This window comes from Nuphar pumila, chromosome 4 (genome assembly GCF_984573655.1).
Source record: "Nuphar pumila chromosome 4, dmNupPumi1.hap1.1, whole genome shotgun sequence".
NCBI lineage: Eukaryota > Viridiplantae > Streptophyta > Magnoliopsida > Nymphaeales > Nymphaeaceae > Nuphar > Nuphar pumila.
This window is the reverse complement of record NC_143252.1, coordinates 137,425,672-137,569,850: the sequence shown is the minus strand read 5'-3', so window position 1 is coordinate 137,569,850 and position 144,179 is coordinate 137,425,672. Positions and strand designations below refer to the sequence as shown.

At 37.3% G+C, this 144,179-nt stretch overlaps 2 protein-coding genes across 5 annotated transcripts; one reads left to right on the top strand and one right to left on the bottom strand.

Moving 5' to 3' along the window:
- Positions 1 to 36,822: 36,822 nt before the first annotated feature.
- On the top strand, positions 36,823 to 75,737 carry LOC149841230 (uncharacterized). Of its 2 annotated transcripts, XM_090004719.1 has the most exons (10): positions 36,823 to 36,915; positions 37,204 to 37,300; positions 38,323 to 38,429; positions 39,742 to 39,864; positions 40,107 to 40,260; positions 69,334 to 69,394; positions 69,494 to 69,864; positions 70,928 to 72,638; positions 74,742 to 75,268; positions 75,410 to 75,737. In XM_090004719.1, the coding sequence occupies exons 1-9, from the start codon at positions 36,886 to 36,888 to the stop codon at positions 74,998 to 75,000; spliced, it is 2,913 nt and encodes a 970-aa protein (XP_089860845.1). In that variant the 5' UTR covers positions 36,823 to 36,885; the 3' UTR covers positions 75,001 to 75,268; positions 75,410 to 75,737. The 2 variants fall into 2 exon arrangements, with proteins under 2 accessions (XP_089860845.1, XP_089860844.1); XM_090004718.1 differs by lacking the exons at positions 36,823 to 36,915; positions 37,204 to 37,300; positions 38,323 to 38,429 and adding an exon at positions 38,444 to 38,565.
- Positions 75,738 to 88,296: 12,559 nt separating this feature from the next.
- On the bottom strand, positions 88,297 to 103,066 carry LOC149841229 (oxysterol-binding protein-related protein 1C-like). 3 transcript variants are annotated; one of them, XM_090004716.1, is made up of 10 exons: positions 101,929 to 103,066; positions 100,819 to 101,175; positions 97,489 to 97,585; positions 94,496 to 94,944; positions 93,235 to 93,390; positions 90,834 to 91,001; positions 90,616 to 90,756; positions 89,940 to 90,164; positions 89,728 to 89,841; positions 88,297 to 88,865 (listed from the first exon to the last, which is right to left on the bottom strand). In XM_090004716.1, exons 1-10 carry the CDS (start codon positions 102,520 to 102,522, stop codon positions 88,695 to 88,697), a joined length of 2,472 nt encoding a protein of 823 aa, XP_089860842.1. In that variant the 5' UTR covers positions 102,523 to 103,066; the 3' UTR covers positions 88,297 to 88,694. The 3 variants fall into 3 exon arrangements, with proteins under 3 accessions (XP_089860842.1, XP_089860841.1, XP_089860843.1); XM_090004715.1 differs by having other exon boundaries at positions 94,496 to 94,941; positions 101,929 to 103,064; XM_090004717.1 differs by lacking the exons at positions 88,297 to 88,865; positions 89,728 to 89,841 and having other exon boundaries at positions 89,939 to 90,234; positions 101,929 to 103,064.
- Between the last annotated feature and the right edge of the window lie 41,113 nt (positions 103,067 to 144,179).

Below are 144,179 nucleotides of genomic sequence, written 5' to 3'. Positions count from 1 at the left end.
TTTTTCTGGTGCGAAAGAGCAAAAATCCGAGTGTTGAATGATGCTTTCTTGTCGTTTCGTTGATCGGAGCTGTTCCTTGTTGGTTGAAGATGAGTGAGAGAAGCTGAAATTTGTTATCGAGATCGAGATTTAGTTCCGAGGATTTGTTTGGTTAGGAAGTAGTTTTTTGGATGCTAATACTGAGCAGCTACAGAGGCCGTACATTGCGAAATCCGGTGCCCGGACTTTTAGATTTTTCTTTTGTATCGATCGATCTTTTTCGGTTTTTGTTTGAAATTCTCGCGGGCATTGGTTTGAGTTTTCTCTAATCGAGTGAATGACTGCGTATCCTGTCTCAGGGCATTTGGATTCAAAGGCTTTGTTGAGACAACAAATGCTTTGGTTTCTTGAAGAACTTGAGGGAGGGCATTTTTTGTGGCGTTTGTGCTCATGTTTTTCCGGAGCTGTCTTATAATATGTTTTATAAGTTGGTTCTTAGTCACTGCTGTATTAACAGGTTGTTTGGATCCGGCCACTTATCCAGAAAAGTGAGATGAATTGGGAACTCGTTTTCTGCTACGCTGCCCATTTTCCCAAAGCATCCCAAATTTCCGGTTAAGCCGGTTCATCAAACACCCCCTTCCCGTTACGTGGGTGCATAAAAAATGGCATAAAGACGTGTGCGCGAGCGAGCGAGCGAACATGTGTGTGTGTGTGTGCGCGCGCGCGCTCTTTCAGATATCTTCCTTGAAGAAACTCACAAAAATAGGATGTCAGGAAGGGAACTTTTTCCCTTTTCATGTGTTCTTTGTGAAAGTGAAAAACAGATAAAGTTGCTTGCTATCTAGCAAAAAAATTGTACGGATACCAGATTGTTTAGAAATTGATTTTTCTCTGAATTGTTATGTTCACCGTCCTATTTAGACTTCAATTGATTTGGGTCATGTTGGAGAGCTTCAAGAAGAACCCTTACATTCAAGAATTACCTAGAGCATGAGCATCTGTCATATTAAAAACCAGAGCGTGGAAATGAGGATTTGGGCGTTTTAGGGGAAACTTGAATTTCAGAAATGTCCGGTAGCGGCTTCAGCGTTCAGAGCACAGAGTGATTCTTCTTCTTTTCTTTGAATGCCAAAACCAATATAAAGAGTTATATAACATGTGGCCTTTTCTCTTCTCAAAGACTGCTTGTTATTTGCTCTGGAAGTATAATCTTTAAGACCTTACAAACTGGACTAGGGTATGCATATGTCCTCCTTGGACCAATGTTGTCAGAATCAAATCGAATTGAATCAGCCAGAATCAGCCGTTTCGAATCTAATCCTTTGGCAATTTCCTGGAAATCAGCTGAACTGTTTTTTTTTCTTTTAATTTTTTCGTTTTTGTGATAATTATAATATTTATTGTTCTATTTGTTTGTTTGGGCATAAATGCATGTCTTAGAATTTGATTGGACCATACAAGTCATCATTTACTTTATTTCTGTATTTTCATAAAAAATTTTCTTATTTTTATGAGTTTTTGAACCTTTTAGAAAATAAATTTTTTAAAAAGGCCAATCTGAAACGATTTGATTTTATTCTGAATTGGTCGATGCTCTCACTCATTTTGAAAAACTACTCTGTTCAAAAACTGATTCTGACAACATTGCCTTGGACTCCATTCTGAGTCAAAGTCAACCCTTTTACTTGTTTTTATTTTTGGGGGATGATTCCCTAATTTCAAATAGGATTGTTAGGAAAACTTGTATCTGTCGACAACAAGAATGCAGCACATTCCAACAACTATTGAGGAGCAGCTGTTTTTAAAGGCCATAAAGGAGGAATGCTCTTGGGAGAATCTCCCTAAACGACTTCAGGCTACCTTTTCTAAAGAAGAATGGCATAGGAGGTTGGTGTGTTGACCGTTTGTTTCTTACTCTTGCCATTTTCATGGTTCAGTGTTTAGCAATTTATATTCTTAGCATATACTTGTATTCTCTTCTTATTACTTTCTGCTGCCGCTCTATGTTATATCATTCCTTCTATTTGTTGAGGCCTTTCATGAAAATCAATGTAATTGTTCCTTTTTTTTGAAGTTTTCTCCCTCATAGTCAAGCTCAAGGTCCCTTGGTTAGGGTAGTCTCTCTAAGTGGTCCAGATATCTTAGTTGACCCATATTTTTTTGAAGCTGCTGTGATACAAATCATGCATATATTTATCAAAATTGTATATGGATGAAAAAACGATTTCATGTATTTGAGATTGCATCTATCATTCTTATTGCTGAATGCTGTATATCTGAGTGCAAAATTTGGAGCTAATGGAAATATGCCTTGCCATATAGGAGTGCCTGATCCATCACCCCTTGTCAATGGTAGGCAAGGATAAACAGAACATCATATATGCTATTAGATTTAGGCACCTCTCCTAACTATTTCCCATGTATTCCACCTGAATGTTCTGACTAGGGTAGCCATCGGGTCGGGCTGGGCTGCCTGATAATGGGCCCGTAAAGGCCCAATGACCTGATTAGTCAAAAGAACCGCCGAAAGCCCGACCGGCACTAATCGGGTTGGGATTTTTAGCCATTGCCCATGACCTGCCTGATAGGGTCGGGTTAGAGATGTTAAAAATGTAAATTGTAACATATAAATATATAATAATAATAATAATAATAATATTATTATTATTATTATATATATTTATTTTTATTTTTACATTTTCTTTTATTTTATATTTTTGTATCTAGTTCAATAGGAACTAGATACCCTTTTTCAGTCAAGTTCCAGTTGGAACTTGACTGAGATATAGCTGTTGGACTCTAGTCCAACGGCTATAATAAGAGCTATTGGACTCTAGTCCAACGGCTATAATAAGAGCCGTTGGACTAGAGTCCAACGACTCTTTCTTGGGAGAGCTCCAAATGAGCTCTCCCCACTTGTTCTTCTTTGTATAAATAGGGGTGAACCCCTTCTATGTAAACTCACCAAATGCTTCTTAAGCATTCTTGTTATTAATGAAGATATTTTTATTCCATTGTTGTGTTTTCCTTTTATACCCTTTTATGGGTTTTACTTGAAGTGTCTTTTTAAACATTCTTGTGGTGGATTCAAGTGCTTGTGTGGAAGGCCACTGTTTCATTACATGGTATCAGAACCGTGGAGATCTTAGATCGTAAAAAGCTTTTGCCTCGTTTTCCGTGCCTCACTTGTAAAAGGTGTTTCATCACCTTGTTCTTGGCTCAAGAAGGTTCGTTTGAAGAAAGAGGCTATTGAAGAAACATTGGATACAAAAGTTTGTATTATCCATCACTCTCTTTGCCTCTTATCTCTTTTTCTCTCTTTCTATTATTTCACTCTTGTAAAAGATGGATGATAATGATAAGATCACCATTATACCCATAAGCTAAATGATATAAATTATGTAATGTGGGCTTCGATTATGAAGCACCACATTTGGGAAAAAAGGTTATGGGGTATAGTGGATGGTTCCGATTCGAAACCTAAACTATCTTTCACTAAAAAAGAGGGTGATAAAGAAGTTCCTATAGCGGAAGGGGAGAAGAGAAAGGCTTTAGAAACTTATGAAAAGAAATGGAAAGAGTGGAAGATAGGGCATGCAAAAATTATGTCATGGCTAATTAATAACGTAGACATTAAGAAATGCTATAGTCTTGCTAAGTTCGAGCATGCCAATAAGGCTTGGGAATACCTCAAAAGTATGTATTCTCTTAAAGATATTGCACATGTGTGCAATTTAACAGACAAAGTTCAAACAATTGACTCAAAAAGATAAAATTATTCGAGAATATTACAATGAGTTGTTCAAACTTTGGGAAGAATTGACTCTTTTAGAGCCAAAATGGCATTGTCCCGAAGATATTGAGCTCCGTAAAAATAACTTGATATGGAGCATTTTTATCAATTTATAAACGGTTTGAGACCGGAATTCGAGTCGACTAAATCGGCCCTTCTTCATCGAGAAAAAGTTTCTTCTATCATTGATACTATAGAGGAACCAACTATGGAGGAAAACAAAATTAAAAAGAATACTCCAAAAACCTAAGATGATTTCGTTCTAGCTGTGTCTAGACTGGGTAATCATGTACACTCTTACATGCCTCCTTATTTCAACAAACAGAATAAAGATTATGACAAGAAAAAAGTCATTTGCTACCATTGTCATAAACCAGGGCACTATAGGCCTCAGTGTCCTAAACTAAAATAGCTCAGAGAAAATAGAGCTGCGACTACTGGATCAGAACTCAACGATCAAGATGCACCGATTTCTATGGCTCAATTAATGAAGATTTTTCAACCTCTTATCAAAGGAGTTTCCTCCTTATCAAAAGCCTCAACTGGAGCAGCGGTTTCATCCTTCTCCAATCCAGGTAACTTTCCTTGGCTTCTTGACTCTGACGCTTCTTTTCATATGAGACCCCAAATGACAGTAGTTTATCAAAATATTTTAAAAATAAATCAAGTGCGTCAAAAGTTTTTACAACTGATGGAACCTCTATTGAAATAAAAGGAATAGAAAATTTTGAAAGAGTCCATAAAACTAATTTTTTTTTATTCCAGAAGTCAGATTTATTCCTAAGCTAAATTTAAATCTTTTATCTGTTTCTCAAATATCTGATTATGGATGTAATGTCTCATTTTCTTCTCATGGTTGTTGGATACAGGATTGCCAGTCAGGCAAGCTGATTGGGGAAGGCCATAGATAAGGAGGAATCTATTACATGGATTTTTTGGAATTGCCTAAGAATGCTTTTTGTTATAATATTCAGAAAATAGAGTTGGATTTGTAGCACAATTTTTTTTCAATATTTTTCAAGTCTAGGAAAATTTTGTAATTCTGAGAATTTCACTTGTAAAGATTGTATTCTTGGCAAAATGAAAAAGTTACCATTTCATGATAGAACCTTTATTTCTTCTAGACCACTTGAACTTGTACATTCAGATGTTTGGAGTCCTGCACTAATTATTTCAAAAAGGCGGATTTGCATATAATGTCATCTTTGTCGATGATTTTACTAGACATACTTGGATTTATTTTCTTAAATATAAATCTGAAGTCTTTTCATACTTTTAAACATTTCATAACATGGTTAAAAACAAGTTTCAAAATGATATTTTCATTTTTCGCACGTATTCAGGGAGAGAATTTATGTCCAAAGAATTCAAGGATTATCTCAATTTAAATGACATTACACACCAAAGGTCATGTCCATATACACCATAACAAAATAGACTAGCTGAACGTAAACATCGACACATTATGAAAACAACTAGAACATTATTAATAGCAAATCAATTTCCAAAGGATTTTTGGCTCGAAGCTGCTCTACCTGCTACCTATCTAATTAATCGAATGCCATCTTCTTCTTTGAAAAATATAACTCCTATTGAAAAACTTGTGAATATTTCCCCAGACTACTCTAGATTGAGAGTATTTGGATCAGAGTTACCGGAAGCGCTTAGGTGCATGGAGAAGCGCGCTTCGCCAAAGCACATTTCAGAAGCGCGAAACATCGCGCTTCTGAAACGTGCAGGGAAGCACACTTTTTTTTGGAAAGCGCGCTTCCCCCCACGCTTTCCCCTCACTTCTCCATTATTTTATTTTATTTTATTTTATTTATTTATTTTCCGCTTCCCCCTCGCTTCTGGTTCGCTTCCTAGGTCACTTTCGAGATGGTTCATAATTTTCTTCTAAGTCATCCCACGCTTCTTGCTTCGTAAAATTTTGAAAGTGCCTCGCTTCCCCCTCCTGCTTCCTGTATCGCTTCCCGCTCCCGCTTCCTTTCACTGACAAAAATGATAAACTCTCTCCCCGTGCTATTTTCCTTTTAAGGATATGCTGATGATAAAAATTGATATAGGTGTTTTGACTTTCAAAATGACATTATATGTATTATGAAATGTCTCTTTTCTAGAAAAGAAAAGTTTCTTTGATTTTGAAAAACCTAAGGAAGTCACTGAATACTCTTCTCTGATAGATCTAACATTAAAACCTAATCTTGAATATGACTTTGACAGTGATTAAAGTACTATTGATGTTGAACACAATGATGACAAAGAAGAGCAAATCCATAAGGATGTTAGATTACAATATTCAAGACGAAGTGAGTTAAATCTTTCATGTACACTTGAAAAATATTCTGAAGTACCAACCAGAAGGTCGTCCCAAATCTTGAGACCTCCTGAAAAATTTGTGTCATACGAATCCTTCTCACCCACCTATAGGGCAGTTATTGCATTAATATACTCATATGAGGAACCATCATCGTACTCTCAAGCCAAAAATCATGTAGAATGGAAAGAAGCCATGAGAACTGAGTTAGATGCACTTGAAAAGGTTTCTACTTGGACTATTCAAGATCTTCCTCTAAGTAAGAAACCTATAGGGTGTCGATGGGTTTACAAAGTTAAAATCAAGAGTGATGGAACTCTTAAAAGATATAAAGCCCGATTAGTGGCCAAAAGCTATGCCCAAGAATACAACATTGATTATAAAGAAACCTTTGCCCCAGATATTCATATGACTACTGTTAAAACATTATTTGTAAAGTCCACCTTTAAAAAAACAAAACGCGTCGGACACATGTCATTGTCGGTCCGATTAAGTTGGACCCGGATCTGAGCCTGAGCCAGATCCAAATCCGAGCCAGATTCGGACCTGGCTTCTCGAAAGATCGAGAAGACTGTGTCTTTAAAAGACGCAGGCCTTCGGGTGAAGGGCAAAAGCCCTCGCCACTTTCTCTCTCCTCACTGCCTCCCAGCGCCTCTCACCCTTCGAGCGAATGCCGACGATCGAAGCCGTCGGCCACCTCCTTTGAGCACCTCTACCTTCTCCATCTTCTCTGCTGCGATCGACGTCCTCCGGCGATTGTGCCGATGACCTCCCGTCTCCTCCTTTCGTGCTGTCGTCAGCCCCCTCCGATCGCCACCCTCTTTTTCCTCTGCATTTTTCGGTGACGCTGGAGCCATCACCGTTGTCCTCCTCCTCAGGTAACAACCCCTCTCTCTTCTTGTTTTGTCGGCAGGGGGCTTTGCCCCCTGTCGCTTGTTTTCGTCGACAGGGGGGCTCCACCCCCTGTCGCTCGTTTGGTCGGCAGGGGGCTCCACCCCCCTTGTCCCTCTTTCTTTTCGGTAGGGGGCTCTGCCCCCTTGCTGCAGGCTCTTATTGGCGGGGGACTTCGCCCCCCTGTCACGGGCTCTCTCTCCGGCAGGGGGCTTCACCCCCTTGTTGCCGGCTCCTTCCTGCAGGAGGCTCCGCCTCCTGCCTTGGTTTTTGTCTGGCCGGCAGGGGGACTTTGTTAAAATGTAAACTGCAATATATATATATATATATTATTTAATATTATTATATTTTCTTTTATTATTTTCTTTTTCTATTTTTTTATTTTCTTTTTTAGCATCTAGTTCAATAGAAACTAGATATTTTGATCCAGTCAAGTTCCTGTTGGAACTTGACTGTGCAAGTAGCTGTTGGACTGTAGTCCAACAGCTATAATAAATGTTGTTGGACTATAGTCCAACAACTATAATAATAAATGTTGTTGGACTGTAGTCCAACAGCTATATTAAGAGACGTTGGAATCCAACGTCTCTTTTTGGAGAGCTCAAAATGAGCTCTCCTCTCTCTCCCATTGTTTTGTATATATAGGGGTGAACCCTTTCAATGTAAATTACAATGCTTCTTAAGCATTTTGTTCATGAATAAAGTATTATTTATTTTTCAAGTGTTCTTCCCTTTATACCCTTTCAAGGGTCATGCTTGTAGTGTCTCCAATAGACACTTGTTTGTGAGTTATTTGTGCATTTGTTGAAGACCACCATTTCATTACATGGTATCAGAGCTACGAAATCCTTAGATCTTGAAGTGCTTCCGCCTCGATTTCCGTGCCACATTTACAAAAGGTGTTTCATCACCTTGTTCTTGGCTCAAGAAGATTTGTTTGAAGAAAGGCGAACTTGTGCTACAAAAAAAAATTGGTTTTGTATCCTCTCTTATTCCTTTGTCTACTCTTTTTCTTTTCTTTTTATTTTTCTCTCTCTCTCCTATTTATTCCTCTCTTACCCTTGTAAAAGATGGATGACAATGATAAGATCACCATCATTCCTATGAAGCTAAATGATACTAACTATGTAATGTGGGCTTCGATTATGAAGCACCACATTTGGGGAAAAGGTTTATGGGGTATAGTGGATGGTTCCGATTTAGAACCTAAACTATCTCTTACCAAAAAAGAGGGTGATAAAGAGGTTCCTCTAACGGAAGAAGAGAAGAGTAAGGCGTTAGCCACTTATGAAAAGAAATGGAAAGAATGGAGGATAGGGCATGCAAAAATTATGTCATGGCTCATCAATAGCATAGACATTAAAAAATGCTCTAGTCTAGCTAAGTTTGAGCATGCCGATAAGGCTTGGGAATACCTCAAAAACATGTATTCCCTTAAAGATATTGCACATGTATGCAATTTACAAGATAAAGTTCGGACAATGACTCAAAAAGATAAAACTATTCGAGAATATTATAATGAGTTGTCCGAACTTTGGGAAGAGTTGGCTCTTCTTGAGCCCAAATGGCATTGTGCAGAAGACATCGAGCTTCGCCAAAAGGAACTCGATATGGAACATTTCTATCAATTTGTGAATGGTCTAAGGCCGGAGTTTGAATCCACCAAATCGGCCCTTTTACATCGTGGAAAAATTCCTTCTATTGTTGATACTATAGAAGAGCTCACTATGGAGGAAAATAGACTTAGAAAAAGTACTCCAAAAGTTGATGATGACTCCGTTTTAGCTGTATCTAGACCGGGGAATCATACTCGTACTTACAAGCCGCCTCATTTTGGAAGGCAAAACGGCGACTTTGATAAAAAAAAAGTTATTTGTCATCATTGTCATGAACCGGGGCACTATAGGCCTCAATGTCCAAAGTTAAAAAGAAGAGAAGAAAAAAGAGTTGCATCTGTTGAATTTGAGTCAAAAGATCAAGATGCACCTGTGTCTATGGCTCAACTGATGGAAATCCTTCAACCTCTTCTCAAAGGGGTATCCTCCTCAACCGAAGCCTCAACTGGAGCGGCAGTTGCATCTTTCTCCGGTCCAGGTAACTTTCCTTGGCTTTTAGATTCTGGTGCTTCTTTTCATATGACCCCAAATGTTAATAGTCTATCTGAATGTCTTAAAAATGACTCAAGTGTGTCAAAGGTTTTTACAGGCCATCCTCATATGTCTAAAATTCAATATTTTCCAAATTTGGAAAAATTTTGTAATTCTGAAAATTTTTCTTGTAAAGACTGCATTCTTGGCAAAATGAAAAGGTTACCATTTCTTAGTAGAACTTTTGTTTCCTCACGACCACTTGAGTTAATACATTCGGATGTTTGGGGCCCCGCACCAGTTATTTCCAAAGGTGGTTATACATATTATGTCATTTTTGTTGATGACTTTTCTAGACATACTTGGATTTATTTTTTTAAACATAAATCTGATGTCTTTGCTAACTTCCAAATATTTCATAAAATGGTTAAAAATAAGTTTCAAAATGATATTTCTGTTTTTCGCACTGATTCAGGGGGAGAATTTATGTCCAACGAATTCAAAGACTATCTCAATTTACATGGTATTACACATCAAAGATCATGTCCACACACTCCACAACAGAATGGCCTAGCCGAACGCAAACATCGGCACATTATGGAAACTACTAGGACATTGCTAATTGCAAATCAAGTTCCAAAAAGTTTTTGGGCTGAAGCGGTCCTAACTGCCACCTACCTCATTAATAGGATGCCATCTTCCTCATTAAAGAATACAACTCCAATAGAAAAGCTTGTTAATTTAACTCCAGATTATTCTAGATTAAGAGTCTTTGGATGCAAATGTTTTGTTTTCACCAACAGAAATGATAAACTCTCTCCTCGTGCAATCCCATGTGCCTTTTTAGGATATGCTGATAATAAAAAAGGCTACAGGTGTTTCGATTTTCAAAATGACAAATTATGTGTCAAGAAATGTATCTTTTTTGGAAAAAGAAAGCTTCTTTGAATTTGAAAAATCCAAGGATGTCACTGAATACTCGTTTTTAATTAATCCAACTTCAAAATCCAATGAATGTGATGTTGGATGTGACCTTGACAATGATCAAAGTCCTATTGTTGTTGAAAATGATGATAATGAAGAGCAAATCCATAGGGATGTTAGTCTACAATATTCAAGACGTAGAGAGCAAAATCTTTCATGTGCATTACAAAAATACTCTGAAGTCCCACCTAGAAGAACGTCTAGAATCTCTAAACCTCCAGAAAAATTTGTGTCTTATGAATCTTTTTCACCCACGTATAGGGCCGCCATTACATTAATACAATCATATGTTGAACCATCATCCTATTCTCAAGCAAAAAATCATATAGAATGGATAGAAGCCATGAAAATAGAATTGGATGCACTAGAAAAGGCCAATACTTGGACGATACAAGATATTCCTCCGGGTAAGAAACCTATAGGTTGTAGGTGGGTATACAAAGTCAAAACCAAAAGTGATGGGACCCTGGAAAGATATAAGGCCCGTTTAGTAGCAAAAGGATATGCCCAAGAGTATGGCATCGATTATGAAGAAACATTTGCTCCTGTGGCCCGTATGACCACTGTTAGAACTTTAATAGCCTTGGCCTTCATTAGAACATGGCCTATCTTTCAATTAGATGTCAAAAATGCTTTCCTGAATGAGAATCTCGTTGAAGAAGTATACATGGAAGCCCCACCTGGTATTAGTATCCCTAAGGGTAAAGCTCTTCGTCTAGAAAAAGCTCTTTATGGTCTTAAACAGGCTCCAAGAGCCTGGTATGACCGATTTAGTCATGTTATGCTTGATATTGGTTTTCAACCTTGTTTAACTGACACTGCTTTGTTTGTTAAGAAATCTGATGCAGGCATCATTATTCTTCTTCTCTATGTGAACGATATGATCATCACCGGAGGCGACAAACAGGGAGTTGCAAATATCAAATCTCTTCTTAAAACTCACTTTGAAATGACTGACTTAGGTTTATTAAGATATTTTTTAGGCATTGAAGTTGCTTATTCCCCTCGGGGGTATTTGATATCTCAATCTAAATTTGCTCTTGATATCGTTTCCAGGTCTGGAATTACAGATGATAAGAAAGTAGACACTCCAGAAGTTGTCAATGTTAAAATGAAAATTGATGATGGAGAACTTCTTGATGATCCTACTCCTTATAGACAACTTGTTGGAGCTCTTTCTTATCTTTCCATTACTAGGCCAGATATAACTCATGCGGTTCATACAGTCAGTCAGTTTCAGCATGCTCCCACCTCCGTGCACATGGGAGCGATTTTGCGTATTATTAGATACTTAAAATCCTCTCTTTCACGAGGACTCTTCTTGTCTGCTTCATCTTCATTAAATTTAATTGCATATACTGATGCTGACTGGGGAGGTGATCCCAATAATAGACACTCAACTACTGGTTTTTGTGTGTTCCTAGGTGAAACCTTAATTTCGTGGAGGTGCAAGAAGCAACAGAAAGTCTCTCTTTCCTCCACCAAAGCTGAATACAGAGCCATGACAACCACCACTATGAAGGTTGTTTGGCTCAGACGATTGCTAGCAGATATGGGAGCTAAAGCAACGCAAGCTTCAAAGATGTGCTGTGACAACAAAAGTGCGATCTACATTGCAAGCAACCGGACATTCCATGAGCGCACTAAACACATTGAGATGGACTGTCACTATGTCAGAGAGGAATACTTACATTGAACCATTGATTTGCCATATGTTACATCAGAATATCAATTAGCAGACTTCTTCACCAAGCCTCTCGCTGCTCCCAGATTTCACTTCCTCTTAGACAAACTTTCGCTCATTGTACCGTAAGTTTGAAGGGGAGTGTTAAAATGTAAACTGCAATATATATATATATTATTTAATATTATTATATTTTCTTTTATTATTTTCTTTTTCTATTTTTTTATTTTCTTTTTTAGCATCTAGTTCAATAGAAACTAGATATTTTGATCCAATCAAGTTCCTGTTGGAACTTGACTGTGCAAGTAGCTGTTGGACTGTAGTCCAACAACTATAATAAATGTTGTTGGACTATAGTCCAACAGCTATAATAATAAATGTTGTTGGACTGTAGTCCAACAGCTATATTAAGAGACGTTGGAATCCAACGTCTCTTTTTGGAGAGCTCAAAATGAGCTCTCCTCTCTCTCCCATTGTTTTGTATATATAGGGGTGAACCCCTTCAATGTAAATTACAATGCTTCTTAAGCATTTTGTTCATGAATAAAGTATTATTTATGTTTCAAGTGTTCTTCCCTTTATACCCTTTCAAGGGTCATGCTTGTAGTGTCTCCAATAGACACTTGTTTGTGAGTTATTTGTGCATTTGTTGAAGACCACCATTTCATTACAACTTCGCCCCCTGCCGTTGTTTCTTTTCGGTAGGGGGTTGGACCCCTGCCCTTGTTTCCTTCGGTTGGAAGGGGGCTCCGCCCCCCCTTGCCGCTTTCTCTTCTCGTCAGGCAGGGAGGACGAAGCCCCTGTCTGTGTTCTTCACCAGCCTGCAGGGGGCTCCGCCCCCGTCATGGTTTCTTTCGTCGAGCAGGGTGGGGCAGAGCCCCCTGCCTATCTCCTTTTTACTTGGCCGACAGGGGGCTTCTCTCCCTGTCGTTGTTTTCTTTTGACTGACAGGGGGTGTGTACCACTCACCCCCTGCCTGTTTCTATCTTCGGTGGGTACTGTGGGAAGGGTTGGGACCCTCTCGGTCGCCCTATCCTTGCAAGGAAGGGCCGAGCCCTCCTTGTTTTCTACCCAAGGTGGAAAGGGGATCAGGCCCTCCCTTCCCCTTCATTCTTTGCTATGTTTTGTTTTGCCGGGTAGATAAGGGTCGGCCCCTGTCTCTGCTTTCCTTGAGGGTCGAGGCAGAGCCCTTGACTCAGTGCCCTTATGCTGGGATTGGGTGGGCGGCTGAGCCTTAGCCCTTTTCTGTCATTTGGGCAGGCAGAGAGCAGGGCTCTCTGCCTCCGCTTCTATTTCGCGGCCTTCTGCCAGCAAGGCTCTGACAGGGGGAGCCTTTGCTGTCCCAGCAGGCAGGGAACACCGGGCTCCCTGCCTTGCTACCTCTGTTGATGTTTTATGCAGGGAGCTGGGTTCCCTGCCTACCCTTGCTTTGGGGTCTGGTACCAATACAGGTCTTACTGGATCCATCCTCTGTTTTGATCTGGCATATTAATATCTTTGCGCTTTCAGGTTGCACGACGGAGCCCTCTTCGCCCCATGGCCGGAGCACATTCGTACCTACGCTCGCAAGTGTACGGGAATTCGCAACCCCTCAAGGTAGGGGAAAGTTGCGTGAAAAGGACCATGAATGAACAAAGCTAAAATAAAGAAAGATAACTAAAGTAAAGGACAATTTTATATATATATATATATATATATATATATATATATATATACACACGTATGTCTTTTAATTCAAGGACGTGGTTTCGCGATCCTTGTCCTCTTTAATTTCCTGTATTTTCTTTTCTGTTGCCGCCGCGCTTTATGTGCTCAGGCTTTTAATTTCTGTCTTTTCATTTGATGTCTGTTAACTCAAGGACGTGGTTTCACGATCCTTGTCCTCTTTACTTTCCTGTACTTTCCTTTTCGCTCGCCTCGCGCCTTATGCGCCATGACTATTTGCTTTCCTGCACTTTCCTTTCTGCTCGCCCTGCGCTTTATGCGCCATGGCTATTTGCTTTCCTGTACTTTCCTTTCTGCTCGCCCCGCGCTTTATGCATCATGGCTATTTGCTTTTCTGTACTTTCCTTTCTGTTCGCCCCACGCTTTATGCGCCGTGACTATTTGCTTTTATGTACTTTCCTTTCTGTTCGCCTCGCGCTTTATGCGCCATGACTATTTGCTTTTTTGTAGTTTCCTTTCTGTTTGCCCTACGCTTTATGCGTCATGGCTTTGTTTCTGTTTTAGTTGCTTACATTTATGTGAATTCTCTTAATTATTGTTGTACATATTTCGTTCGTTGGATATTGCTTTTTCAATCGTTATGTTGGCTACTTTTGGACTTTGGAGATTCTGCTTCGTATGATTTCTTGCAGGATCAAACCTTGCAAGAGGCAAGCGCCTGCGTACCATGGTTCGCTCCTTTTCAGGCAGTGTGAGATTGGGTACTTTGGTCTCGAGAAAACGAACCTTATTGGGACTCTGTTTTCTCTCGAGAATGCCTACTTGATTCGACTTATTGCAGGTGCTGTTGAGTAACCCTTGCCTATCTTCGTAATTACGTTCTTTGGTAGTGACGTTATATTACGATGTGTAGCATAAGAGGTTGTTAAACCTCATGGTGTGCAATATGGCACAATTATCGAAACTCTCAGAAATGGTAACCAAGCGCCTTCACAGGCAAGATGCTCGAGTGGGTCTAATGGACCAGAGCATGTAGAACGAGGTGGCGGTTAAAGAAACCCCCGTCGCACTCGTTCGAGATGGTTCATTAAGAGAAAGGATGAATGGTACAACTCCGATGGACAGGCAATTCATGACTTTTATGGGCAAATGACTCAGTTTCTCCAGTAATCAGAGTTAGGGGATAGGGGCTACCATAATTATCCTAGGTGGTAGTCGCCTGACACTTCTGCAGAAGTTGGATGCATTCATAGGCCTCGTATGTCTTTGGGGACTTACTCTCTTGGTCACTGTCCGTCCCCTTAGGAGCAGACTCAGTTAGTCATTCAGGGTAGTATAAAATACATGGCATAACAGACCTTCGAATCGATCTCGGTTGTTTCTACGTTTCATGCCTTGTACGTACCCACAATGACCAGTTAATAATCAAAACAAAAATATGATTGGCTCACATCACTGTTAGACTTGCACTTTGGGAAAGTTACGATAGTTATTTGCTTTTGAGCTTGGTTACCTGCTTTGTTTCACTACTTGTGATAGTTAATGACTTGCAGGGTTGACTCTGTAGGAACTGTATGATTAGTTCAATTATAGCTGCTTATAATTAATTCTGTTATAATTGCTTGTGGCTAGTATTTGCCCTCTGCCTGTGGAATCAATTTCATTATTGATTCATGTGATTCACAATTATGAGCATGCTTTATATTAGTTGCTGTTCCTTCTGTTCTTTTACGCACCTACCGGTTTTTTGTGAAACTGACCTATTTTATGGATGCAGGTGACGAGTAGGCTCTCTTCAAAGTCGGTGGTGCGGTGCGATATGATCAAGACCTCACTCTTCTTATTAGCGTTTTGGCTGCTCATTTTGGGTTTTGTACTTTTTGCTTTCAGGGGAGGAAGGCCCCAAATCTTGTATAAAGATAAACAGTTTATCAGAAAAATCTACCCTTTGGTTTACTACTTGTTTTGGCTATAAATGGTTCTATTGGAATTTTGTGCTAACGTGCTCAGAAGAATCGACTTGTTTCTTTTTAAAAAGAAAATCTACTATTGCTAAAAGTTTTCGCTTGCAAACTCTGAATTTCGAAAGGATCTTACTTAATATACTCTTATTTCAAGTTGAACTTTTGGGGCGTTACATTAATTTCCTTAGCTTCTATTAGGAAATGACCCATATTTAAGATGGATGTCAAAAATGCATTTTAAAATGATAAATTAGTTGAAGAAGTGTACATGGAAGCTCCAGCTGGTATTAGTATTTTCAATGGTAAAGTTCTTCATTTAGAAAAGACTCTTTATGGTCTTAAACAAGCACTAAAAGCTTGGTATGACAGGTTTAGTGAGGTTATGCTTAATATTGGTTTTCAATCCTGTTTGACTGATACTGCTTTGTTTATTAAGAGTTCTGATGCAGAGATTATAGTACTTCTCTATGTGGATGACATGATCATCACTGGAGGCGAAAAAAAGAGTTTAAAACATAAATTTTTTTTAAAACTTAGTTTGAAATGATTGATTTAGCTTTATTAAGATATTTTTTAGGAATTGAAGTTGCTTATTCCCCTCGAGGGTATTTAATGTTTCAATCTGAGTTTGCTTTTGATATTGTTTCCAGATCTAGAATTATAGATGACAAGAAAATGGACACTTCAGAAGTTGTCAATGTTAAGATGAGAATTGATGATGGAGAACCTCTCGAAGATCCTACTCCTTATAGACAGCTTATCAGAGCACTTTCCTATCTTTCTTTTACTAGACCAGACATAACACACACTGCACACACAACTACTGGTTTTTGTGTTTTTCTAGGTAAATCATTAATTTCGTGGAAATGTAAAAAACAACAAGTCTCTCCTTCATCCACAGAAGTTGAATACCGAGTCATGGCAACCACGACCATGGTAGTAATTTGGCTCAGACGTTTGCTCGCGTCGACATGGGAGTCGAAACAACACAAGTTTTGCGTATCTGCTGTGACAACAAGAGTGTGATCTATATTGCAAGCAACCGAACATTTCATGAATGCACCAAACATATTGAATTTGACTGTTATTACATCAAAGAGGAATATCTACATGTAACCATTGATCTGCCATATGTTACATCAGAATACCAATTATCAGATTTTTTTACCAAGCCTCTCGTTGCTCCCAGATTTCACTTTCTCTTAGACAAACTTTCGCTCATTGTACCGTAAGCTTAAGAGGGAGTGTTAAAATGTAAATTGTAACATATAAATATATATAATAATAATATTATTATTATATATATATATATTTATTTTTATTTTTACTTTTTCTTTTATTTTATATTTTTGTATCTAGTTCAATAGGAACTAGATACCTTTTTTCAGTCAAGTTCCAATTGGAACTTGACTGAGATATAGCTGTTGGACTCTAGTCCAATGGCTATGATAAGAGTCGTTGGACTAGAGTCCAATGACTCTCTTGGGAGAGCTCCAATTGAGCTCTCCCCACTCGTTCTTCTTTGTATAAATAGGGGTGAACCCCTTCTATGTAAACTCACCAAATGCTTCTTAAGCATTCTTGTTATTAATAAAGATATTTTTATTTCATTGTTGCGTTTTCCTTTTATACCCTTTTATGGGTTTTACTTGAAGTGTCTTTTTAGACATGTTCGGGTGGATTCAATTGATTGTGTGGAAGGCCACCATTTCATTACAAGCGAGAGAGAGAGAGAGAGAGAGAGAGAGAGAGAGAGAGAGAGAGAGAGAGAGAGAGAGAGAGAGAGGTGGGCAACAGGCCGGCCCGCTAATGGGCAGGGCCGACCATGCGCGTGGTCAAAGCTTGGTCTGTCAATTGACGAGCCGGGCCAAAGGCCTGGTTTGGGCCAGCCTATTGGGAAAACTCGGGCCGGGCTATATATATATATATATATATATATATATCAACAACAACAACGCCTTCATCCCAAACAATTGGGGTCGGCGATATGAACCAAAAAGAAAATCATTTTGGGTCCTCCACATGAATCCTTCTCCTCCAATCATTTCTATCCAATGTCATGTCCTCGGTGAGGTTCAAAGCCTTCGTATCCTTTCTTATCATCTCCATTCAAGTCTTCTTAGGCCTACCCCGACCTCTTTTAGCTAATAGATTTTCCCATTTCTCCATCCTTCTAACCGGAGCATCATTAGGCCTTCGCCGAATATGCCCAAACCATCGTAAACGATTCTCACTCATCTTATTTTCAATGGATGCAATGCCTACCTTCTACGTATTTCCTCGTTCCGAATCTTATCTTTTAGTGTATTTTCACACATCCATCGAAGCATACGCATCTCAGTTACACTCATTTTTTTGCAAATGATGTCTCTTGGCAGCCCAACATTCCGTACCATATAGTAAAGCGGGTCTAATTGTCGTCTTATAAAACTTTCTCTTCAACCGCAATGACATTCTACGATCGCACAACACTCCAGTTGCACTTTTTCATTTCATTCACCCAACCTTAATCCTATGATTTACATCACCATCAATTTCTCCATTCTTTTGAATGATAGATCCCAAATATTTGAAACAATCATCCACCGCTCTTTGTTGCTCACCTAGCTGTTAAAATGTAAAACTGTATATATATATATAATATATATATATAATATATATATATATAATATATATAATATATATAATATATATATATATAAATACAATTTTCATTTCTTTCTTTTCTGTAATTTTTTTCCTTTATTTTTATTTTTTGTCTTTAACTCCGCCTGTGTATAACTGTTTAGTTATCTACTGCCGGTCCCAAGCCCGGATAAAGGAGGAGGGTTGCGGTAGGCATGTGACAGCCAGCATAAAAACTTAGTCATACCCTATGAATATGAACCAATATGAGAATTTCGTTGGGGCGTTCCCTACTGAGCGACACGCTGTACTCTATAGGCCCGGAGGAAGTGATAAATGGGCAAGGGTTGCTAGGTCGTCGCCCGGAAGCGACACGTCACACCGGCGCCCGGGTGTGGTGTCAAATAGGCAAGGGTTCCCTCACTTTGTTGGACGGGTGGGGGTAAAGAAGTTAGTCCAAGACCATAAAATTAGGTTAGCCACTTGGAACATAGGATCTTTAACTGGTAAGTTGGTAGAGTTAATAGATGTTATGTGTAGGAGAAAGATTGATATTTTATGTTTACAAGAGACCAAATGGGTAGGTGAGAAAGCAAAAGTGATAGAACCTTGAGGATATAAGATTTGGTATACAGGAATAAATAGGAATAGGAATGGAATAGGAATTGTTATGAGTTGTGAGTTTATAGATAATGTAGTTGAGGTCCGTAGGAAGGGTGATAGGATTTTACTTATTAAATTAGTATTAGGTTCAGAGGTTATTAATATTATTAGTGTTTATGCACCTCAAGTAGGTTTAGATGATTCCATTAAGCGTCAATTTTGGGAAGATTTAGATGGAGTAGTACAAGGGATATCTTATGGAGAAAGGCTTTTCATCGGCGGTGACCTTAATGGGCATGTAGGCATTAGTATGGATGGATTTGACAGTGTCCATGGAGGCTATGGTATAGGAGAAAGAAACGAAAGTGGAGAAAGGATTTTAGATTTTGGTGTGTCCTATGATATGATCTTAGCAAACACTTGGTTTAGGAAGAGAAAGTCTCACCTAGTAACATTTAAAAGTGGGGTTAATACGAGTCAGATAGATTTTTTCCTACTTAGAAAGAGAGATAGGGGTTGTTGCATCGATTGTAAGGTTATACCGGGAGAAAGTGTAGCTACACAACATAGAGTCTTAATTTTAGATCTTAGAATTAGAAAATGCCACAAAAGGGATACACATAGGATAGATCCTAGAATTAAGTGGTGGGCATTGAAAGGAGCTAAACAAGGAATGTTTGTAGAGAAGGTAGTTAAGGAAGCTGATTGGTGTCTCGAGGAGGATTCAGAATCAATGTGGAATAAGATAGCGGGTGGCATGAGAAAGGTGGCTAAGGAGGTATTGGGTGAGTCTAAAGGCGGTGCACCGCTAGGTAAGGATACATCGTGGTGGAATGAGGATGTCAAATTAGCTATTAAGGTTAAAAGAGAGTGTTATAGAAATCTAAGTAAGAGTCGTGATAATGAGAATTTGAAGAAGTATATGATAGCAAAGAAGGAAGCTAAAAAAGTAGTTCGGAACGCGAGGGATAAGGTATATAAGGAGGTTTATGACAAGTTGGATACCAAAGAGGGCGAGAATGATATTTATAGGCTTGCAAAGATGAGAGATAGGAAATCGACGGATCTGGGTATGGTTACATGTATCAAAGATGAAACGCAAAGGGTTTTAGTCAAAGATGAGGAGATTAAGGAGAGATGGAAAGATTATTTTGATAAGCTATTTAATGAAAGCCATGCTCAAGATCTTGGAGACTTGTCCATTCCTTTTCATGAGATGAATCATGGCTTCATGCGCAAGATTCAAAAGAAAGAAATTGCAGAGAATTTGAAGAAAATGAAATCAAGAAGGGCAGTTGGCCCAGATGGTATACCTATCGAGGCTTGGAAATACTTGGGAGAGAAAGGTTTAGAATGGTTGACAAATCTTTTTAACAAGATTTGGCGGACAAATAAGATGCCTAATGAGTGGAGGAAGAGTACTTTAGTGCCTCTATATAAGAATAAGGGTGATATACAAGATTGCACAAACTATCGTGGTATAAAAGTCATGAGTCATACTATGAAACTTTGGGAGAGGGTGATTGAGTCTAGGTTGAACAAGGTTGTCATGATATCGGAAAATCAATTTGGTTTTATGCCTGGAAGATCAACTATGGAAGCTATACATCTTCTTAGACAATTTATTGAGAGAAATAGAGAGAGGAACAAAGATTTGCATATGGTTTTTATTGATTTGGAGAAGGCATACGATAGAGTACCTAGGGACGTTCTCTGGTGGACAATGATGAAGAAAGGTGTTTCTCTCAAGTACATTAGTATAATTAAGGATATGTATGAAGGAGTAGTAACCAATGTCCGCACTTGTGGAGGGATGACAACCAATTTTCCTATAACGGTTGGGTTACATCAAGGATCTGCTTTAAGCCCTTTCCTATTTGCTATAGTGATGGATGAGCTTATGAGATCAATTAAAAAAAATGTGCCGTGGTGTATGTTGTTTGCTGATAATATTGTTTTGATTGATGAGTCTAGAGCTGGGGTTGATGCTAAGTTAGAATTATGGAGACAGACATTGGAAGCAAGATGTTTTAAGGTTAGTAAGAGTAAGACATAATACATGGATAGTCGGTTTAGTAAGCAACGAAGTAGTGATGGGAGTGTAGTGAAGCTTGGTGAGCAAGAAATACCGGTGGATGATTGTTTCAAATATTTGGGATCTATCATTCAAAAGTATGGAGAAATTGATGGAGATGTAAATCATAGGATAAAGGTTGGGTGGATGAAATGGAAAAGTGCAACTGGAGTATTGTGCGATCGTAGAATGCCATTGTGGTTGAAGGGAAAGTTTTATAGGACGACTATTAGGCCCGCTTTACTATATGGTACGGAATGTTGGGCTGCCAAGAGACATTATATTCAAAAAATGAGTGTAGCTGAGATGCGTATGCTGAGATGGATGTGTGGAAATACAATAAAAGATAAGATTCAGAACGAGGAGATACGTAAGAAGGTAGGCGTTGCACCCATTGAAAATAAGATGAGAGAGAATCGTTTACGGTGGTTTGGATATATTCAACGAAGTCCTAATGATGCTCCAGTTAGAAGGATGGAGAAATGGGAAAATATATTAGTTAAAAGAGGTCGGGGTAGGCCTAGGAAGACATGGATGGAGGTGGTAGGAAAGGATATGAATGCTTTGAACCTCATCGAGGACATGGCATTAGATAGAAATGATTAGAGGAGAAGGATTCATGTGGAAGACCCAGAATGATCTTCTTTTTTGGTTCATATCGCCGACGCCAATTGTTTTGGGATGAAGGCGTAGTTGTTGTTGTATTTTTATTTTTTGTCGTTATGTCATCTAGTTCAGTTTGAACTAGAATGACGGTTGCTAGTCAAGTCCTGTCCATACTTGACTAGCAATAGAGTTGTTGGACTGACACATTCTAATAGCTCTAAATAGAGCTGTTGGACTCTATTGAGTCCTCTTTTTGCTGTGTATATAAAGGGGTGCAACCCCTCTTGTATTTCATTCCAATGCTTCTTAAGCAATTGGTTTTTCATATCAATAAAAAATACATTTTTATTTTTATTTTATTTCCAGTTATACCCTTTTTAAGGGTTATGCTTTAGTGTCATTCTTGACACTTGCCCTTGTGAATCTAAGCTCGTGTTTCGAAGATCCCCATTTCATTTCATGGTATCAGAGTCGCGGAAGTACTAAATCTTGAGGAAAAGCTGCCTCGATTTTCGTGCATGTTTGCAAAAGTGTTCGCCACTTTAAGAGAAGTGTTTTATCACTTCATTGGGGAAGATTTCACTTCTTGTTGTATTGTTTTTTTTCTTCTTTCTTTTTCATTTTCCTTCTTGTTTCTCTTCTATCCCTATTCTTTCTCTCTTTGTAATCGATGGATGACAATGATAAAGTCACCATCATGTCTATGAAACTAAGCGATACGAACTATGTAACATGGGCTTCAATCATGAAGCACCATATATGGGGAAAAGGCCTATGGGGGATTGTGGATGGTTCCGATTCAGAACCTAAGCTATCTCTTACTAAAAAGGAGGGAGATAAAGAGGTCCCTCTATCGGAAGAAGAGAAAATCAAGGCTATTGCCTCATACGAAAAGAAATGAAAAGAATGGAGAATATCTCATGCGAAGATAATGTCATGGCTTATCAATAGCGTTGACATTAAAAAATGCTCAAGTCTTGCCAAATTTGATCATGCCGATAAGGCATGGGAATACCTTAAGAATATGTATTCCCTTAAAGATATTGCACACGTGTGCAACCTCTAAGAAAAAGTTCGAATGATGACACAAGGCGACAAAACTATTCGTGAATATTACAATGGGTTGTCCAAACTTTGGGAAGATCTTTCCCTTTTAGAACCAAAGTGACATTGTGCCGAAGACATCGAGCTTCGTCAGAAACAACTCGATGCTGAACATTTTTACCAGTTTATCATTGGATTAAGGCCGAAATTTGAAACCACTAATCGGAGCCTAAAGATCAGGATGCACCAGTTTCCCTGGCCCAACTAATGGAGATTCTTCAGCCTCTCATCAAAGGTGTCTCTTCCTCATTTGAAGCTTCAACCGGCGCAGCAGCCTCATCTTTTTCTGATCTAGGTAAAATTTCTTGGCTCCTTGACTCTGGTGCATCTTTTCATATGACCCCAAATAATCAAAGTCTATCTAAATGTGTTAAAAATAAAACAAGTGTGTCAAAGGTCTTTACTGCTGATGGGACTTCTCTTGAAATAGAAAGAATAAAAAATTTTGAAAAAATTTATAAAACAAAGAAATTTTCTATTCCAGAAATTAGACATGTTCCCAAATTAAATTTAAAGCTTTTATCTGTATCTCAATTTTCTGATTATGGGTGTAATATTTCTTTTTCTTCTCATGGTTGTTGGGTACATGATCGCCAGTCAGGCAAGCTGATTGGGGAAGACCATAGAGAAGGAGGAATCTATTACATGGATTTTTTGGAAATGCCGAAGAAAGCTTTTTGTTATAATATTAAAAAAATAGAGTTGGAACTGTGGCAAAAGAGACTTGGTCACCCACATATAGCCAAAATCCAACATTTTTCAAATCTAGGAAAATTTTGTAACTCTGAATCATTTGATTGTAAAGATTGTATTCTCGGCAAAATGAAAAGATTACCATTTCAGAACAGAACCTTTTTCTCTTCAAGACCACTTGAATTAATACACTCGGATGTTTGGGGTCCTGCATAAGTAATTTCTAAAGGAGGATTTGTTTACTATGTTATTTTTGTCGATGATTTCTCCCGATATACGTGGATGTACTTTATTAAACATAAGTCAGAAGTATTTTCATACTTTCAAATTTTTCATAATATGGTTAAAAACAAGTTTCAAAATGATATTACTATTTTTCGCACAGATTCATGGGGAGACTTTTTATCCACAATTTTTCAAAATTATCTTAAATTGCATGGCATCACACATCAAAGATCTTGTCCTTATACAACTCAACAAAATGGGTGCAAATGTTTCATATTTACTAACAAAAATGATAAACTTTCTCCTCGTGCGATTCCCTGTGCCTTTTTAGGATATGCTGAAAACTAGAAAGGTTATAGATGTTTTGACTTCAAAAATAATAAACTATATGTGTCTAGAAATGTTTCCTTTTCTTGAAAAGGAGAGCTTCTTTGATTTTAGAAAATTAAAAGACGTCACTGGGTACGCCTTTTTGCTAGATCTAACATCAACATCTGATGAATATGACCTTGACTGTAACTTTGATGATGATCAATGAATTATTGATCTTAATGTTGAAAATGAAGAAGTTCATAGAGATACTTGTATTCAATATTCCAGGCGACAAGAGTCTAATCGTCCATGTGCACTTGAAAAATATTCTAACATTCCAACTAGACAATCATTCCGAGTCTCGAGGCCTCCAGGAAAGTTTGTATCATACGAGTCTTTCTCACCCACATATAGGGCAGTTATTGCATTAATTCACTCATATGAAGAACCACTCACATATTTTCAAGCAAAAAATGATATCAAATGGATAGAAGCCATGAAAGCTGAATTAAATACACTTGAAAAGGCTTCTACATGAAATATTCAAGATCTTCCTCCAGGGAAGAAAACTATAGGATGTCGATGGGTTTATAAAATTAAAACCAAGAGTGATGGTACTCTTGAAAGATATAAAGCCCGTTTAGTAGCCAAAGGTTATGCCCAAGAATATGGGATTGATTATGAAGAAACCTTTGTTCTGGTGGCTTGTATGACAACTGTCCGAACCTTAATTGCCTTAGTTTCTATCAAAAAATTGTCTATTTTTCAAATGGATGTCAAAAATGCTTTTTTAAATGGAAAGCTAGTTGAAGAAGTATACATGGAACCCCCTCCTGGTTTAAGTATTTCTAAGGGTAAAGTCCTTCGCTTAGAAAAAACTCTTTATGGACTTAAACAAACACCAAAAGCTTGGTATGATAGGTTTAGTCGTGTTATGATTGATATTGGTTTTCAATTATGTTTAACTGACACTGCTTTGTTTATTAAAAATTCTGATGCAGGGATCATTGTGCTTCTTCTCTATGTGGATGATATGATCATCACCGGAAGCGATAAAAAGGGAGTTGAAACAATCAAAACACTTCTTAAATCTCATTTTAAAATGACTGATTTGGGCTTGTTGAGATATTTTTTAGGCATTGAAGTATCTTATTCTCCTAGAAGATATTTATTATTTCAGACTAAATTTGCTTTTGATATTGTTTTCAGGTCTGGTATTACTGATGATAAGAAAGTTGACACTTCAGAAGTTAATGTTAAAATGAAAATTGATGATGAAGAACTTCTTGCAGACCCTACTTCTTACAGACAGCTTGTCGGGGCACTTTCCTATCTATCCATTACCAGACCAGATATAACACATGTTGTTCATACAGCAAGTCAGTTTCAACATGCTCCTACTTCTGTTCATATGGGAGCAGTCATGCGTACAATCAAATACATCAAGTCCTCTCTTTCACGAGAACTTTTCTTATCACCCTCCTCTTCTCTTGATTTAATTGCATATACTGATGCTGATTGTAGAGGTGATCCCAATAACAGACACTCAACCACTGGCTTTTGTGTCTTTTTAGAGGAATCATTGATCTCGTGGAGGTGTAAAAAGCAGCAGAATGTATCTCTATTATCCACCGAAGCTGAATACAGAGCCATGACAACCACGACCATGAAAGTAGTTTGGCTCCGAGGACTGCTTGCTGACATGGGAGCTGAAGCAACAAAGACTTCACAAATGTGTTGTGACAACAAAAGTGCGATCTACATTGACAGTAACAGAACATTCCACGAACGCACCAAACACATCAAAATGGATTGTCACTACATCAAAATGGATTGTCACTATGTCAGATAGGAATATCTACACAGGATAATTGATCTGCCATATGTTACTTCAGAATATTAGTTAGCAGATTTCTTTACAAAGCCTCTCGCTGCTCTCCGATTTTACTTTCTCTTAAACAAACTTTCGCTTATTGTACCGTAAGTTTGAGGGGGAGTGTTAAAATGTAAAACTGTATATATATAATAATAATATTATATTATTATATATATAAATAAAATTTTCATTTTTTTCTTTTCTGTAAATTTTTTTCTTTATTTTTATTTTTGATCTTTATGTCATCTAGTTCAGTTTGAACTAGAATGACGGTTGCTAGTCAAGTCCTGTCCAGACTTGACTAGCAATAGAGCTGTTGGACTGACACATTCCAACCGCTCTAAATAGAGCTGTTGGACTGTGTCCAACAACTCTATTGAGTCCTCTTTCAGCTGTGTATATAAAGGGGTGCAGCCCCCCTTGTATTTCATTCCAATGCTTCTTAAGCAATTGGTTTTTTATATCAATTAAGAATACATTTTTATTTTTATTTTGTTTTCAGTTATACCCTTTTTAAGGGTTATGCTTTAGTGTCATTCTTGATGTAATGAAAAGAGGCGGAAGCTCCAATGGAGTAAAAAGCACTTTTTAAGAGTGACCGAGCCAAGAACACAAACACTATAAGTGCACACACAAAACTCTCAAAAGTAGAAAATGACTTAAAGTCATAAGTTGGATTTCTTGAAGAAAGGAAGAGATGGGTGAAAACCCAATGCTGACAAGAGGAGAACACGGGAGGCTCAAAGAAGGGACCACAAGGGGCTCCCTTGTAGTCGTTGGGAGCCCCAACGGTCAGAAATCTGACCGTTGGAGCCCCAACGACTACAAGTGTGGGGCCTTGTGGTCTTACAAAAAGGGAAAAAAAAGGAAAAAGTAAAAAAGAAAAAGAGAAAAAGGAAAAAGGAAAAAAGTAAAAAGGAAAAAATACATTGTGGTTTTACAAGAATACCCCTATCGGGTATTTCACTAAAAAGGAAACTATATATATATATATATACATATATGTATATATATACTTATATATATATGAATGTATATATATATATAAGTATATGTATATATATATACATATTTTAACACGCCCCCTTAAACTTTACGGGGAGAAGACCGAAAGTTTGCTAAGAAGAAACATAAATCGTGGAGTTGGGAGCGCCTTGGTGAAGAAATCAGCTAGTTGATACTCTGAAGTAACATATGGTAATGAGATAGTCCCTCTGAGATATTCGTCTCGAACATAATGGCAATCCATTTCGATATGCTTGGTCCGCTCATGAAAGGTGTGATTGCTGGCAATGTATATCGCACTTTTGTTATCACAGCAGAGCTTGGTGGGAGTGAAAATGGGGACGCCCATGTCACCAAGGAGACTCCTGAGCCATACGATTTCCATAGTTGTCATTGCCATGGCCCGATATTCAGCTTCAGTGGATGACAGTGAAACCTTCTGCTGCTTCTTGCATCTCCACGAAATGAGGGATTCACCTAAAAAATACAAAGATCCGTTATTGAGATACGATCATTGGGATTTCCTCCCCAGTCAGCATAAGTAAAAGCAGTCAAGTCAAGAGATGAGGAAGAGGATAAGAAGAGTCCCTTGGATATAGTATTTTTGATATATCGCACAATTCTCATTACGGCCGCCATATGAACCGAAGTAGGTGCATGCTGAAACTGGCTTGCTGTATGAACCACATGAGCTATATCTGGACGTGTGATGGATAGATAGGTGAGAGATCCGATTAATTGACGGTAAGGGGTTGGATCCTCAAGAAGAACACCATCTCCAAGTCTCAGTTTTGCATTAATAACTTCGGGAGTCTCAACTTTCTTTTCATCAGATATTCTTGATTTGGTACAAATTTCTGCAACTAATTTCATTTGAGATAGGATGTATCCTCGCGGGAAATAAGCCACTTCAATCCCTAAAAAATATCTCAAATATCCAAGGTCAGACATATCAAACGTTTCTTTTAACATAGACTTTACATCATTTACTCCCTTTTTGTCATTCCCAGTGATGATCATGTCATCAACATACAGTAGAAGCATAATAATGGAGTCACCTGTCCTTTTAACAAAAAGAGCAGTGTCAGTATAGCAAGAAGAAAATCCTAAATTGATTAATACATTACTAAACCTATCATACCAAGCTTTAGGAGCTTGCTTAAGTCCATATAAAGCCTTTTTTAATTTCAATTTTTTTTCATTTAAATTCATACCTGGAGGCGGTTCCATATAAACTTCTTCATTTAAATTACCATTCAAAAAGGCATTTTTGACATAAAGTTGAAAGATTGACCATTTTTTAACAGAGGCTATAGCAATAAGAGCTCAAACACTAGTCATTCGAGCAACTGGGGCAAAAGTTTCATCATAATCTATCCTATACTCTTGGGCATATCCCTTGGCTACCAACCTAGCCTTATATCTTTTCAATGAACCATCACTCTTAGTTTTTACTTTAAAAACCCATCTACATCCAATGGGTTTCTTGCCATTGGGAGGATCAATGATTTCCAAGTTTGCGCCCTTTTAAGAGCATTAAGTTCTAGTTCCATAGCTTCATTCCTATGAACATATTGTTTAGCATCATTGTAATGAGATGGTTCATGAAAGGAGTGAAGAGCAAGTAGGCATGCTCGAAAGTTAGGAGAAAAAGAATCATAAGAAACAAATCTATTGGGTATTTTGGAAATATGACTTGATTTTCTTTGAGGGGTCTCTTCGATTGACTCACTTTGGGAAAATTTTTCAAGGGCACAAGGAGGATTTCTTTCATTCCTTCTAGAGTAAACTTGTATTTGTCTTGAAACATTCTAAGTTTTGATCATCATTTGGATGTTCAAAATGATTTTCACCAAGGGGTTCACTAGGATCAATATGATCATCTATGATGTTTTCTTGAGGCAATAAGTTAAATAAAAAAGAATAATCAATATTTTTATTTGGTTGGTGCGAAAAACCATTTTCTTCTTCTAGGAATGTGACATCTTTTGAGATATAAAGTTTGTTTTTTAATATGTCAAAACATCTATAACCTTTTTGTTTTTCGCCATATCCCAAGAAAATACATTCAATAGCCCTAGGAGAAAGTTTATCATTTTTGTGAGTTAGAACAAAGCATTTACATCAAAAAATCCTTAGTCTTTTATAATCGAGAGACATATTGTAAAGTTTTTCAAATGGAGAAAGATTTTTCAAAGAGGATGAAGGGGTTCTATTGATAAGATACGTTGAGGTTAGAACCGCTTCGGTCCAAAAGGATTTTGGGATATTTTTTGAAATTAATAACGTTCTTGCAGTTTCTATTATGTGTCTATGCTTTCTTTCCACAAGACCATTTTGTTGCGGAGTGTTGGGACAAGAACGTTGATGACAAATTTCATTTTCTTTTAAATAGCTTTGAAAATCATTGGACATATATTCGCCTCCCGAATCGGACCTAAGAATAGATAGATTTCCCAAAAATTGATTTTTAACCATTGCATGAAATTCTTTAAAGAAGGAGAAAACTTCGGATTTGCGACTTAAGAAGTAAATCCACGTGAATCGAGTGAAGTCATCAATAAAGACCACATAATACGAAAATCCTCCTTTAGACAAAATAGAGGAAGGTCCCCACACATCGGAATGAACAAGTTCAAATGGTCGAGTGGTAAAGTAACTTCTTCGAGGAAATGGAGTAGCTTTAGATTTCCCAAAAATGCAATCTTTACAAGTCATGTGATTGTCTTTACAAGTATTGTTCAAAAACGGAAAAAGAGACATTTTTACAAAATTTGGATGACCAAGTCTCTCATGCCAAATTCCAATACTTTTGTCTTTTACAAGATTGCAAGAAGATTTAGATGAAAGAGTCAAAAAGTCCATAAAATAGAGATCACCCCTTCTATGGCCTTGCCCAATCAGCTTCTCTGACTGGAGATCCTGCACAGTGCAATCTTTAGGTGAGAAAGAAACTTGACATCCATGATCGGTGATTTGAGAAACAGAAAAAAGATTTAAATTAATTTTTGGAACGATTCTTACTTTAGGAACGATTTTTTTTTGAGAATTTTTAAAATCAAGTGTTCTAATACTTTCAATTTTTAATGGTGTTCCATCGACCGTTGAAACATAAGAGGATATGGGTTCGGAAAAAACATTTGAAAGATAGTTTTTATGAGATGTCATATGAAAAAAGCACCGGAGTCTAGTATCCACATACCTGGAGGTGATGAATAATAGGCGATGGCGGCTCCGGATGTTGAGGAAGAAGTCTTGAGAAGATGTTGGAGAACTTCGAAGATGTGATTAAGAGTCTCTTTGATATCTCCCTCTTTGGCATTTTCTTCTTCCTTCTTTGGAGAATTTTCTCCAACCGCGGCCACTTTTCCTTTAAGTTTGGGACAAACCGGTCTAATGTGTCCCGGTTCATTACAATAATGGCATATTATTCCCTTTCTAGGCCCATTACTATTTTTGTTGAAGTGAGGAGGTCTATAGACTTTAACATTTGATCCGGGCCTAGTAACGGCCAAAACTTCATCATTCTTAATGCTTAAGCCAAGTCGAGTTTCCTCTTGGCATATTTCGGCGAGGGCATCTTCAATAGGTAAGGCTTTGCTTCTATGGAGAAGAGATGCCCTAACTTGTTCAAATTCCGGGCGAAGACCATGAAGAAATTGAAAGAAGTGCTTCTTTTCAATTTGTTCTCTTCTTAATTCAATATCTTCCGGAGCCACCCATTTAGGCTCAAGAAGAGCAAGTTCATCCCAAAGAGGGGTTAGAGAGCTAAAATAGTCCTGGACACTCATATCCATTTGTTTGGTGGAACGGATTTTTTCTTGACAAAAAAATTGTCGAGCAAGATCCTTTTGGGTATACATACCCTTAAGGAAAAACCATGCCTCATTGGCCCTTCTAAATTTGGCAATATTAGCACAATTTTTAAGGTCAACATTGTTCATAAACCATGCCAAAATTTTGGCATGGTTACTTTCCCAATCCTCAACTTTGGATTGATGGTCATTGATAGCTTTGATGCGCTCATCACCATCTAAAGCTTTTTCAATCTCATTTTCGATTTTAGTGAGAACAAGAGAGGGTTCGGGAGTAGTTCCCATAACAAAACCCCAAAGTTTCTTACCTCTTAGATGATTTTCCATCGCGGAGGCCCACATGAGATAGTTGGACCCATTTAGCTTAAAAGAAAGCTCCACTTTAGAATCATGTTCCATCGGCACCAAATCCTTCCTTCTTAAAATTTGAGAGGCACACGTTCCAAGATAATAAAGAAAAGTCCAATCACCAACCGAGCTCTGATACCATGTAATGAAAAGAGGCGAAAGCTTCAATGGAGTAAAAAACACTCTTTAAGAGTGACCTTAAGAGCCAAGAACACAAACACTATAAGTGCACATACAAAACTCTCAAAAGTAGAAAATGACTTAAAGTCATAAGTTGGATTTATTGAAGAAAGGAAGAGAAGGGTGAAAACCCAATGCTGACAAGTGGAGAACACCTCCTCTATTTATAGAGGAGGGAGGCTCAAAGAAGGGACCACAAGGGGCTCCCTTGTAGTCGTTGGGAGCCCCAACGGTCAGGCTCCCAACGCTCAGAAATCTGACCGTTGGGGCCCCAACAACTACAAGTGTGGGGCCCTTGTGGTCTTACAAAAAGGGGAAAAAAGAAGAAGAAAAAAGTAAAAAAGTAAAAAACAAAAAAAGAAAAAGGAAAAAAGTAAAAAGGAAAAAATACATTGTGGTTTTACAAGAATACCCCTATCGGGTATTTCACTAAAAAGGAAACTGTATATATATATATATATATACATATATGTATATATATATATACTTATATATATACGAATGTATATATATATATATATAAGTATATGTATATATATATATATATATATTAACACTTGACACTTGCCCTTGTGAATCTAAGCTCGTGTTTCGAAGATCCCCTTTACATTTCATAAGCTTCACTACACTCTCATCACTACTTCGTTGCTTACTAAACCGACATTCCATATATTCTGTCTTACTCTTAATCAACGTAAAACCTCTTGCTTCCAAAGTTTGTCTCCATAATTCTAACTTAGCATTAACCCTAGCTCTAGACTCATCAATCAAAACAATATCATCAGCAAGCAACATACACCACGGCACATTTTCTTGAATTGATCTCGTAAGTTCATCTATCACTATAGCAAAAAGGAAAGGGCTTAATGCAGATCCTTGATGTAACCCAACCGTTATAGGAAAGTTGGTTGTCACCCCTCCACAAGTGCGGACATTGGTTACTACTCCTTCGTACATATCTTTAATTATACTAATACACTTGAGAGATATACCTTTCTTCATCATTGTCTACCAGAGAACATCCCTAGGTACTCTATCGTATGCCTTTTCCAAATCAATAAAAAACATATGCAAATCTTTGTTCCCCTCTCTATATCTCTCAATAAGTTGTCTAAGAAGATGTATAGCTTCCATAGTTGATCTTTCAGGCATAAAACCAAATTGATTCTCCGATATCATGACCACCTTCCTCAACCTATACTCAATCACCCTCTCCCAAAGTTTCATAGTATGACTCATGAGTTTTATACCACGATAGTTTGCGCAATCTTGTATATCACCCTTATTCTTATAGAGAGGCACCAAAGTACTCTTCCTCCACTCATTAGGCATCTTATTTGTCCGCCAAATCTTGTTAAAAAGATTTGCCAACCATACTAAACCTTTCTCCCCCAAGCATTTCCAAGCCTCGATAGGTATACCATCCGGGCTAACTGCTTTTCTGGATTGCATTTTCTTCAAAGCTTCTGTAATTTCTTTTTTTTGAATCTTGCGCATGAAGTCACGATTCGTTTCATGTAAAAGAATGAAGAAGTCGCCAAGATCCTGGGCATGCCTTCCATTAAACAGCTTATCAAAATAATCTTTCCATCTCTCCTTAATCTCCTCATCTTTAACTAAAACCCTTTGCGTTTCATCTTTGATACATCTAACCATACCCAGATCCCTCGATTTCATATATCTCATCTTTGCAAGCTTATAAATATCATTTTCGCCCTCCTTGGTATCCAACTTGTCATAGACCTCCTTATATACCTTATCTCTCGCGTTTCAAACTACTTTTTTAGCTTCCTTCTTTGCTACCATATACTTCTCCAAATTCTCATTATCACGACTTTTACTGAGATTTCTATAACACTCTCTTTTAACCTTAATAGCTAATTTGACATCTTCGTTCCACCATGATGTATCCTTACCTAGCGGTGCACCGCCTTTAGACTCACCCAAAACCTCCTTCGCCACCTTTCGCATGCAACCCACTATCTTATACCACATTGATTCTGCATCCTCCTCGAGACACCAATTAGCTTCCTTAGCTACCTGTTATACAAACATTCCTTGTTTAGCTCCTTTCAGTGCCCACCACTTAATTCTAGGATCTATCCTATGTCTATCTCTTTTGTGGCATTTTTTAATTTTAAGATCTAAAATTAAGACTCTATGCTGTGTAGCTACACTTTCTCCCGGTATAACCTTACAATCGATGCAACAACCCCTATCTCTCTTTCTGAGTAGGAAAAAATCTATCTGACTCTTATTAACCCCACTGTTAAACGTTACTAGGTGAGACTCCCTCTTCCTAAACCACGTGTTGGCTAAGATCAAATCATAGGACAAACCAAAATCTAAAATCCTTTATCCAATTTCGTTTCTTTCTCCTATACCATAGCCTCCATGGATACTCTCAAATCCATCCCTACTAATGCCTACATGTCCATTAAGGTCTCCGCAGATGAAAATCTTTTCTCCATGAGATATCCCTTGTACTACTCCGTCTAAATCTTTCCAAAATTGACGCTTAATGGAATCGTCTAAATTGATTTGAGGTGCATAAACACTAATAAAATTAATAATATCCGTACCTACTACTAATCTAATAAGTATAATCCTATCCCCCTTCCTACAGACCTCAACTACATTATCTATAAACTCACGACTAATAACAATCCCAACTCCATTCCTATTCCTATGTATTCCTGTATACCAAATCTTATATCCCCAAGGTTGTATCACTTTTGCTTTCTCACCTACCCATTTGGTCTCTTGTAAACATAAAATATCAATCTTTCTCCTACACATAACATTTGCTAACTCTACCAACTTATTAGTTAAAGACCCTATGTTCCAAGTGGCTAACCTAATTGTATGGTCTTGAGCTATCTTTTTTACCCTCACCCGTCCAACAAAGTGCGGGAACCCTTGCCTATTTGACCCCACCCCCGAGCGCCGGTTTGACGCATCGCTTCTGGGCAAAGTCCTAGCTACCCTTGCCCACTTATCACTGCCTCCAGTCCTATAGTGTACATAGCGTCGCTTAGTAGAGAACGCCCCAACGAAATTCGCATATTGGTTCATATTCATAGGGTGTGACTAAGTTTTTACGTTGGCTGTCACTGGCCTACCGCAACCCTCTTCCGTTATCCGAGCTTGGGACAGACAGTGTATAACTAAACAGTTATGCACAGGATAAAAAAAAAGCAAGTTTTTTTTTTTAAAGAAAACGACATGAAAACACCAACAAAAGGAGACTTTGGCGGAAGTACGTAAAAAATACCTTGAATCGTCGCTTATCGATGAGGGCTTCCTCCGTCGCCCGTGTCGGATCTCCCAAAGCATGAAAACCCCCTCCCTGCCGCTGAGAGAGGGAGAGATAGATGTGCGGTGGGAGCTTCGTCTACCTCCGGCGACCCAGGTTCCGACGAGCTTCTTGAGAGAGAGAGAGAGAGAGAGAGAGAGAGAGTCCCGTATAGGGGAGCGGGAGAAAGCAATCGGCCCGGTGATGAAGCCAGCTGGCCACAGGGGCGGTTCGGCGATGGGAATTGCAGCGAGAGGGAGACGGCCAGGGTCAGTCAAGGAGCCTTCGGGATGCAGAGAAGGGGTGGAATGCAGAGAAAGGGCAGTCCGATGGGTGAGAGAGGGGCAGTGGCGATAGGGAACAGAATGCAGAGAAGGGGTCAACCCATGGGCTGCCCAACCCAATGCCCTCCTCTTGTGAAAGTTAGGGAATGGTGATCACATCCCTCCAAGTCCCAAGAAAGGCATGGAGCCGTTGTAACCTGAAAAGGAAGGGCACCTTGCCAAGAAAGGAGAGAGGGAAAGTCTCTCTTGTCACATCACACTGCCAGTTGTACGTTGTTTTTTCTAGCTGTAAAAGATGGCAGCAAAGGGCACTTTTTTTAAAATTTAAAACTTTTTTTTTGCTTTTTCCATTGATAGTAAGAGCCTGACTTGGGCTGGGACCCATGCCCGAGCCCGACTTGATAAGATGCCGGGTCGGGCATGGCCTGATTTTTTTCAGGTGGGATCTTCATTTTGAGGCCCGAACCTGACCCGAGACGGGCTGGGTACCCAATAAGCCACGGATAGCTCGACTCGATGTCCCCCCGAGCTTTGCTGAAGGCAGAGCCTAGGGTGGATGGAAGCCCTATTAGGAAATAGAAGAGCTTGTCCTCCTAGTACATATCCTTAATGTCCAACACAAGTGCCTTGTTGAATGCCTTCCTATATTCGCAGCACCTTTATGCTTAAGTCCATTAAAGGAAGGGTAATTTCTTTTTTAAACTGTAATGGAAATTAGGTATTGTACTTGTTGGTCATGGATCTTCTAGCATAAATTTTTATCATGCAAGTAAAATGCTCTTTGTTATTAACTTTTTTTGCAATTGCTGTAAAATCAGATGTTTATGCATATAAAAAATTGCATAAAGTTACCGATGCGGGCTCCGCTTGTCTGGTAGGAGCAGCTAGTGCAAGTCACCTTGTGTTGGGACGTTGCAGGTTCAAAACTCAATGGTATAGCTGTGTGACTGGTAGGGGTCTGCCTAACCCCAGCTTGCCTTTCAAAAAAGAAAAAATCCATAAAGTTTTTGGAATTAATTTATATATACCTGGAATGACAAGATGGTGCTTCCTCAGCATTTCATTCTCATAGTGTGAGCCTATAATTAGAAGATAATGCTGCGTCTGTCTAACTTTCTAGTGTGGATATTCAAAATCATTCTCGGTGTACGTGAAGGAAACGAGTTCCCCGTGTAATGAAATGGTGATTTTCCACAAAAGCTTACAATAGGTGTCTATTGGAGACGCTACAAGCACAACCCACAAAAAGGGTATAAATGAAAGAACACAAGATAAAATAATAATCTTTATTTCATATGAAAATGCTTAAGAAGCATATTACAAAGGAGAGGTGATCACCCCTATTTATACAAGTAGAGAGAGGGGGAGAAGAGCTCTTCTCAAAGAGTCGTTGGACTAGGTCCAATGACTATAAATCTAGTCAAGATCCAATGTGATCTTGACTAGATAAAAAGTCTAGTTCAAAATGAACTAGACAAAAATAAAAAAAAAAGAATAAAGAAAAGAAAAATAAAATAAATAAAAATATAAATAAATATTGTATTATTATATTATATATATTACATTTTTTTATATTTTTAACACCCCGACATCCCAAGTATGTAACATGGATACTTCAAGAAGAATTCTGTACTTGTGTGGGCACAGCTACTGGTACTTCATTTGGTACGGGTCAGACCAATTTTGGATCTGATCCAAGCCAGATTTGATCCATTAGAGAGAGAGAGAGAGAGAGAGAGAGAGAGAGAGAGAGAGAGAGAGAGAGAGAGAGAGAGAGAGATGTGTGTGTGTGTGTGCACACACATTCATGCATGTATATATAACCATACCTTTGTTCCCACATTTTTAGAAATTTTGTTTTGTACCCTGTGTATCTGTACCCATACCCGTGCCTATGTGATATAGCATCCCAGCCATGTCAGCTGGACACACCTGTGTAAGGTTGTCATGACATGATATACAAAACATTGCACAATTCATCATGGAACTGTCAAATTCAAACCTTTGTTGAACTTTGTGAACATCTTATCCATGAGTTTGTTTATGCTTCCTTTTGTGATATTGAGAACTTATTTTGCTGTTGCTTCTTTCCTTTTTATGTATTGTTGTTTTCTGAGCATATTTGTATTTCTTAATAATCTCGAGGCTCGAGTTTGTTACATGTAATTGTGTGATATAAATAAATAAGTAAATAATCTTTCACTGCCACCCTGGATCATCACTTGGTTATTTTGAGATGCTTATTAGAATCATCATTATTAGATTGAATAGTTGAATTGGCTGGACACCTTGATTGGTCGAATGCCTCATTGTCTTCAAGGATCTATTCTTCTTGAGCTGTATAATGTGTCTTATGAGACTTCAATTGCTCTTCACTGTGCACAGGGTCATGGACCACTGCATCAAAAAGCGACTCCAGTGGAATACTTCTTTTGCTCGTAAAGTATGCAAAGAAGGAGAATATTATGACGAAATGATGCGATATTTGCATAAGAATCTAGCGGTATGGATTTAGTGACCTAGTTCATGTTTTTATGTACATCTAATTTTTTGACTATGATTGTTCCGTCTGATGCTCCTAATTGGTTTACCATACTTAAAAAAGCCATACAATTTGACAAATGAAAAATGGCAAGTTAATATGTAATTGCCCAGCTTGCCATGGTCCTTTCCTTTATTCACTTTATGTTGTAACATATTTATCCAGAGTATTATGATTATTATTATTTTTTCATGTGCACTGATGTCTTCTCATGACTGTGTTTAACTTTGACTCCTATTGTTCGTGCAGCTTTTCCCTTACCACCTTGCTGAGTACATTTGCCGAGTAATGAGAATATCACCCTTCAGATATTATTGTGACATGATTTTTGAAGTGATGAAAAATGGTATAGCTAGTTGTTATCTTTAAGCCTGAGGCTTTAGAATGCATGTCAAGCAAGTTACTGTTATCATGTACAATCCTTGTTCTAAGAAGGAAGTTATTTATAGCCATAATTTTCTTCTCCTGATTTTTAAAATTTGCTTGTACATGAGTATCATTTTCTTTCTATAGTAAGCATAGAATAAAAAAAGTATCAGTGTATGTATATGGTTGTTTTTGGTAGAAAGATTTGATAGTCTTAGCAGTCCTGTTTCTTGATAAAATTACAATAACAAATGAATACCTTATGCTAAAAGGTTGCATAAATTTATCCTAAGGAACATGATGTGTGACTTCTTTAAAAGAATGGGAGTTATGTACTGTTTGCTACTACTTAACCAGGTGTGCTTACATGTTTTGTGCTTCGTGAGGTATCTTCAATCTAATATTAAACATTATATGTTTTCCTTACTGGTGATACAAGTGGATGTGTTCATTTTCTACCAGTGGACTTTTGAATCATTACGGATTATCCTTGGGATCTTTGTACATATTGGTGGAAGAATTAGGTTCTTTTCGCATGAGTACTTGATAACCTGCCTCAAATTGTTATACATTGATCATCTTTTGAATAGGATGATTAACTGAGTCCATCCTTCTAACAGATATGCTAAACTAAAGTCTACTTTCTATGGATAGATATGTTTTGCATTTTGATGGAATCATTTTTACTTGAATTCTGCTTCACATCTTTTTTCTTTGGTAAAACCTGACCGACATATATAATTGTATCTATTTTCTTGTTTTTTTTTTCTGCAGAACCTTATTCAAATTTGGCCAACTGTTTTGTATGTCATTACCCAAACTTTCAATAGCAGTTAGCATTTTTCATTCTTTAATTGTATGCAGTTTATTGGTGCTTCTAGTTTGGTTTAGCAAAATAAAAAAAATGTTGAAGTTTCAGCATTGTTATTACTCATTTTGGTGCTTCATTGTTATATACAAAAAACAACCACATGGATTCTAATGCTGCTAACTATTGTGCAGAACAACCATATGATAGCATCCCAAATTTTAGTGCAGCAGATGCTTTACGGCTTACTGGAATTGGAAGGAATGAATTTATTGATCTCATGAACAAATGTAGAACCAAGGTGACAAGCTTTGCGTACATCAAACCCCAGGCTTTATCAGAAAAAATATGGATTTTCACTAGAAGTAAATGAGTATCTTCCACTATATGGTGAAGAATACTCCCACAAGTCATTGTTTTGACATTTCCATGATTTGGTATTGGCTCCCAGATGTAACCTAGAATTGCTCTCTCTCTCTCTCTCTCTCTCTCTCTCTCTCTCTCTCTCTCTCTCTCTCTCTCTCTTTCTCTCTCTCAAGCTGCAGCAGGTTTGAGCGTGAGATCCCTTGACTAAGATATATTAACTTTGATCCTCCAGCTATGACATTCAACCTCCTGCTCTTACAAGCCAACCTTGATGGTGAACATTCGCTAGAAATCGTGTTTTGGCTTCTCCTAGTTGATTGTATCCATCCTTAAGGGTTAACTTTGGAGTCAGCACTTTTTGCTGTTATCTTCTTCAGCATCCAAGGGATTAATTCCCTTTGCTGAGAGTTAAACATTGTTCCCAGTAACAAAGTATTTTTCCCAAGAATTTTTGTTTCTATGATTCTAGTTTTCTTTAGTTTATAATCTTTGCCTAGGCAGCTTTTTTCTCTACTATGATTGTATTGTTCATGATGTCTAAATGTCATGCTGCATGTCTCTTAGGGTTTCCTGTCATAACTCTACCATCTCAAGCATGTAAAGGGTGCATTTTAAAAAGATTGGCATCCTAACATCATATTCTGGAATGAGTTGGAATTGTGGGCAGGGATGCTAAGTTATCTTAACTTTGTCTACTTCAATGTGTAGTTGAGGACGTTGTTTTCATTTTTGTCAGGGTCCAGTTATTTTAAACAACTTTTTCTTTTAACTTGTTATTTATTATTATTAGTTTTTCAGTTTTTCTATAGAGAGAAGTTTCAGTCTATTAGATATTCAGATGCAATTGTCTGCAGGAGTAGAACATAAAGATTATTGAACAATGATATCTGCTGCCCCTATATGTGCCTGACACTTGGATTCTCAGTTTCATCTATCCAATCATTATAAAAAAGATAAAAGAGGGAAAAAAAACTTTCCTTGAGAGCAAACCTAGTGTCAAGATTTTAAGGTGGTCATCTTTTTTATTGATCATGCTATTGCACTCTTTTTCTCCCTATTTGTCGCTCCCAAAACTATGGCATATGGATTTCAAAGCATGATTTTTTTTCAAAATAGAGAATCCGGCTAGAAAGGATCCTTTTCTGTATGATTGTACACTAGGAGTTCGGAACCTATATTCATCTCTGTAATTATTAGTTTGCTGTTTTATTTTTCTGACTGTGGTTACTTATTTTGGAGCTTGCTAGAAAATTATGTGGAAGCTCAACAAGTCCATTGCCAAAGAGTTGCTGCCAACACAACCTGTGGACTTCAGCATCGAACCATGGTGGGGTGTATGCCTTGTTAATTTCACTTTGGAAGAGTTCAAGGTGAGTATATCTTAAATTCTTCTTTAACCTTTTATTTGTTCAGTATGATTCATGCACATGATCCAAATTTCCTCTTCTATTATAACAGTCAACACTACTATGATGCTAATTTCTAGTGAGTCTCTTGTTTTTCTATTTACACGTGGGACATGCTTAGTCTTCATATCAAGAAATGCTTGACTACTCTTTTTTATCCTTTTACATGTGGGACATGCTTAGTATTGGTAGTAAAATTCTTGTAGAAACTCACGGAAGAGGAAATGTCAACCATTGACAAAATCTGCAAGGAGGAAGCAAATTCATTTGTTCTTTTTGATCCTGTAATCATAAGGGGTCTTTTCCATCGAGGGTTAATCTACTTTGATGTTCCTGTTTATCCAGATGATCGGTTCAAAGGTATGCCACTTTTGCATTTTTCTTTGTTTTCCACTTTTATAGGAGCCATTTAGATAGTTGATTAATCTGTCTGATAGTCATAGTACATTTTTTTATTGGTTTCTCTTTTTCCTGAATATAGTGTTCATATATTAACAGAATATTCGAGTGTGTTGAAAACTATTTGGTTAACTATTAATGTGAATTAGTATCTCTGGACAAATTTCCTTATGTTTCATTTGATATTAAACTTTTTATAACACATAGGATTGTGGTTTATTGTTATCATATTTGTACTAATCTTTCTGCACTTGTCTATAATGCATGTTAAGTTGATTGATAGTCTGCAGATCCCTTTTTCTCCTCCCTCAAACATGTACCATGTGTGTAGTCAATTTATGGTGCTTATCATGACAAAGGAGAGATAATTTAGTGATAATAGACATCTCAGAGTTCCTTCCAGGAACCCCTAAAGGAGAAATGCCATAATGCAAAATCCAGTCCTAGATCAGGAAATTGTCAGTGGCAGTGGGAGACTTTTCCTTGACTTCAAAAAATGACCTTTGCAGACAGGCGTTTTCTTAATGTCAAAGCTGTGATTGAGGTTCAGATTCATTCATTGGTTGTAGGTGGACGAGCGTCATGATGTTGAAAAGAAGTGTATTCCCTTGTTACGGGTCACGGGTCTGGAGATCTAGACCCGTGATCATTAACAAGTCATTAATGGCACGATGTAATTTAGTCTTTTGTAATAAGGGTACTTTAGTACCCTAATCTATGTAATAGTGTGTTAATATAAAGGAGTTAATACAGCAGCCGACCCTGCGAAGAGAGTGGTATCGGCTTTCCCTACAGTTTTTCTCTCCCTCTCTATCTCTCTCTTTGTTTCTCAGCTTTCACGCAGGGAATGATTGGAACATCGGAAATCTTACATGGTATCAGAGCTACGCTACAGCTGAAACTGGAATCGATCTCAAAGGTACGTCCAAAAGATCTGTCTCTTCTCGATTTTCTCTTCTAAGTCAAGAATTTTTTTTTCCCCAATCTCGTCTGTTTCCCCAACCTCGATTTTCTCTATCTCTTGATCTCGATCAGATCTGACGTTAATCAGATCTGATCAAACTCCCTTCCCTTCTCTAACTAATCTGAGTTAACCCAGTTTTCCCCAATCTCGTTTTTTTTTTGTGTGTCTCTTGACATCGATCAGATATGATCAAACTCTCTTCCCTAACTAATCTGAATTAACTCAGAGAGGACTGGGTTAACTCAGCCCAGGTTTTCGATCTCAAAGCCTTCGTTGAACCCCATCTGTCATTCTTCAATCTGTCAGTGTAATACCCATGATTTTTATCAGATAAATAAATTTAGATTTTAAGTCATTAAGGTGATACACGAATATTTTATTGTTTTAATTATTTATTCGTAATTGGATCTTGGATAACCCATTTGGATCCTTGAAGAAAATCGGATTTAATGGGAAAATTTCTACAACACTTTAGTGGGAATTGGTATAGCTTAAGGCGATGTTCGGATCCACAAAATTTCATTTGGATCTTCGATATCAGAATTTCAATATTAATCTGGATCCTTGTATTGAAACCATAAAGATCAATGTACATTTAGCTGGATCCATAATAATTCATTTGGATCCATAGTTCTAAACCAGAGTATGATCAAAACTTCGGATTTCTGGATCCGAATTTATTAAAAGAATTGATGAAGCACAATGGATCTTGGATCCATATTAATTTATGTTAATTTTTGGATAACGTAAATGGATCTATATTAACCTATGAAAGACCCACAAGATCGTATCGAAGAATAAACCAATTGTATTAAGAATAGGGTATTTCAAAGCTTGTAACATTTTGAATCCTTAGACGGATCCAAATTTCCCAACTAGGGGGTTTCATTAAAAGCTTTGGGTCGCGGGTCTCGGTGGTGGCCAGACCAAAACCGTACCCAATTGAATGTAATATATATATATATATAAATAAGATAGTAATAATAATACCAAGTATAAAAATATATGGATCCGTAGTTGGATCCGTATGGGTCCAAATATCGGACCCAAACCATCGATGGGCCGCATATTCAAATCGGGGCATGGATCCGGTCGATCCGCGCCCCGCACCGTACCGTGCGTTAAGTAAGGGCCCCTACCCGATAAATCGAGTGTTAGGGTTCATTTTTGAACCCTAACTCGTCGTGAGGGGTGGCTAGGGAGCGTGGATGCGCAGCCGAGGGGAGTGAAGGAGGTAACCTCCTCCTTCCGTTTCGGGGGCCACCATCCTACAAAATCCCCCTCCCGAGTCTCTTCCTCCCACCTCCCTCTCGTTTTTGCACGCGCCAGCAGGGGCAGCCGACACCCTCTGCATCTCCCCCTGCGATCTTCCTCTCTCGCCTCTCTCTCGGCTCTGCACTCCCAGCGTGCGACTGAGCCGGCGCTGGTGCGATGTTGGTCGATGTCGTCGCCTGCAACCTCCCAGCAACCCGAGCCACTGTCCTCTACAACCTCCCTGCAACTTTTCCCCTTTGCGAGCTCTAGTGACAACGCCACCACCTTCGTTTCCCCTTTCTTTGGCAGCACCGACGGGGTTCGTCTGAGCGACCATTGCACCACAGCAACCTCCGATCGTCGGAGAAAGGTAGGATCTGTAACTTATCTTGTGGGTTATTGAGTGGCTCTGTGTGTGCTTGTATTGGTCAAGAAAAAAAAAATTCTGATAACCTAAGCCGAGAACCCAATTTCTTAGATTTGGAGGGGGTTTCTCGTGTGTAACCCTAACTCAAAGAATGGGGGGTTGTATTTCAGATCTTTACCTTAAAATATGTACAATCCCGAGTGTGTATTTCTTTTTAAATTTCTGTAAATAGCTTCTTATTTTTTTTTCATATATTCTGTTTGCAAATCCTGCTAAATTCTTTGTTAAATTATCAATCATGACGGAATTTGGATTTTTGGTTCTAGTACACTACAACCCAGTCGATCCTTGTAACTGCTTTAGTCTGTATAACGTTAAATAATTGATAGTTCAATTTGGGTAATTTCGGCAATTGTTCCTAGCAAAAAAAAAAAAAAAGATGTGCATATTGAACCCTGAATACAATATTCATTATTACCGGATGATTTTCAATTAATCTGTTCAGATATGTATATTTTGAATTACTCTACTTATTTATATATATATATATATATATCAGAATAAAGACTGACCTGTGAATTTTGAGTGAGTATTCAATATTTTCTAATATGTTTGTGCATGTGTCTGTAGGTGCTTATGAGGCTGTTGAGCATCATGTATGCTATAACTATATTTTGAAGGCCTGACCAACTTATAGATTTTATTTTCATGTTCCGTACAATGATAGTGAACATGTCATTTAGTTAATTAGGTTTACTCTAATGACAATACTGCGAGATCTTGACGCGAATGCTGGCTGGGTTTGTCATCCTTGCCCAAGAAAGAACAAACTTCAACACTTGAAAGACAAAATAGGTTGAATTTTTAGTATTTTGGTTGATTTACATATTTGGTGTAATGGACCATCTTCTATCTGCAAGTTAAATGGGACATCTTGATTTCTTTGTAACACGGGTTTTAGTAAGTTCAATCCTTAGTATGTGACATATACAATGATTACATGTTATATTATTTATGTTCAAATTATGAATCTGATCCGCATAACTTAGGGTTCTGTTATGTTTACCAATATATTTATGAATAGTCAGATAGTAAAACCCGATCCAAATGGATTGTGGATATGCGATTATGCTGCATGGCTTTCAAGAAAAATTAAAATCTGGTTTGCCTGTTTCCCAGGTTGAAGCAGCTGATCAAAATTTGTAATATGTTTAAACAGTAAATTGCGAGTTTGTGTGATTGACATATTAACACAGTTAATCAGAAATGTGTGTTTTTGTTAAAATAGCAAATCTTTAAGTGTATGATAGTCTAAAGATGTTATATTATTTTGACGGTTTTAATACTTGAGTAATACGTTATTTTGTGGATTGCTATTAAGTCTGATTTGCCTATTATTTTGTTGGCTGTGATCCGATCTGAGTACTTGTGATCATGTATAAGCTTATACAGTTGTATGCATGATGTTGTGTGAAATTAAAAATGTTGCAGTCTCCTAAGCTTCTTTCTCATAGTTTAAAGTATGTTGGTTGCGATTTGTTTTAGTAGAACTCATATGCTTTCTCAGATGAAATCTGATTCAGTCATGTTCTTCTCAGTGATGTTTGAGATACATTCTCTTGTATGTCCTGTTCAGTTGATATTGCTCATTTGGGGCTTAACTGCATAGTAACTTGTATATTAAGTTGATATTTAGTTGCATATTAAGCTGCATAATTTATGATGTTTAATTGCATATTCCTTAAATTGTTTCAATGCCCATTATGTGCATATCATCTAGAAGATTCAAATGGCCATTAAGATGCTTATTCTCCAATGTCCATATGCATGTTAAACTGTATATTTTTCTGAAGTATTATTGCCTAACACTACATACTTGTTGAAAGTATCAAATGCCAACTAAGCTGTATATCTTGTGGAATGTTCAAATGAGAATGTGTGGAGAAAAGTATTTAGTTATATTACCAAATCTCTAGGATTACACTGCATGCTCAATAAAGGACACCGACAATGTTTTTGCTTGTTGGCAGAGTTTTTAATACATGCCACCCTGTGTTGGGATGTCACAAGTCAAAACCTAATGGTACGTTGTGGCAATTTGCAATTGAAGAATAAATAAATAAATAATAATGATGAGGAATGATGATCTGGTAACCGAACCTATGGGTCGGTTTGTGGTGGGCATATGAATGTCAAGCCAGTGTATTGAGGGTCATGCATAGACCATCGAAGTTATGATGTGAATCCACATGAAAATGATAATATAATATTGTTGTCCGACTGGTTTAAAGGCACCGGGGCATTCGTGCTTGACTGGTTTAAAGGCACCGGAGCACTTTGGGTGGGTTATGCAATCAATATGACAAAGGATTGGGACTGGTTTATACACCTTGGTAAAATGACTAGGTTGGGAATTCTACTGCTATGATAGTAGAAGGAAGTTGGGGAAAAACCCCATACTTCGGGAACATAATTAAATGAAAAGATTAACCCACTCAGATTCGGGCTTACCTTGGAGAGGGTAAGTGGTACAAAACTCCGGGGACATGTGTTTTACTGTTTCGAGCTAAAGTGACTCGATGGTCCCCAGTCCTCGGAGTTGGGGGGACCCGGACTACCAATATGTCCTAGGTGGTAGATCTTTGTTCTTCTGCAGAAGTTAGGGATGCATCCTATTTTGGTTTTGGCCTTTGGGAGGTTCTCTCGGTCACTGACCGCTCCCTTGGGATTTCAGTCTCAGTTAGAATGTTCGGGTTAATAAAACAACTTTGAATAATATACCCCCGAACGTTCTCTTCTGTGATGGTTGCCTCGGCCCGTGTGTACCCGCGGGATAAGAAAAGATAAACATCAATTAAAACAGTTAGGTATCACTGTGATGGAGTCATTAAAGAGACATTTGCATATTTTTCAGCATGTTTTATATTGTAATGATCTGAAATCCTGAAATGGGTCAATACGAGGTGATTGAACTATTACATGAAAGTTATGCATGTTATTGTTATTGCTGTTGCATCGCCTACCTCACTTGCTTATTCATGTTGCATACTATGCCTTACCTGCTCAGTTATTGTTATTGCATAATTGTTTACCTGCTCATGTATATGACTGTTGATTATTGTTGTTGCTTTACGTGCTATTGTATATACTAAAGATTTACACTTGACACCCACATCACATACTAGACTCATGATGTACCTGCATTAAGAGTCACAGTTTTCCTACTTAGACGTGGTAGTCTAATTCCAATCAATTTACTATTTTTCAGGTAAAGACTAGGGTTTATGAGCGGCTGCGGGATGAGGCATCGGATTGAGATTTTTGGATTTATTGTTCCAGGGATGGTTGAGTTCATTTTATGTTTTTAAAACTCTGATGTCATTATTCCTTGATAAATGGAAGGAAATAAATGTGTTGGGTTTTCTCTCCACCCTAATGTCTCGAAATGCTTAACCCTATTTTATTTCTTGTTTCCGCTGTTATATATATATAAAAAAAAAATCCTCTTAAATTTGGGTTAAAATTTTGGGACGTTACAGTCAGCGTGATCTAATCACGCAATCGGGTCTTACTTGATCCAGCTACCGATACCATTTCATCTCCTACTCTTTTCTACCATTTCATCACGCAATCGGGTCTTACTCTTTTCTGCCATTTCATCTCCTACATCTTGAAAGCATTGCGTCAATACCGAGTGTGAATCCATATTCACATATTTTTGTGGTTTTCGTATTCAGTATTCATTCTTTTCTGAAAATCAGAAATCTGACAGATATTCAATTTCTGTTTAAATCAGCCATTGATCTGAATTAGTTTCTGTAAAAAAAAAAATACAAAAACTGTAGACAGATTGTGTTGGACACACTCTTAATACTGTGACACATGGATTCACTTCCTACTCGGTCCTTTCTTCAAGTTTCCTCAGTCAACTCGTGTCTGAAAAATTAAACAATGGTAACTTCTTGACTTGGAAGAGACAAATCATACCTTTCATTAGGAGTCAGGATCTTTCTGGACATCTGGATGGATCTATTCCAGTTCCTCCCGAGTTCATATCACGAGAAGAAAGGGATAGCAAAGGGGAATCTACTATGGTATATGTTATATATCCTGAATTTGTAGCTTGGATGAAAAAAGACCAAGCGCTAGTTGCCTATATTACATCTACACTATCACAAGAAGTAGTTGTGACTGTACTGCCATGCAACTTTGGAACAGACTTGTTCAGACATACTCACAGGTTTCTCAGGGCAGAATTATGTTTCTTAAAAGAGAATTTCAAATGTTAAGAAAGGATTCTATGACCATCATGGAATACTTGAACAAAATGAAGGTTATCACAGATCAACTAGCAGTTGTTGGAAGTGCAGTAACTGATAAAGATTTGGTACAACAAACTCTTAGTGGATTGGGACACGACTATCATATGATTGTTACTTCCTTGTTATGCTTACTTGAGCTGCTCAACTTTGAAGATCTACGTGCAAAATTGTTACAATATGAGATGAACCTAAACGGATTTTCTGAAGAATCATCTATGCATACTGGGGCACAAGAAGTTCTTGCTACAGGGATTACTTATGCACGAGGACGAGGAAGCTATGATATCAAGGGAAAATGAGCACAAGGGAGAAGTGGTCAAGGAGGTCGTGGACTATTACCTATACCCAACACATATTTCAATCCACAAAGACAGAGGCCAATTCCTACTTGCTTTCTATGTAATAAGAAGGGGTATATCAAAGCTAACTGTTGGTTCAATCCCCAAAATAAGGGAAAATCGACACAAACTGAAGCAAAAAGGGGCACAGACAATACACGAATCAGCGGAGAAGTAAAGGAGTTATTGTTGTCAGCTTTAGCAGAATTGAATCTAAAACAGAATGAGCAAGGTACTTAGTACGTGGACTTTGGCGCAGCAACTCACGTTACTGGTGATGCCGGTAAGCTCCTAAAACTTGTTCCTTACATTGGTAGTAGTATAGTTACTGGAGATTGATCACACCACTCTATCTCTCATATTGGAAACTCTATTATACCCTTGTCTGAATCTTCTATCAACCTTTCAAAAGTTCTTTATGCTCCTAATATCAAGAAAAACATTGTTTTAGTCTCTAAACTTGTTGATGATATCAAAGCCTCAGTTGAATTTACTCCCTCTTCTGTTCTTGTCAAGGATCTCTGCACGAAGGAGACATTCGCTAGAGGAAAACGGCAAGGCAATATGTATGTCTTTCAAGAAGATCCTTCAGCACATATTCGCTCTGCAGAACCAAACTTGAAGCTTCACCCATCGTTGCCTTCTGAAAATTCTACCTGTGTCTTTAGTGTCTGTGAAATCAATAAGCCAAATCTTTGGCATGGTCGTCTAGGTCATTGCAGTAGTAGTTTCATTGAAAAGCTTGTTTCAAATAACCTCATTCCCAAGTCAAGTTTAGGAATAAATGTCAATGACAACAAATGTTCTAGTTGTCTCTTATGTAAGAGTCATGTCTTACCTTTTCATTCTATCAATAAAAGAGCTTCAAGACCTTTTGAGATTATCTCCTCTGATGTTTGGGGGCCTGCTCCAGTTGCTTCCATATCTGAAACTAGATATTATCTTTTATTTGTTGACAGTTATTCTCGTTATTCTTGGATATTTTTCATGAAACACAAATCTGAGACTTTCAAGTTGTTCTGAAACTTCAATTTCTTTGTCAAAAACCAATTTTCTGAAAACATCCTTAGTTTCCAATGTGACGGAGGAGGTGAATTTTCTTCCATTGACTTTACTAACTTTCTTCAAAGTAACAGGATAAGGAAAAAGGTGCCTTGCCCACACACACCTCAGCAGAATGAGATTGCTGAAAGGAAGCATCGCCATATTGTTGAGAGTGCGATGAGCATGATGCATGGTACTAGTCTTTCGATTACTTTATGGACAAAGGCTTTTCATTCTGCAGTTCATGTGATAAATCGATTGCCCATGACTATTTTGGGAACAAGTCTCCTTACTTGTCTCTTTTTGGTGTACATCCCAACAACCATGATTTGCATGTGATTGGTTGTTTATGCTATGTTCATGTTGATAGTTCAATGAGACATAAGTTTCAGGACAAGGCCCTGAGGTTTGTGGGTTATGCTGATGACTATAAAGGGTACAAGTGCTATGATCCGGTGAGCAAGCGCATCAAAATATCAAGAAATGTCATCTTCGATGAATTGAATTTTGATTGTCGATGTACTAGTTCTTCAGAATCAAAATCTAAAATCGAGGCTTATTATCCTTGGTTGAATTATGAACTTCTCTCCGGAGCTAGTGACGTTTGCTCAAATTGTACTCAAAAGGATAAGGAATCTGTGTCTACTGATGAAATGATTGCCCATGAAAATACAGACCCACTTTGAATCCAGAAAGGTATAAAGGCTTTGTCTACACTTGACGAGAAAGAGAGCCACCCACCATAGTTAATTCAGACATGGACACATCCTCTACATCCAACATCGTTGATACCAGAAGATCCACCCGTTCTCGTCATCCAATTGAAAGATGGGTCAGTTATGAAAATTTCTCATTAGATTTTCAACTCTTTCTAACAGCCTTGAATAAAGAAGATGAACCCACAACGTTCTCTCAAGCATCAAATTCCAGAAGATGGATTGAAGCAATGAATGAGGAGATGGAAGCTCTACATGAATGTGGTACGTGGGATGTCGTACCAAGACCACCTGACATAAATGTTGTTGGTTCGAAATGGGTGTACAAAATAAAGTATAAACCAGATGGGACTATAGAGCGATACAAGGCGAGACTTGTAGCCAAAGGTTTTACACAAGAGCAAGGACAGGACTATGCTGAAACCTTTAGTCCAGTGGTGAAGATGGGGGACAATCAGAGTCATACTTTCTTTAGCTATTGAACATTAATGGACTATTAACCAACTTGATGTGAAGAATGCTTTTCTTCATGGAAATTTGAGAGAAGAAGTATACATGGAACAACCCACTGGTTACACAGAAGGCAATCCTACAAAATATGTATGCAGACTAAAAAGGGCGATATATGGATTGAAGCAGGCATCTTGATCTTGGTTCGATAGTTTTTCTCTTGAAATACAAAAATATGGTTTTAAGAAATCTCTTCTTAACCACTCTTTATTTATATTTAAGAACCAAGACACAGTTACTCTGTTGTTGATATATGTAGATGATATCATCATCACTGATAATTCCAATGAGCACATTGAAGAAGTCAAACATCTCTTGAATCAGAGGTTCAAAATGAAGGACCTTGGCAAACTACGGTACTTTCTTGGAGTTGAAGTCGACAGTACCTCTGAAGATATGACTCACTCAACATAAGTATACCATTGATGTTCTCAATAAAGCGGGTATGAAAGACTGCAAGCCCTTGGGAACTCCTAGCGTTCTTCATCAAAAGCTTAGCTCTCAAGACGGGAATCCATTTGATAATCTCACACAGTACCGTAGCATAGTGGGTATGTTATAATACCTCACTTTTACTCGTCCTGATATAGTCTACTCCGTGAATCAAGTATCTCAGTTTATGCATACACCATGTGAAGGGCATATGAAAGCAGTTAAACGGATACTTCGATACCTGAAGGGAACGGTTGGGGATGGCCTCTTATATAAGAGAAAGACCAATGGGCAAAATGCACATGAGATCACTGTTTATTCTGATGCGGACTGGGCGGGAGACCCAGATGAACGCAGATCAATATCCGGCTATTGTGTGTTTGTTGTGATGAATTTGGTTTCTTGGAGTAGTAAGAAACAAAAGGCTGTTGCCAGATCCACTACAGAGGCTGAATATAGGTCAATGGCAGCTGCCACTGCTGAAGCTACTTGGATTAGACACTTACTGACAGAAGTAGGAGAATCGATCTCTCGATCACTTCTTTTGTGTGACAACCAGAGTGCCATTAGTATGTCTTTTAATCCAATCCATCACAGTCGTGCCAAACATATTGAAATAGATCAGCATTTTGTGAGACAAAAGGTAGAAGAGAAAGAGATTGAGCCTGAATTTGTACGAACTACAGATCAAGTGGCGGATATATTTACAAAAGGATTGACAAAAGACAGATTTTGGATGTTAAAAGGCAAGTTGTTCATGGTTCAAGATCATGCACAACTTGACGGAGGGTGAAAAGAAGTGTATTCCCTTGTTACGGGTCACGGGTCTTGGTGATCATTAACAAGTCATTAATGGCACGATGTAATTTAGTCTTTTGTAATAAGGGTACTTTAGTACCCTAATCTATGTAATAGTGTGTTAGTACAAAGGAGTTAATACAGCAGCCGACCCTGCGAAGAGAGTGGTATCGGCTTTCCCTACAGTTTTTCTCTCCCTCTTTATCTCTCTCTTTGTTTCTCAGCTTTCACGCAGGGAAGGATTGGAACATCGAAAATCTTACAGATGTGTCACTGATATGTTAGGTTCATTTGAAGTGCCTTTCTGAGGCTTTGTAGTAAACTGTGTTCTACTGTATTAAGACCAGGCTTTGCCTTTCTGAGGCAGTTTGAGGCTTGTCACTGTTTTTTTACTGGCTTAAAACTAGTTTTCACCTAGAATCTATCTGCTTCACTTTGTTATGCAGGAAATATTTTCTAAACAGTCAGTTTGTCTTGTTGCTAATGATTGATGAGGTCTTAAAATTTTACAACTTTTTGAATTTTATATCCTGCTATCCTTTAAGTGTTATTGTCTAGTCCCTAATCACTCCTAAACAGACTGGTTTTGTTTTCAGTAGATATGCCATCAATTGCAGCTCATTCTCATTATCCTTGTGCCCTGGAGTTTGTGGAATATGGAAACATGTCTCATGGTAATGTCATTCTCATAGTGGTTCCTTGAAATCAACTTCATCTTCTCTTTGGAAGGAGAAAAATAAGTTCGCAAAAACAGCTACTTATGGTTTTCGTGTTTTCATGTTAATGTTAAAGTGTGTCCTTATATATATATATTCTGTTTTATGTAAACTGAAATACTTGTCAGGGGTATTTCAGTCATTTCCCATTGTATTAGGTGTCAATCCTTTAGGGGCTGACCTGTCTTTCTTTTTTGTATTTTCATTTTTATTTTTTTACTGGTCCAACGACTAGTTGGATCAGCCCCTTTGTGTCCTCAAGTGCCTATTTAAAGGTTACTTCTTCTTCCTTGTATTTGTGTAATGCTTTCTTAAGCATTTTCCAAGTGAAAGACCATATTTTTTTTTATTTGTGCTTGCACATAGTGGCTTTTGTTGTGTTCTTTTTGTTGTGCTTCTTGATTGTATGGTCCTATGGTGGACTAAGTGTTTGTGCACTCTTTTGTCTGTTGTTTATCCTTATTGGATTGCCCATTGTACTTCCGCTCTTTTTTTTACATGGCATCAGAGCCCTAAGGCTCTTAGGATTGTGTAAAACTTCTCCAAAGATCGTGGTTGCATTAGAAAAATCCCTCACAAGCCTTGTTTCTCTCAATCAAGATGGGCAAAGAAGAATCCATGATGGTGATAACGTTCAAGATAAACGACTCTAACTACTTAATGTGGGCTGCTGCCATGGAGCATAATATCAAAGGCAAAAAAACTATGGTGGTATGTGAGTGCTACCATATGTGAATCACAATTCATACTCACCAAAAAGGATGGTGATCAAATTAAAGCTCTTAGTGATGAAGAAAAAGAGAAAGCAATCAATGATTTCAATACTCAGCTGGAAGATTGAGAAGCTAAAAATGCCCAAATTCTCTCTTGGTTTCTAAATAGCATGAAACTCAAGATTGCTACAAATATAGTTTAGATTCAAAAAAGCATGTGAGCTTTGTATTTTTCTTAAGAATATGTTGTGCAAAAAGATTGGGCATGACAATATTTTCTTTAAAAGAAAATTCAAACCACTAAATAAGGAGATAAGATTGTGAGAGATTACTCTCTCACCTCTTTGGGATGAGTTATCGTTGCTTGAGCCTAAGTGGGAAGGACTTTCTATTGAAATGAGGCAAAATCAACTTGATAAAGAACATTTATGTACCTTTCTTTTTGGGTTAAGACTCGAGTTTGAACAACTTAGGTTCAACATTTTGCATAAGACCAATGCCACCTCTCTTGATGATGCTCTTGGAGAGGTGTACCAAGTTGAAACTTGACTTGGCATGTTTAAAGGAAGTGAGGGGGTTCTCGTCGTGTCAAGATTTGACAACAATATTAGAACATATAAACCACCTCAATTATGAAAAAATAACAATGGAGGAAGGAAGATCATTTTTCACTTTTGCTAAGAGCCGTGACACATCAAACCGGAGTGCCTTAAGCTAAAAAAAAGGTGGCCACCGTTGAAGAGATTTCTAAAGAGAGTGAGAATGCAAGCATAAAAGGATATCTTAAGGATTCTATTCAACATATAATGAAAGCATTGCAATTATTCCTTAAGACATCTTCCACCTCTGCTTATACTTTCGGTGTTGTCATATCTACCTCTTCCCCTCTAGGTACTCTCTCTTGGATGCTTAACTCCAGTGCCTCCTTTCACGTGACTCCTTTAGAATCCCTTCTATATGAATGCACAAAATCCTTTTATAATTTTTGTTTTTCTACTGCCGATGAAACCAATTTGGAAATAAAAAAGTATTGGAACATTCACCAATGTTTCAAAAAAAAATTCAAGTTCCTAAAGTTAGAGTTTTCCAAAACTCAATCTAAATTTATTTTTTGTTTCACAAATATCGGATTATGGGTATGAAGTTTCCTTATTATCAAAAAAATATTGGGTGCATGATTGCCATTCAGGGAATCTGATTGGGGAAGGTCATAGAAGGGAGAATACTACTACATGGATTTTCTTCATTTACCTAAAGATTCTTTTTGTAATTTTGTTAAGGAAAAAGATATATCTTTATGTCTTCAAAGATTAAGCCATCCAAATGTATCTAAGTTGACCCTTTTCCCTTTTTTGAAAGCCTCTTGCATGAAAGTTTGTATTTAATGACTGTACTTTTGGAAAAATAAATAAAATTCCTTTTAGCTCTAGAACTTTTGTCTCTACCAAACCTTTTGAACTTGTGCATTTGGATGTATGTGGATCGACTTCGATCATGTCAAAAGGAGGGCTCTCTTATTATGTTATATTCATTGATGATTATACTTAGGGGTGGGCAACGAGTCGGGATGCCCGATGGGCCAAGCTGACCCAGCCTGGGTTTGGGCCAAGGTTTTAGGCCCGGGCTCGTTAGGTATCGGATCAAAACCCAGTCCGTTAGTCCGTTATATACGTGGGCCGGCCCGATGGGCTTGAGTTGTTTATTAGTAATTTTTTAATAATATAAAAAATAAGAAATTAACTATTGCATAGCAACTTGGTAACTATTACTATTTACCTAATTATTTATATTAATTTTATGAAAACTAGAAAGATAATTAATTGGGTGGATGAAAAGTTGGGAACTTGTTTATTATTACTATTTACAAATAGATTTAGGTCGGGTTGAGTTAGACCTGACCCGCTTCACATTGGTCTGTTGGGCCAATGGGCCTGGCCATCTGCACTTAAAGTCGGGCCAGCCTGATGCCCACCCCTAATTATACTAGGTATACTTGGATATATTTTATTAGGCAAACATCTAATGTTTTTTCATGTTTCAAAGAATTTCACAATATTGTGCAAAACCAATTTCAAACCAATATTGCCATTTTTGATCGAATTCCAGGGTGGAATATTTCTCTAATGATTTCAAATTTTTTTGAAAGGAAAAAGATTTCATATTAAAGATCTTGTCCAAATACTCCTCAACAAAATGAATTTGCTGAGAGAAAGCACCTCATATCATTGAAATTACAAGAACTTATTGTAGAAAATGTTCCAAAAGGATTTTGGTCTGAAGGAGCCTTAACTGCTGTGTATCTTATAAACCAGATGCCCTCATCCTCTCTTTAAAACACGTCTCTAATAGAAAACTTTATCAAACCTCTCATGATTTGAGTAGATTAAGAATTTTTGGATGTAAATGCTTTATACTTATTGAAAAAAGAGATAAATTATCCCCTAAAGCCCTTGAATGTGTGTTTCTTGGTTATGTTAATAACCAAAAAGGTTATCGATGCTATGATATAAAAAATGACAAACTATATATTTCAAGAAATATAAATTTTCTCGAGAATGAAAATGGTTTTGATTTTGATAAGCCTAAGGATGATTGTTAAGATATGTATATATATATATAATATTGTATATGTATATACGTATACATATTATATATGTATGTACATATGTATGCATTTATATATATTATATATATGTATAAATTGTTAAAATGTAATCTGTAATATATATATATATTATTTAATATTATTATATTTTCTTTTTTTATTTTATTTTTTTAGCATCTAGTTCAATAGAAACTAGATATTTGATCCAGTCAAGTTCCTGTTGGAACTTGACTGTGCAAATAGCTGTTGGACTGTAGTCCAACAGCTATAATAAATACTGTTGGACTACAGTCCAACAGCTATAATAATAAATGTTGTTGGACTGTAGTCCAACAGCTATATTAAGAGACGTTGGAATCCAACGTCTCTTTTGGAGAGCTCAAAATGAGCTCTCCTCTCTCCCACTTTTTTGTATATATAGGGGTGAACCCCTTCAATGTAAATAACCATGCTTCTTAAGCATTTTGTTCATGAATAAAGTATTATTTATTTTTCAAGTGTTCTTCCTTTTATACCCTTTCAAGGGTCATGCTTGTAGTGTCTCCAATAGACACTTGTTTGTGAGTTATTTGTGCATTTGTTGAAGACCACCATTTCATTACATAAATATACATATATATACTTGAATAAAAAATATATATATATATTATATACTTTATAGTGAAGTCAACTATTGGTTGACTTGGGCTAGTTGATGGACTGCTGGTCTGGAGTTACTGGAAGCTTCTTAGATAGGTGGGAAATTCGCTTTTCGGAAACTCGCTTCGAAACCGCGATACTCCTTGCTTCCGAAACTTGATAAGAACCTTGATTCCCTCATACTTCTCCTATGCTTTCCACACGCTTCATCTATTCTTCTTGTATATTCTCTTACTAAACTTTTCTTGGTTTTTATGTGTTTTCTCTCACACTTCTCACTCACTTTCATGTGCTTTCTCTAAATTGGTAGTCATCGTTTTTAGATTTTGTTAAAAGTTTAATTTTATGCTAAAAAACATGAAATTTAATATTTGTCACTTTTATTTTAGTTTTTATTTGTGTTTCATTTTGATTCTCATTCAATTTGTATATTTCTTTTTTTGTTCCTTGCTTTTCGCTTCCTATACATTTTAAAATGTGTCGCTTCTCTTGTTTGCTTCCTGTATCGTTTCTCGCTTCCGCTTCCTAGTCTGGCAACCTTGTGCTAACCAAATAGCTGCGTAGTCCAACAGCTAGAACAATCTCTCTTTTTCTCTCCTTTAATCTCTTCTTCTTTTCTCTATATGCATGGGTGGGTGGGTGCCTTTGTAAGGTGAGAGAGTGATGGGTAGCTTTTAGTTTTTTGTGTTTTTGAGTGTATTGTAGTGAGGCCCTTATTTATTTATTTCTTTTATGTATTTTATTATTCATTATGAATAAAATCATTTATTCATACTTGTACCAAGTTTGTATATTGTGAGAATTCAAATACATTTCGATTGACATTTGGACTACGATTTGGAATGTGTTGGATTCCGTGCTATTTCATAACATGGTATCCGATTAAGGAATCTTGGTCTTGGCATCTCGTTCGTGTTTGTGTTTCAAAAGAAATATTTGAATTGATGTACAACTTTGACTCAAGACTCTCGTATTCCGGTATGTATTTTTCTTTGGATTCTTTACTTAAAATTTTTATGGTATATATTTAAAATATATATTTGAAATATTGTGGCTATTTATTAAAAATTAATATGTTTTCAAATTAATTAAAATTAGAATATGTGGAAATTATTGTCTTTTGACATATGTTTTTGCATAAACATGTTTACTTGAAATATATATTTCGACTATGAATATATATATATATATATATATATATTGGAAAATATCATAATGAAAAATTATATTTTACAAGAATGTGGTATCTTAAAATCTTAAATACTATGCTTATATGTTTTTCATGTTATTTACAAAAATGCTATTTTTTGTTATGTATTGTGTTTTATCATAATTGGTGACTTTATGCACATATCAAAGCATGTTCTTTAAATTTTATGTAGTGCTTTCATTGAGATGTGCTACTTAAGAATTTTTAAATTCTTGTATGTATACTCTCATTAGTCATGCCATGGATGGTTTGTATGCTCTAATGAGATTGCTCTATCGGTATATCATCTACATATTCATGTTTCGTACACATAGGTCTATGCATATATTTGTGTGCCATTAATGATCGTGTCATTTCAAATTTTTTGTTTGGTATTTTATTGAAAAATTAGATGTGTTCTCAAATTAATTGAAATTATTACTGTCTTAAAAATGAGTTATTGTTTTATTGGTTCTTGCGTAAGCATGATAATTCAAAAATATATTTTGGGTATGTTAGTATATTTATGGTTATATGTGCATGTTCCTATGCATATCCTATGTGATCCTTCATAAGCTTTTGTATAAGATATGTGGCTTTAAAGTTATTTGCATATACATGATCTTTTATTTCTTTGAGAGTATTCATGATTACTTGTACTTGTGTATGCTCTTAGTTTTTTTTATAGTTCTTTGAAAAAATCTCTCTATATATTTTGGCCCATTTAATGTTAAAATTAACTATTGTTTCATAGGTAGACTTATAATCTAGATTGAGCTACCTCTATATATAGCTTGCTTATATTGGCCATGCTCATTCTTCATTGTTATTTATGTAATTTTGTTTTGTGAAAAATTATCAATTGACATCTTGTTTGCATATGATTGCATTGCATATAATTGTATCAATTAACATCTTGTTGTGCACACAATTTCATTATATTAATTTTAAATTTTTCATCTACCGTTATTTGATTTGATTTGGAACTTTGTTTTTTCAAATCAGTTCTTATATATGAACTCACTTATTTGGAAATTGATTTTTGTGAGTATTTATTGCTTTGTTATGACATTTGGTTGTCCATCACAGAATTCTATATGATGCATCATTTCTTCTTGGCCTTTTTGTTGGAGTGAGTTATGTGCATCTTAGTGTCAGTTTAGATTGTCAGCTTGTAGTCTGGCTCTAACTGATGATTGTTTGATCTCTAGTTTATCAGTGTAGTGTATCACTCATTTGTTTATTTGGTCATTGTTATTATGGATGCTTATAATTATAATTATCTATGATGACTCTATTTTTGAAGCCATGGTATTTCAAAAGACTATTAAAATTGATATTTTTATTCTTCTTGGTTGTAATAGTTTGTTTTCATTACAAGCACTTTTACCTCATATGTTCTCTTTCTATTATTCCTCTTATCTAAGTATCATTATATATAGACAAGAGATATTTATTCACACTTTTGTATATTTGTTTAGCCCATTAGTGGCATTGTGATTGTGCTCTTGTTTTAGCCGTTGATACACTTATTTTGAGTGTCATTATATATAGATAAGAGATGTTATTCACACTTTTATTTATTTGTTTAACCCATTAGTGGCATTGAGATTATGCTCTTGTTTTAGTTATTGATACACTTATTTTGAGTGTCATTATATGTAGACAATAGATGTTTATTTACACTTTTGTGTGTTTGGTTATCCCATAAGTGGTATTGTGATTACATTCTTGTTCTAGTTGCCGATACACGTGTTTTAAGTGTCATTTTATGTAGACAAGAGATGTTGGTTATTCATATTTTTTTTGTGTTTTTTAACCCTTTAATGGCATTATGGTTATGCTCTTGTTCTAGTAGATGATACACTTGATTTTTTAGGCTTTAAGATCTAGTGAGGTGATTGCTTTTGGTGGTCGAACTAGTGTTAAGATTTGCAAATATCATTCATTGTATTATGTAGGATCTTTAAATCTTTTCGTAAATTTTCTAAACTCATTTGCTCTTGTATGAGAAATGATTATTAAAATATTTTCATGCATCTTGCATTAAATATGCTTTAATTGCATGATTAAGGATTTTTTATATTCTATGATTGATTGTCTTGCGTGTTTTGCATAAATTTAATTAATGCTTTTTTAAACATGTTAATGAAAGATTTCTTATATTTTACTTGTGACTCTCCTTGTGAGTTGGTGTGTATCTCCATTGTGAGATTTCTTGGTCTAAACATTTCTTGATATTTGTGGGATTTTAAATCTTTTCATACTTGTAAGTTGTTATCTCTTGAAAGGTTTTCTTAAAATTAGTCCATCTTTGTACTTGTTGTAAGTTATCTCTTGAAAGGTTTTCTTAAAATTAGTCCGTAAGTGACTTTTTTTTTTTTATTCTAAACTATTGCATGATTCATTCATATATGCATTAGTTGTGTATTGCTTTTAAAATGTAATAATTAATTGATCTATGCGTATTTGTCTTTTCTTAAATCTTTGTTTGTATCTTATGTTGTGTAAAAATGATCCATAATTTATACTCCTTTGTGAGTTATTTATTTATGGTATTGTTTGAAAATCCATATTTCATACGTTTTATGCATTAGTGAACTTTTCGTGATAGTTGCATGTTTTCATGAATGTTTTAAGTAATTAATGATTTATGAACTTATCCTTGAGATATTTTATGTGTGCATCTCTTTTTGATAGTATGCAGTTATGAATTAAGAACTATGATTTCTTAAAATTATCTATTGAGTTGAGAGTCTTAATGACTATCATGTTTGAAATTAATGATTTTTAAAGATTAATTCTTACTTTAAATGATCATGATTTTGAAAAATGTTAAATTGCCTTATTAAATATTTTCTAAGTAACAGGGACTCGGCAAAGCAGGTGCCGCACCCGTGTCGACGCGACGCAACGCGGGTGCGGTCAACACGACACTGGGTGTGGTTGCCCGCACCCAGGGTCGTTTGTGTCCACATTTCAGACGTTAAAAAAAAACCAATGAAAAGGAGTGATTAGGGCAAAACTTTTTTTTGCCCAAATCACTCCTCTCCGCTCTTCTCCCACGCAGCTCAGCTCGAGCCCTCTCCTCCTGACGCCCCGACGCCACCTCCTAAGCTCCTCCTCTCCCTCGTCGCAGGTACGTCCCTCTCGCTCTCTGCTTATGTCGGCAGGGGAGGGGCCGATCCCCCTCTGCGCCCTCTCTTTCTCTTGTTGGGTCGGCAGGGGAGGGGCCGAGCCTCCCCTGCTCCCTCTGATTTCTGCAGGGGAGGTGTCGAGCCCCCCCTACTCCCTCTGATTTCGGCAGGGGAGGGGCCGAGCCCCCCCCCTCTCGCTCTTTTGTTGGGTCGGCAGGGGAGGGGCCAAGCCCCCCCTGCTCCCTTTGTTTTCTGCAGGGGAGGGGCCGAGCCCCCCCTCTCGATCTCTTGTTGGGTCGGCAGGGGAGGGGCTGAGCCCCCCCTGCTCCCTCTGTTTTCGGCAGGGGAGGGGCCGAGGGCCCCCTCTCGCTCTCTTGTTGGGTCGGCAGGGGAGGGCCTGAGCCCCCCCTGTTCCCTCTGTTTTCGGCAGGGGAGGGGCCGAGCCCCCCCCCCCCCCCCCTCTCGCTCTCTTGTTGGGTCGGCAGGGGAGGGGCTTTACGTATTTGATTGATAATTTGATATTTAGGTTGATATACTGCATGCATGATGAATGATGTTATGACAATGTTAACTGTTAAATGTTAAACTATTAAAACTTCAAAATTATATATATATATATATATATAATTTTTTTTTTATATTTTTGCCCCTGCCGCACCCCCGCACCCGGGTTTTTGGGAAGTGCCGCATCCCCGCACCCTCACCCGCACCCGTGTGACATAGAATATTTTATATATATTGTATTTTTGTGTGTTTGACCATTCTCTTTCCATAATATATATATATATATATATATATATATATATATATATATATATATATATATATATATATATATATATATATATATATATATATATATATATATATATATATATATATATTGTTTTGCTGTCTTTACAAATTCTCAAAATATTGGTGTTATTGATGATTCTAGAGACATTTCGAGCATATCAAGGAAGACGAAGAAGCCTATTTTGGAAGAACATGTTGATATCTTATGTAATGGGATTCCTTTTGTAATTGCAAACTTACAGTGAGTCACCGTAAGTTTGAAGGGAGTGTTAAGATATGTATATATAATATTGTATATATATATACATATACATATTTTATATGTATGTACATATGTGTGCATTTATATGTATTATATATATATATATATAAATACATATATATACACTTGTGTATAATATATCTATATTTGTATATATATATATACTTTATAGTTAAGTCAACTATTGGTTGATTTAGGCTAGTTGTTGGACTCTTGGTCCAATGGTTAGAAATCTAGCCATTGGACTAGGTTCAACAGCTAGTCAAACTAGCCGTTGGACTTAGTCCAACTGCTAGAATAGTCTCCCGTTTTCTCTCCTTTAATCTCTCTCTTCTCCCTTCTTTTCTCTATATATAGGGGTGGGTGTGTGCCTTTATAAGGTGAGAGAGTGATGGGTAACTTTTAGCTTTTTGTGTGTTTTTTATTGTATTGTACTGAGACCCTTATATATTTATTTTTTCTATGTATTTTATTATTCATTATGAATAAAATAATTTATTCATACAACTTGTATCAAGTTTGTATATTGCGAGAATTCAAATACATTTCGATTGATATTTGGATTGCGATTTGGAATGTCTTGGATTTCGTGCTATTTCTTAATAGATCTTGAGTACTTTTTATTTGACTTGTTGCCTAAAAAGGCTTCCAATGAAATTATACACATCGATGATAATCTTGATGATATGCATTTTGATGACTCTGGTGTTCCCATAGAGGATACCCAGAATGGTGATATTCAAATATATTCTAGAAGAACCAGTGAAAACCCTTCACTTGCACTTGATAGATATACACAAAATCAAAATTTAGGTGAATCTAGTATATATAAAATCAAAATTTAAGTGAATCTAGTATTATGAAATGTAATAGAACTTCTAGACTTCCTGAAAGGTTCATATCCTATGAAACATTTTCTCCTAGATGGTCTTTCTTATGTGTCTATTCATTCTTTTGATGAACCTTCAACCTATAATTAAGCTAATGAAATTGCTGATTGGATCGATGCCACAAATCATGAATTAGGAGCCCTTGAGAAAGCCCAGACTTGGAAAATTCAACCGTTACCCTTTGGAAAAAAGACTTTAGGTTGTAAGCTATGTCACACTGACTCGGCTCCAAGGTCGCCGCACCCGCGTCGACACGCACCAACACGGGTGCGGACACGGGTGCGGCTCGGACTCGGTCAACCCGACCCTGGGTGCGGTCAACGCACCCAGGGTCATTTTGGTCCATTTTTTGGAATTTTTTTTTTCATTTTTTTTTTAAATTTTCTGGGCTACAGCTGTAAGGAAAAAAACCCATCACAACTAAAAAACCTGTACACTTTCAAGTTTTAAGTACAGAATGGGCACAACTCAAGTTTTTGTGGTTTTTTCCTGTATGAAGAAAGTGAATTATTACAGTGTATGAAGAAAGTGCCCAAAAGTGAATTATTCCTGTATGAAGAAAGTGTACAGAATGCCTTCACAACTCATCACCTGTCCCCTAATGGGCACAACTTTGACCGAGTCTTATATATATATATATATATATATATATATATATATATATTTTATTTTATTTTTAATATATATATAGCCGAGTCCCCGTGTCCAAAATTTTTGAAATTGCGCCGCACCCGTGTCGCACCCGCACCCGCACCCGTACCCGCACCCGCACCCATGTGACATAGGTTGTAAGTAGGTTTATAAAGTCAAAACAAAAGGAGATGGATATTTAAAAATATATAAGGCAAGACTAGTGGATAAAGGATATGCTTAGGAGTATGGGATAAATTATGAGGAGACCTTTGCTCCCGTATGACTAGTGTTAAAACTTATTGCCTTAGCATCCATTAAAAGGTGGCCTATCTATCAACTTGATATCAAAAATGTTTTTTTTAATGGTGACTTGAATGAGAAAGTGTACATGGATCCTCCTCCCAATCTTCAGATCGAGAGAGGAAAGGTTCTTCAGATAAAAAAAATCTTTGTAGGGGCTTAAACAAGCCCCAAAGGCTTTGTACGATAGGTTTAGCAAAGGTACGCTAAACTTGGGTTACAAATCATATTATACTGACACTGCTCTTTTTGTCAAAGATACAAGTACTAACATTGTTATTCTTTTAGTATACGTTGATGATATGATCATTACAGAGAATGACAAAAAGGCAGTTGGTGAAATTAAAAATATTTTTAAAAATCATTTTGATATGTCTGACCTTGGTTTTTTAAGATATTTTTTAGGTATTGAAGTAACTTATTCACCTAGAGGATATATCATATCTCAAATGAACTTGACTATAAATATTGTTGTTAAATCTAAATTTTTTTATAATAAGAAGGTTGATATGAATGCTTTGAACCTCACTGAGGACATGACATTGGATAAAAATGATTGGAGGAGAAGGATTCATGTGGAAGACCCAGAATGATTTTCTTTGTTGGTTCATATCGCCGACCTCAATTGTTTTGGGATGAAGGCGTAGTTGTTGTTGTTGTTGTAAGAAGGTTGATATGCCGAAAGTTATAAATGTAAAACTAAAATTGGAGGAAGAAACTCCTCTTGAAGATCAAACTCCATACTGGTAACTGATTGAATCCTTGACCTACTTATCCATCATAAGACCAAACATTGCTCAAGTGGTACCATATGAGTGTTGTTTTGTGAATTATCAGATATATTAAGAATTCTATAACCAAAAGGTTATTTCTATCCTCTTATTCTTTAAATTTAATTGTTTATACTGATACAGATTTGGGAGGTAACCCTAATGATAGAGTCTTACTGGTTTATAGTTTATGTGTGTTGCTAGGAGACTATTATATCTTGGAGGTGCAAGAAGTAGCACAAAAAAATCTGTCATCCATCGAAGCTGAATATCGAGCCATGATAACAACAATGATAGAGATTATCTGGTTAAAGCGTCTTCTCAAAGATATGGACTTAGTCATCCCTGGGCTAACGAAAATGTGTTGTGATAATAAGAGTGTTGTCTATATTGCAAGTAACCACACCTTCTACGAACGAACCAAGCATATAGAGTTGCATTGTTACTACGTCCAAGAGAAATTTTTGCAAGAAACTATTGAATTGCCTTATGTGACTTCAAAATGTCAGCTGGTAGATTTCTTTTGGCGGTCACACAGTAAGTTTGAGGAGTGTTAAAGTGTGTCCTTGAATATACATATATATTCAGTTTTATTTAAACTGAAATACTTGTTAAGGGTATTTCAGTTACTTTCCATTGTAATAGGTGTCAGTCTTTTAGGGACTGACCTGTTTTTTTCTTTTTTGCATTTTCATTTTTGTATTTTCTTTTTTGCAAGAAAATATATTAGTTAAAAGAGGTCGGGGTAGGCCTAGGAAGACATGGATGGAGGTGATAGGAAAGGATATGAATGCTTTGAACCTCACCGAGGACATGGCATTGGATAGAAATGATTGGAGGAGAAGGATTCATGTGGAAGACCCAGAATGATTTTCTTTTTTGGTTCATATCGCCGACCCCAATTGTTTTGGGATGAAGGCGTAGTTGTTGTTGTTGTTTGTTGTAGCTGTTGGGCTGGTCCAACGACTAGTTGGACCAGTCCTGGTCCCAACGGCTATAAATATAGCAGTTGGGGCTTGGTCCAACGAGTAGTTGGATCAACCCCTTTGTGTCCTCAAGTGCCTATTTAAAGTCCTTCTGCCTTGTATTTGTGTAATGCTTTCTTAAGCATTTTCTAAGTGAAGGACCATATTTTTTATGATTTGTGCTTGCCATAGTGGCTTTTGTTGTGTTGTTATGGTTGTGCTTCGCTTGATTTTATTGTTGCTTGGTGGACTAAGTGCTTGTGCACTCTTTTGTTTGTTGTTTATTCTTATTGGATTGTCCATTGTACTTTCGCTCTTTTGTTTACAATTTAGTGGTGACCAAGTATTTTAACTTCCACTTAAATACCCTTGACTTCTATCTGGAGATGTAATAGTTTCAGTCGGTAGGTTACAGCAGTTCTCTAAATTTGGTGAGTTCCAGTAGTAGCAACAAAGTAATTCTTCATTGAATTAGATTTGCTTAAACACATGTTTCTAGACCTTAATGACAACAAGTTTGGAGTAACCAGCCTTTGTGATATGAGTGAAAATAACTGAAGAAAACCCGGTTACTTTCTTGAGATATCATAGCAAAGAGTGGAACATTGTAGTAAAACTAAGTTGGATAAATTTTCTATTGGAGTTATAACTATTTGTTCATCCTAAATTGCAAGCAAGCTTGGTGCAATTTCCTTTTTTCCTTTGGACCAACTCATTAGTGTTCTTCAGCCTTGAAGCTACCTTCACTGCTTTCTTCAGCTAGATGAAAAGATCCATTGAACTATTAATCTGCAATATGTAGTCAAATGATTCATCAGCCTTTTTCTGGACATTTCCAACTTTCTTTATTAAAAATTCATGCTAAGATGCGTTTTATTTTGTTTCACACCTAAATTGATTGTTCCATTTAATGAATCTCTTATGGTAATTTCTCATTGCTGTCAATGTTTAATGGTTGAGTGGAGATACAATCAACACATCAAACTTCTTAGTGAATGTGAATCTACCAGTGCAAAGTAAGTGGTGTATGTGTGTGTGGCTATGTAACACGGACTCTTCTAAAAGGTCAACATGTGTGTCACACCTGCATCTGTGTAGATGCAACACTTGGATATGACTTCTCCAGTGTCAGGTGAGGTCAACTGTGCTGGGATCCATTTCTGTCCAAGACTAGACTCAGTTAACCCTAACGAGTCCAGTTTTCTCTCTCTCTCTCTCTCTCTCTCTCTCTCTCTCTCTATATATATATATATATATATATATATATATATATATATATATATATATATATATATATATATTTGGTGCTATTGAAGACACCAAATCATATGAAACTATTAAGCTGAAAATCGTAGATTTTAGATTTTTTTTATAAATTAAATCTTAAGGATGTGATCTACAATGTTTGTAGGCTGGCGGTAGGCTAGAAAAGTGTTAGGCAGCTATCACCATAGTTGGCAAACCTGTGACTCGAGCTCGGATCGCCCGAGCCTTGACTTGCGGGTCAGTGGGTCGACCTGGTAACTCGGACGGGTTAGGACCTAAATTTTTTTAGTGTCTTTTTAAATAATAATTTAAATATTGAATATAACATTATGTTTTCTACAATGTGAATGCAAATAATCAAACTCAAAGCAGCAAATAATTTAGCAGTATGCTGTATGCACACAAAGACACAAAATTGCACAAACATCCCCAGTCGTGCAAAACTGCAAACTTGCATAGTGCATACTTAATAATTACAAAGAATAGAGAGACAAAAGACACCTAAATGTGGGGTTTATTATTGTATTTGTTGTCCACACTCCACACAATCACCCAAAGCGTGCATCACGCACACTACGATATAGGAAAACCCCCAACAATATGAAAAAAAGTGTTGCATCATGCATCGCTTCTCAGAGGCTCACCTTGGAGAGAGAGAGAGAGAGAGAGAGCTTAATTGTCGACGACACTGGTGGTTGTCAGAGGTTGGCAGCGATCGTCGACAGAGAGAGGGTTGCCGAAAAATGGAGGGGAGTGGAAGAGGGTTCCTCTCCAGAAAATGGGGGAGGAGAAGAACCGATGATGCAACTTTTCTTGAAGGTATTTTTTAAAAGAGTTTTTTCGATAAAAACTGTCAGTGTAAACCGTGCATCACATTCTAAATTAACCAGTTCACACTAGTGGTGAAGTCCGGATCGAACTCAAGGAATAAATTTATAACTTTATATTCTCCACAGAACAATCTTTATTGCTTTGAATAAAATATAAATAAAATGGACTACCTTATTACAAAGGTTCAAGCAAAAATAAAATTATTACAACCCAATAAATTAAATGGCCTGAGGCCCTAAAAAAAATAAAATAAAGAAAAGTAAAAATTTGCAGGGATCTATCCTTCACAATCTAGCTTCCTTTGTCCGCATGTGCACGGCCCTCGCTATCGCGTTCTAGTCAACAACCTTGTACCTACCTGCAAAACACAAAACCATAAAACAAATGAGAACTAGACTACCTACTCTAGTCAATGTTAGTTACCTGAAATAACGATTAAATAAAAAATCTAGATATATCTAATTCTAAAGAAAAGGAAAATCTAGACTAACAAAAATAAATAAATTTAACTAAGTTATATCTATAACTAGATTGCTGAAAAGGAAGGCTAACCAATTGATGCACACGGCCCAGCTCAGCCATGCCCCTTAAAGAATAATACACACTTCAAAGGTCAGATCAAGACATGCAGTTGACAGTCGGCTGCCAGTCCAAATCGGGACCTGGTCTGCTGACTGATTAGGCTAGACGCTGATCAGGTCTGATCAACGTTTAGCTGACAGGCCGAATATGTATATAAAAGAATATGCAGATTCAGCAGTCTGTTCAAGTTGGCTTGGCTGGCAGCAGGCAGGGATAAAAAAACTGCAGACCAAGTCTGCGCTGCTGCTACTGCTACTGCTGGCCGATAAGATCTAACACCAAAATATCACACTGATCTGGCCCGAAAATCAGCAGATCGAATCTACACCACTGCAGCTCGGCTACTCGATCAGGCCTGGATTTAAAAAAAGAATGCAGACTTGATCTGTGTGCCTGCTGGCCGAACAAATTCAACGCAATAATATCACGACAGGCTTGATCTGTTTGCCTGCTGGCCGAGCAAACTGATCTGCGCTGGGTTAACCAGATCGTAGATCAGCTCGTGGTCTAAAGACAGATCTGACCTGATTTGATCTGATCAGATCGGGTAGGCCAAGTATAGACAGTTTGGGTCTGCACTGGCAGGCCTGGGCTCGGTAAAGCACATGGTCAACGTTGCTGCGTTGGCTGAGTCTGGTCTGCCTGATCAAAAACCGATTAGGCTATACCAGAGTCTGATTAATAACGTCCAATCAGATCTGTCGATTATGACAGGTCTGATAAAAATTTATGATTAGACTTAGCAGATTGCGCTGCGCCAAATCTGATGCAGATCTGATCAGCAAAACTGATCTGAACTAGCGTATTCCTTTTCAACAATAACTATGAACGAAAAACTAACTGTTATGCAAAAAATACTCGAATAAAAAAGGGATTAATCTATGCAACAGATTATGCTAAATAAAAAGTAAAGAGAAGGGGGAGAAGAAGGGGTTCACCTCCGATGGATTGGAGAGAACAGAGCGGTCTTCTCACGATGATTGCACACATCATGTAGCACCTCCGATGGAAAAGAAGAAAACTTCCAGCCGGAGAGGAAAAGGAAGAGAAAGGAAGAAGAAAAGGAGAGGAGAAAGAAGAAAGGGAGGAGAGAGGGGGCCGGCTGAGAGAAAGAGAGAGAGAGAGGGGCGTGAACTCCAACGAGGGAAAGACAGTCCCCCTCTAACCTAAAACAATTATTTATAATGTTAAGTTAGGTTTAAGGGACTGTTTTAGAACTTTTTCTAAAAGAGTTCTAATTTTCAATAATTTCACAAAACCTCTTCTTTCAAATTTTTTTTAAAAGCTTGTTAATGAAAACTAAACTTTTCTAAAAAACTCAAGTGGGTCCAAACTTGTTTATTTTTTTCTGTAATTGAGAACAAAAGCTATCCTGCAGGACAATGTACAAATATCAGTTGAACATGGGTTTTTAATGCTAATTTCGCACAAAATCATGCATACAAAATGTATAAAATTATGCATAAATTATGCATGATCAGTCGACTCAGTTGACCCCTTTTTATACATTAAAACCAATTCATCTTGGAACGAACCGGTACGAATACCGGTTCGACCCTGTGAATCGGCTCGGAACCGGTTGATCGTGTATCAGTCCTGAATCGTTTGATTCAGGACTGTCTGTCTTGGCAAGTTGTCAAGTCCGGCCATTCCTAGCTGATTCACACCCGAACCTGGCTAAAATGGGTTTGGGATGGATCGGTGGCCCAGCTACTAGGCGATCCGATCCGACTCAGACGATTCCTAAGTCGGATTGCCAGGTTTGCCAACTATGGCTACCACCTACTATATATATATATATATCCGTCCCCACACCCAAGTTTTTTGAAACTATTGTGTCACACCCTCACTTATGTGACAAAGGTGTGGGTGGGGGTGGGACTAGTTGATAGACTAGCTTTTCTGAATATGTTTTAGTTAATTGAGTGGTGGTATAGTTTTATTCTTGCTTAGTTATGCTGTAAACGTGGAATTAATAATCGTGTGTTTCCAACAGTTTGCAGGCTGGAAGGTTTTGTCTCTAATCGGGAGCAGTCATATGAAGACCCAATTGAAGAGTAAGTCATGATTTTTCTGTTAAATACTTGAACTCTGTAAACAGATATCTTAGCTCCTGTTAAAAATTGAATTATCTTATATCCGGACCTACTTTCCAGGTTACTTTATGCTGTTTTCGTTGTTGCAAATGAAAATGCTACTGTTGCTGAATTGGCTACAACATTACAAACTGATCTTTCTCAGCTGCAAGCTGCTGCATCTTTCGCTTGCCGACTTGGCTGGGCTGTAAAAGTAATTGACCCAGCTTCTGTTCTTCAAGAGTCAAGTTTACCTGTTTCTATTGAAAGTGATGAAGATGATGGTTCTCATGCCAGTGTCAGTTCTGCAAACCAGTCTGGTGATGGAAATAGTGTACCTCAAGGAAATGGAGGGGTGGAAAATGAAAAGGCAATTTCTGGGCCTGCACGTGTTGCTTTTGTTGTTGATGCTAACATAACATCTTATTTGATGATGGGTTCAGTTTCCCCAGGTGTGGTTCCTCAAGCTTCTGTTCAAAATATTATCTCTGTTCCTTTTTCCTCCTTTCACATTGTTCAGTCAAGCATCCAAATCAGCAGCCTTTGTTACAATTGCCCCAGGCGTGGAAAGGGTGTGATATTTAATCTGTGTATATGCTGTTGAAGATTGATATGTGCAATGGACTTGCTATCAAATTGTCTACCTGCAGTACTGTATTTTAGTTCATTACAACTGTTGCAAATCATGTTATTGGTTGACATTTGTTTAATTTTTCGGCTTTATTAATCATAATACTAGTTGATATATTTTCAGTACCAGCATAGGTTTGGCAAAGTCAGTTGTTCCATGAGTTTCCCTTGCTCTATTTGTTTGCCTCTAATATTTTCTATGCTGTATTGTTCATCATCGAAAGTCGGCTGTGTGATTGATAGACGAATCAAAGGTGGGCATTTCATAGTTTTGTTGTTATCCTTGATTATTCTTGGTTGAAGACAATAGTTATTCTAGGCTCTCTTTTTTCCTTTTTTGTTCATAATTGCATGGCACTGCATCTTGAGAACATAGGTTTTTGCTTGAGACATGTCATTGATTGACCCACGGTTAGTGGGTTCTCCATATTTTGGAATGTAACCTGCAGAGCATGCAATAGCAAATACCCCTAGTGTACAGTGGTGGTTTCTTCAAACGATCCTACCCTAGTATACTATGTCATCATATGGTACACTTTCTTGTCGGGTTCAACCATTAAAAGAAAAAGAAATTATATGAGCATGTTTTTGTATTGTTTACTTTATACAGTTTCAAGGTGGGGATCCATAAACCTCAAAAAGTGGGTTGCTTGAAATGATTAGCTTAATACACTTGTCCTGTCACTTTATTTTTAGTTGCACAATTACACTAGTTATTCTTCTCTATGAATTTCCTTTTGGTAATACTGTATCTATACCGCCAATCCCATCGTCACAACTCCTCACCCCTTCTTTATTTTTAATGATAAAGTTCGTCAGTGTGAGTGTCATTGACTTGGTAAAGATATAATACATCAACGGCTTAGTAAAAATATTGTCATGCAGGCTTGAAATCTCATGCTGTAACACTCTATGAAGCTGGAAAGCTTGATGATGCTAGCATTGCAGATCTCTGTAAAGACCTTACAACATTAGAAGGAGCTAAATTTGAGGGCGAACTGCAGGAATTTGCCAATCATGCGTTAAGTCTACGATATATACTGCAGTGCCTTAAATCTGGAGTAGCTATGGATGCCACAGTGGATGAAGCAGATGACAGAAGGGAAATTTCTTCAGCATGTGATAACAATACCTCTTCTCTTGAAGATGCAATATATATTTCAATGGAAGCTCACACAGCTCCTGATGATAATGTTTTGGATGTAGCTAAACATGAAAGTCTCAGGGATGGAACTGAATATGCTGAATCTATTGGCACTGGCAACACCATTGAGAAATTGGGTTCAGAATATATTACGACATACAACATTGATGAAAGTGAAGACAAGCTTGTGAATGATGAGAAAAGTGAAGATAAGCTTGTGAATGATGAGAAAAGTGAAGATAATCTTGTGAATGATGAGAAAAAAATGTCTGCTGACATTTCCAATTTTGGAAATAACATCCCCAAAAAGAAGCGTAGAAATCGTGTAGATGTTCTTCGTTGTGAAAGTTTGGCAGGCCTGCCATCTGCAACACTAGACCGACTGTTTAACCGTGACTACGATATCATTGTATCAATGGTTCCTCTCCCTTATTCATCAGTTTTGCCTGGTTCTGCAGGTCCTATCCACTTTGGTCCACCCTCGTACTCTTCTATGACTCCATGGATGAAACTGGTTCTGTACTCTTCTGCAGGTAATGGACCTTTATCAGTTGTGTTAATGAAAGGACAACGTCTGAGACTGCTTCCTGCACCCTTAGCAGGATGTGCAAAAGCATTAATATGGAGTTGGGATGGATCTACAACTGGAGGTTTAGGAGGAAAGTTCGAGGGGAACTTGGTCAATGGAAACATACTACTGCATTGCTTAAACGCACTCATGAAATACTCAGCTGTACTTGTACAACCTCTGAATAAGTATGATCTTAACGAGTCTAAAAAACCTGTTACAAAAGATATTGCTTTGCCCTTGAAGAATGGTTCAATTCCTTATATTGGTAAGGAAACCGGGCTAGATGTTGGAGAAAGTGCAAAGTTGGAGCAGCTACTGAATGATCTGTCACACAAGATTAAATTATGTACAATTGGTTACATTCGCTTGATTAAGCTTTGCAAAGTGAAAGTTCAGCATCAGCAACCAGATAATGATGACTATGAATGGGTTCCTTTGAGCATTGAATTTGGGATTCCACTTTTCAACCCCAAATTATGTAGCACTATTTGTCAAAGGATTGCTTCCTCAGACTTACTTCAGTCGGAATCTCTTTCAGAACATTATGAAGCTATGCATGTTCTGAGAAAAAGGTTACATGATACTTGCTCTGAGTATCATTCAACTGGTTCTGTTGCAAGGCTACTGTGCCAAAGAGAACAAGAAAGTGATTCCTCTCGTCAACTATTAAACTCAGCAGGAAGAAATTCCTCTCGCCAACTATTAAACTCAGCAGGAAGAAGTTCCTCTCGCCAACTATTAAATTATGCGAGTGGAAGGTGGAATCTACTATTGGAGTCGTCAGTTCCAATAATAGGAACACCTGAACATCAGAGGCTCAAACTCTTGAATCGACAACGTGGTCGTTGTGAAATTTTGATCTTCGATGGGACCATTCTCAGGTATTTTGTTGACCAGCTATTGCTTTTTCTCAAAGATTTGGTTAGACAAGTCTCTGAAACATTGTAGTCCTGTCCTTTATATCTTAAATTTCTTTAGATTTTTAATTTTCTTTTCTGCATACATCTCTCTTCCGGGTTTTTGCATGTTAAATGGCTGAGTACGTGATATGAATGTTTAAAACACTGAAAGTTCCTAAGGTCAAGTAGGTTGTTTGTTACATTTATGCAGTTCATGCATCTTTTGTATAAATTCTGACACGAACTTTAAACTCTGTGAAAATCATAGTATATTCCTAAGCCACAAAATACTAAATGTTTTGAGCTTCGCTAAGCCACTTGATGCTTCATTGGCTTGTGGCACAGACTGGACAACTGTTTAGGCCAAGAAAGTATTTTGCATGCTCCTGTAATTAAGAGTAAATGGCTTCATTAAATGAGCACACTTTATGGAAATCACCAACAAATATAAGACAATATTTCTTAGTAGTTACTATTGAATGGCTGATACTAAAAAGACTTTATAACTGTATACAAATAAAGAGAAGAATGTTCTTGTGCAACAAACAGTTACAAGTCTTGAAATAGAGCCTTCCTGTGTAGCTGAAGATTATTCCAAAGAGGGTCTATTAAAATCTTTTGTGTGGATCTCTGTATGGAGAGAGCTACTGAGTGTATCTTTGGTTGCATACTTGGTGATTTACCGACTAAAATATTTTGGCTCCCAAAAGATCACAATGTGCTGCTATAGAAGATAGAGTGACCAAGCAGATTTAACCATGTACAGCCAGATATCTCTCATCGGTTGTCAGTCACTGTGGTTGAACATGCATTAACCAGTATTTGTCATGCCATTTAGTTTTCAAGGTGCCTATGAAGACCAAAATTTATATCTAAGTTGATGAGATCCTTTTTGTGAAAGGTGTTGATAAATATTAAGGCCGCCAGCTTGGCATACTCAAACTAGTTGCTAGCCAACTGAAATGGGGTCTGGGCGTTAGGAGATTAGGGCCAATGCTGGCTAAATAGTGGTGGTCTTTAGTTGCTGAGGACAAACCTTGGATTGAATTCATTAGAGAAAGCTCATCTCTTTGCAGATTCTTGCTAAAATCTGGTCGAGCATGCCTTCCAAAGAAACCTATTTGGAGTTTAGGACCTTTCCTTGGAGCCAAAACCTTTGCTTTGAGTAAATAACTCAAATAATCTTAAGATGAAGGTATGCATCTGGCCGGTCGTTGCATCATGCACTGCCGAAAGAAGGAACTATCTGCACTCCTCTTATGTTTGTGGGATCCTTGGAAAATCTTTTTAGACTGGTTTGGTTTTGATGTTCATGTTCTGAGTCAGAATTCTGTGCTGGTGATCTTATGCACGGCTCCTCATCTATCTGCAAGTCTAAAAGATGGAAGCTCATTTCAAAGTGGCAGTTATTATCAAACTTGATGGTTTGCTTGGCTAAAGAAGACGATAAAATCTTTAAAGACCAATTCATTAACCTACTCGTAGCACTATCAAGTACAATTTGCATGCAAAATGACTCAATTCTGATTTATCTTGGATTGGTCTGACCAGAATTGGTTCCAACTTTATCTTTGTCTGATGTAATTTGGTTTCAAATCAGTCATCACCCATTCCCTCTCTAAAAATTTTCATCTTTGATGAAAAAAGGGAAATTCAAGAAAACAATCTAGTGAGAAAAGCTAAAGAAAAAGAAAACCTTACATAAATTATCCATGTCAAAGAAAACCTTACAGAAATTATCCATGTCTTACGCCTTGAGGTATAAGCTGTTTTAATCTCGTAAGTTTTGAATTCCAGGATGTACCTATCAATTAAACTTCATATGGAGAATATCATCAATATCCAAGATTAACACAAAGTTGATGCAGGCATGCACATCCTTTCTATCTCTCTGCCTATACATACAGTTTTATTAAGATGTGCATGTTCCGCTTCTAATTCTGCATAAGGTTAATGCACCAAATAATGTAGCAAAACACTTGCTAGGCTTTTGGGATATTGCCCACGGATTTCTTTATCTTTTGTTGTGTATCATCATTTTCAATAAACTCCCTCTATTGGTCCTCATATTTGTATCACTTGCAGATCATATACCCTCGCTCCTGTGAATGAGGCTTCTAGTTATGACTCCACATCACATGAATTGCAATCGTCAGGCACAAAGCAAGAACTTCCAGATGATGCTGACAGCAAAGATGTGCCCTTACCTGGTGTAAATCTGCTGTTTGATGGGTCTCAATTGAGCCCATTTGACATAGGTGCTTGCCTGCAGACACGACAACTGGTTTCTTTAATAGCAGAGGCTTCCGCAGCATCTGCATCTATGTTGCAGAAGACAAGGTAGCTCATTGTGAACCGTTGCTCATTGTGCTTGTGTAAAGAATGTCTGCTAGGGAGAAGATTATCAGCCACTTGACCATGATTGCAATGGTGGAAGCAAGCTTTCATGCTGTGGCAGCTTCGCCTACAATGGAATCCCTTTTTATCCTCTTCAGTAGACTCCATGGTCAGGCGAGGCTGAGTATGCATCTGGATATTTGGCTGCTTTCCTGTTATACTTTCATTCAGCAGATATCATTATGGCTCGTCATCTGAAACGGCCAAAGATTCTGGTAATTCATTTCTTGTATTTATTTGTTTTTGTATAAACAAATTTCATGTCTCTTTTCTCGATGAATGAATTCCACAGATTTATGAAACGTGACTTTTTCCTCTTAGATTGTTTGTAAAGTTGATTCTGCTTCTCTTTGCAGGCTGGGTTACATGTGCAATTCGGTGTCACTGGCGGAGGTACCCTGGTGTATCTTATTCTTTTCAGCTGTGTGTTCGCTGTCATATTGTGTCACCCCACCTTCAACGGAGTTCTCATGTTGAGCAAATTGACATTATAAAAAAGTTAAATAAATTGCCAAAAAGACAAAAGACAGACCAATATTTTCTAGTGAACTTTTCTTTATTGCCAGTAACCTTGCCATCCTTCAAACGGTGGAACGACTTGCATCTCTCTAACCAGACTCTCCTGCTTAACCATTTTGACATAAACTTGGTCGCATTGTGATGCAAAAGATGCGGATTCTTGATAAAAACAGGTGTCATGTCTCACTGGCTCTGTGTTCATAATCCCAGAAGGAATTGCCATGCCTCACTGGGAACCATCCACCATATCATCCTTTGAATCTTCAGTCATATGGAGCATCGCTCGTGTCGGATATATCCTGTTGAGATGAGACCAGTGACCTGCCATTAATAGGTGAACCCTCTGTTGTGGATTTATGTAACTGCACCCTTTGTGGTCTTGTTTATCCGGCGTTTAACCCTTTCCACCCATTCCTTATTTTCAAACGCCAGTATGTGTGAGAGATCTGTATGTAATATCCAACTGGTAAAAATGTATAGCAGCAAGCAACCTCTTGGACCTTGACATCGCCATGAAAGGCACCTAGCAATGCTCCCCAAATTGCACCGGGCTTCCTCGCCATTTCACCAATCAATCCTGGGCCATCTCTGAGAGCATTGACCATTCATCTATGATTTTCCTGTCCAGGCACTAGTCCATGATTCCTCTTAGCGCAGTCAAAATACTCAAGCTCAATCAACCCTGCAGCTTCAAATGCTATAGAATCTGGCTGGATGCCAAATACAAAACTACTCCAATATCCATTACATTATGCATACCGAAACCAATGTATTTGTCACCATAACCAGCGCTGATTGCTGTTTGGGAGAAATCTTTTTTCTGGAGCATCAACCAGGGTTACTGAAAACTCTACTTGTATGTGAGAAGCTCGTTTTCTGGAAAACAGTTTTCGGAACATAATACTAGTGTTTTGTAAACTTGTGAACGCATGAGAAACCTGTTTCTCATCACTGGAGTGATAAATATGTTTCTCGTCATTGGAGAAACCTATTTAATTTGTTTGGGAAGCACATTTTCTGCGTTTCTCGTGTTTCACTTGAATAAGAAATCTTTTCTTTTTTATATATGAAAAAATTGAGATGTGTTTTTTTAATTTTTAATTACTTGTTTTTAAAAAGTATATATTTGTACATATTTCTAATGTTAAGAGATAAAATCGGAAAATCCCATAGTTTTAATGTAATTGCAATAATTGTACCTTATTTTATGAATTTGTTCTATAAAAACCTTAAAACCCTGTGTTGCATTTAAACACATTTTTATGATAATTTTTATTTGATAAAAAGTAACAGAACGGTACATTTATTTATATGAACTATAAAGTATAAATAACATGATTGTTTTATACTTCCTATTAATAACAGAACGGTCCAAATATCATTTTTTTTCATCCAAAACGCATGATCCAAGTATCGATTTTTAGTAAATCAATCATACAACTATGGGGTTGGAATAAAAAAAAAACATGAAAAATCCAATAGCATGTTCATTTAGCACAGTGCCCATTTAGCATGTTAAGCTGCAACTTCTCTCAAGTCTATCAATGGCTGCTCCCAACTTATCACCATAGTAGCTTGTAGCCTTCCACCTCGCAGCCAGGCGAGACAAATGAGAGCAATGGAACCGAAGACTTATGGAGGATGGGATGAGAAGGCAAAGTGTCTAAAAAACCACATTTTAGGAAACAAGTGATGAGGATATGCATGAGAAGGAATATGAACCTGCGTATCATACGAGTTTCCTTCTTAAAATAGGTTTCTAAAAGGTGAAAACTGTAAACTATATGAAGTTCCTAAATCGGACAATTTTTAAACAACTCGGCACTCAGCCGAGTAGGCGGGTTAATGCTAAGTGAAATAAGAGCTTAAGCTAAAAATGAGTTTTTAGAAAATCGTCACTCATTTGGTAACCGACTTGGACTGTCACCAAGTTGACTTGGGGAGTCTGTCAACATTGCTTCAATAAACATTTTTCTGTCTCCGATTGGCTAAAAGTTCACGTGTATTGCAGTAAGTGCAGTGCAAACGAACATTTCGGCATCCGGTCCTGATTAAGATGTAGTGCACATATGTAATAGCAAGAGGGAATACAGTATAAATGTTGTGTTTTCTTAAAAACCTTACAATTTGCCAAAATTTGCTCGATAACTAAAACCGTAAATAACCAACTTTGTTAAGAACTTTTTTACTTTTTGCATGTACGAAACTCATGAAGTTTGCGCAATATATCACTCTACTCATCGGGTATCACAAACTCTCTATCAAAAAGAGGTTCACACATCTTTTGGCAGTCCTTAAGAAGCACACAAAAAATTATATTATTTACATGGTACTTGGTACTATGTGTTAATTATAAAATCGTAAATACTTTAGTAAAATTATATATTTTATATCAAAGTCACAAAAAACCGTGTGAACATCCTTTTTTCTTTCTTTAATCATCACTTAAATGTATGTGTACTTATTTTGCAAATACTTTAAAAAATTAGCATACTTTATACCAAAGTCGTTGGAGATTGTGCAAACCCTCTTTTTCCTTTCTTTAACTATCACTTAAATGTATATTTGCACTTTGTTTTTTGTGTCCCTCAAAAAGTACATAAATATAGCTTATGTGAATATCTTTTAAACATAATTTCAAAAATAATGCAGTAAGAACACATATTTTATAAGATCATATATCTAATTATGTAGAAAAACACAAATATGTTACTAACTATGCAAATACTGCATACCTAAAATTGCAATGTTCTTTCATGTTTGTATTTTTTCTACTATAATAAATGTGACTCTTCGAGGGTATAAAAAGTGATTGTTCACATCCCAGGGCTATTTTCATATATTTTAAGGTTTTTTGTGGTCCTCAACTTTCTTGATCTTCCTAAAAAATTTGATGATTTTTCTGACAACTATTTTCGATCGCTTTTTTCAATGATTCATCGGTGAGACTTTATCATTGAGTTTTTCATATTTATCGACGATGAGTTTTCTAGTAAGCACATTCTTAACAATGAGTTTTTTCGGTAAGCACAATATTTTTGATGAGTTTTTTGATAACTCTTTTCCTTAATATTTATAAAATACTGAGAACATTGAGACTACATATTTCAATATTTTTCTATGTTGTTGCATCTTTTCTCTTGCACCTTTTTTTATCCTTTATACAAAAAATATGCTTACAATCAATACATAAAAAAATATAAGAAACTATAGCAATATTAGTTTACATTTATAAACTTTGAGTTTTATTGACACAACTGAATAGTAGTTTAACTCATTGGTTTAATGACTTGAGACTCTTGCTTATACGGTGAGACAATGAGTTAACCACACCTTAGTTTAATGTCTTGAGGGATTGTAATTTTTTTTTTCTTATATGATACAATTAAACATTGTTTAATGCTTTTTAAACATGTTTTTTAGTTGAGCTTTTCTAGAATGCTTAGTTTCTTTTAAGTTGTTTTGTACGCAATGGCATTGTTGTTGGTGTAATATTGGCAACTACAACTAATAATTTATTTTCATTGATGAATACATTTTATGTTTCTTAGTGTTGTGTATACTTTAATGTCAAAGGCTAAATTATGTGTTTTTTAGTGTATCTTAGTGTTGAGTTTCCAGAGTTTGACACAATATGGTGACTGAGAAGTTTGTATTTAAGGAGCTTACACCCACTAGTGTTTGAGCACAACAAGGATGACCAAAGAATAAAAGCTATATACAGTCTATGTACTATGATGTACATAATAAGCTTGGCATGTGGATAGAGAGGGAGTCTGTTCCATGGCTAAAATATTGATTGTCTGACATTTTACCACAAAAAATATAGGCTACGTTATCAGGCACCTTTAAAGGAGAAACATAAAACACCTAAAATGTTGGCTAAATTATAGTTAACTCCTGCTTAGTGAAAAACTGAAGCAGGATGTGCAAAAAATGATGAAGATTTTGTTGTTACAACCATGTATCTTATCCTAGAAGCATCTAAGGAGAGGGAGGTGGGGAGGACTTAAAGAACAAAAAATTTGACTCATGTGCTCATTCTAAGGTTGTTGCTAACATCAATGACCAGATAGATGAAGCTAAAAACATGGCCAGTACAGAGAATATGGATGATAGAGGGTGGAGAAAATACCTTAGCAAGGAGAATAAGAGAAGGCACCTCAGCAAGGGGAGGAGGAACCTCAACAAAGGGAGGTGGCACCTTAGCAAGGAGAATAAGAGAAGGTACATCAACAAGGGGAGGAGGAACCTCAACAAAAGGAGGAGGCACCTTAACAAGGAGAGGAGGCACCTCAACAAGGGAAGGATGAAGAGAAGAAAGTGCAAGATCTGAGGAAGAGATCGAAGTAGAGAATGTTTGGTGCTCTTGGACATGTACTTTGGTTATTTGTTATTTTATATATAAATATTTTAAAGATGTTTGCAATCATATTTTTTTTAAATTCGCTCATTTGTTAAATTGTCATATATACTATAGGAGTTGCAAGGCAAGGAGAGTGATCGTATAAGCCATATGCACCAATTCTACTAGTTTCAAGCACAACAATGATTTTTATCTCTATTGAAAGATGCAGATGACAAGCTTAATCGTATGCATTTTCAAAAATTCTTGGAGATCAAACCATGGAACATCAGTCACCTCCACATAGAGGCCTTTATATAGTTTTGAAATATACACATTCTAGTTCAAAAATATTGAGATGTCCATCACATTAGAGAACGTGACACGAATCACTGAATTTAAGTGTCATGGGGAGCTAGTGAATAGACATGGGTGAAGAAATTTGAAGCACATGTTATATTTATTTAAGAGCGATGGATGATGTGTTCATCGAAGAAATACTGAGGTTATCATGGTTGAAAAATCGCTTTGACATCAGCAAGGCGAATAAAATAAAGGAAAAACTATCGTGTATTACAGGGAAGGCCAGTACTATCTGAAAAATGATCTAAGAGCAATATTGCTCTACTTCTTTGGCACATGAGTATTCATCGATAATAATGAAAAGTTTATATATAGTTGTTATATTGAACTAGCGAGAGACTTTGATCACATCAAGCAATATACATGAGTAGTAGCTGCACTTGCACACCTCTATGCAAGTTTGAGTAGTGTAAGGATTGAAAGAATGAACATTATGTGTTGTTGAAGGTAGTTATTTATTTACTTGTACCTAAATTATTGTTTTAAACTAAAAATATTATTTCACATTTTTTATGTAATATTCTATGTGTTAATAGGTGTTAACCTTTATATGAATCTTTACAGGTTTAGATATAGGAGCACATGTCTATTTGAAGGGCTCTAAGATGTCACATTCTCCATAAAATTTTATGTGTTGCAATGTAGAGTCGGTCATGCAACGAAGAGGGAACTAATCGAAGAACGTCTGATCATCACATGACCAATGACTATTATTTAAAATTATTATGAATAATGACCAGGGCAAATATAATTACTTTTTATAATATTTCATATTTGCTTATATGTAATACAATATAGGACTAATAATGAATGAAACTTTGTTATATAAGTAAAGTGGTGCTCCTACGAAGATGCATAAGAAGCGGATAATCATGATATAGTTGTGCAAGCAAAGGTCATCGTAATGTTGAATATTTGGTTACACAAAATGAATGAAGTTTAATGTCAAATAGCTAGTTGAATAGTTTAGTAATTTGGTTATGTTCAACAACCAACTGGTTGCCCTGGTGCAGTTAACAAAACTGTTTCGTTGATAATAAATGATAGGATAAAGGATTACCACATCCTATTCCTCTCGAAATTCAAAGATTGGTGCAACGATGGCGAAGACGTCGGCTTGTCCTCCATGGTATTTGCTGGCGTTGACAAGGTTGTAACTGCTAACAATGTTCAATTTGCAAGCAGTCTTTCTGCAAAGAGGGCCATTGAGGAGGAGAAACTTGGGGTGAGGAGTCTGAAGCACTTAAGGACTACAAGTAGAGAAGATGACCAGCTGGTTCTTCCACTACTTGAAATTGAATATAAACACATAAACATGACTCGAGACATTTACAAGTACCTCAAGCACTACAATTGCTTTATTGCTTGAGACTGAAGATGGGGATTTGAACGACTATCTTCTACCATATTTTCATTTTGGTTTATAAGTATTCATCACAAACTACCTAAGATATACATAGAAGACATAAGACATTGAAATAATTCATTAAAAAAGATTAAATAAATACAAAGAAGGAATTCATCAAACAACTTCTAACAAATAAAGATTTTGCAAACCATTAGTACTCTAACATACTGTTTTTTATGCTTCATTCTGCCAGTTATTTGTGCTTCATTCAGCAAGTTTTTTGTACTTTCATAAACCATTAATACATATTTCTTTTTAAATATACAAAATTTTCAGAACAATAAACCTGAACTATTTGAAAAACAATGATGAAACTCATAATTTACATTATTTAAGTTTGATCATTCATAAAGTTTAACAAAAAACTGATGTTTTTGATGACCACTAAAGATCCTCAGCTATGATCATCAATAAGATGGTAGTGTAGTTTAATAAATAATGAGGTTATCATTAACTACTTATGTAGAAAACAAATACGCATTACTCTGATATAGTCAACCCTAGTCCCATTATATTAACATAGGAACACCAAAAAATAAATAAAGGACAAGCAAACACACATAAATCATCTACAACACACACACACACACACACACACACACACACATATATATATATATATATATATATATATATATATATATATATATATATATATATATATATTAAAAATAATAAATATAGTAAACCCTAAATAGTAAATCATGTAAAAAATATTAAATAAAATGCATGACAAGCAAACAACCACACAAAAATACACATGGGCCTAGATTATGCTCATTTCTATAAAAAATATATCAAAATAAAAATAAAATATATTGTATGAAACTCACCTTTCAACCTACAAGGATGCCATGACCTCATCGAAATGCAATGATAAAGTGTCATCAATACAACAACAACAACAACTACGTCGTTATCCTAAAACAATTGGGGTCGGCGATATGAACCAAAAAAGAAAATCATTCTGGGTCCTCCACATGAATCCTTCTCCTCCAATCATTTTTATCCAATGTCATGTCCTCAGTGAGGTTCAAAGCATTCATATCCTTTCCTATCATCTCCATCCAAGTCTTCTTAGGCCTACCTCGACCTCTTTTGACTAATATATTTTTCCATTTGTCCATCCTTTTAACTGGAGCATCATTAGGCCTTTGCCGAATATGTCCAAACCATCGTAAACAATTTTCTCTCATCTTATTTTCAATGGATGCAACGCCTACCTTCTTACGTATCTCCTCGTTTTGAATCTTAATTTATTGCATTTCCACACATCCATCGAAGCATACACATCTCAGCTACACTCATTTTTTGAATATGATGTCTCTTGGCAGCCCAGCATTCTATACCATATAATAAAGCGGGCCTAATTGTCATCCTATAAAACTTTTCCTTCAACCGCAATGGCATTCTACGATCGCACAACACTCCAGTTGCACTTTTCCATTTCATCCACTCAACCTTTATCCTATGGTTTACATCTCCATCAATTTCTCCATCATTTCGAATGATAGATCCCAAATATTTGAAACAGTCATCCACCGATATTTCTTGCTCGCCAAGCTTCACTACACTCTCATCACTACTACGTTGCTTACTAAACTGACATTTCATATATTCTGTCTTACTCTTACTCAACGTAAAACCTCTTGCTTCCAATGTATGTCTTCATATCATCAGCAAACAACATACACCACGACACATTTTCTTGAATTGATTTCGTAAGCTCATCCATCACTATAGCAAATAGGAAAGGGCTTAATGTAGATCCTTGATGTAACCCAACTGTTATAGGAAAATTGTTTGTCACCCCTCCATAAGTGTCATCAATGAATCATCAAAAAAGAGTGGCAAAAAATAATTGCCAAAAAACTCATCAATTTTTTTTTTTAGAATATCAAGCAAGTTGGGGACCACAAAGAAACTCTAAAAAATGAGAAAATAGCCAGAGTGCAAACAATCACTTTTTTATATCACGAAAAACTACAAACATAAAAGAACATTGCATTCTATAAGTACAAGATATATGAAACTTTTTAAAGGTATTTGTTAAGTTACGATCATAAGGACGTTTGCAATACTTGTTTTTGCATGCTTTGTAAAGACTGCAGGCATGCACTTAAGTGACAACTAAAGAAAGGAGAAAGGACGTTTGCATGGTTTTCTGCAACTTTGGTATAAAATATGTGATTTTACTAAGATATTTGTGATTTTATGATTAACAAAGGAGACCACATAAATAACATATTTTTTTGTGTGCTTCTTGAAGATTACAAAAAAATGATCCTAACGCAGTTGACAAGTAAACACATATAAATCAATTACAACACACACACACACACACACACACACATATATATATATATATATATATATATATATATATATATATATATTAAAAAGACCTAAATATAGTAAACCTTAAATGGTAGATCACATAAAAATTATTAAATAAAACATAGGGCAAGCAAACAACCACACACAAATATGCATGGGCCCAGATGATGCTCATTTCTACAAAAAAATGGAATGAAAATAAAATAATATTCATATATGTAGTTTGTATGAAACTCATTTTTTGACTTAAAAGGATGTCACAACCTCGTCAAAATACAATGATGAATTGTTGCCGATGAATCACCGAAAAAAAAGTGAACAAAAATAGTTGTAAAAAAAAACATCAATGTTTTTTTTTGCAAAAGATCAAGCAAGTTGGGGACCATAAAAAAACCCTATAAAATAAAAAAATAGCCCTGAAATGCAGACAATCTCTTTTTATATCATAGAAAACTGCAAAGATGAAATAACATCACATTGTATAGATACAAGATATATGCTAATTTCTTAAAGTATTTGCGAAGTTACGATCATAAGGAGGTTTGCAAAGCTTGTTTTTGCATATTTCATAATAGCACAAAAAAATAGGTATGAACATGCATTTAAGTGACGGTTAGAGAAAGAAGAAAGGATGTGCGCACCGTTTTTCATGATTTTGATATAAAATATGTGATTTTACTAAGGTATTTGTGATTTTATGATTAACAAAGAAAACTGTATAAATAACATATTTTTTGCATGCTTCTTTAAGTACAGCAAAAAAACTTCTTTTAAGTGACCTGATGAGCAAAGTGATATATCGCACAAAACTTCATGAGTTTTGTACCAGCTAAAGATAAAAAGTTTCTAACTAAGTTAATTATTTATGGGTTTGATCATCAAGCAAATTTTGATAAATTATAGTTTTTAGGGAAACACATTATTTTTACCAACAATATAGTCATTTTCCAATAAAAAAATTTGTGACATGCAAGTATGATGTTGGGTTCTGCTACCCAGACAGCTGTGCTGGACCTGACCAACGGACCTAAACTTTTTTCTAAACTCACGTGTATTTGTAGTGTCCGGACTGTACACACGTGTGCATGGTCCCATTGTCATAATATGATATAAAAGGAAGTCTGATTTACACATCATCTTTCTAATGTCGCAACGAAAATGCCATTCAAAGAGTGCAACATAATATAACTGCAGTCCAACTCAAGCTCTTATGATTGCTGGTTGGGACCATTAGGACCATCAAAGACTCGTATATGTACAGGACCATCTTTCCATTGCAGGAAGAATGCATCATTTCACGTTGTGTGAAAAGGGCAATACCATAAGGTACATGTCTGAAAGTTAGTGCACGTTGGTAGGACAGTTATGATCGGTTAGATGGACCACTGTACCAGTATGTTCCTCCTGGTGTTGGTTGGATGGACCACTGTACCAGTATGTTACTCCTGGTTGGACTGTCCCTACCAGTCATACAGCTATACCATTGGGTTTTGGACCTCCCAACACAAGGTGGCTTGCACCAGCTGCTTCTACCAGACAAGTGGAGCCCCCCCGTTGGTTGTATTTGCATATGGTTGATATGCTTTTCTTTGGAGGCCGCCTGCGTTTAGTTGGTGAAAACCACAATGCTTATACACACACGTGAAAGAATATAATCTGATAAGCTCTAATGATACTTGGATGTGCGGCTGCATGCCTCACGTCCCTTTTTTCAAATATAAAAGATGTTTGGCCGTGGTTCCTGGCCACTGCTAAATAACGTGAATGCCCAAAAAAAATTTTGTGCCATTGATCATGGGCATGATCAGCAGCGTGAATTAGTCTGATTAGCGTTGGATTTGTAGGTATATGATGATCCACTCTATATATGCTAGTTAATCTATTGTTAGTAACATGAGATGAATTCAACCTTATGAAATTGATTAAATCACATTAAAAAAGGTATTTTTGAAAAATGAAAGGGTACTTTTTGAGGTATTCAAGTTATTTTTTTGGAAAAGGTATTTGACTTTTCAATTTTGTTCAACTTCAAAGGACCTATAATGCCCAAAAAAGTAGCCTGGAATTTTAAAACATAACATTATTTTAATAGTATTTTAGTTATTTCGTAAAGGTTAAATTCATCATATATATATATATATATATATATATATATATATATATATAGAGAGAGAGAGAGAGAGAGAGAGAGTATTTGATACTTTTTTTTTACAGTGGAAGAAAAAACCCCTCGTCAATGACCGCACATTGGCTGACCTCTGGTTGGTAAAAGTCTTTGAAGTTCCTCCAGACAGCTACAGACTATAAAGCTTCGACCATGTGGTAAGGGATGCCATCTGTGAGTTTCAAACTTGTAATGTATTATCAATGATGATATTCACAAGTCGCTCTTACCAGATGACAAACCATTCATGGGGAGTATTCGGTACCTCTAATGGGTAAAGAACTCCCCAGTTGAAACTCATGGTGAGAGGTTTTGATCAAATATAACCCCATGAATGTATTCAGCGTGGTCAAAATCGTAGAAATTGAATCTTGAATGATATTTTTTTAACATAAAAATATGAATTTAAGAAGGTTGAAAATTTGGTACATTTTAAGTTTTGATTTTTCAGGCCCTACAAAATCTTATTTACATGCTGAAGTAACATGATCAGAGCACGGATTTCTAATAACCCATCTCTCTCTCTCTCTCTCTCTCTCTCTCTCTATATATATATATATATATATATATATATATATATATATATATATATATAGAGAGAGAGAGAGAGAGAGAGAGAGAGAGAGGTGCAAAAACATCAAAAAACTTAAAATATTGCAGTTTTTTACTAAAGGGTTTAGGGATGGCAGTGGACCCCGGGAAAATGGGGCCCTGCCTCGCCTCACCTCGTTTGGACCAGAGATAGAGGACATGGAACAAAAATGGAGGCAGGGATCAAGGTTAAAATCAAAACTCATGCGGGGATGGGCTTACGCTTTTCCCAACCCCGCCCCATCCTGTCCCCGGTCTCCGTTAGTAAAATAACTAAAATACCTTTAGGGATGACAGTGGATCGGAAAAACGGGGCCTCACCCCGCCTCATCCAGTTTGGACCTGAGATGGAGGATACGAAACGAGGATGGAGGTGGGGATGAAGGTTAAAATCAAAACCCATGCCAGGATGGAGGCCAGAATTTTGAGACCGGGCAAGGTAAGAGACCTTGTCCCCTGCCCTTGCCTTGGGGCACTGCCATCCTTGGCAAACTCTATTTGTTTTTTGTTTTTTTAGTCAATCTAACACCATGGATGTAATTTACAAGATCCACTTAGTGCCAATCAGCGTTTGAATTGTCAGAATACAATACGGGAGCCGGTTTTTCTGGTGATTGAAAAATCAACGGCCGTAAATTCATCAAAATTTTCATTTTAATAGCTCCCCTGCCAGATGATGACAAATGGGGGCTCTGCGACATTGGAGATGGAGAGGGTTTGTGTGGATGTCAATGCCCCTTTGTTTTTCAGAAGATCAAGTCACGACGCCTCTCAGCCTGGGAAGGCACAGATATACATCCTTCACCCTCTTATTGGGCTGAGATTGTTGGAAGGGGACAAAAAAGGTATGAATCAAAGTAAACATCAGGACCAGGTGATCGTTCCGGTGGGAGATACACACAGCGATTAGAGCCGCTTGGTGGACTCTCCTGGCGGGCTTTCCAGCAGGTCCCCCGGCAAAGAAAATGAAACATCAGTTTATGTTTGATTAGCTTCGTGGCCATTGGCATCCAATGCCAGATTTAGTGTTCCTCAGCTCTCAAGGACGGTTTGTTCCTAATTTCTGTACTTCCATTAAATTAAATCAAATATTTAGGAGCTAAGGACATTCAAGCACTTCCAGCCATTCTCCACACGGCCCAAACAATAAAAATTCTTTGGACTAACTGCCTTAAGTGCACAAAGTAAACCAGAGTATCACAACCACAAAGGACCGACCTGGAGTAAATAAATAAAGTAGAGACGCCTCATCAACGAATATTGACATTCTAGCGTACAAATCTCAATACCAAACCGGCCGAGGACGTGGCCTGGGATCCTAGGGATAGTAAAAGCCTGGTCTTTTCTCTCTCTAAAGTTGGGTACCCTCAAATCTCAATCTCAATGCACGCCCAAGACGTGTCATCCCATGAGCTTAGCTCAACCGCAAAGTCTGATCACTGTGTTATTCCCCCTTCATCCACGACATCTACCAAACATACCACCAACATCACGTGTGCCCACCAAGACATGCATCTATCAATCATTCATTTTATTCACAAAGTTGGCCATACACCAGACAGCACACAAACTTGGGAGACGTGACCCATTTCCCCTTTTTAACTTTTGCTGGCATCTTTTTGCCCAAGAATATAACAAGAATGCATTATCACCAGAGAACAACCAACTATTTCCTTTGCAAGAAAGGGCTGAAAATGTCCATCCCAAATCAAAAAAAAAAAAAAAGGTGAAGAGAGAGAGCAGAAGGCGACAACCACACCACTGTGGAGATGGAAAGGGGGTTGAAAGTTGAAACCCCGCACGGTTGAAGCTCACGTGGCAACCAGGAGGGCTCGAATTGCGAGCAAGAGCCACCCGAATCTCCCCCCACCAAGTTCGAGAGCTGAGCAACTGAACCAAGATAAAAAGTGGGTTTCACTCAAGCAGCTGCTGATCGACTGTGACCTGCCCGAATATGTCTGGGCAGTTATCCCACCGACCACTCTCCCTGGCCTCCCAGTACCCACCAATGTATCTGTACCTGTCGCTGTCCTTGTCCTTAGCAAACCACCTCGGTTTCCATCCCCTCTCCTGCATCTTCCTTGCCTGCCTCACACAATCCCACCAAACGAAAAAAAAAATAGCCGTTAAACACAGGCCACACCACATCACATCTTGACAGCAACTGAATCAGAAACAAGGCGACAGATACTCATCTACCATGTTTTTATTTATTTATTTGTTTTTCCAAGGAACAGAAATACAATGATTCGTCTCGATCATGTGATCAGAATAGGGTCTGATGGTTCCGGGCTTTGCGGTATCCAGTCAATCAAACCTGCAACCACTATTGACTATTGAGGGGAGGGAAGAGTCATGTGAGTGGGGGAGTCAAGCATAACACGTGAAGCTTGGCTCCTCGAGACTGATCCCATCTAACGCGCAGTCCACTCTTTTGCAACTTGCCCCTCTTGTCAAAATTTTTGGGGGGTTTAGATTCCAACCTCAGAGTTTTTCTCTGTGCATGAATAGTTCTGGACTGCAACTGACCCCACATTCCATGCAAGTTGACCGAGAACCATATTCACGGTGATTAGTTGGGGTGCGATTTGGAGAGCCCACCAGCAAAGTGGTCCCACCAATTTTCATAATTGTCAGAAACGACTGGCTAACATACAAGTTGCACGAGGGTAGCTGCATGCCATTATTTCGGCACGGCACGTTTGCAACGCCCTGTGAAAGTTGGATTTTTCTCAAGCCTGTGGTTGCAAATCACAATCACAGCACTTACTCAAGCGTAGTGAAGCATGAGAAAGTGCAAGTTGTGATTATGATACTTGCTCAGAATTCCCCTTTCAAACTTGTGAAAGTTGGTCATAAGCCAGAACTTGTGACCAACAATCACAGCTTGAACTTTCTCACGTGAGCAAACATGCTACAAATAAACTAAGAGTTATGAGCTATTCACCTGCCGTTGCCGCTGCTCTAATCTGAGCTTCTCTGCATTGGCTAACTCATACTCCCCATTCTCCAAACACCTCTGGTCTGGTCTCAACCTTGAATCTGTTGGGGGTAATTTTTCCTGCTCATAAAAGAATCAGCAACAGATGCATGCTCAGTCAATGTTTGTCTGTTTAGAGAAATCTACAGGATGAAATAAACAATAGGCATCACAAGCACCTTTAATCCTGGAGTGAGTTCATTCGATGTAATGGCAAAACGAGTCAGATTATATCGAGTAGGAAACTTGGCTGGCTCGTTCCTCTTCCACAACAAGCAGGCTTCAGACAAGGACTCTTTATTTATTCCAGAGCAATCACCTTTCACATAATGCATGCTTTCATCCCATTTTCCAAATAGCGTTGCTACCGTTTTCCCACACCCATCTTGAACAGTGCCATGGACCTGTCATTTACATCATCCGACTGAAGTTCATACTTCCATCAGAGAATAGTCCCGACTTTGACAAGACTTGCTACAACAGTTCATGATGCATTCAAAATATTAACACATGAATATCGGATAACTAGTTTCAGAATAACTGGGAATCAGAATCAGATTTTTAATTTAAAAAAAAAATAATTGGTATCCTGGAACTTCAGTGAAATCATACTGCCTGAAATTTCAATATCCATATTCATGGCAGCCTCTTCAGCTGCTTGAGAATGACTATAAAGGATTGCCCCAATAATTGGTTAGAGATCCCTATCTTCTAAAAGTTTGAGGGCATGAAAAAGAAGGCACGCTTCAGATTTGGATAGCCAAAAAAATTAAAATAAAATAAAAGAGGACAATCTTGCATATTGTGCACTCATAAAAAGGGAAAAAGAGAGGGAGAGAGGTTTCAATGACTCACCTGGTGTGGGTTCCGATCTATGATTGATTGCTCCTTGAATTTTAGCTTACATGAATACCCGCAGTTTCCTTGTATCCGCATGGTACCATAATGGTCACAATATAGCTTCCCCAAAATAAGGTTATAAATGGATGTTGTAACCTAAAACAATAAAAATAATATCAGCAACATGATCCTCAGTTGGAAAAGCGTTTGATGTTATATGCTAAGTCACATACCTTGCTATATTGAAGAACCTCCCCATCATCAAACTCTAAAGTTAATATACCAACAGGATCAAGCTGAATGGAACGGCCCCAAAATTTACTCTTTAGATTACTATCTCCCCAGAATTTCCACCCTCGACCTTCACAGTGGCATGCAATAATCATGGGGTGATGGCTTACCTATAGGATAAGTTGAGATAATTAACTGTACTGTCAAAGAGGTGAAATTACACGATCTTCAGCAAAGACATCCAAAAAGGGACATACCAACAGGAGCAGTAGATAAAAATACAGAACGCAATCTACAGTTACAATTCAGATCATACAACCATGCTTTTAAGGGCCATTGGTATAATTTGAAATACAATTAAAATGGTAGGAAGCATCACCAGGTCGACTAAAATAGAACGGCCATCAAAAGGATGCGCTCTTTCCTCGGTATTGGACATGTCAAAAGAAAAAACTGGGAAAATTGTGATATAATCCAATATTGCAATATTAGGGTGTATTAGAGTTCCAAACATACCCCTCAAAGGTAAAGAAATACTAGCAGTAATCAACTGCCTTAAGAAATTACAGAGAAGAAAATGAAAATTTTCCTGCTCAACTGCCAAAACTGCTACATCAGGTAGTGGACATGTCTCTCGACTAATGGAATATAAACAGGAGCCACTAATCACTATGTCAAAAAAATAGTTGGCGATCAAATATGATCTTAGTCGACCTAAGAAGCTTGGACCGTGTATCAACAGTCAACCCCCGCTAGAAGGTTCCACTGGAACAAATATTTATTTCAAGGTATCTTGTCTCTTGTTTCAGAGGAAGTGTGAGGATAAATGGCAAGTATTGGAACATTTGGAAGAGATGGTCGAGACAGGGGTTCATTTTGGTCACGGTACTAGGAACTGGAATCCTAGAATGGTGCCTTACGTCTCTGCAAAGTAAACACGTACACAATAAGGAGTGGCCACATCAAATAGCAAGAGTTCTATGTTCGGAAATAAGAAAACCCTATGGTAAATGCTATTCTTAAAGCAGAAAAATTGAACCATCCAACACGGTGTTGTAAGTATCATACCATATCGTACTATACGTATCATTACTTTTGAGCTATGTCACAGGGATTCAGCTAGCAGGGCGCCACACCCGCGTCGACGCGGGTGCGGCACCGGGTGCGGTCAACCCGACCCTGGGTGCGTTGACCACACCCAAGGTCATTTTTGTCCATTTTTTTTGGATTTTTTTTTTATTTTTTTTTTGCCCTATGAAATGGGCTGCGGAATTTAAAAAAAAAAATCTTTGGGGGGGGGGGGGGGGGGGCGGACCCCCGCCCGCTGACCGTGCAGCGGGACCCGCGCCGGGGGGAGCCCCCGGACCCCCCTTCCTGCAAGGGCAAAAACAATGAATCACACTCCACAACTCATCACTTTCATCTTTGGGGACAACCATATAAGATAAAAAAATGGTAAAAAGTAAGTTGGGCATAAATGTCATGGACCTTAACAGCTACCATACATTCATACATATACACTATATATATATATATATATATATATATATATATATATATATATATATATATATATATATATATATATATATATATTTTTACATTTTTGCCCCTGCCGCACCCCCGCACCCGGGTTTTTTGGAAGTGCCGAATCCCCGCACCTGCACCCGCACCCGTGCCCGCATCCATACCCGCACCCATCTGACATAGCTTTTGAGTTTTGTAATACGATACACATTCGTATCGCGATACAAGTGTGTATCGTACAATACACCCCTATATCGTGTCGCATCGTACAATACAAGTTATCGTACTCAATGCACTTTAAAAAGGCCGAAAAGTTAAGGTTAAAAAAAAATACATTTCCACCATTTTTTCACTCAAGAAAATGGGTTAAAGTGAAAAAAAATATTATGAGTAAAAAATTATAAAGTTGCTCTCCAAAAAAGCTCTGCCTCGAGGGACGCTATCCCCGCGAAAATTAAAGATTTATATCAAGGTAAAAATCGGACTCCACACTCCTCCAACAAAGATGACATAAGATGATCCAGCATGGCAATAGAGCACTCAAGTAGTGAGTGAAAACCGACTGAAAATCGAGTGCAACTATTGCTATAATATTTTTGTTTATGTAATATGAAAGTATGAGTCTTGTGGCATATTCTAAATTGCAAGATATTTAATATTTTGCATTGTTCTTGTGAGCTAGTTGATTTTTTATGATGTCTGATGCAGCTTATAGAAACAAATGCTTCATATGTAATTTTATGGTTGTATTTTGTGCAATTCATCATTGTTTCATGTGATATTAAGGGAGAAACTTGCATTAGTTGGAAATGTTGAACCAAAGAACGATAAATTAAGAAATTTTCTGCAATTAATGACTGCTAAAAATAAACATACTTTCTCTGAGAAGAAACGGAGTCCTTTGTCAGGATAGTCAGCTTCATATGTCTCTCCCAGAAGTGGATTAAATGGCTTGCAGTTTCTTCCTTCTGTAGAGGCGTAACCAGACACTGCAAATGCAGCTATATTCAGAATCCTCATCAAGCTATTCCCCTACATTATACCATCAAACAAAACAAAATACTGATCACTGACCAGTTAATTCTTAACTCATCAGGGGAAAAAAACATTAATCCATGCAAACATGGCAATCTTAAAAGGAAAAGCACCAGTCATGAGAAGCACATTGGTAAGAGATCCATGCAGGTGTGACAGACACTAAAGTAATTAAAAGGAATGCTAAACATAGAAATCCATGTAAACAAAAGCAAGAATTAGAAAGAGTTTTACTCTAGTACAAGATAAAGGCAAGAAACACTAAGTTGGTTAGATCACAACCTTATGAAAGAACTTACTAAAAGGATATACAATAGGAAGTTTCAAAGCTAGAAGGAGAATTTAGGTTTTGACCATCTAAACCAAATCATTTCAAAATCAATGCGAGTGCAAAATAGACCAAAATAATGTTAAAACAGATGAACTGAAGTTAGCTGAAATAACAGGAAGCATGACAACCATACTGATAACAGGAATAAAATAACCCCTAACAGAATGTAGAAAGATGATCTAAGGGGGGAAAAGTGGTTACATTCAGCACATGAAAGATTCCATCAGAGCAGATAAATGTTTCATGACCATTGCCAACATAAAAGAAACTAAGTAGACGTGATCCATGACATACCGTGATAAAAAATAATAGCTCAAACATCACTGAAATAATGTCATGATAAAAGAAAGTTCACTATCTAAAATTCCTGTGCTTAGCATCATTGAAATATAATCTCTTTTCACCAAAGAATCAACAATCATTTTTTCTAGAGGATTAACAGTAAACTCATTCAAATCCCTAAAGATGAAAAGGAAGAGTTTGGTTAAAGAAGTTCAGTCAACTAAACAATACTCAGTCAGAACATGCAGGTGTTAAAGACAGAAACTATCAATCCTATTTCCATACTTGAATGAAACCAGATTATGATTTGAAAAATGAATACACAAGTATGTGAACTAGATCACCTATATCGTGCTAGAACCATGCAACCATTTGTAGCAATTCAAGTGTGAGTACAAGCAAATGAGATAAAGAAACAAAAAACTTCAACTAAATTTTTAGTTGAAGGAAAAGGATAAAAAGTTTCACATGAATTTTGTTTGAACTTACCCTCTTACCCCACTCATAAGCTCGATCAATAAGATAAGAATACTCCAGATCTTCAAAACATTTTTGTAAAGAAGAAAGGGGCTCATTGAAGTACACAGGAAGACAAACTTTTGTAAGATCCTTTCCTATATTGTCTTTAATCATTGACCAGAGACTAACTCCCTTCTCCTTATCAATCGGATCAGGCAATTTTTTACGCCTCCTAACATGTGGATAATTAAATCCAACAGACTGCATGGAAACATCAATATAGCCATCGGAGTCAATTGGACAAAGTTCCTCTTCATCTGAATCAAATGATGATCTATGAAAATCGGATCCACTACTTTTAAAAGAACCTGAAGACAAAAAGTCACGGGTATCAAAAAATGTATTGTCTTCATCCTCTGTTTCTTCCTCTGCCCCATCCTGCCTTTCATTATCATCATCTGATTCTGTTACACTGCCTTCTGGAAAAAAACAGAAAAAAAACAGCAACAAATTCATAAGATTCTAAATGTCTAATGATCAAAAACATAAACTTTAATATATCACAAACATGCAGGTGAATTAAAATCCTAGAAGCAACATTTTATTTTGGAGTTTCGACCAGACACAAGCTTGACTTCAAACAAAACATCATGAGCCAAGAGCTCAAAAAGCACAAAATAAAAAACTGTACAGCACAACCAAACTCAGGTGTATCCAATACCATTGAGATGAACTCAAACAAATACACACAGGATACTATCACACTTCAGATCCTGAACTGATACCCAAGTTCCTCGTCATAAAAAAAAATAGCACATTGAGATTAGCTCAAATTTCACAAGGAAATCTGAACTTGGGTTGGATTGGCATTCAGTTTGAGAAATTTCACATTTGAATTCACATCCTCCTTGAAAACTTGCGGACCTTATTCTATTTTCATTCTTTTAATCTTTTAAATGTTCTTTTAAAAGGACATGCTGATGAGTGATGGGTGGGGAGTATGCCCTGTGTCCTGCAGCCATATCCTGGACGTAAAACTACAAATCAGCAAGGAGTTTCATTTCACCTTTAATCTTAACTCTTAAGTGACCAACTATAAATAAATTTGATGCAATCTGAACAAACTAAAAATAAAGGTGACAAACCAGGATGAAATGCAAAAGGTTTGGTGATGATGATGAGCAACAGCACTTTAAATAATTAAAGCCCTAACTTTTTATCCACTTGTGGATTAGAAAAGATTTTAGCTTACCCTTCACTATCTAGAATATACCACTCTAGAGTGGTCTCAACTTGATACACTCCCCGCACACACACACACACACAAGATTTTTTAAAGTGCCGCATCGCCGCACCCGCATCTATGTGACAGCAATGAACCATTAAACATGTCCTATGTGTTACAAAAATGTTAGACAATGTCATAACTCATAAGGAATATTTTCAGCACTGGACAACATCTGACTAACAACACAATTTCAATGATTAAAGAACTTGAACTCTACAAAGGTAACTTGCCCACATTTTGTCTGTGATTTATCCCTCTATTTCTTTATTGTCATAACACCTTCTGTACTTAGTAGGCAAAAATAACATATGAAACTTTCTAATGAACATACACATATACCCAACTAAAACCTAGCAATGTCTTTAAGATATTTAACTTGCTTCCTTCTTGGAATTAGTGGTCAATATTCTCCCAGGTGATTACTATGGCCTATCATTGAAGACTTCAAATATGCCACTAACCAACAAATAAGACCCATCTCTCTTATGGTGCATGCAACCCTTGCAGACCTTAAACTAAGCATGGATACTTCCGTAACAAGCCATTATCTAATAGGGCACACACTACCATCTGTTTGTCATGAGTATAGTGTGTTTTACAAACCCCCAAAAGATTCTATATGCGTACTGTCTGAAACTGAAGCCTGTTAAATTAATCACAATATGAACCCATTACATATGAAAGCAGAACCATATCTTGAGCACTGCTTACTGCAAATCTCCTCTCTTAACTTAAGAATCAATGTCATGTCAGAGACATTATAAAAAATGGTATATTTATAGGAAGATATTCCTTGAAAAAGTATGCATCAAGATACTATTTTAAATGCTAAAGGAAAATACTAGAAGTTGCACTGCACAGTCATATCAAGAATGTGTTCCTTTGCCCCTGTCGCATTTCTGTGATAATAAATGTATCATTGAAATAATGAATCTTGAGCTACACAAGCAGATGAAACACATCAATGCATATTCCTGGTACTTTGTCATAACTACATCGCTGGTGTAACCCACCACATGATTCAATCCTACGTCACATTAGAAATTTAGAAGCTTCCTCAAGAGGCCTTAGACGACCATTAGAGATTTCTACTTCTGAATGTTTTGTACTGAGTCATCAAATTCGGTTAGCTTGAGCATAATATTTGCAAAAAAGGTATATTTATGCATTCACCCACTCAATAGTCATACATATTCTTATTAAATAAACTATTTGTTTAATTTTCATCTCAAAAGTGGAATACAGCATATAGTTAAACAAAGTCCAAACTAAAGAAAACTCATTGCATCTAAACCTACTTGTTTTTGCTTAATTCATTTGCAAAAGTTAAATACTTTTATTAACCCAAAGGGGGGTTAGTGTAGTTGGAGCAGGCTTCGGCTGTCAGACGGGCAGTCGGGGTTTGACTCCCGCAGGCAGTGACCCATTGCGCAAGCCGAAGCAAGCATAGGCTCTGGGGTTGAGGGTATTAGCCCTGACATTTTCCTGCCCCAGTAAGGCAACTATGTCTCCTAGGCCAGGCTCGGGGTTTCCCCAGGTTAAATATGGAAAAAATACTTTTATTGAAAGCATGACTGTAATATTGCACTCATACTAAAAGAAGAAATAACTATTTGTCAACCACTTATCAAAACACCATAAATGCATGCAAGTAACGAATCAATACCTACCCTTCAACATGTTCATATTTTCCTTGCCATTTACTATTAAATAAAATTCACTCATAACATCATACCACTAAATTTGTCAGTTCTGGATCTGAGAGATTCGCCATGCTCCAACTGTCTTTGACTCTCATCAACAACTGTATTTTCCAAATCAACTTTTTCTGTCTACAGGATATAATTCCAATTATTAGACCAATTTGTTGCACTGCTGAAGTTAGAAAATGAAAAAAAAATACATAAGATATCTGATTGGAAGTTATAAAGAAGTTCGTATCCTTTTGTGCCAAACAAAATGTTGTCATAACACAAGATACTGGACACGCTAAACATGAAGAAATGCCACACAGCAAGCAACATAGAGTAATTTATGCACAAATACTGGAGTGAATAAGTCATCAATGTGAAGTTCTTCAAGTTGATTCTTTTTTTTTGCCTTGGGTGAATGCTTCTTACTTTCTCTATTTTATAGTTCCCCATTTTCTCATTTTCAAATTGCCTAGCTTAAAACAAAAGCTAAAACCTTTGGGAGTATGTCTTAAAACCGGCTATAATGTCAATCCAGAACCCAAAATTTCCATGCTGTTGTATGTTTTATAGCTAACAAATGAGGGGAAATGTTGCTGACCCGCTTCAACATAAGCAAATTAGTTACGATTATAGTTGGCAAGATGAACAGGACATGACAGAGATCATTTTACATTACATAGAGCTTGGTAAATGAAGTATTCAAGGATGATATTTGTTTATCATAATAAATGATTCTGTCAAGTCTAATACATTGCAGAAACTAACGTTATGCAATACCTAACACTTGCACTCATAATCAACATTAGATACTTGACGAAACACTAAATACAGAACTGAATTACATCTCCAGTCACATGGAACCAATAAAGCTCTTTGTCATCACATCCAAGGACCATGAAAATATAAACCAGAGACCAAAACAAACATATTAGACAACACCAATCTGTTATGCATTATTGAGTCCACAATTTCCAGAAATGTTCCTGAGGGGATGAATATTCATGGCTAAACACATGAATCTATGCTCTTCACAAACTCATGAGAAGCATGAATACTGATTTGTATGGATTTGTGTCCTCTGTACATAGATTTTCTGTGAAAGAGAATTATGTTTCTCTCCAATACAATCCATGCAGGGTTCAAATTCCTCAGCACTGCTAATAGCATAATTTGATTGTTTTGGTTAACTGCTGCTATAGGAGTGATACTTTGCTGAGTACAAATAATTAAAAAAAAAGATTCACTGAAAAATACACTAATTGAATCTTCTTGGGTGATTCATCCCATAAGATCCTCCACCACTTTTTCCCTAAATTTCCGATAATATTGTCCTTCTCATTTGACCTCTTTACAAAAGATGGAACTGCCGACTTCCACTTCATGTATCATCTTGCGCTTCAACATGATTCCCTCTAGCTATTCCCAGATTTCTGTTGAAGTTTGGCTTGTTTCACTGGTCCTCCGCTTGAGAGTCAATGATGACTTCCACCTACGTATGGTGTCCATATTCCCTTCCTGCTCTACCAGATTTCGTTAGAAGAACAGAAAATAATCATGGGAAAGGTAGGGTCAAAATGTCCATGAAAAACAAGTAACATAATGCAAAAGGTGCCTGAGTCCAGACAGTGGAATCTAAGTATCAACAGAGGAATTCTTTCTTCAAGTGGAGCCTAGTTGATAGCATGGTAATGAGTTCCATATCAATAGAAACCAAAAGGCATATTTAAGGACTTTAATTTGGACTTCATTTAAGTTACATTTTATAGGCATCTAAGTTTTTGAACTTGGTTACTGGGCTGATGTCTCAGATCTTCATACAAAGTCTAGGTTCTCAAACTGCAACCTACTTCAGTCAGAGTTTAGAGTCTTCAAGACCCAGAACTTTGAGTACCGAGTTGAGATATTCAGTTCAAATATCAGGATTATGAGTCAGTACCATTTATATCAATAACACATAATAGATTTATGTCTATTTGTATCATGTAGCGCATAAGGTGCAAGTACCCATGCTCAGATATTCAAACAGCATATGACTAGCATGGGAAACCTATTATGAAGTAAAACTACATTTGTGGAAGTGGAAATCAAAGTCTTTCAAATTTTGATGTTTACAGATTCCTCCAAGAATGTTAACTAATTTAATTAGAAACAGGTCAGTATGTTACAGAAAGTGCAGCTTCATTTTTCTCAATGATGACTATAGTAAAAAAACCTTCTTATTATTTTACATTTGTTTTGCAATAAACATTGTGCCTCAGATCCTATGTCACATGGGTGTGGGTGCGGCTAGTAGGGTACAACACAGCAATTCCAAAAATTGTGTGTATGGAAACACAGCTATATATATTACAAGATATTTTACATAAATACAAATTTCAAAGAATCAAATTCCAATAACAATAAATTAATTTAACGTTTAACAACAAACTAATACAAAACAAGTTTAGTTTACTCAAAATTCAATAACAAGAATGGGGGTTAGGGTTTATCAGGGTCAATGTGGGGACCAAAATGGCCCTGCCCCTTGACCCTGGTAAAAAAACAAAAAAAAACTGTGTTATTTGGGTCATGTTAGGTCGGGTCAGGCTTGGACCCAACCCAACACGTACCCGCACCGTGTCCAGTACCCATACCTGTGTCGACACGGGTAAGGCAGGTGCATTAACGTGTCTATGTTACATAGCTTAGATCAGTATATATGATCTAGGGGTAGGTTAAAATCTTTGATGCATTTAGTTGCATTGCAGAAGGATGTCAGAAGAATCCCAGTGGTCAAGTTCAAGGGTGCAACATAGAAGTGGATACTCAAATGATAGGTGAAAGAAACCCTAGACAGTAAAATGGATGACCTGATTAGACAAAAAGGGATGAAAAAGACCAAATTCAAATCAAGATAGGAATACTTGGAAGTTTATCAATGTCCACTAATTATGGTGATTCTATCATTCAATTTCAGTCTGTCCACTGATTAACTCCAAAAGATTGGCAAATTTCAGCAGCAGTGCAGCTTATACAAAAAAAGCGATCATTTCATTTCCAGTTTCCACTGACACTAAATGCTTATATATGTCAAGCTGTATGTAATCATCCATTTAACAGAGTCATCTTCCTCACATGCACCAAAGAAGTCTTCAGATATCATCACTAATTTCATATGGCATTACTGAGAAAGTTCCAATGATGCCTCATCAGAACCTGTCGCTTGAGCCCCCACATTCCTAACAGTATCGTAGCACTGTAATGTATAAAAACAGACATTCTCAAATGCTCTACATGGATAATTTGTTTCCAATTATAAAATCAGCAGAACATGCTACAAAAAAAGGTAAGACTTAACAAATAATCAATTAGTGGAACCACAAAAACCACACCTCCAGCTGACGAAGAGTATCGATGAGTAGAGACTGTTTTTGCTTTAGAATAATCAGCTGATTTTGCAAAGCTGAAAACTCGGTCCTCATGATTTGTTCACAATCCAGGATGGCAGGCTCACTGAGCCCTTCTTCCAGCAATCGCTGCCTGAGCTTCTCTGTGGAAACAGTAATCCCATCTACTTGTGCCATAAGTTCACTGTTTGACATCCGGGGAAACATGTCCTTCACAGCCTGCAAGGCCTCCACCCAGGCAGCACGATCTTCTCGAGTATCTGCTCTCAAGTGCAGCCTCTTGGTTCCCGTAAATATGGAGAATCTCCTATCATCTGATTTGCTCTCTCTAATGGAAGAGACCTAAAAAAAATCATCAGGATAAGAAGAAAAAAAACAACAAAAGCAAAATTTAGAAAAAAAAAGGACAGACGTCGATGGTACCACCAATACTTGCATATTGAAGCAACCAAAGATTTGTCCGTCGTTACACCCCATCAGATAAAAAGGAATGAGAAGAAAAATAAAAAAATCATAACCACAATTTCAGACTTTGAAGTAAATGTAAACCTGATTAATCTTGCAGTTGAACCACTGGTTATGGTTCCTCTTGATCTGTCTAATTTAACACTCTCCATTCCGCGAAAAAAAAAACAACGAAAAAAAGAAATAAAGTGGGGAATGAAAACAAAAACAGAGGAGAGAAAAAACTCTCATCTCTTTTCTTTGTTTGATTCTTTTCTTGTTAAAAACGCAATTCCTGCATTTGGAAATTACATGAGAGAGAAAGAGAGACTACGGAATATCAGCCATTGCTTAGCTGCATCACATTGCGTTCTTCCCTTCATCCCAGGCACCTTCTGTCCAACACGATGCTTTAGAAAAATTGAATGAAACCAAAGACCCTAATACTTAAAATAGGAAACGACAGCATCCATTACGCCACCCACCACCAACAGCATCAAGAAAAGACCGGAGATCTCAGATGCTCAAATCCGTCCCATCAGAACCAAACACGACGCAGCCAAAAAAGAACAATAAACCAGAAACGGGTGAAAAGAAGGGCGAAGAGAACCGCCCCCCCCCCCAAAAAAAACAAACAAAAAAGGAACATACTTTGAGATGAATTTCACCAACAGGCTTTCCCCGTGAGTGCCAATCTCCGTTCTGATAATGACTACTCTGATTATGATGATGGTGGTGGTGATTGCTCCCATTCCTGTGTTTACAAATCCGCCGGTACGATTCCTCCCCGATCACCTTCGACCCCTTCTCCGTTTCTTGATTCAACTTGATCTTGTCCGGGCCATGGATCTTGTAAAACGAGAGCACTCCGTCCTGGAGAACGAACCACCGAGGCCGCCACCCCTTGCCGTAATTCACCCACTTGTAAAGGATCCCGGAGATCCCATTCCCGACGATATTATTGAGCTTCACCTCCCGGAGATCGTAATTCTCCTGGACCGACCCCCTCAGCGAGAAATCTTGCAGCCGGAGCCTGCTGTGATCTCCTGCCACCGATACTCGGAATCCGTTCCCCATGTCTCCGGTCGCCGACGACGACGAGATCGAAACCGAATGCAAGGACGGCTCCCTGCTCATCGTCCCCCGCTCCCCTCCGGCCTCCGACCTCACCGGCATTTCAACGAGATCGCCCACCGTGGTCCGCTCGCTATTGACGGTCGAAGTAACGCAGCAAAACGGATGCATTCATTCACCGCCGGATCAGATCATCCGTTCGCAACTCCGGCCACTGAACGGCCGGATCCCCCGACTGTCACCGCTCCAATTCCCCTCCCCAGAAACCAACCAAAGAAAAAGAAAACACCCGAGAGAGAGAGAGAGAGAGTCTCGACGAACGCGAATTTCCGGCGTCAACAAGATCGTCCGAAACCGCGGACGCTCCTATCTTTTCTACCGGATCGTCCGGAAAACTCGCCGGAGATTTCGTGGTCTCGCGGGTTGCGAAACCGTGCGAGGAAAAGGCGCACTGCGGAGAGGCTTTTTATATATATCGCCGAGGAGGGAACGGTTACCGAGGAAACCGCCGGGGCGGTAGAGGAAGAGCGGGTCTCGCCGGAGAAGTAACGAATTCCGGCCGAGTTCCCGCCGGAAATCGGTTTGTGAGCCCCTCAAAAGAAAAACTCCCTTCAAAAACCGTGACAAAGCGAACAGGAAAGGTTAATCGCTTGCGAGCCACCACGAACGGTTTTGATGATTCGATACTTTCAGGCGTTCGGGGATTACGCCCTACGACCACAAAAACCCTCAGAGAGGCTTTAATAGCGAGCCCCTCCGTCTGCGCTCTTCTTCCCCTGAGCGACAGTTGGAGACCCTCCGTTCCTTCGCAACGTGGCTACCTCAAGCCACACCCTCGGCTCGGCTACGCGGCGTGGCTGAGCTGTCTCCTTACCTTTGACCCTTTTTTTTCTCCCTCTTTTCTATTTTTATATTTTACTGGATATGGGACGACGTGGACGGGGTCGTGGGCTTTGACCTTTGAAGTGACGAGAATGCCCCCTCACCGAGTCGTGTCCCGATTCGTGAGAGCGATGAATGGGAAGAGGAGACAGGAAAACGAACGCGAGTTGGGGGGTGTAGGGAAATGACGGAAATGCCCCGGGACGGAGAGTGCCTGCTTTGCGGGTCTCGGTGGTCGCGCTTTGCTGTAAAAGGAAAGGGGGTATGAGATGCGCGGGGATCGATGACATGTGCGTGGTGACATCGAACGACTTCAATGTAGCATGTGTGCACGAGAGAGAGAGAGTCAGTAATGGTTACATGAGCTTGTGCTTACCTAAGTTATGAATAAGCGAAAGATATGGACCGTAGGATCGTGAAAACCCTAGCATTCACGATTTCAATAATTAAGAACAAAATGAAGGAAGCATGGCATTCTTTATTTCGTTAGATTGTTGGTGGGGAGATGCAAGTCATTTTTTACTTATTTTACACTGTAGATGTGCTTAGCATGTTCTAGGAATTGACACGTGGATTGTGTTATCTCGGCGAAAAGATAATTACATTTTTATAAATCTAGAAATTTTGGAATTTATAGTCCTTGATTTTGGATCGCCAGAAGAACTCACTCACAAGATAGAATCTGGCGACTCAAATGTTAAGACTCACAAACACAAATCTTGTCAATTATATTTACAAGGTCAGATTTACCCAAAAAATTATAAAATAAAAATAATTTGCTAAGATGTTTGTACATACAAATCGGTTGTAGAAAATCTTTTCCCTTGAGGCATTAGTTATGGAAAAATTGTGTGAGAAAATGGGCTTTGCTTTTTTTGTTTTTTACCTTTTGAGAAAGAAAGGTTTTGTGCTTACTTGGGTAAGCAAAGAATATTTTCTTACGGTTGTTTGGGATGATGGCATCGGAGGGAATGAGAGTGCATCGGAAACAGTTACAAGCAGTTAAGCATTCACTTTTTATTTGCCTGCTGTTTGGGAGGAATAAACTTGAGGGAGTCGTAAGAATCGGTTAGGATTCAGGAGTTCCCAAATCCTTGATTTCATTAGTTTCGACTTCTTTCTAAACGAGAGATATTTATAACTCGTTCAAAAAGGATTCTGATGCAGTTCCAGCGTGCAAGTGTCTTTATGAAACAGGTGTCACGTGTCCACTTGAACACAAAATGCCCCAACTCCCTTAATTGAGTTCCTAGTGCTTCCAAACGAAAAACAAAATTCACATTTTCCTTCAAAACCAATTCCCTTGAATGTCTGTAATTTGATTATCCTCAACTCCATTCATAACCCTCCAAATACCTCCTCCCAAACACAGTCTAAAAGTTGCTTGCGTGCATAAGTTGTCAATGGGCATCTTTTTGTAGTTGATGCTACTAATTTCACCAGGTTTTGTCATCTCAAACAAATTTTAAATGGCTTTTTTTGTAGTTTTTTATACTCCTAAAAGGTTTTTCAATGCCGTGTTCTCGTTTTGATTGTAAGAATCTTATCACATACACAAATGCTTTCAAAAATACTTTCTAAATCGAGAATAAAAAAGATTAATTATTGATTTTTTTTTTTGAAAAAAAAAAACATAAACGTGCTTGTTAGTGATATCCGAAAGCAGCACACAACCATTATGGCATGTTAATCGATATATAGACATACATTTATATGTTGCGTTTTTACTTATTTTTCATTAGTATTTTTATTTATCTATTTTACCAAAATTTTCGATTCACCAAATTCCTATGAATGCAGTCAGCCAACTCCTAGTTCAACTCAATGCTGAAATCCTGCTATACCATTCTGAAGCTTTAGATTCTCCAAAATCGAGTGATGATAAATTTTTCTATTAACAGTGAGTTGGTGATGTACATTGACCTAACCCCTACTTTGGTGGCCTTTATAAAATCACATAAGGCCAAACTTGATGGGATGGTTCATATAGAGTCCTTTCATGGATTCCAGCCTTTCTATAAGCCAAAAGCTGCAGGATGAGTTGCTTGAATTTCCATTGCTGTTGCAAATAGATGGATATGAAACTTCATATTCCATTTGGTTCATCTAATAAATAGAAATGGCCCATTTGAAGTAAAAAAGGTAGGGCTTCTTTTCTATTCAATGGAGCCCTGCCCCGCCCCGCCCCGCCCCGCCCCGCCTCACTTCATTTGGACCGGGGATAGAGGACTTGAAACGATGTTGAAGGCGGAGATGGAGGTTAAAATCAAAACTCGTGCGGGGATGAACTTACACTTCCCCCACCCCGCCCTGTCCCCGTCTCCATCCCCTGCCATGCCCTCACCCTGCCCAGCTCCGTCTCCGATCTTTCTTTAAGGATGGCAGTGGATCGAAGGGAAACGGGGCTCCGTCCCACCTCACCCTGATTGGACCAAAGATGGGGGACATGAAACGGGGATAGAGGTTAAAATAAAAAACCTGGGTGAAGATGAAGGCGGGGATGAAGGGCAGGATTTTGAGATGGGGCGGAAGTGGAGACCTTGTCCCCCGCCTGGGTCCACTGCCATCCCTACTAAGGATGCTGAATTACATCTATGGTGATGAATATATCGGCAATATTTCATAAATATTGGAATTGTATCATTGTACATAGAAAGGTCAGGCATGATAGTTGGTAAAATTGGTATAGTTAGCAGTTTAGGATAAAGGCCATCATTGAATTCCTTTACAGGATCTCACCCAAATGATGCTTGAGAAGAGTCCTAATGGTTTGCATTTACATTTTTGTTGTTTTTGACAGGCTGCATGAAAAATTAAATAAAAGATATCAAGTCTAGAGTCCTGTAATTTTAGAAAATTATATGAAGTAAATACTTTTGTCATAGCTATTCTCACTCCTTAATTTTATATATCATATACAATAACATTTTTTTAGTAACTATCCCTACTTATTAATTTAATATATCATGCAATAACATTTTTCTATTTACTTACATAGTCTATATTTTAGGTATTGTGCTCTGTCTTTAAAATTCACTATATCTTTTCTTAACATTTTCTCAAGAACCATTTTTGTTTTTTGTGAATATTTTCGTCACAAGAAAATTGTTCTTTCTTTTATAACTGTTGCTGACAGATTTCATTGGTGTAAAACTGTAGGTTTTTCCCATGTTTGCATCTCTCACAAGAAAATTCTGACACGTACTCCCCGGTGGACAGGAGAACCTCAAGGGTTTTACCAAACGGAGGCCAGCCAATGTGCGGAAGGTGATGGGGTTTCCTTTGGATTATCCAAAAAAAAAAAATTGATGATTTCACTATTGCCTATTATGGCAATAGGCGCTCTTTTGATTGGAATAAAGTTTCAAATGGTCGAATACAAAAAAAATAAACAAAAATTGACACAATATGTCCGATAAGTTGCACTATACATCGATCCAAACTGCAGCTTCCTCTTTATGAAAGATATCAAGCTCTATGTAATAGGGCAAGCCCCACATTGCATAAATTTAAACCTTTTCAAGAGCATAAATATTATTACAAATCAATTTGCTTTTCTTGAGCCAGTCTAGTTTACTTGTACAAGTTATCATCATAGTCATAAATATCGGCAACTTTTTGAAAATCTTGCTTTTTTATTACAAGATTTTCAAAGACATATAATTCCCAAAAACAATATGATCCTTTCAAAGTATACCCTATTTTGAAAATATCATGTTTTTATTGACGTATTATTGCACTCTTAATGTGATACTTGCATTTTGATATCTTTTTATGTTTTTATGGTTTTTTCTCATACTTTAATATATTTTTAAAGTTTATAGATGTTGGTATTTGAGATAAAAAAAAATATCAAACAAAAATGGTCTATCCAAAAATATAAGGTAAAATTTGAGGACCTAAGTACCATGTATAGAGATTGGTTTGAATCGGCTTTGGTAGGTGCATTCATAGAAGGATTACGAAATGAGATTAGGGTTCAGCTCATGGCTCTAGACCTTTAGCCCTAGTTTTTTTTTTTTTGAAAAGAATCTTGGGGGGTTATCCCAAATTTATATTAAAGAATAAAAAATTTGTAAAAGATCTCATCTGATGGCTTATCTTTCCATAATAAATTATTGCATGCCCCAAGAAACAAAGAAAATAACACAGCCCATGGCCAGCAACGGCCCCTTTAGCGAAACACCATCACAAACGAAAGCATTTGCCAAAATCCGCACTTGGACAGATTTATGATGACCTTCTGTAGCACTAGCAGCCCTCACCGATCTGCACAAGGGTTTATTATTTGATATGATGCACACATGTACTCCTTGCTAAATGGACATTAACAAAGGCAGGCATTCTCTTTCAACAAAAGCAGAATTTTAGGGGTATCTTCATTCTCCACAAGAATAAAACTCTCTAGAATAAACAACAGATGATAGAAGATCATTGCCTCTAAAGGAGCACGAAGAAAGTTTGACCACCAGAGAGATGGAATCGTCTAACAAAAAATTATAAGCTATCAAACTTGTTTTGGCAAATAAGGATATATTATATATATATAGTTCCTCTGAGATATCGGTCAATCAATTGGACAATGTGGGTGTTCCAGACATAGCTAGGAGCCATGAATGAGTAAATGGTTGATGGTATTATGCTTTTTTTTACCTTGAAAGAGGCTATGAAAAAGTTTATATTCATGTCACCTTAACGAAGCCAAATGATATAAGATTTTTTTATCTCCACTGTGATTCCTTCTGTACAAGAGCATTCTCAAGCTCTCTCTTAAGATTAAATTTTGTCTCAATGTCCTCATAAGTAGAGACAATTCATTAAGCGGTGCACATCAAGGAGCTGGTTTCGCAAAGCTTGAATTTTATCTTTCAGAACCCTAGACTTCTTCTAGGCCAACAACTTTCATCTCATATCATCCATCTTGTTCAAACTATGAATCATCGGGCAACCAAATTGCGGTGTGCTCCAACAATCAAAGATGATTTTTTAGCACTCTGGTTATGACAATCACCACTCAAATTTTTTTAAATGGGTGCTTCACACTCTTACAAGTTAGAGTCAAATGCAAGCAAGGAGTGATCAACCACTCATCTCGAAAAACCCTTCAATGAGCTGACCATGCCAACATCATCAAACCACTAATACTTTACGAAGCATCTATCTAATTTGCATTGCATATTGTCATTGTCTTTTTAATTATTCGTCCACCTATATCTGGCCCCATGATTCCCAATTTCTAATAGACTTTTACCTAAAATGAAGTCATGGAAGTTTGAACTACAATAAATATTTGAAAGAAGCTGTCTTTTCTGAATTGTCGAGCACACAATTAAAATCTCTAATAAACATTCACGGATTTTATTCTTGTTTCATCATGGCAAGCAAAGCTTCAAACTATAATGCGCAATGCCCGAAATGGTTGCTAAGGTATACTCCTGCAAACTTGAACCACATATTATTGCTATGGTCAAGAACTGAGCACTTGATTACTCCATCATTGATTTGAAAATCCTAGCAATCCACCCGACCTTGATCCCAAAAACACATCATATACATTATGCTTACATAGAACATCATGAATGACCTTAAAGTCGTCATACTTATATTTCAAAGATGCAAAATCCTTAAAAGAAATCATTGTCTTGCTAATGAAAAATATTTTAAGATGGTAATTCTCAATAAAGGATTGAAGTTCCCCATGTACTTGGGGTTTGACGAAACCTCTGATAATCTATAAAAGGATCTTCATAGAGCACATGTAGACATACCACTGAAGCCTCTATGAGGCCGAAGAGTGATATGACTCATTCCAACAGACTGACTGGACAAGCTGATCTGGAGAGTCCCAAAGGATATCAAAAGGGTTCTCAGGTTGCTTCGTCGGAGCCTTGGGGACCCAAACCTTGTGAATCTTTTTTTTCTAAGCTGGTTGTCAACCATTACCTGCAACTTTCTTGAGAACAAGATTAGATTTTCATGGACAACGCACAGTGTCATGCATGCATGCGGGATTGATATACCCCATAAATTTTAAAGGATGATTCATAATCAAACTTCAAATCACCTTAAAAAAATTCACCTAAAGCAAAGCAAATCACAATTTATCAAAATTTTAATTAGGATTCTAGCAAATTATAGACATACCTTAACAACTAACACAAGTCCAAACAGTGAGAGAGTTCAGCACATGAAACTTAGGGATCCTAGAGTCATCCCATTATTCCACTAGCAAGGTTCTTCCCGCCAGCATCCAAGGACCACGTTGAAGGATGAACATTATGTTCTCCTTGTTCCCAAAGGAAACTAATCTCGGGAAGAGCAGAGAAATTTGGCTTAACATTCAATTTTCATCTCCTGCAAAGTTCATACACAAAAAATTATTGTTCTATTGGACGGGTGTCCCATTTACAAACAAGCTAAAATTCATACGGTTTCATGTGTTTAGCATACAAATCTTAAGGAATATGGAAAATCAGTTTCCCATCCTCCACACTCGGCTTAGGTCAACTAGGATTCACATCTACTGCGTTGCATCCTTTAATCCGAGCCCACGACTGATCAGGTTTTGGGATGTTCATATCACTATCTGTGTTGCTATTACCAAGATCCTGATTTGGCAGATCAACAGATCGATCTCTTTGAGCTTCACTAGAATCAAGATTTCTATCTGAACAAGGATTGTCGCATAGCACCATCCATCATCTTGGATGAATTATGCGAGCTTTGTATATCACCATCTATCATCTTGGATGAAATATGTATAGGATCTGATCTCTGGCAGACATTTATTTCAGGAACAACAATACCACCGCCATCAACCAGATCAAACATATCAGACTAACGGCTTACCTCAGCATAAGCTTCCTTCAGCTTGGCCGAATCTTGCTGGGTAGGCATAGGAAACGCAGCGTGTGAGGAGTTCTTCTCCTCGCTAGCAGCAAACACCTTCAGCTTGGATAGAGCCTACAGTGAGGAAGAATAACCAACTAGAAAAATCACACCCTGATCAGCAATAGAACCCGATTGAGGTGCACTAGGAGACGAATGAATCCGAGCCTGTAGCAGAGAGGAGGGCACCTGAATCGCCCTATCCAACGCTAGACTCTCACGTCTAGGATCATCGTCCTTCTACTTGGGCGATATCACAACCGACAAGGAGGAGATCCTGGGATCGTCCTTCATCTTGGATGAAATGAAGATCGACGAGGATGCCTTGGCATTGTCCTTCTGATTAACCTTCTCTTAATGATGCTAACGGAGATCTGTTGGTGCAGGGTGAAGATCGACTGTTCTGATAATGGTTTGCCGCTGGCTGCACTCCTCCAATGCACAGCTGTGCAACACACGTTAACCCAACAATCGTGGGAACAAGGTTGATCCGAGCAATAGTTTTATTATAAGCCTGGTAAAGAAAGGACCACCCATAGGTAGTACTTACAAACAGAGGAACAAATAAAGAACAAACTGGGCTAGGAAGAATTAACGAACAAAAGCAAGAGCATGCGGCTGGAAGCAAAATAACAAAGAGGAACTGTAGAAGAAATATGCCAATCGTTTGCCGCACGCAACCCTAGGATGGGATATTTAAAAGCTGTGGTTGGATCCGAATCTTGGGTCCAGTCCCGAACCCAAGACGACTCCTGTTTGCAGTGCGCCTGTTTGCTGTTGGATCTGGGATTGTGCTCGTCTGGAGTAGGTACGCAGGGATTTGGACCATCTCAGTGCTGACTGGAACTGGATCGGATCCACTGCTAGGGTCCGATCCTCGATCCCATCGTGCAGGTTGGGTACCCTGCCATGGTCACGCTGTATGGACCTAGCTAGGTCCATCCTGTTCTACATCATTCTCCCCTGGTTGGGAAGAAGTCGGCTCTGACGTCTTGTTGTCTCCACAGTAAACATATAAATCAGACACATTGAAGATAGGCGAAATGTACCAATCTTTGAGCAGTTCAAGGAGGTAGGCATTCAGGCCCAATTGTCGAAAAATCTTAAAAGAGTCATACTTCTTAGGACTCAACTTGCCATAAGTACCCACTGGAAATCGCTCGGGACGCAGATAAGCCCATACTAGCTAACCGACTTAAAACTGAACATCTCGACGACCTTGGTCTACGAAAGCTTTGTAAGCTTCGTAACTTTCAACAAGTTTGGCTCAGACCTGTCGGTGGATATCACGCATATACTCAATGGCATCAAAAGCGTCTGGGGCTGGATCTGGAAGACTGGACGCAGGTTCTAGGTCCACTACATGGGTGGGTAACCGACCATAAACCACTTGGAAAGGAGGCTTGCCTGTGGACCGATTGATGGAGTTGTTATATGCGAACTCGGCTTGAGGCAATACTAGGTCTCAAGTTTTGACATTCTCCCCCCACTAGACTCTGTAACAAGTTTCCTAAAGTACGGTTGACAACTTCGGTTTGGCCATCTATTTGAGGGTGGTAAGCACTACTGAACTGAAGTTGGGTCTTCAACAAGGCCCATAATTATTTTCAAAAATGGATCATAAAATGCGTGTCACGATCTGAAGTGATCGTGTGAGGTAAACCATGAAAGCGGGCCACGTCCTTGAAGTAATAGGAAGTTACTAGCGAGGTGTCAGTGGTTCGCTTACACGAAACAAAAATAGCCATTTTTAAAAACCGATCAACAATCACTAAAATTGAATCAAAATGATGCGGAGTTTTGGGAAGACCCATAATAAAATCCATGGACACATGATCTTAGGGACGCTCAGGGATGGGTAATAGAGTATACAATTCATTGTTCTGACGTTGACCCTTGGACACTTGATACACACAATAACTCTGAACAAACTTGACAACATCTTTACGCATTTTGGGCCAAAAGTAACATTCATCTAACAGAGCGAATGTCTTATCATGTCCAAAATGCCCAGCTAGTCCCTCTTCATGTAACTCAGAAATCAACTGAAGTCTAAGAGAGAAAGCAGGCACACATAACTTGTTACTGCGAAAGAGGTAACTGTTATGTATACTAAATCACTAGTCGATTGTGCGATCAGAGGAGAGTCACCCTTCCCAGACTTGCTGGAAATCAGGGTCTGTCGGGTACAACTCTTTGCACTGTTCGAACCCAATGACCTGCACTGACATAGTCATCAAAAGGATGTTCTTCCGGCTAAGAGCATCAGCCACCTTGTTCAGAGTACCAGATTGATGGCCAATCATGAAGGTGTATACTCTTGCAAGAAACTTACCCACTTGGCATGACGAGCACTCAACTTCTTTTGACTATTCAGATACTTCAATGTCTCATGATTCTTATATAAGACAAACTTCTTATAAATAAGATAATGCCTCCAATAACGAAGGGCTTATACCATGGCATAAAACTCAACGTCATAAGTGAAATATTGGCACCTGGCCTGAGTCAGCTTCTCACTGAAGAAAGCAACGGGTCTGCGGTTCTGACTCAAGACTATGTCAATCCCCGCTTTAGAGGCATCACACTCAACCTCAAAGACTGCACTAAAATTAGGAAGGGCTAAGACAAGGGCACTACTCATTTTCTCTTTGATAATCGTAAAGGTCTTTCCCGCAGCAGGCGTCCAATGGAAACTAGTACCCTTTAGGCACTCCGTGATAGGGGCCATGAGGGTTTTGAAGTTTCTCACAAAACGACGGTAAAAAGTGGCTAACCCGTGAAAACTTGTGATCATTGCAAAAAAATTTCTATCATTTTATTTTCCCCTCTCTTTTCCTTTCTAGCCTCTATTCCCTTTTTGAAGGGGAATAAAAGATAGAAAAAAAAGAGAGAAGAGAAAAGAAAAAGAAAGAAGAGAGGAACTCTTTTGCAAAGGTCTCACTTGACCTTAATTTTGAAATTACTTGCCTTCATTTTTTTTTTAAAAAATTATGAAAAAATGGAGAGACGGGATTCGCTCGTCAGTACGAGGTTCGACCGTTCATGGCGCCTTTGTCAGAGGTAATCGAACCAAGGATTAAACTTATGCCTTTTTGCTTTGCCTAAATAATATCTAAGAAATTAGTCTAAGTCTAAAAATGCATAAAGAATCATGCTTGTGCAATGCAAATACAGAGATATATGCTTTTAAGAAAAATAATTTTAGAACTTTTGGGATTATCCAAGTGATTTTGAAAATAAAAAATATTTTGAAGAAATGGTTTTTGAAAATTGATTTAGGAAAGTTAGATTTTGAATCTAACTTAGAAATTGAAATAGATTTAGAAGAAGAGACTTGAAGTTCTAAGTCTTGGAATAATCAGAGATTTGAGAATAGATCTTGAATTGAAGAATGAAGAGAAAAAAGGAGAATTGGAACTGAGAGAGACTTTGAAGTAAAAATAAAATTTCAAAGTCAAAATGAACTTTGAATTTAAATTTGATTCTTAAAAATCGATTTTGAAAAGAAATTTCGATCTTGAGCTTAAATTCAGAACCTAAAACAGGAATTAAATTTGGAAGTTGAATTTAGACCTGGGAAATAGATTTAAAAAGTGAATTTCAAAAATAGAGTTGTAATTTGAATTTCAAATTGAAAATCAAGGTGAGATTTGGAAAAAGAATTGGATTTGAGAAATCCAGATAGAATTTTAAAATAGAATTGAATTTGAGAAATCCAGATGGAATTTAAAAATAGATTTGAGTTTAGAATTGGAAATCAATTTAGAAAATAGAATTGGATTCAAAACTCTGGAATCCAAGATGGATTTGGATTTGAAATCTGGAATTCAAGATGGAACTGGATTTAAAAAATCCAAATGGAATTTGAAAATAGAGTTGGATTTCAGAAATTTAAATGGGATTAGAAGATGGAATTGGATTTAAGAAATCCAAATGGGATTTGAAGATAGAATTGGATTTAAGAAATCCAGATGAAATTTCAAATTGGAATTAGATTTGAAAATCCTGAATTGACTTTGAAATTTGCTTTGAGATTTAGAGATAATTGATTTTGGGGATTCAGAATCATCCTTAGGACTTTGAAAAGGTGAATTTGAATTTTGAAAATCGAACTCAAACTTAGATAGAACTTTGAGATCTTGCAATTTGAAATAAAGAATAAACTTGATTTTAAACTTGAATTTTGAAATCAAGAGATGAATCAGGGATTTCAAAGTCGAATTTGAACTTTGAAATTTGATCTGCAATATTGAATTGAATTTGAAATTAAATAGTGAAAATGAATTTGAAATTTTAAAGTTAAATTGAACTTTAAAATTTGATTTGAATTGAAAATTGAATTTTGAATCTAGAAATAAATTTGAAATTTCAAAGTTGAATTGAACTTTGAAATTTGATTTGAATTGGAAATTGAATTTTGAATCTAGAAATGAATTTAAAATTTCAAAGTTGAATTGAACTTTGAAAATAAGATAAAATTGGAAATAGAAAGATGAATTTGAATTTACAGATAAGAATTGAAGATTGAATTGAGAAATGAGAAAAATATTTGAAGATTTATTTCAAAATCACTTGAATTTTTGAAATAATATAAAAAAGAATGCAATTCTATCCTAAATGATGAATGCTTTAAAAGAATTTTGAAAAATGAATTTGAAAAGCATATTTCATTCTTTAGGAAAATTGAAATAAGATTGAAGATATAATACATTCATAACTGTGGTCACAAATATATTATAAAATAATTTGTATTTAAATTCAGATAAAGAATAAAATACATTTTGTTGCCTTTATAGAGTTTGAAATGAAATTAACTTTAAATATATCGTGACAATGGCCATGAATATATATTTTAAGTTAATTTACAAATCAAACTCTCATAAAGGAAGAAAAAATTAGAAAATATGATGATTTTTTAAAGAGACCCAAGTGTGGATCCAATGTTATTCCATAAAAGATAAAAATCATAAGCATTGTTCATATTTTGACTATGGCCATAAATGCAAATCGTTTACTTAGGATTAATTATCTCTTATTAGAATGGTGCACGTGCCATTCGTGCTCTCATTCGTGAATTTTTGAAATAAAAGGAAAATGATACGAAACAGGTAATTCATGATATTTACATGTTCATACATTCTAATCTAAAACTAGAAATGTAAAGTTCTCATTAATATCTAGCTATTGCATCCTTGAAATTGCATTGAAATTCAAATTTCTAATCTAGAAAAAGAAATTCAATAATTTACATCTTTCCTGCAAAATAGAGTTAGCAAAAAATGACGGATGCATATAAGAGTTTGCAAAATCTCACATTGAACCTAGAATGCAACTAATGAAATGCTCATGCATGCATTCTATATCAATGAAGATGCAATGCATTGTTAAAATATATATTGGGGTAATGTGCCAAACTAGTGAGGAATGAATATCAAGGTATGCATATAATATCCTAATGATGAAAAATAAATGTTGAAAGATATCCTAAGTTAACGGTTTCGATGACAACATATGGTGATGAGGGTGGGTGTGTAAAGAAGATGGAGCTAGTGTGACACTAATTGCTGAAATGGATGGCCTAAACATGTTGTTGATAAAATGCAAATGGTGGACAGATGCAAATGATGTTGTTGCAGGGAGATACAACAAAACACAGGTGGTAAAGGCAAGTACAGTGGGTGTTCAAAAAAAATTTATTATGATAAATGGCCTAATAAACATGCTGGAATGTATGTAGATGCAACATAGTGTTGTGGTAAAGTGTGCATGGGTAAGAGTGAATGGCGACAATAACAGAGTGTCGTTGGATGTGGGTGATGGCTACAACAGGGGCTGGGATTGGTTGAAGCATGTGTGTGGAAGATGTTGTGAACAATGCACTTTGCAGGAGGGTGTGTATTGAGAAAGATGTTGGCGCTGCTATAGAGGAACAGGGCATGCACAGGTTGCTGCAAATGACACTGTAGCAGCAAGATGGTAAGATGGTTAGCTGTAGGTAAAGGGGAAGGTGAGTGCATAATGAGCATGTGTACAGGTGAGGTAGTGCTGAAAGTGAGTGTATGTTGACGAACTCCAACGACTTGTGGTCGGCACTCTGGTCGCATTGATTCCTGCTGAATCTGCATAGGAATTTATCTCTGTCTGGCTCGCCAGTAAGTGGAAACCATCTGCGGTCGGTGTTGAGGCACCGGTATGACAGGTGGTCCTGCTATAGGTGGAAGGGCTGGTCGGGATTTAGGCTCTAGGTGGGTAGGAATGGGATAATAAGGGTTTGGGTTATGGGTTGGGCTAGGATAGTGGTGTTGGGTCGGGTATCGTACTGGGTTTTGGATCGGGGATGGGTTAATGGATTGAGCCTGGTGTGGGTATTGGGTTTGATTGGTATAATATTGGGATGATTCACCCGATTGGATCTGGATCGGGTTTAGTCCTAAGCTACTCGTCGGACCCAGAATGGGATGGGTAGGACCATGGATCAAGTTGTGGTGTGAAAAGGCTTGGTTCGAACTCGATTTTTGATCCCTAACAAAATGGGTTTGGTTTTGACCCGGCTCAAATTTAAACTGGAGCTCCGTCCGAGTCCGATATAGCTTTGGGTCGACATTGGATCTATTTTGGGGTTCAAACATAATGGGTTGGGTCTGATTCGGTGTGAACCGCGAACCAAACCCAACTGGGTAGGTCTGGTAAGGGGGCTCAGAACTCGAACCCGCTCTCGGGGACTCAAAGGGTGGACCCCGAGACCCGAGCCTGGGTCCCATAGTAACAAAGTTTGGTCCGGACCCTCTCGGGTTTGAACCCATCCACATAAATCAGTGATCCCCTACGCGTCGGTGGGCTGCAGTAACGCCCCCACACGCAGGCTCAAAGAAGTGGGTCACGGGCCTGTCTGATGTTGTTATACCAGCAGCCTGGCCCAGCGTCATGCTGGGGCCTTGCGACCTGGGCCCAAGCTGTGGCACAGGCACGAGGCCAGGCCTGTGCACCAGAACTCACGCTGGGATACACGGCCAGAGCTTTGTGACTTGGCTGACTAGCACTGACGACCTGATTAGTAATCGTGACAGGTTCAATAGTGGGAGACAGTACCAGATTTGAAGTGTAGGCGCGACCAAGATGGATCGATTGACCTGGTTCAGTTGTGGTAGCAGGTAAGCGACTATTCGCGTCGTCTCCCAAGTTTGCTCTTGTTTTCGTCGTTGAAGCTGCGTGCACATCTCCTGACGACTCGATGATCACAAGTCGATCTTCAATACCATCGATGCGCTTCGACATACCGGCTACCTCCTTGCCTACGCGCAATAGGTTTTCCTGAATCTTCGTCACCATGTCAAGCACCCGCATTATCGAATCTTCAATGCCGGTTTCCTCCCGCTCTTTACCACTTGCCAGATCGATCCGTGCCTTATGAGACATCACGATGTCGAAGGAGGAACCCTATGCTCTTATACCACTTTGCTGCAGTAGAGAAAACCGAGGCTAACCTTCTCTTAATGATGCTAACGGAGATTTGTTGGTGCAGGGTGGAGATCGACTGTTCTGATAATGGTTTGTCGCTGGTTGCACTACTCCAATGCACAGTTGTGCAACACACGTTAACCCAACAATTGTGAGAACAAAGAAATGGCTTGGATCAATTGATCCGAGCAATAGTTTTATTATAAGCCTGGTAAAGAAAGGACCACCAATAGGTAGTACTTACAAATAAAGAACAAACTGGAAGATTAACAAACGTAATAGGCTAGGAAGAAGAATTAACGAACAAAAGCAAGTGCGTGCGGCTGGAAGCAAAATAATAAAGAGGAACTGTAGAAGAAATATGCCAATCGTTTGCCGCACGCAACCCTAGGATGGGATATTTAAAGGCTGCAATTGGATCTGGTTCTCGGGTCCGGTTCTGGACCCAAGATGACTCCTGTTTGTGGTGCGCCTGTTTGTTGTTGGATCTGAGAATGTGCTCCCTGTGATAGTCTGGAGTAGGTACGCAAGAATCTGGGGTGTCTGGGTACCGACGTGAACTGGGTCGGATTCATTACTTCGGTCTGATCCTCGATCCCGTCAGACGAAGACAAGGATCGCGGCAACCCCTGTAAAGGGAACCCATGAGAAAAGGGAGGGTCTTGGTATCGTCATAATTGTGTCCTCAATACTGGAGCAGACTTGTTTACGAAAAGACATCGTTTTATAGCTGGAAGTAATAGGATTACAAAAAAGTAAATTGTTTTAGAGCTGCAAGAAATAAGACTTCATCTGCGAGCTTTTCTTTGGCCAAGAAAATCCCCACAAGAAGAGATTTTCTTATGCTGTGTGTGTGCGGGCGCACGAGTGTGTTAGTTAGTAGTCATCAATATCAGCACCAACATCATCATAAAAGTGAAGAAAAAGAAAGTATTAATAATAATAATAATAATAATATTATGAACCCAAGGTTCATGCTTTACAGGCATAGTTTTCTGACAGTTTCAGGCTTTCAGCCATCAAGTACTTATAACACTGTGGGTCCCAAGACCATAAGGTCTTTTATGACAGATTTTTTTTTAACCAGTGTAGAAAGGAACTAACCGGTCGATGGGCAATGCCACAGTAAATGTTTTAGACGTGCACTGTTTTTTTTTTTTTTTTGAAAAGCAAGCTGCGGTTATGCAGACCCTACCAAGTATACCATACCACTGGGTTTTGAGACGTGCACTAGCAGCTCCTACCAGACAAGCGGGTTTGGTTCTAATCACCTGGGGTGTCAACGGATCGGGTTTGGTTCGGACCCAGGTAGAACTAGACTTGACCTCTATTTTGGATATGATATCGGGTCTGGAATCGAGTCTAATCAGACCCATCACAAGAGAAACCATACCTGGACCTGATAAGAACTACATGAACCAGAACTGAGCCATACCCAATAAAATAATATTTGTTATCATTTTTACATTGAAAAATTATGGGTCTTAATCGGAACTCAGTCAGGCCTGGTATAAAATTTCACAAACAATATTTATGTGCAACCAGCCTTATATATATATATATATATAGAGAGAGAGAGAGAGAGAGAGAAAGAGAGACGAGAACCTGCTAAATGAGTATGATACTAAATGAAACATACACTAAAAGGATGAGGTTCAATAGCAGTGACTCTTTAACGACAACAAAATAAGCTGACGCTAATGAATAGAATTAATGACGACTTTAGATATCTCTCTGAATGCCTTGGCAATGACGGCGATATACAATGACACCTTTATATATTGCCATTATAGGTAGTTTATAATGACTACATTATATGGATGTTAAATGTCGTCGTTATAAACATACCTATAAGAGTGACTTTAGGTATCGCCATTATAGGTATGTTTATAACGATAACATTATATCAATGTTACTTATTATTGTTAAAAAACTTGTACGACAATATTTAACAGTCATATATTATCGCCGCTATTGATATATAATGGTGAGATATATTACAGTTAATTATTGTTGTTAAAAAACTTTCACAACAATATTTAACAGGCATATATTATCATTGCTATTGATATATAATTGCAAGTTAAAAAAGTCAATGTTATAGCCATTCTCTATAACTGCGGCATTCTGTTACAATTATAGCCTCGCTCTATAACGACAACATTTATGTGGTCATTATAGCCTAATATTTTAATAATATATGAATTATGATCAATAGTGGTGACTCTTTAACGACAATAACAAAGGTCGTCGCTATAGAGTGCTGCAATAATGGTGCATTTTTGTCCCTGCTATACTCTAGGTACTAGTGACGACAGATATATAATGGCGACATTATCGATATACTTGTTATAGATCAATAACGATGATATTCTCGTGTTTCTGTTATACAGTATACTTATAGACTTTATAATTATAGATTACTCTATAATTATGGCCCGACGGGCCCTTTTTAAATTTTTTCTTTCTATCTCTCTTTTGCTTTTCTGAAGCCTCCTCCCACTTCGCGCGAGCCCTCTTCTTCTCTGATGGACCTTCCTTCCCATCTATTTCTTGCTCTCACCTTCCTTCCTCTTCTTCTTCTTTGTTTTCCTCACACCCTTGTTAGAAGCACCATTAAAGATGTATTTTGGAGTTGTAGCTGAGATTAGGTGTTGTTGATAGGAGGTGGATCAACGAGTACTGGTCCAACGTCTAGCGTGTTATAATCTTTTGAGGATCAAATAGATTCAACATGCTCATCAATCCAACATTAAGGTAGGGTTTACTTTATAGTTCATAGGATGTATACTTTAACACTTGATTTTTTTTCCTGTAATCTGTGATATATTTTAATTGCCACACCTTTTCACTCAATGAAAATAAGTACCTATTTTATGATAATCCAATGAGTTTGGCCTTGATTTTTTTTATGCCATTAAAAAGATAAAAATACCTTGCAGCTTTAAAGCCGTCCACGGTGGCCTCAGGTAAATATTAATCTAGTATTTTTTTAATATAATTAAAATTTTATTATTGTCATTCCTATTGATATTTGGTTTTTATAATAAATTAACAACTGCAGAATCTTCTCAACGCAAACGTGGGAAGAAAAAATATATAGCCCACCCGAAGCAAATTAAGCAATGAAAGGTTCCAGTAACTATCAAGTCTGAGACACAAGGAGTTATGGGCAAGGGCGCCTCCGTATTCTCTAGGTGCATCAACAGGGAGTGGGCCAACGTCACTCATAAGTCATAGATAAAGGTTTCAAAGGACAAAAAGATGGTGTTTTGTGAGGCGGTTTATGTAAGTATATTGCCTAACTATAGTTTGATAAACAGATTAATCCATAAAAAAATGTTACTGGCTATATTTTGATAATCTGGTGTAGGTCGAGCTTGATTAAGACAAGGATATAGCTGAACATCGTAGTACCGCAGATAAGCAGCTTTTGGCTATCATACTCAAGAGTGCGAGAAAGTTTTTATAAGCATTATAAGAGGTTTGAAAACCACGACGAAGCAACAAAACATTGTTCCGAGGGAGTCTACTCTGAAGTGTAAAATGAAATTTACAACTTTTTCATCGAAGCCTATTGGACGGTAAATATTAGATAATATTCATAAGTAAATAAATGTTCAAATTATTTATTTTTTGTAAACTAATTGATCTTCCTTTGATTAACAGTGAACATCAGAGAAAAATTCTGAGAATAGAGCAAAACAGAAGGTTCAACATACTAGTGGATCATCTTTGTATATCCAAAAGTTTCATACGAGAGTAAGCTTCTTATTCCCTAAGTTTATTTATTTTCATATAATAGCATAATGCTAAATATGTTTGATTTAATAGATTCTAAATTTGTTCTTTACAGACTGAAATTAAAAGGCACAAACTAACAGTGAGTGAGTTTTACAAAGAGACTCACAACCATTCAGATCACATGACATTCATTTGCAGCGAAGTAGAAAACACCTTTATAAGTAACTTACACTTTGTAGCAGTGAAGCATAATCCACTATCATTCATTTTATTTTGTATATTATCATTAGTACTGATAACCAAATATTAACGTTGTGCAGAATAAGTTGCACTCTATGCAAAATACGTTATTCATAAGGAGGCCCGTTGATGTCACAATGAGAAGTATTTTCCAAAGTCCTGGGAAAGAGATCTGTATATATGAGAGGGATGTATGCATTTGGTAATCCATCTAAAGGCACAATCCATATTTTAGAATTATCTTCTTAGTTAGAGGCGACGTAGTTAGAGTTCCAACAATTAAGAGAAGAACTAACGATGTACCGAGTTCAATGAGCGCGACAAAGAAAAATGAGAGTGACTTCTTCAGCAACTGAAGCGAGAGAAAAAAAAATAGACAACTCAGAGAGCATATGCAAACCATCATAGATTCTCTTAGACAAAACCCCCCATCTAGATCTCTCTTATTTTTTTGTAAATAAGACTGCCAAATATCTATTTGTTGGATGAACTTGTCATAGTTTTTTATGTCATGTTATGTTATAAGGACACATCAATTTATATTTTTTTTTACATGTATTAATTTTTATCATAATAAGATGTTGTAGTTAGTGTGAAATTGATTATATATATATATATATATATATATATATAAACTTCTTTTAAATATATATTTATTTATTAGTTGAATTGAAGTTGTTATCTTCTCGAATGTAAAAAGATATTTTGTTAATGTTATCTTTATGCTTTTACAAGTGCAAAAAAAGGCGAAAGCATTTCGAGCCTTTAATCGTAATATGATTAAAATATCTATAATTTATCATACTCAATTCTCATACTGGTATCATCATTATTAACATTGTCATAATTGTTTTTTTTTACAAATTATTTTTTAAATTGGCATACTGTATTCATTCTTCAAGTGTGTTTGTTGCAGATTTGGAAAAGATATAAAGGAGGGGGTGGAGATGATGTATATATGTTTTTTGAAGTATGTTTGTTGTAGTTTTGAAAAAGATGTACGAGAAGGGGGTTGGAGAGGATGTATGGTTGCTTTTTGAAGTGTGTTTGTTACAGGTTTGGAGAGAATGTAGGCGAGGGGGTTAGAGAGGATGTATGTTTGTATGTTTATATTTGAATGCATGTTTAAAGTTAAATATTTGATGGGGTTGGAAATGATGAATGCTTGAGGGAGTTAGAGATAGATAAGTGTGTTTATATTTGAATGTATGTTATGTTTAAAGATTTTTTAAGTGTATATTTGAATTATATGATCTATTTGTTTAATTTAATATAAAAAAATTTAAAACTAATAAAAATTTTATTTTTGCAAATTTAAAACCTATAACGATGACATTCCTGTGTCACCGTTATAGGCCTTAACCCTATGTCGTCGTTAAAATCTATAGCAGTGACTTAATTGTCAACTTAATAGATTATATTGACGACTTACTTCTCATCATTATACACTATAACAGCGGGTTAATTATCCTCGTTATAGGGTGTTTGAACGTTATAGGGTAGGTCACCGTTATAGGGTGGGTCACCGCTATTGGTGGACCCAGTTTCGATGAGATTCTTTGTCAGTGTTGGATCTCACATTAACGATGACTTATTATCATAGTTATTACTCAACTAAGGAAAAAAATGGCGGCTATCTTTGTCGTCGTTAGACACCTATAACGGCGATAGGGGCAATAGTGGCGAGAAAAATCATTCTTGACCCTCATCCTTGTAGTGATGTCATTAACTCCATAAATGTATTCAACATGATTGATTTACTAAAAATCAACACTTTGAACATGCATTTTGGATGAAAAAAGGTATTTGGAGCCTTGAAAATTTATAAATATTGTAGGCCATCGACTTTTGAAACCTTATAAAAACTTATTCAAGCATCAGAATCAAATGCTCTAAGAACTGATTCCTATAAAAACTGCATGTAGATAACATTTGTACTATCAGAATTTCAAAAAATTATTTAAAATTCAATAGCATGTTTTATTTAATACAATGCTCAATTAGTAGTCTCTCTCTCTCTCTCTCTCTCTCTCTCTCTCTCTCTCTCTCTCTCTCTCTCTCTCTCTCTCTCTCTATATATATATATATATATATATATATATATATATATATATATATATATATATATATATATATATATATATGGTAATGGGAATATGTAAACCAGCAAAATATGTAAACTGGTATGCACCTAGATTTTCATAGGGTTTTTTCTAAAATTTCATTGAACAAATGCGATTTAGATGCTTGGTTTTATAGAAATAGGCTCCTAGATCATCCGATTACGATATATAAGAAAGATCTTTTAAGGCTTAAAAATCAATGACTCAAAAATTTCATAAATATTCAAGCATAAGAAATCACATTTCTTGATCTGATTACGATGATCCAATATCAATTCCAAGCAAATGGTCCACACTAAATATATAAGGTCCACGATATTTTTTGAAATAAAATATGTATTGATGTGCTTTAGTGACGAAAATTTCTTGTGTGATTGCAAAAAAATTTTGTAAGTTATGTGTACTGGACTATACGAAACCTTAAATCGCGTAAGTGAAATATTTGAGATTAAAGAGCACAATTTTGAATGAATTAAGTTCTGAAAAATTCAAGGTAGGTTTATAATATATATATTTAGTTTATCCCCGAATTTTGGACCCGAACGAGAAAAAAAAGTCGTTATTTCATATGAATTACTAGAGATTGTGTAACGATAGAACGAGAGTCAAACGAGAGCAATTTCTGTAAGAGATGAAAAATTTTCTTGAGATGACCTTTAAAAAGGTAATTGTGATTGGGCATTTAAAATAAAAATATGTCATGATATATTTTGATTTTAATTAACGAATTAAATAAATTATTATAAAATCATTTTTGAGATGGTTAGGCAAGGGGTCGACCAAGCCCTTGGTCGACCACTTTTGGTCTTTATGGAATGTTGGAGGCCACGAAGATCAACTAGAGCTATGGAATTTTCGTAAGAGGATGGGGCGAGTACCAAAGGGAGGGCCACGATTGGCCCTACCCATTTGCATGCCTCCATGAAGATGCACAAGGCATCATTAAGAGGGTGGGGCGGCGCTCCAAGCATTAGCATGGGGCTGCGCCCCATGAGACTTTCAAAATTTCTCTCTTGGCTCTTTCCAAGAGAGAGTAATGATGATGAGGGATGAGATTTATTGGGTGCATGGGACGGCAGCCCCATGGCACCCTTGTAATTTTTTTTTTAGCTTTTTGAATTCTAAGGGGACGAGTGGAGAAATTGGGCGGCTATGGGGGGGGGGCGTGTTTGACCCCATCCATTGGATCTCTCAAGGATATCATGGCCCTTCATTCCTCATGCAAGGCATATTTAGCCTTTTGAGAAAGAAGAGGGAGCTAAAAGTGGCAACTTTTGGGCTCTCCTCTCTCTCTTCTCTCTCTCATTCTCTCTTCCTCATTCCCATCTCTCTCTCTCTAGCCGAGGGGTGTGGCTTAGCCACCTCTTGCATGGAGCCCTTGCAACCGAGCCTCACCTTCAACCAAAGCAAGGTGAAACTTCAACTCATGTTTCTTTGTTTCTCTTGAGAAAAATGTACGTAGTATGAACAGGAAGCCATGGGGTCGATGCATCTATGGATGTGTGACTCATGACGGATTAGCTACCATAGTTGGTGTTATGGTGGTCGAGAACCCTCCTTTTCGTTCATGGAACAAGAGGGGCTCAAAACTATCAACTTTAAGGCTTTGTTTCGTTTCATTTCATTTTTGTTCTAAGAAAAAAAATTGTATACAATGTGTAGCTCGCCTTATGCTTTCTAGTTCGTAGTTATTTTTGGTTGTAAAGCATCTTGGGCTGGTTTTCGGTTGTTTCTATTTAAAAAAAACAAAAATTGCTGCCATGTTTTCTTTTATTGCATGCACGAAAATGCATCTTCTTTTGCCACTCTTGTGACTTCAAAAATTCGTTCGAGATTTCAAGCCTTTCCCTCCTTGTTCTTTTAATCAAACCGGATTTTTCGGTCTTGTTGAGTGTCCCTAGCCTCTCTCGCTGCCATAGGGACGGTTGGGCACCCTATGAAGGTTAAGGTGTTGGACTGGGCTCGGTTGCAGCCCAGTCCAACCGAGGTAACCTCATGGTTGTCGGTCTCCCATGCAAGTCGTAGGGCCTCTTGGCTCTTCTTTTTCTTTCTTTTCTGTTTTTTTTTTTACGGCTTGGTTTTGTGCAGGGATGGGTGGTCTGGTTCCTGTTGGGACAGACCCAACCAGGAGCACCCTGGACCGAGTCGGGCTTGGTCAGGTGCACCCGATTTTTTAAAGCTCCCTGTGACGCGCGGCAAGCTGCCGGGTGCTGGCAATACCCAGGTAGTCTTGCCGGCCCCGGGTTGGGCTGCAGGCCCTCTCCAATTTGGGGGTCTATTAGACCGCAGGTCTGGTTCAAAGGACCAGACCAACGTCTTAACCCCTTAGCCGTGACATTTCGGTGGGCGTCGGGCGCCAACCGCACCCGGGTAGCCCCATTTTTGGACCTCTGTCCTATGCCAGCCCACATGGTCTGAACCAATGGTTCAGACCGGTGTTCGTCAAGCCTGCATGGTCTGGTCCAGAGGACCTGACCCATGCATTTTTTCCCTGGTTGTTGGCCTTTGAGCGACAGGGCACTGTCGGGTGTTAGCCGCACCCGAGCATCCTGTCGTTCAGGTGCCATTTCGTTGGCTGCCACCCATGTCATCCCCCTGGTCTGACCAAGAGGCTCAGACCAGGGTCTTGAATCAATTTGGGGGTCTGGTCCAAAGGACCAGACCACAACCCATTGGGTTGCTTTGGTCGATTTGAGGAACCGGGTGATGGCGCACCCCGGGTGGCCTCACTGAGCATTTGAGTGTGCTCCCTGAACCATGTGGCACACTAGACTGAACCCACTGGTCTGGTACAGCCACCACGATAACACGTTAAGTGTTTTAAGAAAAAAAGAGATCCACATGTATATACATAGTCAAGCAAAAAGAGTCTGCGATTAAGTGTTGCATCGAACCTAGAGTTGGCTATTTTTTTGGCGGTTTCGGGTTTGCTGTCCAACAACCCTATTTAATCACATGGCAGTATAGTTGGTGTACGTCCATAGTGGCCCTTGGGACCACATTTGGTGTTTCGAGCATTTCGGCACCTCGTGCCTTGATTTTGGCACATTCGAGTGAGCGAATAAGGGGCGAACCCATGCGGATTTTTGTGGGCTCTTCATTGTCCTGTTTTAGATGGACTCAAGGTGCGACTTTAGCAATAAGTGCAATGCCACCAATGCGTAAGATTTTCCCACAGATTAAGGTTTTGGTCATTTTATCAAAAATCACCATTTGGCATCGGTTGTCTCCGCGTAGTACGACAATCATACCGGGGTAGTGCTAATGTAATTCCCATACGTATGGGAATGCTCGAAATTCATCCAACACTGTTGGAGATGTGATAACGTAGATCCCTACTGTGAATCGTCATATTTCATAACTTTTCGATAGGATGCTTGTATCGGCTCGTACATTGGGAAAAATCGATAATTGTCAGTTGTCGTTGTATTCAAAGTCAATAGACAAACTTTGAGTTACACACCTCATAAAAATATGGAATGACATACACCGGTTACATGTTTTATTTTTCCTTGATAGGAATGCGATATGAGTGAGTCTGGCATAATTTATGTGGAAATGCTAATTTTATTCCCATATGTGCGATAAATCTCGCACTTACACATCATATCACTTGTGTACATCAGTATGAGAATGGTTTTTTTCCGTGATTTAGTACACTTATGCTTTAAGTATATGCTTGTCACTCGCACATTGTCACTCGTTGAGTTGTGCTCTCATAGAATTTTTGATGAAACTACGCCTATGTTGTGTTACTAGTGCAATAAACTTGAATTTTGTGACGTTGGGTTCACTTGTGCATGTAGCACGACTTGACACTTGTACCATTAGGTACGTACCTTGAGAGGTACGCCTTGCTTTATACTTGAGGCATAGATGAGTGCACGAAGTGCACATTATACATGAAATGTAAAGAATGGCAAAACTTGAACACCTTAGGGTATAGTAGTACACTATTGTGACTCAGCTAGAGTCCTTGGGAGGTAGCCCATACTGTGAGTGAGCTCACTATGACTATACCCTAGAATGAAAAAAAAGTAATAATATGGTGTTATATCGTCTTCACCGACGATGTGCTCTTCTGTAGCCGTGTGAGGCTGAGCACGTGAATGGGCAGGCTAAGTCCTCGTTTGCGTACCCCGCGGGGATCACGATGCATAAATACCTTGAAAAGAGGTATGACGTGATAAATGAGCCTAAGAAAGATAAATCTGTCATGCCTTATTCACAAAATGGTCCACCTTAGAGAGAGAGGATGGTACAGCCATGAGTGGCAGGTCGTTACTACGACACGTGTTTAGGAGCTGAGGCGTCCTTTGACCTCCAGTCACTCAGAGTTAGGGATGTCGAGGTGATCTTTTACGATACCTCACTACTGCAGTAGTATGAATTGCAATCCTTAACCTGTGTGGTTTTCTCTCAGTCGTGGCTGCCAGCATAAGGTTTATTTCGGTCAGTAGCATCTCCGATTATCACATTTGAACTTGAATAACAGACGTCGGGTGTATGTCTCATAGAATGCGAGGTTCCTTCGCGTACCCGAAGGAGTAATCAGAAGAACATAAATACTAAACAAACACAGTTGACTTACTTACTTAGCTCTTTACTTGTTTGGTTCCTTACTTGCTCAGTTCTTTACTTGTTGTTCTTGTCCCTTTGTTGTTCCTAGATACTCATATACAATTGCTAGCGTAGTTCTTGCTTTACTGTTACGACTTGTTGCACTTATGATTAATGTTGTTATCTAGTTCTGTATCACGTGCACTTTCCTGACACATGCACATATTACCGTTGTTACATGTTTCATGTTACATGCTTTTTTCCTTGAGATAATGAATAAATAATGTTGTTGATCTTTCACCACCTCGCAAGAGTTGTAACCCCGTTTTATGGGGATGCAGGTGATGAGTAGACACAATTGTGTTGCGACGAAGCACGGCTCGAAGGCTTGGGGACCCACTCTTAGCTGCAAATTCTGGTCCCCTTTTGGGTTTTGGGGTGTTGAGGGGATTTTTCCCTTATTTTGAGAGACAGATAAAAATTGTTGTTAATTGTCTCATTTTGTAATTGAACACTTTAGGTTGTACATTTTGGACTTAATCATGTATGCTTTCACTTACTGTGGTCCGCTCAAACTTGCGGCATTTTCGTTTCGTTGCCCCCCTTTTCTTTGATTTCCGTTGTTGTCATAAAATCCATTTCAAAAAAAATTTCTCAAAAATCAAAGGATTTTTCCAAGGTCGGGGTTTGGGGCGTCACAAAATACATCTACAGGGTTAAATTTGCAAAAAACTCTATGAAAATCTCAATTCATACTAGTTTACATATTTTGCTAGTTTATATATTCCACATATTTACTATCGAATAACCCATCAGCTGACAAGAGATTGGATGAATGTCCGCCACTGATTGCACACACAAATAGTGGCAAAAAAAAAACTCCTGCAAAAAAGGGTCTTTTGTGGCGGTCACGAACATTGCTAAAGTACTTTTTAATGAAAAAAATTTTGTATTGCTGACCGCGTTCATAATCAGCGGTGCACCAAACTTTTTGGGTGTCTGACAATACCTCTCTCTCTCTCTCTCTCTCTCTCTCTCTATATATATATATATATATATATATATATATATATATATATATATATATATATATGAGAATTGAACATATTATGCCCTTTTTTTGTTAGGTCTTGTTAGGCCTCATAATTTGAAGTATTTTATATTAGATTTGAGTCGTTAGATGTATTTATCATGCTCAATTTAGTATCAATCGACTCTTGGATGATGTTTTTTATGACAAAATGTATTTTTATGACCCAAAAAAATCAATGCATTTATATCCATTATTTTTTGGATTACCGGAAAAACATGTATACAAGCCAGATTTCGGCGATTCAAAATCCAGTTCACACTAAAAAAAACCTTATACATCATATCTATGGTGTTAGATATAGAAGAAACTATTAAAAACAATGATTTTTTATGGGGCCTAGCCAGACCTAACAAGAAAAGGGGGCCAAAGGAGTGCATTACTCATTCATATATATATAAAAGGAAGGTTCAAAATCTATAGTTGTTTTGATCATTAGATCGAGATCCTATTTGGGTTTCATAATAAAGTTGTACATCTAGTAAAACTTGAAACCTTTTTTTATAGGATTATAAAGCGAAACACAAATTATTAAACCAAGTCATTCATTATTGGCATTTCCTTAACTGAAATAAGCTCTAGGGAGTCAGCCTATGCATGCATTGACATTTAATAGCTATGTATAATGAAGTTCGAGAGTAAAGCATCCAAATGACAAAAATTTTAAGTTATTTCTTATGTGAGCAACCACAACAGAAAAATATTGATTTTTGAAAATCAATTTTATAAACTGGTTTCTTGGTTAAATCTTTCGGGCACATTACATTTCAAAAATTACTGCGATCATATACCACGAATAGTAATTTACTGAATATTAAGTAATCTCATTTTAGTATTGAACCATTAAAGCAATTGTTTAATTAAATAGTCATTTAAATAATCAATCATTATTAAATTTAAAAGAAATGAGGAGTCCTTGGGATCATCAAAAACATCAGCATGCACAACCCCTTCTAGCATCTTGCACTAGCTTCAACCATCACATATCACCTGAAAAATATTTTATTTTGAAAGCATGAGACTTTCAAAAAAATCCTAGTAAAATTTACACAACTAATACAATATACAATACCTAAAGCTTGCATAATATACATCAATAACTAAAGAACTATATCAACTGTCAAAAAGACAAATACAATATTTTTCCAAGATATTCATGCATCCATAATTTATAAACAAGTATAAAATAACAATCTCAAGCATCTATAACATCAATTCTAAATGAGATCAAGATATTTATCAATGAGCATGAATCCACAAAATTTCAGGAATAGAAATAAAATATAGTAAAGTAAAGTGAGCAAGTATATTATGTTTCACTTGATTATTTATGCCTATCGGGTATGCGTTAGACTAACACGAACACAACCCAAACTACTTGAGGTATTTATTATGCTATGTGTTTTAATTTTCTCGAGTAGCTACTGAGTCGTATACTCCCCCAAGAACAGAGTCAGACCGTGAGAGGTAGTGGCATGCTCTGAGAGAATCTACTTGGGGGCTACGACCTCAGAACATCATGATGATCATGATTACTCACTTCTATAGAAGTTCCAAGAACATACTTACCTAGGATAAAAGTAGCAGTCCTAGTCCCTTAAATTCTCTGGCTAGGGGACCGTCGAGGTATTGCCCCTCATAGCTCAAATGAAATAATTCATATCGCCTACCCTCTCTAAGGTAAACCAAAAGATCATTCTGGTTCAACATATCTTGGTAAAGGCATACTTAGAATCCTACTCAGGGTTATCTTTATTAATCAGGTCATAGGTAAATGCAACTACCATTGAGGCTAATGTATTGCCATCTCTTTGTTTTCTTTTTTGAAACCATAAATTTCTTAATTTATCAAGCACACAAAGTGCCCATACAACCCTGTGAGATTTCTATCAATCCTACATGCATTTTCAGATACTGCATCTTAAAGCATAACATGTATTCTCATAATAAGGAGTCATGTCAGTATATTGTTGAGTAATTCATTCATGCAGTATCACAACATTTCAAATATTCAGGAACAAGCATGCAATAATATCATAGATATATATTATTTTGCATCTATACATATGGCCAATATGCAATAAAATCAACATGCTCATATTCATTTTTCACATGCTTTGTACCTACAAACATTCTCATAATCAGTTTATAATAAAATGACATAATTAAACTGTCATAATTGAACAGATTCACCCATCTCAATCACAATATGTGTAGGAACCTTTTTCCTCAGAAATAAGGCATCCCTACATTACAAGCATAGTTATCAATATCGCATTTATCTCTATCATAAACATTTGTATTAGATCTAATGTGATTCAAAAGCTAAATTTATGAAAAGTTTATAAAAAATATCAAAATATAATTAAAACTATAAACTCGACTTTCCAGATAAGAGCTCCCACAAACCCTCACCGAGCAAATCAATATGGATCCAATTAATATCTTGACTTTTAAGGTTTCAAATCATATTAAACCTAATTAAAGTATCCATGACAACATATAATTTAAAGAAATCACTACAACTGGCCCATAACAAAAAACACGTAAGTCTTTTTCCCCGATCCAGGTCCCCATAAGCCCAAACCAGAAAGGCTTACACATTTTTAATTATGTTCAATTGTAAATATGCTTAAACAAGATGAATACACATAACTTAATTTAATTCATACTGTACAAACTTGTAAACATTCATATCTCATCAACATATGTTTTTAGAAGAATCAAAATCTAATAAAAAACTCAAAAATCCTAAATTGATTTTTGAGAAATCAAATTCTTGATTTTCTTACGAAGAACCCATCAAATATTCATTAAATCAAGCATGAATCTAGAGATTTAATAAACTAATATGCTGAATATAATAAAAATTATTTGCCTTTCGAATCAATCAAAATAATTTATTTACAAGACAATACAAATTGAGTCATGTCTTACACATTCAATTCACATAAACATTCATTTAGATCTCCTTATATGTCTAACATGTTATTTTTTTATTTAATAGGGTCTATAAATAGTGATAATATGCAATACATGTTAGAAATATATTTAAAATATAAGGTCCACACACGTTACAAGTCTTCAGGGAAATTTGAATCTCTATTGACTCATTTTTATAAAATCTGTCAGAAACAACAAAACACATATAAAATCATGATATTTTTACCGTGATTATCTGTACCTATCATAAATACAACCTAATAGATAGATCTCAAAATAATAAATAAAAAAATAATTAAAAATCTTTTACAGAACCCTATTTTGATAGAGTTTTGATCCAGAATCTGTAATATGTCAGTTTTTTACTAGATTATTGTATTTTCTTGAAATTTATATAATATTTTTAATAAAACCCTTTTTACACAGTCTGTTATTATGTACTAAGATTCACCCAAAATTTTTATAACATATTTGGAGTCATTTTTCTAGGGTGTTTACATTTTTTACTAGACATGGGTCGAAACAATCTTGTAACCAGAGCTAGAAACTAGAGCTCTATTAAAACAGGTGTATCATTCTCAATACGAATTCAAAACTGATGAAACAAAGTTCTAAATTCAAGATCAAGATGCGTAAATCATCATAGTGATTTTATTTAGTTTTTTTATACTAATATTCCTAGAGATGTTGATTTATTTCTGAAACTAGTCAAGAATAATATATCAGACATCACATATTTAGGTTTCTCAAAAGACGTTTTTTGTAAAAAAAAAATAAGATTATAAAACCTTTGAAATCTTATTATTTTAGATTTGATCTAACTTAATATGAATCAACTCATGAATAACACCATCAAAATCATGTTATGATTGTTAATATGAAACAATAATGAAACCCAAACTATGCATGTTTCTCAAAATCATTTTTATAAAAAACTTATTATTTATCTTTTTCGAATCAAAGAAATGATTTCTTCAACAAAAAAAATATGTAGAACAGATCAAAACATGTAAATATATTGCTGAAAAGTAAAATAATTTAGATGTGCATGCTTCATGTATGTAAGGAGCATCGGCTATGTAAATCTTACATGAGAATCAATAGATTTTTAGGGTATGACAAAGGGAATCAGATAATCTGATCACTACCCCACTACCACCAATGATGTATGTGCATGTTTAATGGCTGCACAACTCTTCTCCAAACCTCCTAGATGTTTTGGAGGAGAGAGGAAGCAAAACCAAAAAGGAGAAAAAGAGAGAGGAAGAAGAAGAGATTATTTTTCTCAAAAAATGTGAGGGGAGTGTGGGAGGGGGTATTTATATCTCCTTCCCAACCCTAAGCTAATCAAATTTGGACCCTCTCTCTCCAAAATCATATGGAGGGGGAGAAGAGTCTATTCTAGAAAAAATTCTAACTTTTAGACTCCTAATTTTTTAACTAATTTAATTTTTTTAATTTTATTTTAGTGAGATAATTAGGTTTAACTATTCAACAACTAACTCCAGCCTATCCAACTTGTGTGGACTCTTCTAGAGGTATGAGATGTCCCACCCTCTAAATCTTCTTTATTTATTGTTTTAAAAAATGCTTAAATTAAAAGTCTTAATTATCTTTTTTTTTATCGTTATGAATTTAAAACTATATGATAATTTAATCCATATAGACTCTTGGATCCAAATGGGGTCCACGTAGGATGTCCCCTATGAGGGTTCAATATGTATCCATTAGATCTAAATAGTATTTTAAATTAGATCCAAACCAAACTGCACCCTATATCCAACTTGGATTCAAATCATTATTTTAGATCTAAAACCAAAGTTAAGATCCAAACCACTCCAAACTCATAAAATCTTCATAATTTATCTTTTTTGATTATTCTTCAAATATCATTCATAACTTGAGACAAAAGTTTATAATTAATCAAAATCATAAAAATCAAGAAAATTAAGAAAATTGAGAAAGTCAAGAGAATCAAGAATATCATGAAATCTAGAATTTCAAGAAGATCAAGAAAATTAAGAATGCACAATTATAGTCATAATCACATCAATAATCCATCATTTATTCATTTTAATCATAAAAAAAATCTTGGGTTTTACAAAACCATACCACCTTTTTCAGAGCAGGAAAAATCATCTTTTTAGGTAACTAGATGCTTGCATTAATTTGTTCTTACATTTAGAAATACGATTTTTTTAAAAAGCTAATAAGGTAGGGAAGTTTTTCAATATTGTTCATATGGTAAGAATGATTATGAAAAAGAGACTCTTTAGAGAGAGAGAGAGAATTTGGTACCCTATCCTTTAATTTGAAACTCATCAGTGGCATGTTGTTTTGATCAAATTAATTTCAACCCATGGATGTATTTAACGCGGTCACAATAATAGGAATAGACTTTTAGATCATATTTTTTCCAATGTAAAATAAGGAGTTTACTATAGTTGAAAGTTTGATATTTTGATTTTTTAATTCTTGCAAAATGTTGCTAGAACATTGGAATAACATGACCAGGCATTGGTTTTTATAGGTGCATAAAATTAAAAATATTACAGTTTTTCACTAAGAGGATCCTTATCATCCCTGTTTATGACGACCATAAAGCCTTGCGTCAAAATTATGTCATATTTTTAATAAAAACCAAAATTTCAATTTAGAACAACATTTTTCTTTGTCAAGAAAAATCCTAAGAACAAGATTTGTGAACATCATAACGTCTATTTGTCTGTGTACGTGCGTATCTTGCTAGCAGGCTTGTCTTAAATCCTAAGAACAAGTTGGTAGCAGGCTTGTCTTAAATCTCCCTCTTGCTAATCTTGCTTTAGGGACAGCATGACCCGCACAACTCACTCTTGTCCATTCCAATGGGTGGCATAGCCACCTGATCAAGGGTGAGCACTTGTCTCATGTTCAAAAAGGCCCCGTAGGTCACTACTTTTGTGAAGCAACCCTCGTAGGTCCCTCATGGTAGGGTACCTTTGGGAATGATTAAGCAAGATATTACCCCTAGTGGCATTGAATTAGCACTGACTGTGATGGTAACACTGGCCAGCATGTCGGACTATGGACCTAGGCCGGGGTGGGTCAATTACATGGTGCCATGATGCTCATTCACATTTCACCGCCATGTCGTACCCCGTGCAGCCCACGTGTACCACATCGTGGTCACCGTACTAATGTGCGCTACGGCAACACAATGCCGGTCCACGGATGTGCATGACGTTCCCTTTCGGATAATCCTGGTGGCCCGATCCGGAAGCCATCGCCTCTTATCACCCAGCTAAGATGGACCCTCCAACAATTGACTGACACTGTTGGTCTTTGTTGACCACTGGACTCGAACCGATCCAATCAAGTTTCATAATCCCTTACACGATCCGATTGTGGGTCGGGTCCTATGAGGGGACTTGTGAAAACAATCTGTTCTGTTGAGAGGGAGAGGTACTTTTATGACGTAAATAAGCCGTACCACTTTAACTAAACGTCGGATCATAGTCATAAATGTTGTCAATATTTTGAAAATATCATGAATTTCTCGTGATATATTCAGAGATTAAAGAATCCTTATAACTTATAAGATCATGTTATTTTAACAATATTGAGATTTTCTTGCAAGAATAACCTGATTGTCATGTCTCTTAAATTTTAAAGAAAATTGCTTCATTGCCTATATATATTCTTTTTTAATTTAATCTTATGTAAGCTGATGTATTCCTGGGAAATAACTTCATAGATTATCTCGTGATTTCCCCCTCCAGAGAAACTGCCGATAACGTCATATCTTGTTGGATTATATTTTGTAGAATTTTTATATACATACCAACGGGGCCTCTGATTGTTTGGTAGGATCCGTTAGTGCACGTCACCGTATGTTGGGACGTTGCAAGTTCAAAATTTTGTAGCTGGTAGAGATCAGACAGCCTGCCTTAAAAAAAAAACGGTTTTTTCATACACTATTTATTCGGCTCAAGCCGAGCCGAGAAAAATTTTAGTAATATTTTTTTCGACAGAGAAAGCTGCGATTAGGCGGACCCTACCAATTATACAACCATCACATTGGGATTCGAACTTGCAACGTCCCAAAATACAAAGTGAAGTACACTAACTACTGCAAGACAAGCTGATCCCCCCCCCCCCGGTTGGTAATATTTTGTAATATTCATTGGGAACAAAATTGACGTCAAAGTCTGAAAAGAAAGCGGAGAAACGGGCGGGGACGAAGGTGCTGGCCCGGGGATTCGAACCCGCGACCTTCCAACGGGAAGCGGCCGACAGTTTGCGTCAGTAGCTTTATGGATCGAGGCGATCGTGCAGAGACGCCCGCACGAGCACGCCCACTTTTTCGCTCCCTTGCGGTTGGGTTTGCGCTCCCGTTCTGCTCGAGACCACCCACTCACGCAGGGCCCCGTCCCCGAGCACCCTCTGGGTTTGACTCGGACCCGGCCTGACTTGGGATCTGGCGTCCGAAGTGGGCCGCACGTGCCCTGCGAGACAGCCTCGCCCATTGAGTTCGTTTGGGGACCTTTCCTTCGTCGTCAATCAAAAGAGCGCGCGACTCCCCAGCAAGATACTTGGGGGCAATTTTGTCATTTTACTGGTCCCGGTTAGCCGTGTTGGGATAGGCCCGCGCGGTTGGGCCGGAGGGGATGGGCGGGGGAGGCCGAGCCACGTGAGAAGCGAGAAAGCCCAAAGCCGCGCGATCGAAGAGGCGCCGCACGGATTCTCGTTGTCCTTGCAATGAGTGGGCTCGCCGAAGGCTGCATATCGGGGAGGTGCCGATCTGCCTGAATCTTCGGCGGCCGTGTGCCGGATGAAACGGATGACGATGACCGGAGAAGCCGACGGAGGGTACTGGAGGAGATGTTTCCGATCCCGAGATCGTGCCCTGTGCTCGTCTCGGGGTGTGTCCCCGGCGCGTCGCTTCCTTCCGAATTGCGATCGTCCTTGCGGAATATTTAAATCGAGGGTTTTATGGTCATTTCATACGATTTCAGCAGGTTTTGGCCTGGGCAACGACGAGGGAGGAGAGTTGAGACGTGAAGTTGTGCGGGTCTGAGTCTGCTCTCGTGCCGACCCGAATCCATTTGGTGAGAGTTCGGTTTTCAGAATTCTCATTATTGGGATGCCGATCAGGTGCATCAGCCCTCCAAACTTTCGTTGGGTAAGTTGGGTCCTCCAAACCACGTGGCATTCATCCAAAATGCAAACAGACGGCCATGATATGCCTGCATGAGAAAAAAAAAACGCTCATGTTTCCTCAAAGCAGGTTATATGTCCCCCCTCCGAATAGGACCGGTACTTAGATCTTATGTTCGAGGGTTCCAAATAGCATCACGTATAAGATGCAGACCGGCATGTATCCCCTTGTGTGTCTGCATCATATTGCATCGTAATTTGATACCGCAGCAAAGACTTAAGTACCTTGTCGCTTTCTCGAACAAACATAAATGCCCTCTTTCTAGAAAACTGAATCGTCGATTTTTGAATAGGAGATTGGCTTGTTTCTCAAACCTAAGCAAAGTCAACAAATCATTTTTAGAGAAACATGTGGATCATAAGAATTCTCTTGGGGCCCATAAAAAAAAAGAGAGTACGAAATGGTCTCGAAGTTTCATTGAGCTCTCAAAAGCAAGAATTTTAATCATATTAACGCACGTTCCATGCAGGATGGGGTAAACGGAAAAAGTAGAAAGTGTATGTGCCATTCACGGCTTTGAGCAAACTGTGGATACACAGGGCTATACTTGTTTTTTTCCACACAAATACTCTTATTTATGCTACAGTCCTACTGGTATTGGTGCATGATACATGCTCAGAATCATAAATCATTTCAGCAACCTCCCAAATAGGGGTGGATTTGCATCAGATCTGGATTCAAAACAGATATGAAGATCAGGTAAGGTTGAACCCCAATTCAAAATACGTGCTATGAAACAAAAACAAGTTATTTATATGTAAAAAAATGCAATTTTGGTCTGATTCTAATCTGAATCAACTCTATATCCAACTTCAAATGCTTAGATGTCTGGTGGTTGAATCCCAAAAGGGTCTCCAAAGTAGGAGTTGGGTTCCAACGAGTGCTTAAGTGACCAGCTATGTGACACTAGCCATCATTGCACATAGTTTACAGTAGCTTATTGTAGGCTCCACATGGAATGCTGTCATGTGATTGGCTTTGTGACCAATAGTGACAAAAGTTTAAAACGGTAATTTCCCAGCATTGAATTTTTTGAGAGATTTTCAATTTTTTTGAATATTTTTTGAGTTTTTTTTTGGCAAATTCCTGGGAAGAAATAAAAAAATCAAATAAATTTTAAAAAAAATTAAAAAATAAAATAAACTAATTTAATTTTACATGAAAAAAAAGTATAAAATCTATTTTCAATCCTACTAACCATATCTAAAAATATCAAACATCAAATAAGAGCATTTGCATCAAATGTACTTTCATTCAAATAAGTATCAAGCAAAGAGGAGAGACAAGGTCTCTTGAAAATGTTACCTACCTCTCATAGCTTCTTTAACTGACATCCAAGGGATAATCGATCTTTCAAAATATTGTATCTTTGATCATTCATATTTGAGCCTGAGTATCTCGATAAGAAGTGTACTGTTTCACATTTCCCTTCCATGGATGTAACCATTCTCTATTCAGAACTTGCTAAAGATCATATAGTCCAAGCCAATATTTTGTTTCAATGGCCGTCAGTTGACATATATGTTCCTCCGCAGGAAACTGCCACATAGTAATTGTTGTAAAATAGTTTTAAACAAGAATTAAAGTGTTAACTTTCGTTTGGTGCCTTTAGAGTTGGTTGTTTGTGTTCAACATTTTTTGTAATATCAAGTTGATTGATAATTGATACCTTTTCTTTTCATTTAATAAATTCAAACTTTTGAACAAATAATGCCTTGATATAGTGTTTAACCATGGGAGTGGACCTCTTCCCTCTTTTCACTTGTTAATAAAAACGAACCTTTTTATTTTATTCAGAAGGTAATTATTGGCATTATGTTAGAATTGAAAAGCTTTTGAGAGAAGTTGATCGACTTGCTCCAACTTAATTATGTCGGCCAATTAGGGCCCATTTAGATGTGTTGTAATTCATCCTACATTTGGTTAATGGGATATATAATGCTGACATTTTGTAAAGTAAAATAGAAGTGGAATAACTGTGTGATAACCCTTTTCTGAAAGTCTTAATATTTAAAAGTCTAAAAAGTATTGTTTTGAGTCCACATTTTGCACAAATATGAATTTTACTCAAACAAAGCTGGATCCAAAATGGAAGTTTTTTAGATGGTCAGTCATGGCATGAAACTTTTTAAGGAGAAAAAGTCCAAATAATTGTAAAGGGAAAAAATTAAAAAGTTTTAGGTTTGCTTATAGCCTCCAAGATGATTTGAAGGAAAAAACAAAAAAGTTTTCCCTCAAATCCTCTTGAAGGCTATAAGACCAGTTTTCCCTCAAATATGAATGTGTGTGTGGAGAGAGAGAGAGAGAGAGAGAGAGAGAGAGAGAGAGAGAGAGAGAGAGAGAGAGAGATCTATCTGTTGGCTGTTGCAGTTGGACTCGCCGGTTGTTGCCTCTCAGTGCTTTCACAGCCAGAGCCGCTGTTTTTTTTTTTTTTGCAAACAAGTGGGGACTCTGGGAGTGGGGACCTAGGGTTTCAAGGGTTAAAAACCGTGGGAAAAAAAAAATAAAGTGTGACAAAAAATCGTGATATTATCGCAAGATTTAGTAAATCTCACGATAATATAGCGAGAAAATGTCACAAAACAAAAATCATGCGAGATTTTGTAAATCTCTGGAGATTTAACCATTTAAAACGTTTACGGTTTATGTCGCATTTTTTTTCACGAGATTTTCATAAATATCGCGATATGTGTCACCATGGTGTGACCTAGCGGGTTCACTTAAGGGCTCCCTGGATCTCGTGTCTTCCAAGTAGGTGTGCAATCAAACGGGTTCCTCGGCCAAAAAAACAAGAAAGGGGGATGGCTGTTTTTGGCTTCCGTGTTTTACACTTGCTCTTTGCTTGACGTGCCAATCAATTCCGGTGCTTGCAAGTACTGGAAAGACAAGCCCCAGATGGAATAGTGCTTGTGAATCGTGATGATAGATCTTTATCTGATTAATTCATTAATATAAACTCATCTTGTTCTAAAAAACAAAAAAGGTTTAGGAAAACAAAGGAATATAAGTATAGAAATGTAAAAAGTGTAAGCTTACTCTATTCTCCCCTAATGACTGAAGGCTCAGTACACCGCAGCAATTCACCTAGGAGATTCGTATTTTAAGTAGGGGGTGTCAATGGGTCTGGTTTGGTTCTGATTCAGGTAAAACCAGACTTGGATCAGATTTTTGGGTATGGTATCGGGTTCAGACTCGAATCTAATCGGGTCCACTATAAAAAAAAATCATACTCGGACCCCATAATTAGAACTACATGAACCAAACTCGGACCATATCCGGTAAAATCATATTTTTTATCATTTTTACATTAAAAATTTGTGGGTCTTAATCGGAACTTGGGTCGGATCCGGGTCTGATATAAAATTTCACAAACTATACCCAGGTTCATGTATTAATCGGACCTTTCGGTCTAAACCCGGGTCTTAATCGGGTCTTCTTATTTATCACCATACCCGGACCCTATAAGGTTTGGTTCGGATCTGGGTAAACCAGGACCCTTGACAGCCCTAATTTTAAGCAGAGGAATACCTTTACATTATAAATACAATTAAAGTGCCTAAAACAAGGGAGGCCTCTGTTTGATTTCTCTTATTTTCCTTAGATAAGCTTATGGAAAATAAAAAAAGGGAAAGAAATGCCAAAATGACATGATATTATAGAATGACTTCCATGTGCAACCACGTGTGTGTGATTGGATGATTTCCATGTAAATCTGCATGTGTCCGTGGGAGTGTGTGTCCCATTTTCCTAGATGTTATATGTGAATTTCATCTAAAAAAACGGGAGAGCCTAAGAGCCCTACCACATGGTAGCCTATCATGTAATGACTTCATCCTGTCCGGAACGACTTCCATCTACAATTAAGCAAATGGAACATGAAAAAAAAAAAACAAAAGATCTCAACCCATGGATGTGTTTATATACATCATTGTTGTTTAGTATAAAGCATGTTGCGAATCAAAATATTTCAAGAGAAAAGCTGATATATAGGACGTTGGTTTTCATAAAATACTAATCTAACACATCTTCCTATTGATTAAACTATAGAGATTACACTTTTATGTTCTAATTTGTAAACCATTTAATGAAATATTAAATAACTAATAGAGTTTAATTGAACATTTTTTTGGCCAATTTGAACTAATAGATGTGTTAGTATGTTTATTTACAAAGGAACCCACTTTGGATTTGAGTTGTTTTAATGTAAACCGGTGAAAAATTACAATGTAATACTTATTAAATAAGCTACATAGATCACATTTTTAAGTCTTGAACCCGAAAAAGATAAGAAAAAAGGTTAAAAATTTGATGCGTTCACTAGTTGGGGACCAATGACATCATAATTACTTGGTACTGCTGGTCACAAGGGCGTTACTCATCTGGTAGAGGCGACTAGTGAAAGTCACCAAACTAAATGGACACCACGAGTTCAAAATCTATCGGTGTGCTTCTCTTACCGTGAGGCTGAAGCTGGGTGTATTCCCTAGTGGGTAAGGACCATAGAATGAGTTTACCAGTAAATGAGGTGAATTTTTTCATATATATTATCATTTATCTCTCAGACAGACCTCTTTAGAAAACATACTTGCCTCTTTAGAAAACGTACTTGCATGTATTTTTTGTTTAATCTAAATCTATAAATGTGATATCTATATTTATTTAATAGAAAACATGTATTAGTTTAAGTATTTTTAATGTTTAAATGTGTTTTTAGCTCACTAAAAAATCGACATTATATATAACCCTAAAAACTTGGTTAACTAAAAGTAAAAAATTCGTTGTTAAATTGATTTGCATGATTTTTAATAAATAAGCAATGACAAACACATGGACAAGTTTGGATTAAGCAAAAAGCTTGCACAAATAGATTTTTTTAAAAGTTTGAAAGATAAATGGCCTGAAAGATACGCATCACTGTATATATAAAGAAAATCTTTTATAATACTCTCTCTCTCTCTCTCTCTCTATATATATATATATATATATATATATATAGAGAGAGAGAGAGAGAGAGACGCATACAGCCTATCTCAATTGTTGAATGCTATCATAATAAAATTTTCCTTGAAAGCCCTAAGCTTAGTGACTGAAATGCTCTTTCAAAGGTGAGGAGCAGATTCAGATATCGACAAGGCAATAAAGTCGCATTAGTTGTGGCTGGTAAAAAGGTTCACAGTGTTTAACCCCTCTCTGTAAAAGCAACACCACAACATATAGTTCTGGCCAACACACCAGGACAGATGTCAACTCAAACAACTCATTCACGCTTGTCTGTTCCTTTTTCCCTCCTTTTCCTGTTAAAACAAGCTGCCACAGCACCATATTGCTCACCATCCTTGTGCTATTCTCGTTGAAACATAAGATGGTAACTTGGAAGCTCTTGTTGGATCCCGTCCATCGTTGTATGTTAGTGTGAAGGGATTAATTATGTCATGTCCTATCTATTTTTATCATCTCTGCGGAAAATTAAATAAATGTTGACTAAGGACAATCTTAGCAGTCTAGATTTAGGGTGTCAATGGGTCGGGTTTATCCGGACCTGACCCAAACCAAACTTTATAGGGTCCGGGTATGGTGATAAATAAGAAGACCCGATTAAGACTCATGTCCTGACACAAAGGTCCGATTAATACATGGACCCGAGTATAGTTTGTGAAATTTTATACCAGACCTGAACCTGACCCAAGTTCCAATTAAGACCCACAATTTTTTAATGTAAAAATGATAAAAAAAAATGGTTTTACCAGGTATGGTCAGGGTCTGGTTCATGTAGTTCTTATTGGGTCCGGGTATAATTTTTCTTATAGTGGACCACCTGAATCAGGACCTGAACCTGACCCGAGTTCTAATTAAAACCCACAATTTTTTAATGTAAAAATGATAAAAAAAAATGGTTTTACCAGGTATGGTCAGGGTCTGGTTCATGTAGTTCTTATTGGGTCCGGGTATAATTTTTCTTATAGTGGACCACCTGAATCAGGACCTGAACCTGACCCGAGTTCTAATTAAAACCCACAATTTTTTAATGTAAAAATGATAAAAAAAAATGGTTTTACCAGGTATGGTCAGGGTCTGGTTCATGTAGTTCTTATTGGGTCCGGGTATAATTTTTCTTATAGTGGACCACCTGAATCAGTACCTGATACCATAACCAAAAATTGAGTCCAAGTCTGGTTCCACTTGAGTCCGAACCAAACCTGACCTGTTGACACCCTTAGTCTAGATAGTGGTCAAATTGGACTCGTTGACACCAGGTATTAATTTTTCATACTTCTCCAAACACAGATCCATAAGGTATTTCACATCTGATTCTATCTCTGTTCATTCCGTTTGAAGACAGGACGGATATCAAAAAATCCTCCTTTCTTTTAGTTGCTGAATTTCTATTTGATTGAAACCATGATCAAGTTCATGAACTCCAATTTTTTTCTGTTAGAACTAAAAGATATTTCCACATACTAAAACTGAAATTACCAGTGTCATAAAATTGTTTTTCATGAACTTGATCATGCAGCTCGAGCTTTATAATTGTTGTTGTGCAAAATCACAATAGAAATGAAGCAAACCAAAAGATAAAAAGAAGAAGAAAATATGAAGAGACACAAGCTTGCAATATCTGAGTGTGCAGCGGGTTCTCTCCCATTGACGTATTTGAGCATCCCACTCCGTGTCTCGTGAGCTACATTGGAGTACCGTTGAG

Coding starts and splice junctions, on each gene's coding strand:
- LOC149841230 (XM_090004719.1), top strand. CDS start 36,886: ATGATGCGATATTTGCATAAGAATCTAGCG. Junction 40,261..69,333: donor TCCAGATGATCGGTTCAAAG/GTATGCCACTTT, acceptor TGTTTCCAACAG/TTTGCAGGCTGGAAGGTTTT. Junction 69,865..70,927: donor GATGGGTTCAGTTTCCCCAG/GTGTGGTTCCTC, acceptor ATTGTCATGCAG/GCTTGAAATCTCATGCTGTA.
- LOC149841229 (XM_090004716.1), bottom strand. CDS start 102,522: ATGCATCCGTTTTGCTGCGTTACTTCGACCGTCAATAGCGAGCGGACC. Junction 93,391..94,495: donor CTTATGAGTGGGGTAAGAGG/GTAAGTTCAAAC, acceptor GGTATAATGTAG/GGGAATAGCTTGATGAGGAT. Junction 91,002..93,234: donor TCCGTTTCTTCTCAGAGAAA/GTATGTTTATTT, acceptor CTTATCCTATAG/GTAAGCCATCACCCCATGAT.